The sequence below is a fragment of the Mytilus californianus genome, unplaced genomic scaffold, assembly GCF_021869535.1.
Source record: "Mytilus californianus isolate M0D057914Y unplaced genomic scaffold, xbMytCali1.0.p SCAF_14, whole genome shotgun sequence".
Classification (NCBI taxonomy): Eukaryota; Metazoa; Mollusca; class Bivalvia; order Mytilida; family Mytilidae; genus Mytilus; species Mytilus californianus.
This window is the reverse complement of record NW_026262626.1, coordinates 22,981,479-23,103,374: the sequence shown is the minus strand read 5'-3', so window position 1 is coordinate 23,103,374 and position 121,896 is coordinate 22,981,479. Positions and strand designations below refer to the sequence as shown.

Below are 121,896 nucleotides of genomic sequence, written 5' to 3'. Positions count from 1 at the left end.
AAAACATATTACCAAAATTCCGAGTAATTGAAATAGTCTTGGAACGCAAGTCGCTATGTTTATAGAATGTTATTGTGACGGTCATATTTGTTGGGACCTGATTTTTATATCCCATAGTAATGTCTGAAAACTGTATAACTTTGTAATTTTCATTTTTGTTCTTAACAGCAATTTCTCCTATCCTGAGGAAACAATGAAATGCCAAGGACATCATAGCCTTTAATAAGAACTGATTGAACTGATCCTGTATAACATGTGAAACGGCTAACAATAATTTTGATAATATCTCTTTTGTAATGGGCAATCTATTGTCATAGGAAATCCTCAAATTTTGTGCACCCTTGATAATCTTTTTTATTAAAAAAGAATTTGTAGGATCAGGCAAACATTTTAACTTGTGAACATAACTTATAGCAGAAACATAAGATGCTATTGTAGACGGTTTATAATTTTGCAAGAACAGAAAACTAATAAAATGAGATACCATCATGTGCGTAGATGGATAAGCCTGTGATAAAGGAAAATGTTCCTTACAGAACTGTTCGTATGCTTTTAACATCCTATTATAAGATGCTCTTGTTGCAGATGATAGTGAAGCTTGCAATAATTTTCTCGTCATAGATTCAAAAGATGCTGTGGCACTGAAACTGGAGTAGGACTTAACCAAGGAGCTATTTGTTGGGCTTTCTGAAAAGAAAAAAACGAGACAACAAGTCGCAGACAACATTTGTCTTACCCGCGATATGCGTTGCTTTAAAATGAATATTAAACTTTAGCGATGCCAAAACTATTCTGCGGACCAATTTCATTAGTTTTTTATCTCGTGATGAAGTTTTATTGATAATATCAGCAACAGCCTGATTATCAGTCAAAAACAATACTTTATGATTTGACAATGAATGCCCCCATATTTCCACAGCAAGAACAATAGGAAACAACTCCTTTATTGTGATGTGTAATTGAAGCATATTTAGAGGCCATTCTCCCGCAAACCAATTACTGCCAAAAACAGCAGCATATCCCCCATGAACTCCAGCTGCATCTGAATACAATTTCAATGATTAGGAAGACACCCATTTTTGAAACAAAAAAACAAGACTTCCAATTGTAATTAGATATAAAATCAAACCATGCCCTCAAATCAGCTCTCGCTTCTGAATTTAGTGTAATTCTATAATGGGGACAGGAATGGCCAATCGTTAGATCAAATAACCTTCTCAGAAATGCTCGTCCTGGAACTACAACACTACAGGCAAAATTCAATAAAACTAAAAGAGAGTGCAATTCTCGAAAAATAACTTTCTTTTTTACCTTAAATATGTTAAGGAGACCCAAAATTTTTGCTATTTTATCCTTTGGTGATCGAGCTACCATAGCCCTAGAATCAATCTCAATGCCATATATTGTTATGCATGTTGTAGGTAATTGAGTTTTCTCATCTTTTATAGGAACACCCAAAGTTTTTGATAAAGTTAAAAATGTGTTAAGTGCTACAGAACACTTGTTAGTATTTGCTTCCCCTACAAAAAAGAAATCATCTAGCAAATGTGAAACACCTCTTAACTGAAATTTGCTATTCAAAATCCACTGAAGAGCAGAGGAAAAGTTTTCAAACAGTTGGCACGAAGTAGAGGCCCCCTTGGGGAGGGCTGCATCCTGATAAAACTTACCCTCCCATTTAAAGCCTAATAATACTGAAAAGTGAAACCATGTGCTTGGACAAGTTCTATGACAGTTTCAAAATTTTGATATGAAACTGAAGTGTATTCAGGTGGTGTCCAAAAATTGACAGAGTCCCCTTTTGGAAAAGATAGGTCATGAATTAAGCGAAAAGACCTACTTTCTTTTTTTTTGGTACCAGACCAAGGGGAGAACAGATAAATTTTTAAAAGGGTGGTTCATTAAAAGGTCCACTTATTCTGCCTTTCATTATTTCCTTATTTAACTTGAGAGTGACCACTTCAGGATTTTCCCTTGTGCTTTTATGGTTGGAAGGAAATTTGTCAACTTTTTTATCATGCAAAGAATTTATTTTAAAGCCAAATGTAAAACCCTGAATCAGTTTGAATTTCATTGCTTTGTCATAACCTTTGAGGAAAATGTTTAATTTATTTACTTTTATTGGTGTTGGTAGACTTGTGGGTTGTAAGCCACTCTTTACATGAGACTGTGGCATGTTTTTTTATCACATTGCACACATTGGTGCTTATGTTTGCAGTTGTCGCTGGAGCAGCCACCTGTTCGACAGAAGGTCCAGCAGTAACCAGGTGGGAATTGACTGCTTTGTTGCTGAACCCGCCGTTGAAAGGGAGGACCTCCATTTTGTTTAACAGATTTATTATTTGATGCATAATTAGTAGTATTTGCACGATTGAAATGATCATAAAAGGCAGTGCGCCAAAGATCATCATTTACAACTGCCCAATCAAATTTCATCACTCTGCGTACCTTTCTAAATGTTTCATCGTATGCTTTTGCCATGTTAAACCCAAATTGCTTTGACATTGCTCTTACATTATATGCATATTTGATAAGACTTAAAATATGTTCTGGATGGTTAACATAATAAATAGACATATAAATATCAAAGGCTGCAGTCCACTGATGGATTGAAAAGAACTGTTTTGGCTTTGCGTAGGTAGAAGTTTTTACTGCTTTCGATCTAAAAAGTACATCATCATCTTCATCTTCATTAAAATTTGGAGAAAGGGTGACAAAATCCACATAACTATCAGACATAATGTATTTCCTGATTTTTTCGCTGACATTAAAACCCAAGGGTAAAGTATTTTTCAGTAAGTAACTTGCTGTCTGCCCTATAACAGAATTGTTAATACCTAATGATTGGTCTTCTTGTGTTGTTGGACTACTGGCTGTGAAGTATCCTGCAACTGATAGGTCTGACGTCACAGGTGGTACCAATGAGCAGTGGACGGTGTTTGAGGATGAAGACGGCAATGTATGTTGACTCTCTGTTGGGTAATCAGTGCCGGAGACCGCTTCCTGTGTTGCACTAGAGCGTATACCACACACACTTGACAATCTGTCATCTGATATTCGGACTCCACTGCTGTCCGTTAAGTGTAAACCAGCTCACCTCAACTGAGTGATCATTGTTGCAGCTATTTCATCTGATGTTGGCTGTGCTGTTGTACTTGCACTGTTCATCACAGGAGCTGTTGATGTAGTTGGACCATTGTTACGGACTCGTTTTCGCCCTCTTGATGGATTAGTAGTTTCAGTCACTACCACGGGATCTCTGACAAGGTCCCTTTCTATGAGGTCGGAAGGAGCAGCTCTTCTTTTCGATCTAGCTCTTTGTTTAGGCATCTTTAAAGGAAACAAAAATAATTCTTGAATACCTGATAATGCGTGTTAACTTACAATATAACATCAGAAAAATATGCATACATGTATATCACTTATTTAATACTATTCATTGTTTATTGTTCATACAACAAGTTCACACAACGAACAATGTGGCACACAATTATGCAATATTATATGGCAACTACATTGTAACCATACATGATAATAACCATGTAAGTGTATGGTACATGTAAAACAGTATGTAAATAAAACAAGTGTAATCTGATACATAAATACAAAAGTGCACTATGAATATCAGAACCATAACCATAATTATGATGGTTAACCATATGTATGTATATATAATGATACAAAATATAACCATATAACCAGTGCAAATTATTACCATTTTACAAAATTGCACTGACATATATGATAACCATAGCCATAATGATGGCAATAAAACCATGTGTATAATGATACATAATTGGATAAATTAAACAAGAGCAGTGGATTGTCTGCAAAAATTTGTATATACTAATTAAAGTATTAAATAACTGATGCATCAGTTTTCATGAATAATAAAACAATGATGTACATGTACAAATAATAGCATACTATAACTAAAGCTTTTTATTTTGTATAAGCAAACTATGTAAACGTATCGTTAAATATCTCAATTTCATTTTATAAATTTTTAATTATTTCACATACGATTTGCACTACCAACAGCTGCACGAATACTTTTAGCGTAGATGTGCATACCTTCATCATTTAAATGAACTTTATCTGACAACAAAGCTTTCGTGTTTTTCCACAGGCCCCGGTGTTTCCAAAAAGTAATATTTGTACGTGATTTCAAAGTTGAAGATAGTACCTGATTCACTTTGTTTACTTTGTTGTTATAATCGGGACCCGACCTTTCGGAAAACCTCGGCAGTAATTGCCCAACGATCACGTGACTAACACCATACGCTGTAATTATGTAATCACAGAATGACGCGATATTTCGAGCCAATTTCTCAGGTTTCCTCTCGCTTGTCAAGTCATTACCGCCAATTTGAATAAATACAGAATCTGGTTTAAAAGTGTAAAAAACGTGCATAAATTCTGCTTTCTGAATGCATTTACGACCCGGACGCAATGTACTTCCTCCTTAACCTGCAAATTCAACCTGAATTTCTGTACCATCATATCCTAAATTGTATCGCCCTTCTGCACGATTCTCGTACAAAAATGATTCTAATCTATGTACAAATGAATGACCAAATATCAAAACTCGATGAACCATAATATACAAATTTAAGAATTTACAATATAAATATAATACGAATATTTCGAATATAAAACGAATATTTTGAATTAAATAATATTTTAAATGGCTTTTACCTTCTGAACAAGTTCTGTGTAATCGTAACTACGTCTTTTCTGTACTAAATCGTCAGTTATCTTCTGTCCAAAGCCTCTTTCAGGAACAAACTTGAAAATTGAAAATCTTTACTTTTCTTGCAAAACAAATATAGCGTCTAGTAGCATTCAGTGCAATTGCGATAATGCGGACGCAACCAGACGCTTGTTAAAAGTTAACATGCACTTTATCCTCATTGGTCAATTAAAATATTTGTGGCCAATGATAATTAGTATTGACCCTGATCATGCCATGACCATGCTGACCTTGACTGCCTGTAATCAAAAACTTGCATAATTCCTAGACAAAGACCATGGAAATTTTCGGTTTCTTATTACAACATTGATAACAAATAAACCCTATACAAGTTGAAACAGTAGACTATATAGCTAAAAATTAGTGTATAAAAATTTACTGCCAAAAATGTTTTTATTACCATAAAACTGTTTTTTTGTATTAAGTGCTTTATTATAAGTCAAGAAAGGACAATAGAATATAGATATCGCCATATTACAAAATGGAACTAAGATAGAAAAGTTAATTTTAAACATCACATGCAAATGCCATTTCATCTTTGTCAGTGATGCTGTTTACCAGAAATAAAAAAAACAAAAAACAAAAAACAAACCAACAACAACAAACGTAACAAAGGCTTAAAATCTTGATAATTTGTGTATTCAAGAATAAGGTCGTCCAAATAAAACGGAAAACAAGAAGTAAAGAAAATAAAAATTACCTATTGTAGCCGACTATACGGTATGGGTTTTTCTCATTGTTGAAAGCCGTACGGTTCCCCTTAAAGGGGCACTAGCTGTCAAATTCATGTTCACCGATTTGACTCAAATTCTCATATTTGATTTATAACAATGTAAAACATTTATCCAAATTGTTAAAAGTCTAAAATAAACAGTTAACAGGACATGGGCATGATAACGTGTAGCTTCGTTTCGTGTGTATTTTAGTCTAGACGCCATTTAATTAACTATCAAGATGATCTCCAAAGTCATCCAAAGACCATATAAGCGATGTAAACATAAATAAAAATATAAATAGATTAAACGAACTCGTGCTATTTGATTTTTCTAGGTCTGTTTATTTTCATATATAATAGATTAAAAATATATGTTTATCATCGTTTTTACCTGTATAAGAATGATTTTTTGTGGATCGGATCAGTCAATCAAATGATTTACCTTTGTTTCACTTTCAATGTTGACATTCTTTTCCTTTAAATAACTTTACACATACAATTCACGTGTTATCCATCTCTAGCTAAGGGGTTAAATTGAAGTTCACATGAAAACGGATTCAATGAGGTCGAATTATTCACTTGCATTAATGATTGAACAAAAAAAGAATCATATATTAGATTTTTTATATATCTCGTAGCTTGTGCCCCTTAAATTGCTTTCATACACTTCATTTGAATTTTGGTGGATAGTTATCGCATTAGCAATCATGCCGTATCACAATTCTTTAATACTATGTCTATTGCATTTATTATAAGTAGATTTTGTTTATGACCTGTCTATGCAAGATTATTTTTGGTGAGTTTTCCTTGGTCTTTTTATAAATTGGATAATCAATGCTTTGTTTCACTTCAATAACCATATTTTTCTTAAGAGAATGAATACTAAACAATTATTATATGTCCCTTTTGATTTAACAATAACGTCTGAAGAAACCAGTAAAGTAATTGGAAATGATATTGAAAAAAAATATTGGCTCTGGATTGTAACATCTTGATATAACTCATCAGAACTAAAGAAATACAATTCATTTTAAATTCAAAGAGATAGGGTGAGAAAAAAAAACGGTTGCAATCTTTACCAAAATAACAGTATCGCAACTTCATGTGTTCCTTTTTAAATATAATCAACATAACTATCAAACAGATAATTAGTATATATTGCATTATGGCTCCAACCTGAAATTGACGAAATTTGTGTATTTTTGATAAAAATGAATAAGACGGACATTATTCAATTGTTACATTTAACCAAACCAAAATTCTATCAGACGTAAAGCTCTGTTTTTTGCTTTTAAATAAAAAAAAAGTGATAACGTTGTCCTTTAGTGCAACATTTAACATAAACAAAAGTATAGTTTGCAATATTAGTTCTAAATTGCCTTTAAACCAATGGTCGGTGCTGATTTCATGGATGGATTGAATTTATTTTAAAATGTATATTAAGAAGGATTTGCAATATTGAAATTCCGTCACGTGTCAACAACTCTCTTATGCTTTAATCCTGTGAGTGAACCAAATACAGTGGTATTGGCCCTACCTTTATCTGCTTCGAGGTCATAATAAACATAATAACTTCATCTTGATGTTCAAATACCTTATTCAATGTTCACATGAGTGAATAACATTTTTACAACATATATGTTACGTTCGGAGGACGTGTTTTCAACAGACAATAGGCATTTCCATGGGAACCAACTGTGCTCCTCTTCTTGCCGACTTGTTTTTTTTTTATTCGTATGAGGCTGACTTGATACAGAAACATCTTAGGAAGAAAGAAAAGAAGTTAGCAGTATCCTTTAACTTCACTTTCCGTTATATAGATGATGTTCTCTCACTAAATAATTCATAATTTAGTGACTATGTTGAACGCATTTTTCCCATCGAACTAGAGATAAAGGATACAACAGATACAATTAAGTCTGCTTCATATATTGACCTACATCTAGAAATTGAACATGAAAGTAGGTTGAAAACAACATTTTTCGGCAAAAAAGATGATTTCAGCTTCCCAATTGTCTTTCAATGTCTATGTAGCACAATTCTAGCTGCTTCTGCATACGAAGTATATATCTCCCAGGTGAAACGATATTCCAAGGCTTGTATTTCTCATGGAATATCTGTTTCACAGATGATGAAGGATATGTTCCAATTATTGTAACTACAATCCCGTCCCCTTTTTCCCGAATGTAACCTACCAATTTAGACTTTTCAACGTGTTTTACTTACCTGAGCAACACGACAGGAGCCACATGTGGAGCAAGATCTGCTTACATTTCCGGAGCACCTGAGATCACCCCAATTTTATTGTGGGGTTCGTGTTTCTCAGTCATTAGTTTTCTATGTTGTGTTTTGCGTACTGTTGTTTGTGTGTTTTTCTGTTGGTTTATTTTTCTTTTTTAGCCATGGCGTTGTTAGTTTATTTTCGACTTATGAATTTGAATGTCCCCTTGTAATCTTTCGTCTCTCATTTATTATACAGTGAAGTGTTTTTCTTAGCATAGTTTTTGTTACACTTTCTTTGATTTTCACTGATTGAGATTAACAAAGGGAAGGTGCTATTTTTCGACCACACAAAATGTTCTTGTGCTATTTGGGATAAATCTGAAGGTAAATTATATTAAATTAACTCTTTCTATAAAAAAAATCAACCTGTTTGTTGACTCCAAATGTTTCGATTTGTCTATATCGTTGGGTTGCTGTCTCATTAATGTATACCCTTATCTTCTTTTATTTAAACCCAAAGTATTGACATGGGTATAGAAATATTGACATCTCTGGACTTCTCTTGACTTCTCCCGCCTGACAGTTAACCCTTGCTAAAGAAGTGCGTCCGTTTGGTGTTGCAGATGTATAAATACGCAGCTACTTCAGATCCAAATAGAGATGTTGTATATCCAATGCCTCGTGTAAAGACAGTTTCACGCACTTTTTAATAATGTTTCAAATGTGATTTTTTTAAATAGTTCACTATTTATATCTTAACAAGTATAGATAGGCAGGCTTTGGTGGTATATAGGAAGCACCTTTGCAGTCCATCCACCTTTTTGTCCGTCTATTCCCTGTCTGTCATGTGTCCGACCATTCGTTTGTCTGTCTGTCAGGTTGTCCACGTGCCTTGTAAAATGAACTCCTCTTAAACGTCGCCACTAATATTGTTGAAACTTGACTTAGTTCTAGAACATTACCTGCAAAATGTGCATGAAGGAATTTAATCCCACCCTACATGGCAAAAGAAGGATAATCAAATTACTTTTAAAAAATCAATATGCGTTAAAATTCACTTGCAAGCCCTTTTTTCATTGGTAAAACTACCAAAAGTCTTGTCCGTAATAGTGTTATTATCTATTTGTTTCTTACAGATAGTGAGATTATCTATCAATATATCTTTCGCATCATTCAATCTTACCACTTTTTCGTGAAAATGAGGTTTTTATTTTGTTATGCCATATGGTTTTTATATTTTATGATATATTACAATTATGAAACGTAATTTTTGTAATTGAACACAAGTGTCAATTTGAAGTCCTTATAAAATAGAAAGATGTGGATTGTTAATTATATGACTATCTACAAGGGAACAAGTCACGTAGACGTAAGCAGCTAGAAGTCACCGTACGGTCTCAAACACTAAGCAAAACCAACATCGTACAATATTCTATAAATGGCCCCTACTTGACAAATGTCAAGCGGGAAAGCAATAGGCCTTGTTTATTATAAAACAAAACAAACTAACAAAACAAATATTAAAAGCAGGTACCCACGACAACAACTGAAATACAGGCTTCTGCATCCGACAGAATCCAGAAAACGGAGATCAAGGTTAAAGGTCCAGTTCTTTTTTTCAACATTATGAACTTTTTAGATATCCAAACAGATTTAGTCAATATTTCTTTTATGAATTAGAGTCACAACTTCAATTAAATTTTAAGAACCCCGAAAACATCAGGAATAGACATGAAAATTATCCTTGAAATTCACGAAAATGACAAAATTCGAGGAAAACCATCATCTTTCTTAGTTTTGGTGACGGGTTCTGAATTTCAAGTTATTCCCCTTTCGCAATTCCAAGATGCATTATGAATTACAGGCATGCTCTTTCATACATTGTTTGCATATACTTAAGTACTGAGCTACTGACCATGACGAAAATCTATTGAGTTTTAGAAGAAAAATGGGATTTGCTCACAAGTTTAATTAATGTCTAATAATCAAAAGTATTTAATGATTTATTCATCAATGAAACCACCTCTGAAAATACATACATTTCCTGGGGAAATCCTGAAAATTCCTAGACATCTTTTGTTAAAAAAAGAGTTGGAATCCTCTTTGTATTCATACTTTTAATAATGAAAGTGTTGCTTTGAAGCGGGAGGTTTTTTAATCTGTAAAAGCTAAATCGGTATTATGTAGAAACCAATTTTAAAAGATGAGAAGTTTATCTACAATGATCAATAGCCTGTTAACAATGAGTTGTAAGCTCGTGGCAAGGTTTCTTTGACTCCGATCTTAAGATTAACTTTAAGCTTGTTTATTCTAGCGTCGTGGAGGAGTCTTTTGTAGACTAATTGCGCATCTGGCGTTCAAAATTTTTAAAAAATCTATGATGAGTTTAATAACTGGTTTGTATTGCAAGTTTTCCTATTTAATTCAGTGGCTCGCTCCGGGTACTCCAGCTTTCTCTGCCAATAAGAACGCGATCAATGACAGAACAACAATTAGTGAAAACAGCGTTAAACAACAGGTAATTAATCAATCAAATATTGTAAAAATTAGTGTGAAGGTCATTTCATGACTTAACGGCAATAGAAGGGATTTTAGCTTTCCAATTATGAACTTTCATTTCTATTAACCATATTTCGGCTGTGCCTGCATATTGATTATATATCTCTTAATTGATAAGGTATTCTAGAATTTCCATTTCCTAATCATAATTTCCTTGATATACTAGTAAGGTGACTGCTATCATGATAAGGGAGCAATTCTATCAAGGATTCCTAGTGGTAAAGGTGAAGTCATTCCGTTGGAAGTTTTAAGTCATGAGTTGGTTGACTGTAGTTGAATATTTGTGTCTCATTGACTATGTATGGTGCTTTTAATCTTGAGATAACTCTCTTTTGTGTGTGCCACATCATTCTCTCAATTTTAGGCCAGTTTGTATACTGTGGATTCATTATTATTCGTTGGATACCAATTTTTGTGGGTTTCGTGGGTACAGGTGAACCACGAATTCAAATGTTCAACGAATAACATATTTTCAATAGGCATTGTATACATAAATTGACAAAACCACGAAATCAAATATCCACGAATCTTCAAGTTTTCAGCAATCCATGAAAATTGATACCCACGAAAATAAATGAATCCACAGTACTAAAATGTTAATAAGACGCACACCACCTATTATTTGTCCTCATTCCTATCCACGTTAAATTTTTCACTTCAAAACATTTAATGGAAGCGGGATCAATATACCTGTATTTATACATCAGACCGTACTGCACTGGTTACCGGAATTTTGAATACACCAAACCAGGCACTTCATATCTGAGAAACAGGCTATATATGCCCTCAAATTTAGAATTCATTCATACATTTTTGTATTATTCAAAATTATCAGTAAATAGTGTGTTCTACAATGATCGCCAGTCCTTCACTTTTCATCTGATATATTAATTACTAAAATATATGCTACATAGTTTAAGATTTACCCTTATGCGTAGGAACTATTTTGTTTTAAAAAAGTACTACTTTCCAGTGTGTTCTTTTTGAACCGGGCCCGATTAGGTGGTGTTACATCTTACAAAGTCTATCAACATAATTTTGCAAAGAATTCCGCTCAAGTCGGTGCTAGGGGCTGTCTTAAACTTGATGTGAGGTGAGAGTCTTTTTTTATTGCTTCGTGTTGAAGGCCTCACCTAAATAAATCGCTGTTTCTTTGCTTTTTGTGTGTTTTTTTGCTGTGCATGTACTGATTTTGTGTCATGGATGGATACCCATATCATTTTTTTTTTCTTTCTATTATTCTATTATATGTTTGAATTGCCAAAATCATTTTTTTCCTTGATTTTGACATCGCAGATTGACACCAGCTTACCATCAGAAACAAGACGGGTGACACCTGTCGATTCTTACCTTTCCAAAGTACCTGATATCGTCCCGTGTTTTTTATTGTGATTCCGGTTACTCAGTCTTTAGTTTTTTAATGGAGTGCTTTGTAGATTTAGTCTAGTCAATTTAGTGAACAACCTGCAACTAATTGCAACACAAAGTTTTTCTCTGAAAAACAAGTCTGTTACTATCTATGAACAACATACTAAAACTATACAAAAATATATTTTGCGGAAAGTGGTGTAATTTATAAAAATGTTTTGTAGTCAAAGTAAGGTTATATGAGTTGCTTCCCCTTATTTGCCAAAGTTGAAAAAAAATTCAATTTTACAAAAAATGTTGTGTATTTTTTTAAAACAGTTGAAGTAATACAATACAATACATAATTATTTCAATTTAAAAGAATAATATTACAAATGAATCATTTTCCTGTCTCAAAATTTGTATATTTGAATAAAGATATAGACCGAGATTGTGTTCTGCTATTTTACAATCCAAGAATCTAGTTCTCCAAAATAGTGTTGGTAAGTAACCTATAAATGGAAAACTGTACTGAATTAGAGTAACCAACTTAGTCACATTCTTACTTGGTATTTGAAAGAGTTCTGCCCCTGTGTTAAAGGCACAGACAGTTTATTAATTGTTGGGGGAGGGGTTCCAGAAACACATGTTTTGTTCTTTATAAAAAAAATGTTATTGCAAGATTCAAAGTCTTTAGAAAGAAAACAATATATTTTTTTCATTTACCTTCTGGAACAAACATGTTAAGATTCAGAATCAAACAATGTTTCATAAAAAAGTAAGAATGATGAGGGTTAAATGATTTTATGTTCAATATTTTTCACAAATGAAAATTTCAGACTCCTCGAAGCAAATAGCTACTCATGTAATTTGCGACGATCTCAGTACTCACACACCATATAAATAAAGCTTTGACCGTAACACTGAATCCACTTTTCACTTTGGTTACTAATCGGATGTGTACTTATTTATATTTTAGTCGGTGCCAACAGTACTTATTCATTAACTGTAATTACTAAGCTTTGAACTAGCTATGAGAACTCAGCGTCTTTTTGTTAATAGGTTATATACTCCGTGCTGATCTTTTTGAGTTGAGCCCTTTCCAACTGGGTTTTACAATTTGTTCTTACATTGTTTGCTATTTAAATAAAATTGAGAATGGAAATGGGGAATACTGTATGTCAAGGAGACAACAAAACGACCAGATCAAGAGCAGATAACAGCCGAAGGCCACCAATGGGTCTTCAACGCAACGAGAAAATCCAGCACCAGGAGGTGGTCCTCAGCCGGCCCCTTAATAAAAACTGTTCCTGATTATTGTAGGGTTGAGTGCTCGCAAACAGGGTTAACCCTGCACACTATGAATATGATTATCACAAGTCAGTGACCCTTTATTACTTGGTTGTTATTGTTTGCTGTCTGTCATATTTGTTTTTCCGTTTATTGTTTTAACATTAATCAGGCCTTTGAGTTTCTCGTTTGACTTGTTTTATATTTTGACGATGAACTATAGTTGTTTACATCCACACCCACATCATTGATATCTCTTGTGGAAAGGTTTCTCATTGGCAATCATACAACATCTTCTTATGTTTTTAAAGTGGGGAGATTTTATAATAAGTGATGGTTTCATTGGCAAGCGATCAAACTTACTACCAAGAGATCACTGATAGAGTTTAGTGGACCTTAAAAGCTAAACATTTATATTCTTTTGGCATGAGGTGTATTTTTTTAAATATTTTTATAGTTTCGTTCAAATGAGTTAAATACAGGTCAGCATTCCGGAAGCAGAAAACAGCGTCTTTAATATTGATATATCTGTAATAGAGTATATTTATGAATAAAGAGAGATTTGAGGATTTTAAAGTCAACGAGAAAGCAACCCAAACGACTAACAAAAACCAACAAACATACTTTCAGAATAGACATGAATATCTAAACGCTATCTCTGGCTATCAATGTCGCCCACAGACACTACAAATTTTAATTCATACCATGGAAGTAATATTTAAAAGGAATAACAACGACTAATTAGCATGTATTAACAGCCTGCAGAGCTCTGTACTAAAGTCATATGATTTTATCCAATTATAGTCTCAGCGGCAAGACCGCTTTGGTTACTATCTGTGATACCGCGGTTGTAAAATGGCATCTGGAATTTCTTATCAGTCACGTGATTTTATCGAGTCCGGTAATTATAAAGCACCTGTGTGAAATCCGAGGTTTATTAATAAGAAGGTGGCGCTGTATCATATAAAACCTCTACCTTCAGAAAGAAGTCGTATGATGTAAAAAACTTGAAAAACGGACGAGAATTGTTCAACCTACAACAGTTTAGCTTGGAAAATTGTATTTAATTTAGCATATTTTTGCTTTTTACCGTTTGTTTTAAACTGTTCTAAAAGTATTTTCCGGTTAAAAGCGGATCCCGAGTAAAACAGTTAAATACCGATGAATCGATCAGGTTTCACATGATGTTGAACAAAATAATGTAGACAGATGTAGACATAGAATATTTTACTGTTGAAATGTGCCAAGTTTATCGAGATTTATAAAAATATTTACTTTCAAGTAATTGATTACGTTATTGAAACTGGACAATGAAAATCGGGATCAAAAGTTCGTAAACATGTTAAATTTATATCTATTTTAAAAAAGTGTTTACAATTGAATACTAATATTAATGTAGCACGTTACAGCAAAAAGAAAATCAACCATACAAAACGAGCTTGACGCTATCTGTCTAACCGCAAATTTATTTTATATGAATTTGTTTATGTACAAATTAAAGAATAAAAACGTTTAAAATTGTGAATATTTAATTTGCCTGGTATACACGGAAGACTTGGATTATTCGTATTTAATAAAAGGGGGTCGAAACATATTTTTTGTACAATCATCTTCTTAACTTTCAGAAATGTCTTCTTAATTAACTGCATGGTTTTAAGTATTAAAATTGAAAATGATCCACCCTTTTTCTTAAATTCAATATGTGATAATTGTCGGCCTAAACTATTAAGATCGAAAAAGACATAAATAGGAAAAATAGACTAAAATCAACATTGAATGACTGACTCTATTCGGTAGCGTACAGCAGCGGAATGTAACGAGTGAACTATTCGGGTAACTTCGTACGTACATACGACAACAACTGGTCTATTCGTAATTTTCCGGGAACACGAAAATGACCGAAAAGTGTCAGTGATTTGATCTATCACATGCCGAGAGTCAATTACCATGCCATATATTAAACCAATTAACGAGTTATCGAAAGATGGGCGGTAACGCAGATGAAACCTTTGAAGTGACGACGTTGTTATTCCTTTCAATATTACTTCCATGTTCATACACAGATGACGCATGATCATTTTTTTACAGTTCTTAGGCTAAAGCTGATTACCTTTTATTAAATTAATTCAATGAGATATATTAAATAAAGAACTTGGTAATGCTTTTCTTTATATACTAGTAAGTATATATATATATATCTTTGACCATAATATTTTCATATAGCAGACAACCCATGTTAATTCTTTGTCATTACCATTTGGTTGATGTTTCAGACCACCACATACATGCAGGTTTATAGGGCACATAAGGTGCTGTTGCTATTTACACTTCCAATCCTCCAGGAAGTGATCCAATTAATGCTTTCAACAGTGCTTATCTCATTTTCAACATCCAAAATTGGACCACTTTAGTACAATTACTATTTAAATTCAAGCTCTTGAGGTAAACTTATAATCGTATTGACAAAGTTGCTCTTAAATTGCCTTAAACAAGATCAGATCTACATTTAATTTTCGATCTATGAGTTTGACTGTCCCTCTGGTATCTTTTGCCCCTATTTAAATGCTAATTCAGTGAACTAGTATATGTTCCTAAATTTAAACGTGGATATTGATAGAGCTTGCTAAATAAAATTAGCAACACATTAAGAGAAATCTGCAATCACATCGTCTGTGTTTAACTGTGACTTTATGCAATTCAAATATTGTAAAAGTAGCTAATGAAAAAATACACAAAAAGGACTACGGTCAATGACGATGCAAGGACACTAGAAAAATGACTTTTCCAGCAATTAACATGACAAAATCAAAGTCAGTAACCAAACTGATTTACAGTTATTTTTGAACACAATCATTTTTTGTTTATTTTACCTCAACGTATAATTACTATAAATACATAACCGAAACATAAGATAAAATTTCAAACTTCCACAAAATGCACATATTTAAAACTGAGTTTTACTGTGTGTTTGTTTATTCTATATTACCTAGAGAAACTAGTGGAGGCTTGAGTTCTCACACAACAAGTTTTACTCCTGCCACATTATTGCACCTATCCCAAGTCAGGAACCTCTAGCCTTTGTATATCTTGTGTGTGTTTTTTTTTGTGATAATTTTGGTTCATTTGTATGTACAGCAGCCGGTTGTACGAACGTGGCATTAGCCTAATGGGTCATTAAGTCTTCATTAAGCCTTTATGATGCATTAGGCTAATGAAGACTTAATGACTCATTAGACTTATGACACGTTCGAACAACCGGCTGCTGGAGTTTAGTGTGGTGTCCATTTTGATGAACTAGTGTACAAAATAATTAAGGGGTCAGCTGAAGCCCACCTCCGTGTGCCGGATTTACTTGCTATGTTAAAGACCCATTAGTGGCCTTGTTTTCTCTTTGGCACATTCCCTGTTTCCATTCTCCATTTTTTCGTTTTTAAAAATCAAACTAAAATAACCAAGATTTTAAAATTTTCATTTTATATGTCCCTCACTTAAGAGCATTATGTTTTTCTGTCTGTGCGTCTGTTCGTTCGTCCGTCTGTCCTGCTTCAGATTAAAGTTTTTTGTTAAAGTTTTTGGTCAAGGTATTTTTTGATGAAGTTGAAGTCCAATCATATTGAAACTTAGTACAAATGTTTCCTATGATAAGATCTTTCTAATCATGCTAATTGTAATGCCAAATTAGAGTTTAACCCAATTTCACAGTCCACTGAACATAGAAAATGATAGTGCGGGTGGGGCATTCGTGTACTGTGGATATATTCTTGTTTTGTAATTAGTGTGTAAAACAAAACATTTCACACAACAAATTGATTATTATTGATATCGATAACAAGAGGAATACATATGCGATAAACATAAGATAATATAGCCTGTCTATAAAGATCCTATGTTAAAAGTTTTAACCATGAATAATCGAGTTTTTAATTTCTATTTTTCACGATTTTTCTCTACAAATCACATTTTACACAATAATTACAATTTTTTAAATACGTATAACTATAGGACTTCTTAAGATAAACATCATATGGTATTCTCTATTTTCTGTTAAGATCCCAATTTGAAAGTTTTAACCATCAATAACCGAGATATTTTCATTTCCAGTTTTCCGGGTTTTTGGTCTTAAAACATATATTCTACCAAAATTACCCAAATATTAATATTGATAACTAAAGGACTTCACAAATAAAACATAAAATAGTATGATCTTTTTTCTATATAGATCAAATTATAAAAATATTGGCCATTAACAACGGAGATTTTCTACATTTCCAGTTTATAGCGTTTTTTCACTAAGAATCGCTCATTTCACCTCAAATATATTCAAATATCATCAATCGAAAAAAAAACCAAGGCTACAAAAACAAAACGACGATAAGACAAAAGAACAAATCCGAATGTGCGACACATACCCCACACAAAATCTCTCTCTGTGTGTGTGTGTGTGTGTGTGTGTGTGTGTGTGTGTGTGTGTGTGTGTTCAAAGTTCAAACACATCAAACGAATGGATAACAACTGTCATATTCCTGACTTGGTACAGGCATTTTTTTATGTAGACGATCAGTAGAGGACAAACACCAACGAACAAATATTATTTGGAAGAAATCTAAAAATGACACGGGAAGGAATTTTTAAAAGCAGATGCAGTTGCTTTCTTTCTTTCTTACTTTATATGAAAATGAGGAACGTGTATTTTAAAGTTCCAAACATCTTGTCTCGTATATTTTTGTCTAAAAACTGTATGTTTAAAAGTTTTGTCAAATGTATAAATAACCTCATCATTATTACCGGGATTGAAATTGTGTATGCTAGATGCGCGTTTCGTCTACAAAAGACTCATTAGTGACGCTCGAATCAAATAAGTTAAAAAGGCCATAAGTTTCAACATGTTTATGGTGTCCTAATGACATCAGCAGTTTCATTATTACTTTGTTGCAATTTCAGGGGCAAAAGATGGCTGTTATCATACATTCTCTTTTGGTAATAGGAATCACAGGACTGTTGCATTCTGTTCTAGAAATTGTTGATGTTTTCATATATTCATCATAGGGCATAGACAATATTGCTGGAATATTCTAAAATAAGCAATTGTTGGTCGTTCACATTTGAGATCGATATGGAACAATTTAGCCTATTGAACTAAATCAAAATTTGTTGATCGGGTAAATATAAAGAGAACAGTTTAACGCGTTAAAATATAAAATTTGATGTAGCCACATGTTAATTAAATGATTGTCCGATATTGCTGATGGAAGTACTTTATTTTATATATACAAGTTTGTGTCAGATAGAACAACGATTTTCTTTGCACCGAAAATACAAAATCAGATTTTTTACTAAGACATTGTTTGAAATATTGTATGAAGAAGATTGTGTTCTTTGCATACCACAGTACAAATACATTTTATCAGCCAATCAAGTGACAACGATGTTCAATTTATAAATGTGAATCACTTAAGCTCTAGAAGTGTGCTTCGTTGACATGTTCAATTTTTTTGAAGCATTGTGGGCATAGTTTGAAGTTCTGACTTCTACAACAGAAATGACAGCACACCAAATGTCCGCATGGAAGAAAAATGGTATCCAATTCTCTGTCTTGACATAATTTGCACAGTTTTTTTCTTTCTACAAAATATGAATTATATTTATAAATCAATATTGTATAACTCAGATTTTTGCATGAAATCAGTAACACGGCGGGTGTCAGGAGTTCCTCTGTTTCAAGATAACAAGCTTTTTAAAAGACTTTCAATGTCTGTGTTGCGAAATGCGAATATTGTGCAAAATAACAAAAACTAACCTCCCTTATCTTGTATTGTGTCTATTTGTTCTAGTCGTTCTATAAAATTTTATTGTGATAGAACAGTTCTTATATGTATTTCAACTCTCTATTGATTTTCATTTCTACAAACCATAGACATGGTAGAGTTTCCGTGTACCAATGTTTTTTTAATTGGAAATGTCTAATGGTTTAGAGGAAGCTGACATTTACTAAATCACTCTACTATTTTCTGGGATATCATATCACTGAATAACGCCAAAGTCAAGTCAAAGCTTTATCTATATCAATTCAGAAATCTTGGTTGATTTAAAATATAGAACTTAACAAGCAGTACATTAAGTATCTAAGGATTGTTCAAAGACATGAAAGAGAACAAAACCTTGTATTAGTTTGGGAAAGAATTGAGGAAAATGCGGTTTTTATCTATTGTAATTAATTGCAAATAAAAATTGTTTTGTTCTTTTTAACATCGTCGTGTTCTACTGTTGTATGAAGAATCAGGCTAAAATTCAAATCATGAATTTCCAAAAAACTAAATTATATTATACTTTAATACTTTAACTTTTATAACTTTATAATTTAAGTTCAATTGTATGGACGTTGTACTTGTACTATCTTGGTACGTTTGTATGTACTGAAAACATTGATACAGTGTATATATATTTTAATTAAAAATAGAGACGCTATTGTTTTGAAGCAAGTCAGTTCTCTTTGGGTACTCCGGCTTCCTCCACCAACAAAACCTCACCGCCACGAAATAGCACAATAGTGCTGAAAATGGCGTTAAACACCAATCAATCATTTTGAAATTTTTTTTTTTTTTTTTTTTCAATACACTAAGGCCTAGTTCACTGCAATATGTCATTATCTTAAAACAATTTTAGATATGTTAAAAGTATATATTATGATATTCAAATTCAATTAAGTATATGTTTGTATAAAGTGTCTTATTATTAGTCAAGTAAGGACACTAGACTATAGGTATCATCATATTACAAAAAGGAAGATAGAAAAGTTAATTTTAGGCATCAAATGCAAATGGCAATTAATTTTTTCAGTGGTGCTGTTTATCAGAAATATTAAAAAAAAAAATAAAAAAATAAAAAAAAAACCCAAAAAAACGGTTAGTTAGGTTAAAAATCTTGATAATTTTAGTATTCAAGAATAACAGCTGAATAAGGTCGTAGACATTAATTGGGAAACATCAAGTTAACAAAATAAAATTCAGACTCGAATGCATATATTATAAACAGATTTTTTTTCCTCTGACAATTTTATGCGAGAATATGAGTTAAGAACTAAGGAAATACAATTTATTTTAAATACAAAGAGGTAGGGAAAAATTCCCCTGAGTTTACTTCAGACTCTGGATGATAAATAACAGTACTGCAGCTTCACGTGTTCAATTTCAAATGGAAATAGCATACCTTTCAAACGGATAATTAATGTATGGTAAAATATGGCTCGAAACTATAACTTTTTTACGAAATTAGTGTATTTATGTTGAAAAATAAATAAGAAGGACATTTTTCATTTGTTATTCTTAACCAAAACCAAATTTCCATCGGATTTTTCTTTGAAATAGAAAACAAAACACATTTTCAACGTCGTCCATCGATGCAACATTTTACAAAAACTGAAGTATCGTTTGCAATATCGGTTCTAAATTGCCTTCAAAACAATGTGTAGTGCTGATTTCATCAATGCATTGATGTTTTTTTTTAAATGTAAATTAATAATGATCTGTTATATTGACATTCCGTCACGTGTCAACAACTGCCTGGGCGTTGCTCTTGTGAGTGAAACAAATACAAGGGATATTTGCCCTACCTTTATCTGCTTATAAGTAGAAAATTTTCATTTCATATTAAACCAAATAATATATTAATGTTAAAATACCTTTTAAATGTATACAAGATTGGATAACATTTTTTCATGTTTTATCATCAGCTCAGTAGTCAGCACGTCGGTACTGTCATGATTTATTACAAACTTTTCTTAGATTGTCCGTTTATCAATTTATAACTGATTAAGAAACTAAGGTTAAGATAAGCCGTCTTGGTAACTTATAAAACATGTAAAATATTGAATTGTTTACACTACCTGTTTTTTTTGTATGAAAAACCGCGGTATATTGCTGTGGATTGACAAGTCCGGTTTTGATTTCATCAAGACTACCACCAAAGCATCCATTTTGTTGCCTGTCTTCGGTCCTGTCTATATCAGGTACAATAATATTTTGGACTATTTCATCCCAACTGATTTCTTGATCTGATATGTTTGTACATAACTGTTTTCTTTTACATGTGTTAGGCATTTTTGTTCGCTCATTGATAAACTTCCAGACTTCAGAGTTGCCCGCTTTTGCAAACTTATCAGGAGACAAATTGGGCGTTAACAACATTGTTCTTTTACTATGATCTCTTTCCGATGTTTCTTTTCCTATTTCTCTGTCATGTTTTCCGTGATGTCTTCCTAGAAGCTTAGAAAAAAATAAACACTGATTCTTAACTAAATGTTTGAATAAGTGCTTAACGTCTAACTGCAAATATTGCATGTATATTAGGACGAAAGCATATCAATTCTATATGATCATGAACCATGATTAGTATTTTATTATCACTCTTAGACCCTTTTTTACATATAGTGTACAACTTGAAGTTAACAGTCTGCAGGAAGACATGTCACCAAACCGAATCAAAGCCGGTTAGTATTTAATCTTGCTCCTACTATTTAAACGCCGCTTGCCTTACGAAGAAACATTAAATTGCTTAAACAAAAACATATGTATACAAAAGAATATATTTAACAATAAACAATCGAGGATACTGCCCTTTTTGAAAAAAAAATATTTCTATTTTTCTTGAAGCGTATTATTAAACCTTTTTTTATATATTTTATTTCAAAATTCTATCTAGTAATTTTCTTTTTATTTACCAAAAAAAAGTTCGTGAATTATCTTTGCAAAATGTTGCAATTTTGCTCAACTTGTAATATGTGTGCTAGTAAATTATAAGATTACATTTTTGACGAAATATTATGTGATGATCAACCTTAAATCGATCTGCGAACAAACGAAATTCAATATTTTTTCCTGAGTCAAAAACATGTCTGAAACCAACAACAGATTATATCATAATTTAATTTTCTCCCATTTCATGTAGTATTACATTAAAACAAAATGGGTTTTTTTTTGTGTTGGTCAGTTTGTTAAATGGAAGACGTCTAGTTAAAGACACGAATGAATGTTCTTAATGTGCCTGTTTTTGACACCTACAACTCACAACAACATTGACAAGAAAAATGTAAGTATTCGTTTCAAAGTAGTTATGATCGTAAACAATTGTTTCTAGTAGTTTACTGAATTAAAGAAAAAAATGTTTGCCTTTATGTATTTACCACACCGTTATTTTTCTTGTTTTAGTTTAAAGCGTTTGTGTATTTGAATTTAGTATGATTGAAAGGGAGGCCTTTACTTTTTCTAAAAAAGTTCATCGGAAGATACCAAGACTATGTTGATAAATATTCCGCATCAACTTCACAAATAATACATAATGGTCTTGAAGTATAGATTCTATATACTGACGTTGTTTATCATCTTAATTACGTGTAATGATGTTCTTTTTATTAGTCTTTGTATATTTTAAACCTTTACTGTTTAGTCAATTTTGGTAATGTCCTTTTGGCGTGGCTCGGTATTTATACATCCCGCCATTATGTTATTGTGCTATGGTCATTTTTTTGTATTCTTGTCTTTCTTTTTTGCTTAATATGTGCTTTGTTTATAGAGTGTCTAAATGCAATTTTGTTTTTCTTTGTTGACATAGTTGTTTGTTTTTATGGTGATTAAGATTATTACACAATGTTGACTGCAGTACCTCATTTTTTTACATTTTTACCAATCATGTTTGTTTGTTTTGCTTACACATTGCTGTAAATAAAATGGAATTATATGCGACTGCCATACAAGTGAGAGGTTTAGCTAGCTATAAAACCAGGTTTAATCCACAATTTTCTACAAAGGGAAATGCCTGTACCAAGTCAGGAATATGATACATGTAGTTGTTTTCCATTCGTTTGATGTTTTTGAGTTTTTGATTTTGCAATTTGATAAGGACTTTCCGTGTTGAATTTTCCTTGGAGTTCGGTACGTTTGTTATTTTACCTTTCATAAAACAGATATTCAGAGTTACCGCAGGATCTTCAACACTGTCGGGGAACCATTAACAAGCAGCAAGATATGAAAGGCCCGACGAACAAAAGAGAGATCAAAGCCAAGGCCACAGCATAATATTGTAAACTGAATATTCTACAGAGAAAAGGAAATACCATTGACCCATATATTCCGGGCGTTCACTAATTTAGTTGGACCCGAAACCTCCCCTATGTTTGGTCAGTGATGAAGTAATAAAAGACCATAGAGGAGCATATTAAAACTAGATAAAATAAGAAAACCGAAAAGAAGATCAACGAAAGGAAATATCAAGAAACAGAATCAAACCCGGGGACAAATAGAAAAAGACATTTCTCATAGAAATCCGAAGTTTTATGAGAAAACGCAGACTCCGTAAAACTGGATCAACGCAGGTGCTTCCACAGGGTACGCATTTTTAGCTTCTTACAAGACACTCGACGTTTTTCCCGTGATATTTCATGTTCGGCAATAGGGGTAGACAACTTATTAGAAATTATCTGTAGAGAAATATAACTTCTAATATGTACACACGTATATTTTGGACACGTTGCAGTCGGACAGAGGATATTCTTGTTGAAATATCATCTCCGTAACTTTATTGCTTGGGGATAATATAATGTAGAGTCATAAAAAGGCTTTGCAAAAACTATTAATTGCTGTTGGCAAGCGGTGCAGTCTTCCATGGAAAAACTCGACATCATAATATTAATAAAACTATAACTAAAAAAAATAATGGATTCGGATGTGATTGTAGTATATTTTGTTCCTGGATGTTAAAAGAATTCAATGTGAAATGGTTATGAATACATATAATAAATATTATTTGAATGAAAAAACGCACAAAAAAAAATCCTCAAAAAGCTTTTTGCTGAATATTTGTTTTTTTTTCGAAATAATATCGTTCAAATCGAATCTGTACGTATATGTTTGAAGCATGTTTTACCGGATTGAATTTTTATCTTTGATACGGCTTCTCCACTCCGTGTAAACGCCCATGTGGGGTGTCGGCTATGTTTGACACGGGGTGGCGGTTTTGAAGCGGAGAAAAACGATCAAGGTAAGTTCAAGTATCAACATTTCCTTTTTGAAAATTGTTAGTACCAAATAATGTATTGCACGGAAGGAACCGAACCATAATCTGTTTCCAGCAAGCAGAAGCAGACATTTACAGTGCTCTGTTTTCTCATACACCTCTCCCTAGTTTTCCGTGTTGCAGATTTTGAGCCTTCATATGCAATTTTCAGGATAAAACACTACCTTTGACGATTTTTTTCCCGTATGATTTATATAGAAATGAATTCCTATCATGGAATTTAACCAAATGCCAGCTTCTTAGTAAAAACGTCTGCTTCTGCTTACACAGTCAATATATTGTCCAAAGAACTCTTAAATTGCCTGACTTATCATAGGATCTCCAAGATATCCACTTACTACCCCTTTAGTTTCATCTTCCCGATTTTGTAAACATATTTTCCATGTTGGACGGTCTAATTGTGTTCTTACTTTGATGTTTCCCATCTGTTTGCGGTCAGTCCACCTACTCTCAGTGAAACATTTAGCATTAGCATTTTTTCCGTCAATTTTGCCGTTGGCTGCGCCCATGTTTAAATTTATATCCGGTTGAATCTTGTTCATCTCTTGTTGGTGTCTCTTGATATTCTCGGCTATGGTATCTTCTTTGTCCTTAATTTTGCTGGTTTGACTTTGGTTACCATATAAATCTTGATTAAGACTGTAACATGTTTTAACCTTTTGGCCATTATGAAAAAACTCGGAGGTCGTATATCTATGTGGACCTGTTAAAACTTCCACTCCGACCTCAATTATAGAAATAACCAACATATCGAAAGAGTCTGTAATTTTAATATCCTCCATATCCAAGTGCATCAGAGCAGAAGGAGAATACAGCATACCTTTCAGGCGAAACAGAATTAATGTTTCTCTTTGCCTAGATCTATTTTCCTTTCTAAACGTAACCGATTCTAGGAAAGACGATTTGTCATTTAAAGGAAATTTCCTTGTGCTGTATGATACCAATTCTACTGGGAATCCTCGATGATATAGCGTCTGCAAAAGTAAAACATTTGCATACTAATAGACATCGAGCAAAGAACAAAACATGACAAACGTTTAAATGTTTTTTTTTATCAAATGAACAAAATCTACAAAGCAGGTTATATATCTATTGCACACCAATTGCTTAATAAAATGAAGGATTTTTTTTTATCACAGAGCTCAAAAGTAGATGAACGAAGTTTTGAATGGTATCTAGATTTACCTCAATTTAATATTGTGGAGGACTGAGGTTATATTCATGCAATTTGAATAGGCTGATATAAAATCCTCCAAAAAAGGAAATATGAAACCGACTATTAATTTAGAATATAATGACACAAAAGGCTTTTTATTTTACTGTAGGTTGCAATTGGTAAACATAACTGATTTACAAACCACTCATCCATTGGGAGATAATTAATATTCATAGATAATTTGAATTTTTTACCTACTGATTCCTAGATATGGTCTTCATGTTTCATCTCATAGAGACACAATTGGGATTTTTATCAATATAAATAAAGTTGGATAGTGGTAAAATTGAACTCCCTAGGGAGGAGGTTTCGTCCGTGTACATTCACGCCAATCATTTTTCATTTTAAGATAATAAGATTAAAATAGATTTTGCAAATTGCTCTGCAACTTTTAAAGGTAGTTGGTTTGAAAAATGTAACAAAAATCCATTGAAGTCACTTTCGAAAAACCATTTTCTCTATGAGATTTGAAAATTGTTATTTTCATGAAATTATATTTTTGATTTCACGAAGATATTGAAACAAATATCAATAAGTTTGTGTTAAAAATGATTTTATTTTGTCAAAAGTTTAAATATATTAAAAGATTTGTAGTTGCTTGTTTTAGAAAACAAAACATATTTCAATCTCATTCTTAAAAGCAAATATTGAAAATGCTGACCTTTAGCATTTTTTCAATTTCACTTACAATATTGAAAAATGAAAAATGCTCTAGTGTGGAGCATTTTTCAATTTGAATTCAAATATTGAAAAATGAAAAATGATCCAACGTGGAGCATTTTTCAATTTGACGTTTGATATTGAAAAATGAAAAATGCTCCAATTTTTTCATTTTTCATTTTGCTGTGCAATATTCAAATTTGAAAAATTTTCATTATTGAAATGTCTAATAATGAGAACGAAATGTAATTTGTTTCAATATAGGCGTTTTAAATGTTTAAATTGTTGACACTTTTTATTAAATGTTTTACTATTTCCGTTTTCTTTTTTCTTGTGTTAGGCGCAATATCTTGAAGATCTTTTTAAGGTGTGTGTGTGTGTGAACTATGTGTGGTATCAACAAATTCCGAACAAGAATGGTACACTGACAAGTACGATAATAACCACAAAAAATCATTCTTTCTTTTTATCTATATATCTAGCTGTCTTTGTAGCTACATGTTTATATCTATCTTTCGATCTATCAATCTGTCATTCATTGTTTCTATCTATCTGTCCATCTATCTGACTTTTGTTTATCTTTGTCTTTTCTTTCTTTGAATTGTCGGGGTTGAAATATTTAATTTAGTTCTCTCGAAGTGCAGAAGTCACTTGCTTACATACATGTACATGTTGTAAGAATGGAAGATCTTTTAGACCATCGATGTTTGATTCAACAAATGATACTTGACGGAAGAACACACCAAGACATTTCTCAACACTTGACTTCTTTAGGAATCAAGCATGTATCAGCGCGAACAATAAGCCGTTTTTGCTCTGAAAATGGAATTACTAGGCGATGCGGAGTAGACGAAGGAGCATTAAACCATATCGTGGCTGAATAGGGATGGGTGTAGATGTTATATTATTCTGATTACTGCGCTAGTATATGTTTTCAAATTTGTATTTTTCTGCATTGTACAGCATTTCCTAATTTTGAATCTGTTTAATGCAAACTTGTTTTTCCCAAGCTTATAATATTCACAATTCTCTGTCGCAGAATATCAAATAAGCATCATCTTATAAAAGAAAATATGAAAGTAATTGCATGCATGTATGTGTGGTAAATGTATATTTCGAAGGACGAATGACTTCTTATTTTTGTTTTTACCGAAAAAAAAATGTAGCAAAGAATATATCATAATTATGGGAATAGTATTTCAACAAACATAAAACAGTTCCCATGAAGTTCTGTTTTATGTACATTCTATTACCCTTTATTCAATATGATTTTACATCTTTAATATGTGAAAGCAAAACGAGTATTATAGGACAAATATGTCGACACAAAAAATGGGTCTCAGTCAGTGACAATCTTCTTTTGAAATAAAAAAAAAAGTATAAAAAAAAAAAAAAAACAGATCGACACAGATCGACACAAACGTATTCCGAACCATATACATCATGTACATGGAACATATACTAGTAGTTACATTTAAAATATGATGTGCGCATAGTGTGTGTTATTTTCAGGTTGGACTCACAAAAGGTCTGAAAATGATGACAGGCCATTTATCAAGCAAAGGAATCAACGTGTCTGAGGCTAGAGTTGGTAAAGCATCGGATCCAGAACTTTTCATAAAGGAAGGGGGGGGGGGGGGGGGCACTGACTGACCTTAGGGAGGCCGCTCCAGTCATGCTTCAGTGATTCCCTATATAATCCCCCCAGCCCCCCCCCCCCCCCCCCCCCCACCCCCCCCCCTTTGACTTAAGTTTGTGATGATTCAAACCTCTTGTTCCTTCTTCTCTGATGGTTAAGTGATGAAACCCCGGCGTTCATAACACTCTCCAAATCACACAATATTTTTAAGATGTAACATGTAAACCAATACAATACAATACAATACAATACAATACAATACAATACAATACAATACAATACAATACAATACAATACAATACAATACAATACAATACAATACAATACAATACAATACAATACAAAACAAAACAAAGTGTTTTATTGCTAATTATGACGCCCAATAATTTGAGCAGTACAATTAAGTTCAATTTCATACAAGTGATTACATATTGATTACATTGATTATTTAAAAATTAAACAAAATCAAGTCTTTTTAACGAAAATAATTTCTACAGGAATAATATACATGATATATATTGTTTTACAATATAATATACTAGTAGATGGACAAACTACCGGAGACTAAACTGTATCTAGAATTAAATTTCTCTCTTTGAATAAAGTACACAATAATAAACTTACTTTTTAAATTATAACATTAGATGACATTAACCATATTAATAATGATTTATTTGGGGGGCTTTAAAAGTTATTTATATACTCAGATCTTTTATTTTCTAAAACTGGACACTGAAGAAGAAAATGAATTTCATCTTCAACTTCAGTGCTGCATAATTTACATAATCTATCCTCTACTCGAAGCCCCTGATTTTAGATTTATTGATTTGTTTTATTTTACTTCCTCATTTACTCCTTTTAAATTAAAATATGAATGCTACCTTTTATAGTTTTATTAGGACATTCATCTACATGTAGGTCACCAACGGAAATACATAGTGTTTCAACTTCTGCAATTTTACACCCCCTCCCCCTCTCCCACCCCAAACTATTTGATTGATTGAAGTTTTTCATCCTACATTCCTTCTGCTTTGGTGACTGTTACCATGATCGGTCATGGATTTTGCGTTTTATTCGGGACATAAAACATCTCTTTTGAATAGCCTTAATTTTTGTTTGCTAGTCAAAAGAAAGGTAAATAGAAAGTTGATATTTTAAAATAGATAAATCTTTTGTCATTGTACAAGCTTCGTGTGTGTGTGTGTGTGTGTGTGTAAAAATCGTCTTCTAGTGAGTCATGTCCCTTTCTTCTTATATATCATTATCTTGGTATCGTTCTTTACTACTCCCAAACGGCATGACAGGGACTTGAACCCTACAAACATTCTAAAACAGTAACTTTCTTTTTCTGTACCTGTCTACTAGTATCCCAAGCTATTAATTTGTATGAATGTATTACAGTTGTGGTTCTTATTCCATTTGCTGTCAGTCATAACTTATTTTTTCATCGTTTTATTAAAATCTTGACCCTGTTTTTTCCCGTTTCTTTTATTGTTTCGATTTTTGGGTTTCCTATAATAATGATGATAACAAACTAAAAGTTATAATTAGTTTATTTCGCTTCCTCTACCTAGTATTTGTTTAGCAACCAACAATCAATCAATCCAGCTCTTAATTATTTGTAACAAACGTATATAATGGTCCTTTTTTATAATTATTATTTTTCTGCAGGGATATTGTTTCATATCATTTTGTAATACGCTTACGGAAATATAATTGTGCAAGGTTTAACTTAATGTAAATGGCAGAAAGTTCATATACTTGGTAGCATACATGTAGCAGTCATTACTCTCCTTTTTATGTGACAATATTTAAGAGTTATGGAACTTTAACCATTGTAGGGTAAAATCAACTGTTTCATACTAATTACTTTCCCCTGAATTATAAATAAAAATCAAACTTTCCTTTCTGTTGTCAGAATAGGAACGAGAATTGGACAAAGAGACAACAACCCGACCAAAAAGCAAAAAACAGCCCAAGGCCACTAGTGGGTCTTCAATACAACGAGAAAATCCAGAAGTCGTGCTACAGTTGGACCCTTTACACAAATGTGTACAAGTTCATCGAAAATGGACGTCACATTAAATTCCGAAACATATTAATAAACGTAAATAAAAAAATATATATACAAAACGAACTAAGGCTACCAGCTTCTTCTTTTTTATTCTATTATAGTACTTAACTTATTTATAAGTAGTTTGTGCAAGCGAATGTACTTCCAGTGTGACTTTCAAAAATAACTTGATAGTTGCTTAAGGTATATCATACTTTTCAAACGATTCGGAAGTTGACATAATATATGTATAGAGACACCTGTCTTCTGTTGAATACAATATAAGTGCTTCGCAAGAGACTTTTGGTTTTGTGTTTAGTTGAGTTGTTATTTCGCTGCCGTGTAAGCGACATCTTTTTCTGTTCATATCAGTATATATCAAATCGTCGTATTGCGATGTAGTAGATAAAAGGTATGAAGAGAATTATAAAGCCATAGTTTTAATAGAGATTCTGCTGAGAATACTAACTTACAGAAAAAAATTGATAAAAAAATTAACTGTCGATATATTTGAAACATAATTGATTGATAATCGTAACAGGTGTCGATAATAAAATTACAGTAATTTTTTTTGTCAAAATCCATTGCAATTGTACTGACTGATTTTGTATGCACAGACACATGATGGTTTATAGGTTGTTGTTCGCTTTAAACTAACTATCACAAACTTCGAGCACGCTTGTATCTGTACTCTGGGTTTAGCCTATTTTTAAAACTTGTTTCTTGGTTTTTATACGCCCGTCTAAGACGAGAAATATTATGGTATACCGTTGTCCGTCCGTCCGTCCGTCGTCCACACTTCGGACAATTAATAAAAAACGCTTCCACCAACTTTGATGAAACTTTGTTGAATTGTTTATATCTATTGACGTAAGCTCCCTTTCGATTTTTATAAATTTCAAATTTTTCGTTTCCATGTTATGAAATGTTATCCTTAAAAAAGGGGGGATTTTCCAGTTTTAAGACAATAATTCAAAAATGCTTCCATCAACTTTAATGAAACTTGGGTGAATTGTTTATATCTATTGACGTATGCTCCCTTTCTATTTTTATAAATTTCAGATTTTACGTTTCCGTGTCATATTTATTTATGCTTAAAAAGGGGGGGATTTTCCAGTTTTCGGACAATCACTCATAAACACTTTCACAAAATTTTATGAAACTTTGGTGAATTGTTTATATCTGTTGACTTAAGCTACCTTTCATTTTTTATAAATTTCAGATTTTACGTTTTTCAGTTATGAATTTTTATATTGAAAAAAGGGGAATTTTTCCAGTTTTTTGGACAATAACCCAAAAACACTTTTACCAACTTTTATGAAACATTTACATTTTTGGAGTTATGCAGTCTTATTCGTAAAAAAATGAGGCTTTTTTTCAGTTTTTCGGATAATAAATCAAAAATGCTTTCAGCAATTTATGATGAAACTATGGTGACTAGTTTATATCTATTAAACTAAGTACCCTTTTGTTTTTTATACAATTTCTGATTTGATGTTGTACAGTTGTGGAATTTTTTCTTCTTACGCTAATCACGTTTTCATAACGACAATACATGCACGATTTATCCAATTGCAACACGATCTTAACACGCTTCTTCTGCGATTATAGAACGCTCTTACATCGATCAGTCTACGACCTTTCCACTTTCATACCGTGATCTAACTACGCTCTCGTCAATAACGTCAACATCATGTTCCATATAAATACTGTTCCATTTAATTCCTTCTAATTGTCATTAATACGTAGAATTCTCGAAAACAACACAGGCATACCACCAAAATATACCAGAACTAGTGGGCATGATGGTAGGAATAGAGGTAGAATCAGAGGAGCCTCTGATACGAATACTGATCCAGTAGACATGTCGGATCAACCAATCTAAACTGAGTCACAACGCGTTGGCTGATCCATCGAGATCAAATGACGATATTTTATTGAACAATAGAGGAAATGGTATAGATGTGTCAAGCATGGTTGTGGTCATCAGACTTTGACCAAATTTCATGGTTCCGTGGTCAAAGTTAAGTTTTTGATATTTGGTCTTTTTTTTCTAACACTATATGCAATATGTCATCTTTATTTGGTGTATGGAAATATTTAATGAAGTGCATGTCAGTCTGGCAGGTTTTATTTGGCCTTGACCTCATTTTCACTGTTCATTGCTCAGTGTTCAGTTTTTTAGTTTTGGTCTGATTTTCTTAAACTATAAGCAATAGGTTAACTATATTTGCTGTATGGAAGAATTGTTAGCTGTACACTTCTGCCGGCCATGGTTCAGATCCTTGACCTTAATTGTATGGTTCATTAGTCAGTGTTTAGTTTTCTCGGTTAAGTCTGTTTCTTAGAAACTATTAGCAATAGGTCAACTATACTTAGTGATTATTGTAAGGTGTACATGTATTTCTTGTTTTGTTTATATGACCTTGACCTCATTTTCTTGGACCATGTTAAGTTTATGTGATAGTTGTAGTAAAGCTTTATATTTAGGACTAGAGGGTGGGCAGGACCTTTTTCGGGACGTCGGGATCGGGTGTTTTAAAGCTCGGGATTTCGGGATTGACCCTTTCGGGATCCGGGATTTCTTTTTTCAAATTCCGAAATGTCGGGATTTAATTTTTATACGCCCGTCAAAATTTTGACGGGACGTATTATGGTATACAAATGTCCGGCGTCCGTCTGTCCGTTCGTCTGTCCGTCCGTCCGTCTGTCCGTCTGTCCGGCGTAAACATGTCGCACCGTAACTTGAGAACGACTCATCCAAACTTCATGAAACGTAATACAGTTGTTCCTTATGATGGTCAAACGATCTGTATACTTTTTGGTGAAAATAAGATTAAAACTTTTTGAGTTACAGGACTTTGTAACTAAAACAAGGGTGTGTTTTTTTTCACATGTCGCGCGGTATCTCGAAAACTATTTATGATACTTGCTTAAAACTTCACACACATCTTAGTTATATTAATCTTAAGATCTGTATAATTTTTGGTGATGATTCAAAATTTTATTTTTGAGTTATCGAGTATTTTGTAAAAAAGGGGGATGGGGTTTTTAACATGTCTCGCCATATCTCAAAATCGATTTATGATTATTGCTTAAAACTTTAAACACTTATTAGTTATATTGATCTTAAAATCTGTATACTTTTTGGTTTTTATTCAAAATTTTATTTTAGGAATATTGAGTTTTTTGTAAAAAAAAAAAAAAAGGGGGGGGGGGGCTTTCACATGTCACGCTGATTCTCAAAAACGATTTATGATAATTGCTTAAAACTTTACACACTTCTTATTTATATTAATCTTAAGATCTGTACAATATTTGGTGTTGATTCATAATTTTATTTTTGAGTTATTGAGTATTTTGTAAAAAAGGGGGGATGGGGTTTTTAACATGTCTCGCCATATCTCAAAATCGATTTTTGCATGATTATTGCTTAAAAATTTACACACTTTTTAGTTATATTAATCTTTATATCTGTATACTTTTTGGTTTTGATTCCAAATTTTGTTTTAGAAATATTGAGTTTTTTGTAAAAAAAAAAAGGGGGGGGGGGGCTTTCACATGTCACGCTGTATCTCCAAAACAATTTATGATTATTGCTTAAGACTTTACACACTTCTAAGTTATATTTATCTTAAGATCTGTATATTTTTTGGTGATGATTCAAAATTTTGGTTTAGAGTTATTATTGAGTTTTTTGTTAAAAAAGGTGGGTTTTCATATGTCACGCTGTATCTCAGAAACTATTTATGATTATTGCACACAAGACGAAGGGCGTATCATGCGCTCATGGCGCAGCTGTTTATTTTTTAATTCGGGAACTCGGGATTTCATGTTTTTAAGCCCGGGATTTCGGGATCAGGACCCATCCGACCCCCTCAACATAATATCAATGATAAGTAAAGAAGGCGAGACATTTCAGCGTTCGCACTCTAGTCGTAAATGAAAAATTTTAAATAATTTGATTAAAATATTTATCGATATTGCCTCTTTGTTGATACTATTATATTTTTTGTAGCTCGTCCGCTCTCATTTTATATTCGTTATGTAAAAAGAAAGTCACAACTGTTTTGTTTTTTTTAACAGGGATCACGAAACTTTAATCCTGTTCCATATCAGGCTGATAATTTTGGGCATAAAATTCATCTTGATCAAAATGAATCTTGCAAGTAGCCCTCGAAGTGGGATATAGAGAGGGGGTGATGTTGAGGTTACAAAAAGGGGATGTTGGATATAGGATTATAAAAATTGAGGTAATGAAATCAAGGGGACAACAAAGGTGGGATCTGGAGAAAAAAAAAGAGAAATTTAGGAAAAGGCGCACACCGAGTCACTCCGACCTCATTCACGTTAATGAAATAAAATTCCATCCGTAATGTCGGAATAAGATTTAAGTGTTCTTCAGACATAATAATTTTGTACCTTCTATTTTTTTTTAAACAGACAATACCCTTTTCTAAAATTGACAATGGAAATGGGGAATGTGTCAAAGAGACAACAACCCAACCATAGAACAGACAACAGCAGAAGGTCACCAATAGGTCACCAATAGGTCTTCAATGCAGCGAGAAACTCCCGCACCCGGAGGCGTCCTTCAGCTTGCCCCTAAACAAATATATATATACTAGTTCAGTGATAATGGACGTCATACTAAACAAATTAAACACAAAAAAACTCAAATTAAAAATAATACAAGACTAATAAAGGCCAGAGGCTCCTGACTTGGGACGAGCGCAAACATGCGGTGGGGTTAAACATGTTTTTTGAGATCTCAACCCTCCCCCTATACCTCTAGCCAATGTAGAAAGGTAAACGCATAACAATACGCACAGTAAAATTCAGTTCAAGAGAAGTCCGAGTCCGATGTCAGAAAAGGTAACAAAAGAAAATAAACAAAATGGCAATTATACATAAATAACAACAGACTACTAGCAGTTACTGACATGCCAGCTCCAGACCACAATTAAACTGATTGTAAGATTATGTCTTCATCATAGGAATATCAGGCAACTCCCGGTAAGGGTTCAATATTAAACAATCATAAAATATTTAAGAGAAGAACATAACCCGTGTCATGCCAACAACTGGTTTTTAAATAAATGTGTTTAATTCCGATGTAAAGACCCTTTAAGTGAATCAATATTAAAGCCAAAATATGCAATCTTTAATGACCTGACAACAGTATCGTAACTATAGCCCTTCTTAATAAGTCTGTTTTAAGGTTTTGTTATCTTCTAATGTTCTTTGTTGTCGTTTGTTGATGTGGTTCATAAGTGTTTCTCGTTCTGTATATAGTTTAGACCGTTGTTTTTCTCGTTTGAATAGTTTTACACTAGTCATTTTGGGTGCACTTTATAGCTTACTGTTCGGTGTGAACCAAGACTCTGTGTTGAAGACCGTACTTTGACCTATAATGGTTTTTATTTTAAAAATTGTGACTTAGAAGGCGAGCTGTCTCATTGGCACTCATACCACATCTTCTTATATCTAGAGAAACGTAAACTATCATCACATTTGAAGTTCATTTTAACTTAAATGCCACCTCACATTCATTCCAAATAATAGAAAATCTGTCTCAAAATGAACAAAGTATTCAGCAATATCAGTGTTGACAACATCAAACCTATTATGACTATACATTTACCAAATAAACCATACTATAAAAATAAAAGACCACATGAACAATTATACACCTAAATCTTCAAAACTTGTCTCCTAAAGACAGTCGTAACTAATTGCACCAAGCACTGACTCAAATGTCTGCTTCATTCCTGATTAGTTTTCCCAAAATAATGTATTTCAGTTAAAAACAGAAAAATTGCTGTAAAATTCAACATCCAACTCGCGGGACCAAAATGTAGCATGAGTAATTTTGATTGAGATTCGGAGATGTGGACCACAGCTTGTTCTAGTTGTAAACAGAGACGATGGATGCCAAATGTTAAAGCTTTATTGGTATCTAAATAGCTTAGTAAATAAAAACCAAAAACAATGAAAATTATATAATTTTATCTAGTTAAGAAATGGAGCATTCAATGACTTCCAAAATAAGTTGTATTTAGATGGAATATGGCATATTCATCAACCTTTTTCAGGGAGACTGGGAAAAGAACAGCTTTCCTATGTGTTGTTTTTATCTTTACACCTTTTCTAGGTTGTCACCGAGGGTATCACCAAACCCGTAGCCAGTGCATGAAAGTACGAAATTTTATGTTAAACAAATTTCCTGTTTCAATATTTTTTTATTTACTTTACATTCAGGTCAACTCTCTCGGCTTCGGGTAAACTATTTAGTCGTTGAGAACTTAGGGCATATTGTTATTGCTTTCAACTATGCATCATCCTTTAGATAGCCACAACATATACGTGTATTTAGGAGCAGACATTGTTATTCACTGATCTACACACAGGCAAATTGTTCAGATCTTATATTCAATGTACATTAACTTTTAAAAGAAGTTTAAAAATGTTTTGCAACGATGCAAATACTAAACTTGATAGTAAAAATAAATATCTTTATTAATGAATTCAACATACCAATATCTATTTGATTTAACAGATATATAGAGAATATTTAGTTAACCTGGATGTAAATAACAAAATAGGGAAATATAAAATTCATGGTTTTAAACAAGGGAAATAACAATTGCATAACAATCCTGCGCCACATCAAATAATTTTGCTGATGCGTTGTTGTTCTCCTATCTTTTCGGGGTAAGGTAATAAATGTGTATATACGGGTTCACATATACACACATGTGTATTATATATTTAAAGCATGAAAACAAAACTTCTAAAGTGTTAACAATGAATGAAAAAATAACTTGATTATCTATTTTTCAATATCTTTGATAAATTTGAAAATGAAAAATGCTCCTCTTTGGAACATTTTTCATTTTGTCAAACGATTACAAAAATTGAAAAATGCTCCACAAAAAAACATTATCATTTTTGAGAAAATTTTCTAAAGACGAAAATTCAACCAATACGGGACATTTTTCATTTTTCAATATTTAAAGGCAAATTGAAAAATGCTCCACGTTGGAGAATTTTTCATTTTTCAATTTTTTAAGGCAAATTGAAAAATGCTTAAGGTTAGCAATTTCAATATTTTGTTCTTTAGAAGGAGATTGAAATGTGTTTTTTTCTTAAACAATCAAATTCGAATGTTTTAATTTATTCAAACTGTTGATAAGATTTAATCTTTTTAAGACAAACTTATTATTACTTTTTATATTATCCTCGTGAAATCAAATAATGTAATCTCATGAAAATTACAAATTTCAAATCTCATAACGAAAATGATTTTTCAGAAGTGACTTCAACAGATAGTTGTTACATTTATCAAACCAATTAACTTTAAAATTTGTAGTGTATTTTGCAAAATCTATTTTTTCAGCTTAAAATGAAAAATGTTTGGCATAAATATACACGGTCTAGGTTTGGTACATAATTCAAGTATAGTTTAAACAAAACGAAGTTTGAGGCATATCAATTTTGAAAATATGCCATCAAATCCTATGTTTTAACCTTTGCAAACAATAGTAGTGCATATGCACTTCCCATTCCAGAATATATTTTTTATAAAATTTCATAGCAGAAGTGTGACAGTTTTAGCCGTAAAAGGATTCCCTATGGGAAATTGCATTGTCTATATTTACCATGTTTAAAAGAGTGAAACCTATATTGAATGAAAAAATAAAAATTGTTAAATTTCATTAAATATAATTCATCTTCAGAGAAATTATTAAATTTAATCAATTATAAAGTTTTGTCAATATTTTATTTAGACAGAGAAAATTTTGAGCCTTACGTATAACCATGATGACTCCACATAAAAGAGAAGCAAATGATACTAAAAGAACATTCAAACTCACAAGTGTAAACTAAACTTACAATGTCATGAAAAGAAAAAAAAGACTACAAGACAAACACAGTATAAAAATACAATATCAAAAACTAAAGACTGAGCATAAATTCACAGTTTACAGTGCTTATTTTAATTTTTACAGTCGTTGAAACTCATTGAGAACATTGGTGTAAGGGTGGTTAGTCTGAATGAAAACACGTTCTTAAGTTGTGTCTCAAAAGCTCTTGTCAAAAATTGCACTAGCCTAGCCATACTAGTACTCAAATTGGCAACGTCTGAACTGTACTCGAATAATTCGGAGCCTGAATTTTCTTCTCAAACATAGTGACACAATTACGATTCGGTAGAGTGCGAGTGTCTCGTGATATCTACAGTAACCGCTTCATTTTGATGATTTCTACAAAATTTAACTTTATTTCTCTGTGCAAAAAAGTATTTTGATACACAGTATTATATCAAACTTATTAGACAACCAACGTGTGTTCTTAGTGGCACATATCTACGGGATGATATTTACAAGTTACAGACTAGATAAAATGCACAGATACCAAACAAACACACAATAATTTCCTTCACTATTGTAGAAACAGAAACAATACAAACACTACGCCAAATACAAGGCAGCACAGCAATATATTGTAAAACAACTTCCATTTTTATTTAACGTTGTCTACTGTAAAGAAATATTAAAATAACTGTTATTTGTTCTTGTCCGTTGAAACCTCTTCGTAACAAATCATAACCTTGAAACTGCATAATTCAATATTCTCAATTAATACGTTGTGTAATGCTAATCCACTTTTAAAATATAAAAACACACCAATGATATGATTTCCGTGATAACAATGGCCGTCATCTGTCTAAATTATATACAGCGGCAAACACTACAAATTTTAATCCCATGCTTTGGTGAACGAATGAAAATTATATTAAGAACCAATGTTGTCAGGATTGTGGTATTCGGTTCAATTAAACTCTCGGCCGTGATAGTACGCATAATTAAAATAGACATTACAATTAAAGCTTAAACACATGTTCACATAAATATATTAAGGGATCAAAAGGCCATGCTTCAATGTCAGTGCAAAAAGCACCACCTCATTTTGTCACAAAGTTGAATATTAGAATTAAAGATAGAGCTGCAGAATACATGTACTTACACACATACCCAACAATACACAGAACATAGAAACGCATGTATTCGTCAGCTGACTTACAACTGTGTGATATTTATTCAAATAAGTTTGGATGTAGTACATACCAAATGATATAATTTGAAGTTCTCGATTTTTTGGACGATGAGTTGATTCAATTTGAGAAATTTTTTTTTTTTTTTCAGTTTATTTCAAAGAGTTAAATTGTTATTGTGATGCTCAGTTTATGCTTGAATGGTTTGATGTGAAACGTTCCATTTATTCTTTATATACTCAATTCTTGAACATTCATAGCACCAACTTCTAACGGCTAATGATAGTCGTAAATAAACGTGAAACAGTGTTTAAATATACATTTATATCACGTTTGCAAATTTTTTAATGGTTGTTACTGTTCGTTCTTCTATGAACGTATTAATTATTTTCCTAATTGAGATAAAACGGGGAAAATTAGAGATCTCAAAAAGCTAGTTAAACACATGCATGTGCCATTTTCTAGACAATAACATCGTCAGCTGTGTGCATGTTGTATATCTTGAGGTGGAATTGAAGTATAAACGAAAAATTATAAAATTTGTTAATACTTTGCCAAAATATAATATATATTGTGATATGTTCAAAAATATAAATAAAGTGATAGGCCATCGAGCTTGTTTCCAAGCTACATATTGTGGAAAAAGGATACATTTTGTATGGGTTAAACAGAGAAAAGGCATAAATATGTAAATGGAAGATAAACTAAATGATAGAACTTTGAAATAGCATACGAAAAGATAGCTCTTATAAAATGCTTTCAGAATATCAAAAATATGGTCAGCGAGCGTTTTTTCATTCTATAAGATAAATAGAAAATTTCCTCTAGATCCTTTTATACATTATGCTGTTTCTGAGTTACTTCCCCTAATACGCTAATTTAAAAAAATGAATCAAGCAAAAATAATCTACCTTTGTCAAAATATTAGTAATAAATGATAAGTTGACATACATATGTTCATTTAAATGAAAATTCTCATTAGTCAATTGCATTCCTGTATCAAATTTTGCTGACCTATTGTGTTTCGCTATTTTACAATCCAAGATTGTGAAAGACACCCATACTACCCTTATGTTATTTATACATTCGTTGGCATTGATAACGGATCTTTAACATCGTCTGGCAAACTCATTTGGAATTTTTCGAGACCCCGACCAATCAAGAACTTGACATATTGTCTACATTTGTTTAAACCAATATGTTACCCTCTACATTTCATTTAGTTCTTTCAGTTGTCTTAATGACGTAAAACCAGCATCGAATTTTTTTCGAATATTAAAATCATGTCTCTTTGTATATTTTTTTTATAGCGAATGTTAGAAAGTCAAATAACATTGTTTGGGTTGGAGAAGATGGATGTAGGGCGTGATGAATTTTGGAGTTGATCGGTTGAAAAACAAATCACATTACTTCAAATCACTTATTTTGTGTTCTTCAGAAATGGCTTTTTTTTTTAGTTTCATATTGGTACCTAATACGCAATCACAACTCTTCTTCTCTTGGATTTCGATGGTTATATTTTACCTTTTCACTTTGATCTTGATTCATCAATTCAGTAGACACTTATCCTAAGGCTCAGGTGAAACATAGACATCGGCAAATAAAACATTAGTTCTGTATTTCCCTAACAATATAAAATGCTTTGAAGAATCAAAGTATAACTAACTCTAATAAACGTTAAGCAATGCCATCTCCATCATTTTGTCGATGTATCTTTTTTTTAATTTTTTAATTTTTCTATTTTAATTATCATGATTATACCCCGAGCGCAAACTTGATACATACACATTTTGAATGCATACTTATTTTTCAGAAGATACACTTTTACAAAAATCATATAGTAGATTTATCAATACACATGTTGTTAATGCTAGATAAATTGTCTGAAGCCATCAACACTGTAACATAATTCAAATAATACAAAATTATATATTATTTAATTTTCAAAATTCATGCATAACGCGTAATTATTTGATAGGTGGACTGTATTGTCAACAATTACCAAGGGTAACTATTATTGTTATAATGGAACCTTAAACACAAAAAAGTGGTTCATCTGCAGCGTCATCTACCAGTGAACTCCGATGTTGTGAGTTCAGCCCCGATCATGGCGAGGTGAACGTGACTTCGATCTTAAATGACAAGGATTGACGTTTTCCTTCTTAAGGTCAGTGGTTTTCTCCGGGCACCCCGTTTTCATCCACCAATTAAAACTAACACACAAAGAGACGAACAAAGCGTAGTATCTACTAATTTTCAAAGCTTTATCATAACTAATACAATCAAACCTGAGTCTAATGACTGTACTGACTACATATCCCTTAACTTTACCTGCGATTTAAAAGATATGGACTATCAGAATTCACATTCCGTGTCGTTTAAATAGATAATTTCAACGATAAAATTTGTATTTTAAGTTAAAATTAATTTCCTGTATAACAATAAAATATATTTTCTTGTCAACATAAAAACAGTAATCAAATCAAATAACCGTAATCACATTTTAAATGCAGCACTGACAATGCTTACATAAAATGTAAACATACACAGCAACATCTTAAATAATTGTTTGCAAGATATAATATCTGTTACTTGTAACATTATCGTCTAGCATAGTGTATTGTGGTAGGTGTAATTGGTAGTATGAAGCATGGCGATAAGTATGAATGTTTGTTGATGAGCGTTTTTATTTTCTGGTGATATAAACATAAGTATAATTTTTGGTTCAGGAATTTGCTATATATTTCAACAAAATTAAATTGTAGAAAATTATAATACAAGTAAACATCAGCCAAAAAAACAATGAACTGGAGACAAAACTATAACACACAGACGAATATACTTTGGACAAATACTGCTTCTTTCAACACCTGGTTTTTAAAGATCCTAGCATAAATACCTTCACAATATTTATTTTAAAAATGTGTTTTTATGAAAAAAAAAAACTCATCATAGATACATACATTGTATATATAGAAAATATATAGCCAAAAATATAGGGGATGAATATTTTTGTCCATGTACTGTAATGTGCTTTAAACATTTTTTTAAAAGTTGATATACACATGTACATTGTAATTATAGTACAGTCTTTGTAAGGAAGACAGATCTCTCCGATTTTTCCGCGAATTTTGACTGTATCAAATTTTGTCAATTGTTGAATGTAATATATACATTTTTAACGTCGCTTTAAAAGAGGAAGATTTAATGTCGTTCGTAGGATTTTCCAATCTCTTACATTAGTGTGATAATAAACCAAAATAAATCATCCGGCTTTTCTGTTTAACATGTTGATCTTCCGCATTGTGTCAACCTTCTTATCATGCCTTATAATGAAATTCTTAACTAAACTTTTATGAAAGAAAACTTTTGATTAACACAAATAATGATTTTTCTCAATTTTACTTGATAAAAAACTTACATTTTGAGATCTTTATTTCCTCAAAACAACTCTTACACACGTTTTAGGAATATATCAACGGGTTTTAAATGATACATAAATAGTTTCATTTCCGTAAGAAAGAGCAATGACTGGAGGGAAGTATTACAATGATGAGACAAAGTTCACATAATTATACTTTATGACAACGAACCGAAACACATATATTTAAAAGTTTGCAATTGAAAATATGTACAGTTACAAAAAAATGCCAATATGACATTGAACAGGTTAAAGCAGATTTTGACAAATATTCAGAAAACACTTACATTGTACAACCTGGATTTGTATTTTAAAGCAAGGCGGAAAAGTGCGCATAACTGTTAAAAGTCTAAAATTATGCGTTCTAGAACTGGTCCTATAATAATCATTAGGATGCAAACATCTATGAAAGCGAAATAAGATATAATGGGTAAAGGATAAACTTTACTTCAAAACCGGTACAAGAATATCTTGAGTGGGACTTTTGGAAGGACAAACATATTAGTATTGATGCACCCACTGCCATGAGTCTCCATAAATACACTGTTAAACATGAAGAAAACTTGACACTTACATAAGAAACTATTATTTAATAGAGTGAGTTAATATAATAAAGTGACTATTAACGTTTAAATAGTCAATTAAGCCCCAATTAATCCCAAAATTCATTGCGACGTCACTACGCGCGTCCTTTTTCGCGATTTTTCATCATTTTTCACGATGTCATCACAATAATGGACGCTGAAAAGCAGGAAAAAAGGAGTTCGAATTGGGATTCATAAGATATAACGTTGCTAAGGCAGTTGGTTGAGAAGAGGTTAAACATTATACACTCAAAACAAATAACAGTCAATCTAAAATAATATTGATAACAGTAACATCAAAACAGTCATTTACAGTTAACAGGGATTTCATTTTAACAGTTAACAGCAGTTTAAATATGTCCAAAACAGTTTAACTGCAGAGAAAACTGAGAAATCTTCACCCCTCTCCACATTTATTAATACATTCAAACTGCAATTGACGTTTTATTTTGATCTAAATTAGTAAACTATGTACACATATTGGGTAGAAGTTAATCTTCAAGATCAGGAAGAAGCTTCTAAAGAAAATGTTTAATTTATTTTTAAATCCAGTATCTGACTGATAAATAGATTTTATTTTTACACATTTCCTTTTAAACAGATTTTTACAATAACTGGTTTTGATATTTTTTTTCTAAAACTACATGACCATAAGATTCCAAATCATCTCAACAGATAGTTAAACATAAAAAATCAACAACTGAAAATCCCTCTCTCTGCAGTCATTTACATTACTTACTTAAACTGAAATATCTATATCTATGAAATTCATTTTTCAGTAATCAAGTTGATTGTTTAATTCATAAATTCAGAAACATAAAAGCCATGGGTTACAAATCCAAGGTTTTTACCTGCATTTCAGGCATTAATTCCTTGCTCTTTTTTGTTCGGTGCTCTACATCGGACCTTATGATGTCCGCAATAAGTTCCAATCCAGCTCTCCCATACCCCTACCGTGCTCGAAGCTCTCGGTACGACAAATCATCGATGGTGAGTAACCTGTCTCGTTATTTTTTCGGCTGCTTTTGAGGTACAAGCCAGCCAGGGACTTTCATGGTTTCCATTTTAAATGTTCTATTAAGAATTATTAGCGGTCCTTCGTTCAATTAAATTTAATAGTGAGTTAATAGACTATTAACGGTAATTGACGTTTGTGCAACGCAAGTAATAGACTATTAGATTTAAGAGTACTTTTAATAGACTATTAAATTTAAGTGTACTTTTAATATACTATTAACTTTAAAAGACGTGTGTGCAACCCAGTCCTGATATTGTGTGATCGGCTTTATTGACGATATATGTATCCGCATAATATGGAATATCATATAAAATTTTCAAGTTACCACAAATTGACAAAAGTTTCATTCCATCACAAGACTTAGTACGTTTTGCAGACTCGATATACTTTAAATGACAATATTATATAGATAAACTGTTTGAGAGAACTTATACGCTCAAAACTTGATCTTGAGATACCGAAACTCGTAGAAGCGTGTGTTTGATATTAAGATTACAACAACAAATGTTATATAATCTGTTGTCTATGGATAACTCATGATTAAAAATCACAAATAAAAAATCTGACTTATCGATTTTAGTTTGGAGTTGTATGTATACGTCGAATTAATTAATATTAAATATTCTTTTTGTTTCTTTTGGCAACCCTAATCAATAGGGATCAGGAACGAACGCACTGTGTCTCAAGCGGTCTGTGAACTAAAAAAAAAGCCTGCAAATCTGCAACATAATATGACTAAAAAAAGCTACATGCAAAACGTAAACAATCGAAAAACTCAAATATCAAGCAAATAATTCCAGAGCAATGGACTGTCTTGCAGCGAGATGAGAGCTTTGTTATTGTTGAATATATCATGTTGACTTTGAATGAAAAACAACAATAAAAGCGTTACTCCTAGTTTTGCTTATTCAGTTTCTCCTCAGTCTCTTGTAAAATGCTTTACTTGATATCAATAAGGTTAAGTCATGTTAGACATTTTTAAACATACGCTTTCTGACTGATTAGGTAAACATTGCTTGCTTAACGTCTAGTGGTAAGTTTTTCATGCATATTCAGAACTAGGAACCATTAACCAATAAAACAATAGGTAGGTAATGCAAAGAAGGCCGACGGGGAAGAGAAAAGGTAATTTGGAATGACACTGGCAATGATGAGTACTCAAGGAGTTGTTTATTAACATGCACCGAGCGTAGCATTCTCTTTCCACGAGGCATCGGAGTAGGCGTACCTTTTCCAGATGGACGTGACTGCGTATTTATGCATCACACACGAATGTTAAACGGACACCCGATGTTCGCAAAAAAGTTTCTGCCGAACAGGGAAAATTCAGGTGATCATACTTCTGTACACCAGTAAATACACTCATCATAGATACTAGGATTAAAATCACGCCAGACGCGCGTTTCGCCTGCAAAAGACTCACCAGTTACACTCGAATCAAAAAAGTTAAAAATGTCAAATAAAGTACGAAGTTGAAGAACATTGAGGACCTCAAATTCCTAAAAGTTTTGCCAAATCAGCTAAGATAATCTATTCCTGAGGTAGAAAATCCTTAGGATTTCGAAAAAAACCAAAGGTTTGTAAATAGTTAAATTTATAATTATGACCATATAAATAATAATTCATGTCAACGAAGAAGTGCTGTCAACTTGGCTGCTGATACCCGCGAGGAAAAAAACCCTTAAGATTTTATCCGATTAAGAATGTGTTTACTTTGACCTATAATTTTTTACTTTTTACACATTGTGACTTGGATGGATAGTTGTCTCATTGGCACTCATACCACATCTTCTTATTTATATTTCTAGTTTTATTACATCTCCAGATGTTAAAAAAACATTGATATTACTACATTGCAGAATTGTTACGAATAAAAGCTAAGTGTTAGACATGGCTAGATTGTATTATTTCCTAATATGCATGTATTTCGTTTACTTTTATTTCTATTTCTTTCTCGTGTGTGTGCTTTGCCTGTAGTAGTTCGTGCAGCTGTGATTACTGTAAAACTGTACACTACTCTTTTTTATTTTATCAATGATGAGTTTATCTTTACTGCGATCCTGTATATATAGTATGCATGTTGTTGTTCATCCGATATTCTTGACTGTTTTGTTATCGCTGTTAGACCAGGAGTAAGCGTTCCCAGCTTCTGTACATGTTGTTAAAAGGAACTATTCTCCTCAAGAGTAAGCATTGCTTTTCTCCATTCTCATTTTTGACTATTGTCTACTTTTGCAACGTAGTCAGCGAATTATTTCCATGCTATTATTTTTGACTATTTACAAGTATTAACAAAAGAAGTCAAGGTATGTTTGATCATCTCCTAAATGCCACTTTCGGAAGTGTACGAGAATTGAATATACAATATATGAAGTTGACCAGGAAACGGAACTTTCGTGGACTTGTGATATTGTTTGGGCTATGGAATCATCGACCATAGGCATATTCAGAATGTTATTCTAAATATCAATAAAGTTAAGTCATGACAGTCCTGTTATTCTTTATTTGTGTTCTCAGTTTGCTGTGACAACTTTGCCATTGCGTTTATATTTTGTTAAATAAAAACAGTCATTGAACGAGATATTCTAGATACAAATATCTAGTTAGAACGGTAGGAAATGCGAACATTCTACGATTTTTTTATAAAGAGATGGGTTGATTTGCTCGTATAATCAGAAATTTATTAATTGTGTAAATACCTTTAGAACATGTTCAGTGAATAAGTGAAAGAGACGAAATTCTTCGTCCATACATGCATGTAACCTTACCTTTATTACAAAGTAAAACATAACTATAGCGCGAGTGAAACATTTGAGATTTATAAGAAAATAAACATTTGACATCATTTCAAATTGAATAATTGGTACATCGACTTGTCAAAAAAGGGTATTCTAATACAATATCAAAAATATTGAACTGAAGGATGACTTTTCAACCTTTTATGCCAAAGCAGATAGGAAGCTAATGAAACACAATCGTCTGATCAACTAAAGTCCTAGCTAAGTTACTTCTACACTTTTTTTTTAATTGCATAGGTTATTCAAAGGCCCCAAAAAATGACAACTGTAAACAATTCAAACGAAATTAACGAATGTACAAACCAAAAAACGAAAAACATATATGATATACAGCAACAAACGACAACAACTGAACTACAGGTTCCTGACAGACACATACAGAATGAGGAGGGATTAGACTTTTTTGCTGCCGCCAAACCCTTACCACTACCCGGGACAGTGGTGTAACAGTACAACATACAAAAAACTATAAAAATCAGTTGAACAAGGCTTAACTTATCAGATCGATACAAATCACAAAAAGCCGTAACAAAAAAGCAATAGACAAAAAAAACAGATCTAAATCTGAGATAACTTGCAGTTAATGACAGGTATTACAAAGCCAAAAACAACTAATAAAAATCATGTATCTAAGACAAAAATATTAATCAGTACACATTCAATGGATTAAGTGTAAAGACGTCATTGATAGTCAGAAAAAAAACCGCCTTGTGCAATGCCAAAATTAAGGTATTGAGAAATTGAAAAACCGTGAATGTACATACGTTCATAGCAATAAAATTCAGTTTGGTTTTAATTTACTGATAACATAATCAATATTTATACCAATAAAAACAGTATTCGAAACTCTAATTACAATGTTGAATTGGCCTTTTAAGAATAAATATGAGTTTGTGCTGTAAATACAACTTTATTCCTCATTTAAGCACACATTTTCGGAAATGTTGGTTTTCATTGATCAACTTCGTGTTGGTCTGGTCTTCAAAATGTTTTGTTCTGAGATCCACTGGCAACTCAGTCTCATTGGACAAAACGTATGTCTAGCGTATCAAAGTATAAGATTTGTATCTTAACAATCTCTTTAACCACTGGTTTGATGTCAACGCTGGTGGACGTTTCGTCTCCGATTGTGTAACCTAAGCTCATTAGTTATTGATATGTCCATTTTTGTAAATTGACCTGATTACAAAATGTTTGATTATTCGAAACACTTAAGATTTTCTACATCTATGCACAGATTGCCTTAAACACATTAGACAAAACTTTTCGGAATTTTTGGCTGTTCATCCTCTTCAATCGCGTTTTTAATATGATTTTCAAACTTTTTTAATTCGAGCGCCACTGGTGAGTCTACGGTGGACAAAACAAACGTCTGGTGAAGAAAGGTATAAACCTTGTATATACGATGAGTTATGTCACAGCGGTGGGAGACATTTGCTTGGGTAGTTATTGTTTCCTGCAGTTTTTAAGGACAGGGTATTTTTTCTCTAGTAAACTTTTCTTTTGTCAATAATATAGTCTATTTTTGAATGGACCATTTGATTTCCTCCTTGGTATCTTCTACCCCTATATATGTATACGTATTAAATCCATTTTACCCGATGTGTTGATACATTTTTGTACAACTATTTTATATTAATAATGCCAATTTTGATTGGCTATTACGAGGGAGTTAATTTACCCTATCCCATGGCTCAGCGGGAGAGCACTTTTTGAATGTCCCCCTCTCGTGCAGTCAAATTAAATACCGATAATTTAAAGAACAATGAACACAATTTTTGTATCAATAAATTGAAAACAATGCTCGAGTTCTAAGTTTTGGCCTCAGAACTTTTTCATAGACTGTCAAAATGAAAATATATATATATTGCTAACTTGTTGTTTTTCTAATAACTATAACTTTGTTATGTACATGACGTCATGGTTAAGTACTTTCAATTCAAAATCTAACAGTAAAAGACAACAATGATAGAACATATAGTATGATAAATTAAATAACACATAGCACAGAGGGTGATAGAGCAGATTAATACCCCTCGAAAAACATTGTCAACCTCGGCTTCGCCTCAGCTAACATTGTTTTCATGGGGTGACAATCTACTCTATCACCCTCCCAGCTATGTTTTTATATAATGTCTTTTTTTCAATGTATCATTTGATTGTCCCCTTGATATCTTCTATCACTATGTACACTTATTTAATTCATTTTACCCGATGTTTTGATACATCTTTGTACAACTCTTATATGTGACCAGCCTTGAGATTTTCAGGCTTATGGAGGTACCAGGGTCAAAATGAGTTCTTTGCATTTTTATGAAGTATACATAGATTCACAACACCCTGACAAGCAATTTTGCTAGATATTTCAAAATAACAGAATAATGGTCATGTTTGTTAGTTTCAATTCTATTTCCAAAATCTCTTTTTTTTCTTCAATTTTTCATATGCATGTTCATCTAGGTTGCTAGATAAAATTTTTGTAAATTGACCTGATTATAAAATGTTTGATTATTCGAAACACTTAAGATTTTCTACATCTATGCACAGATTGCCTTAAACGCATTTGACATAACTTTTTGGAAATTTCGGTTGTTCATCCTCTTCAATCGCGTTTTTAATGTGGTTTTCAAACTCTTTTAATTCGAGCGCCACTGGTGAGTCTAAGGTGGACAAAATACGTGTCTGGTGAAGCAAAGTATAAATCATATATATACGATGAGTTATGTCACAGCGGCGGGGGACATTTGCTAAGGGTAAGTCTTGTTTCCTGCAGTTTATGAAAAGGACAGGGTATATTTTCTCTAGTAAACTTTTCTTTTGTCAATAATATAGTCTATTTTTGAATGGACCATTTGATTTCCTCCTTGGTATCTTCTACCCCTATATATGTATACGTATTAAATCTATTTTACCCGATGTGTTGATACATTTTTGTACAACTATTATATATTAATAATGCCAATTTTGATTGGCTATTACGAGGGAGTTAATTTACCCTATCCCATGGCTCAGCGGGAGAGCACTTTTTGAATATCCCCCTCTCGTGCAGTCAAATCAAATACCGATAATTTAAAGAACAATGAACATAATTTTTGTATAAATAAATTGAAAACAATGCTCGAGTTCTAAGTTTTGGCCTCAGAACTTTTTCATAGACTGTCAAAATGAAAATATATATATATTGCTTAACTTGTTGTTTTTCTAATAACTATAACATTGTTATGTTCATGACGTCATGGTTAAGTACTTTCAATTCAAAATCTAACAGTAAAAGACAACAATGATAGAACATATAGTATGATAAATTAAATAACACATAGCACAGAGGGTGATAGTGCAGATTAATACCCCTCGAAAAACATTGTCAACCTCGGCTTCACCTCAGCTAACATTGTTTTCTTGGGATGACAAACTACTCTATCACCCTCCTAGCTATGTTTTTATATAATGTCTTTTTTTCAATGTATCATTTGATTGTCCCCTTGATATCTTCTATCACTATGTACACTTATTTAATTCATTTTACCCGATGTTTTGATACATCTTTGTACAACTCTTATATGTGACCAGCGTTGAGATTTTCAGGCTTATGGAGGTACCAGGGTCAAAATGAGTTCTTTGCATTTTTATGAAGTATACATAGATTCAAAACACCCTGACAAGCAATTTTGCTAGATATTTCAAAATAACAGAATAATGGTCATGTTTGTTAGTTTCAATTTTATTTCCAAAATCTCTTTTTTTTCTTCAATTTTTCATATGCATGTGCATCTAGGTTGCTAGGTCAAGTTTTGTAAATTGACCTGATTATAAAATGTTTGATTATTCGAAACACTTAAGATTTTCTACATCTATGCACAGATTGCCTTAAACGCATTTGACATAACTTTTCGGAATTTTTGGTTGTTATTGGCCTCAGAACTTTTTCATAGACTGTCAAAATGAAAATATATATATATATTGCTTTACTTGTTGTTTTTCTAATAACTGTAATAGTTAAGTACTTTCAAATCTAAATCTGACAGTAAACGACAACAATGATAAAAACATTTAGTATGATAAATTAAATAACACATAGCTCAGAAGGTGATAGAGAAGATTAATACCCCTCGAAAAACATGGTCAACCTCGGCTTCGCCTCAGCTGACATTGTTTTTCTCGGGTGATAATCTACTTTATCACCCTCCCAGCTATGTTTTATATAATGTCTTTTTTTCAATGTATCATTTGATTGCCCCCTTGATATTTTCTATCACTATGTACACTTATTTAATTCATTTTACCCGATGTTTTGATACATCTTTGTACAACTCTTATATATGACCAGCCTTGAGATTTTCGGGCTTATGAAGCATAGCATACCATAGCAATGTACCGGAATCTGCAATCAAAATAATAATGACTTAAACAGATTTTTTTTTCTAGTGGGGAAAACTATATCAATGCTAAGAACGAGAACACCAAGATATATAACAAACCATCAAGGAGCTGTGTTTTATTTGATATGCCTTCTAATGTTCATCTATTATCTTATTGTGAATACATGTTGTACATGTATAATGACAAAATGATTAAATCAAAGATCTCTTAATGCAGAGTAAGATGAAAAATCAAACAGCGTAATCAATAATGTTAGGTCTATGCAGGCGAAAGGGATGTAAGAAAATTTTCAACAACACATGCATCTTGTTTATGTAATGTCAGTCATAGATAAACAAAAAGTAACTAGGAATAAACATGGGATGAGACACTATTGGGTTCCTAATGGGCAGGTCTATCTTGCTTAATTTACATGTACTAGTATATGGCCATACATATGTTAATATTATCACTTACAATGTTATATAAACAATGATGTTTACTCCAAAAACATGGTGTTCATGCTGCAATCTGATTCGGGAAAGTTAGAAATTTCGGTACTTTATTTTTCGTAATAATACTTCGCAATGGTTATAATTCAAACCATTTTGTATAATCTAAAACATAGTAATGATTCAGGAGAATGTGATTTAAGCAATGAAATCTGAAAATTGTATGGAATTAGAACGCAATTCTAAACGGGATTTTAACCTAAATTATTAATTTTACGTAAAAAATATACCTGTTTTGTATATACACAATATAAATTTCAAATTTCCTTAATTCATGAAAAAAAACTAAATTTTATTTTACCGCATGACATAATTGGACATTCAATACCAGGTACCCCGATTACGTTACGTTATTATGACGTTTACCGCCATAAGCCTGGAAATGTCATGACGGGTCACATATAAGGTATATGGTTTTTTTTCGTCAAACAAGTTAAATGTTCCAACAATTCAATAATTTCTGTAAAATACTTTATTCAGTTTTGAATATCAACTTACATTTCAAGATGCATTAAAAATCCGAGAAGAAACAAATGAAGTTATAAAAACAACAAGGTGAAAGAAAACAAATCCAGTCACCCCAACAGCCTAATTAACAACAAAAAGAACAAATAATAATAACAAAAAGAGTTTTGGTATGATTTCCAATATAAAAATTACCCACCAGAGACCAAATGACGCGGATTTAAGCAACGATAATAGATCACCGTGCCGCTTTTAATAATGAGCATTCCAATATAGTATATTAATTTCTAAAAATCTTGAAGGTTCAATTCAGATGCTACTTAACGATTTGGAGGAGTTTCGACTCGACTTAAATGGTGAAGTCCTACTTATCATCTGTGTATTTGAAAATAACAGATATGTATAAAAAAAATGTTTGGCTTCGTGTTGAAGGCCTCACTGTGATTTTGAGATGTAGAACAGCAACAAAAGCGCTGTTCCTTTGCTTTTTGTGAGTTTTTTTTTTTTTTTTTTTTTTTTTTTTTTGCTGTGCATGTAGTGATTTTTTTCATGGATGAATACCCCATATCCTTTGTTTTTCTATTATAACATGTAACATGTATAAGTGATTTCTTGCTACAGCCCTTGGATGGTATAAACTTCCCAAAAAACGTGTATGGTGTAATGATGTATGGCATATGGTGCAATGGTAGAAGGGGAATGGTGTAATGGTGTAACGTGCGATTGGGAATGGTGTGAATGAATGGTGTACGACATTTAAAACTCTGCAAAATATTGATAAGAACTGATTTTTTATTTTATACATTAATTTACAATATTGTAATCAAAATTCGTTTTTTAAAATAAATATTTAATTTTGTAGTCGCACGCTTTCTTTGAAATTAAAATGCATTATGGTGTAATGTGTAAGGTGTATGGTGCAAAGGTGTAACGAGTATGGTGTAATGGCACAGGTTGTATGGTGTAATGGTGTATGGTGAATGTTGTAATGGTGTATGGTGTTAGTGGGAAGTTTACACCATCCAAGGACTGTAACTATCAGGGAGAAAAACCTCTTAAATGGTATCGTTAATTTTTTTCTCGAAATTTTGAAATACAGCTGTCGAAGTAGCATTCAATCGTTTAGCTCTAAATAATATAGAATCCATCTGCCTATTTTTTGCCAAGAGCAGAAATAAGGGTTCTAAATGTTGGAGGTTTTTCTTTTTTTGACTAAATAACATCGCAGTATAGTTTGAATGCAACATCGCCCTGATGCTTTTCACGCCGTTCATAAAAAACGTTATACGAGTTACTGTTATAAATTGACACAAAACTATACAACTCATTGATGATAGCAGAGTAAACAGTCGTCATTTTTCTTGACTGTATGTCCGCAGAATATTTTTTGTGTGCTTGTTTTCTTTTGTCACCATTCTAAAATACAATTAACCGATTTGATGACATGAGTGTATTTTTTTCCAAATTTTGGATACTTATTATTCCCAAGGTTTCAAAAACAAAGCGCATTCCAGTAATTTTGGTAAACTATTATCTGGTGCTGTATTGTATGCATATCGAATATACAAAGTCTATGTATAATTATTATTTATTTTAGATACTAAGTCTATATACATTCAGAAATGCATTACATTCGCCATTGTAACTCATATTCATTGGCACTATTGTAATTTGTTGAATTGTATATAACATTTGGAGGACCACTTCTACAGTTGATAGACGTGTTCTTATTGAACTTTTTATAGTAAGCAGAATATATGTATTCGTTACATTTTTTCATTGTTCATGTAACAACCCACGAAAAATAAAATTAAGATCCTCTGTTGTCTTGATAATGGCAATTGTACGGCAAGAAAGGATGCATACTTGGCCAAGGTATGTGTGGTCTTTCAATTGAACCTTTGTATCCACAGTCAATATATTGTCCAAAGAACTCATACATTGCCTGACTTATCATAGGATCTCCTAGACATTCACTTACAACCCCGTTCGTTTCATCTTCCCGATTTTGTAAACATACTTTCCATGTTGGACGGTCTGATTGTGTTCTTACTTTGTTATTTCCCATCTGTGTGCGGTCAGTCCACTTACTGTCAGTGAAACATTTAGCATTATAATTTTTCCCAACAATGTTGTCTTTGGTTGCGCCCATGTTGAAATTGATATCCTGCTGAAACTTGTTCATCTCTTGTTGTAGTCTCTTGATATTCTCGGCTATGGTATCTTCGTTGTCCTTAGTTTTGCTCGTTTGACTTTGGTTACCATATAAATCTTGATTAAGACTGTAACATGTTTTAATGTATCCCTCGTTCTCCGTTTTGACACGTTCAAGAAATGCAGGATCTTTTTTTTTCGGATCCCTTAATTTTAAACAAAGAATTAGATCTTTCAACTTCCTAACCCTTTGGCCATTGTGAAGAAACTTTAGTTGTTTTGCGAAGTCGAAGGCCGTATATCTATTGAGACCTGTTAAAACTTCCACTCTGAGCTCACTTTCTGTTTCGGAAATACACAATACATCGATAGACTTTGTAACTTCAATATCCTCCATATCCAAATGCATCAGAGCAGAAGGAGAATACAGCATACCTTTCAGGCGAAACAGAATTAATGTTTCTCTTTGCCTAGATCTATTTTCCTTTCTAAACGCAACCGATTCTAAGAAAGACGATTTGTCATTTAAATGAAATTTTCTTGTGCTGTATGATACCAATTCTACTGGGAAACCTCGATGATATAGCGTCTGCAAAAGGAATACATTTGCATAATAAACATCGAGTAAAAACAAAACATGACAAACGTTTAAATGTTTGTTATCAAATGAACAAAATCTACAAAGCAGGTTATATGTGTATTGCACACCAAGTGCTTAATAAAATTATAGGCATTTTTTATCACAGAGGTTAAAAGTAGATGAACGAAGTTTTTAATGGTATCTCGATTTACCTCAATTTAATATTGTGCAGGACTGAGTTTATATTCATGCGATTTGAATATGCTGATAGAAAATTCTCCAAAAAAGCCAATATGAAACCGACTATTAATTTAGAATATAAGGACAAAAAAGTCTTTTAACTTTACTGTAGGTTGCACTTGGTAAATAGAACTGATTTATAAACCACTCAGCCTTTGGGATATACTTGATATTCACAGACATTTTTTTTTTACCTACTGATTCCTAGATATGATCTTCATGTTTCATCTCATAGAGACACAATTGGGAATATCATCAGTGTAAATAAAGTTGGATAGTGGTAAAATTGAACTCCCTAGGGAGGTGTGATACATAACTCAAGTATAGTTTAAACACTACTAAGTTTGAAGCATATTAATTTTGAAAATATGCTATGAAACCCTATGTCTTGACCTTTGCAAACATTAGTAGTGCATATGCACCTCCTATTCCAGTATGTATTATTTACGAAATTTCATTGTAGAAGTGTGACAGATTTAGTCGTAAAAGGATTATCTATGGGAAGTTGCATTGTCTATATTCACCATATTTAAAATAGTGAAACCTTTATTGAATAAAAAAAATAAAAATTGTTAAATTTTATCAAATATAAATATCTTCAGAGAATTTAATAAAATTTAATCAAATATTAATTTTGAGCCTTAGGTACAATCATGATGACTCGGCATAAAAGAGAAGCGAAAGATACTAAAGGGACATTCAAACTCATAAGTGTAAAACAAACTTACAATGTCATGACAAGAAAAAAGACTAAAAGAAAAACATAGTATAAAAAGACATCAAAAACCAAAGACTGAGCATAAATTTACAGTTTACAGTGCTTATTTTAATTTTTACAGTCATTGAAACTCATTGATGTTTGAGAACATTGGTGTAAGGTTGGTTCGTCTGAATGAAAACACATAAGTAAGAAGTAATACTTTACTATGCTTCCCTATGGTTGATGGATCGTGTGATAAAAAAATACAAGCTAGAGACACAAAACAAATATTTATAAAACTAACAATTGTGTGGTCTCTCCTTAAACCGCACGTTTTAATTCATATTTACAAAAATAGCACAATTAAAGAGCTCCGAGTCAAAACATAGTGAAAAATTCCTTACCTCTGGGTAATAAAATAGAAACAATAACCTGTAAAGACTATGTTTTTATTATTATAAACGTCTTTTGTATAGAAAACAATAATCTTGCTATGGAGCAAAACTCAGATTTTAACAGTCAGTTCTACAAAACTTTAAAGAATTAGAAGACATTTATCATCTTCTGAATTGTTTTAATTAGATATCAAAATAGTTTCATACAGGTTCCAGCATTTCATGTCAGCAAACATGCACATACGGTAGGCTGACAGTATTTAAATATAGAAATAAAAAGGTTTGGTACTATTGGCAATGATACACAAGAGACCAAATGACGTAGCAGTCTTGTTTAACAAATCTTTATAGCCTGATATCTTTGATTGTTTTTTTTTTCCAATCAGAACACCCGAACCGAAAGAATTAATAGAGCCTCTTTAGCATGTTTCAAATGGCTATGTCTGCTACAATAGATACGTCCATTGATGTGATTTTTCTATACCCAATCAAGGGTTATTATTTGAATATCTCGTGTGATTATACGGGAGGTATCAGATCTAACAAGTATCCGGGTCCGATCTCACTTCATATACATCAGTCACGTGATTACGGCAATAACTTGATAAGGTTGGGAACCCGGATGAGCAAAATGAATTTCCGAGTAATAAGTATATATATTAACTGATCCAAGGTTTAAAGGATTACGAACACACAAAAAATACGAAAAAAATGTGTGCACCAGGAAAACAGTATCGGATTTTGTTCGCAAACCAAAAATGTTAAAACATTAGATATTGTTTCATATAGTTGTGACTTCAAACGTATACAAATTATGCGATTATGCTTTTGACAAGACCACAAGAATAAATAGAAGTAAAAGGTAGAAGAAAATAAACTAATTCAATAAGGTTCAATTTTTGTAGAACACGAGAATGTATTGGGTACTAAAATTGATTTTTGTTTTACTCTGGGTACTTACAAGTCGAAATGTTTAAAACACAATTCCTTATGTTGGAATACCACCTCTTTTGTCTCAGGAAAGGCAAGGACTACTTTGACAACAAATTCAACATTTGATCCGTGTAATGCGAAAACAATTAACTATTGAACTTTTCTACTTGTAAGCACCTACAGATAAACATTGTCCATTCATAGTACCCAAAACATCTTCTTGTTTGACTGCGGTATATCAATATAGACTTCAATCATCAGCTAACAAAACGTATGCTAATGAAGGTATTTCGTTTTGCTATGCTGGATGTAGATATTTGCGTCATTTTACATGATTTATTTGGTTAACAAATCGTTGTTTTATTATGAGAAAACATCATAAAATGACCTTCCGAAATACAGAGTGAGTACATGCATGACGTAGTTTCACTATGGAGTACTAATGGTAGACGTACAACCTTTACTTGCTAGTATTTAAGGAATAAACATAATTTTACGGAACCTTATTCGCGTATTTCAATTATACATTTTTTTACGAATAACCTAAAACTGAAAATACAATTTGTTTAATTTTGTTTAACAATTTCAGTCAGTTTACAAAATAAAGAAGGTTATTGTAATCATTTCTGATAATGCCTGTCAAGGTAAGGAATTTCATATTTTGCTTGACTTTTTCTGCTCTTTCATTGGGTTGTTGTCTCTCAGGCACATTCTCCGTTTCCATTCTCAATTTTATGATGGGCTTGTTGCAATATTTTAATTAAGAAAATGTCTGTGATATACATGTATATCAAATGCATACTAAATATATTTAATATCAAATCAGTATTACCTTATTTTCACCAAGGTGATCTACAACAAATAAACAAAATGTAAAAAACAAAGTCCTTCCAAAGCAATTTCAATTCAAAACGTGGAGGTTTTGTGTGAAATGTTATTAACTTCTTACACAACATTTACTACTGTTCAATTTTGATATTTCTAAAATTTGGATAATAAATCCATAACTAGAGTCTATCAAACAAAATTAAGCATGTTTAAGATTATTGGTAAATTAGAAAACATATATAAATATTACTAAAGGTTGCAACTTATTTTCATTAATATTATTGACGTTCTTCTTTCTGACAATAATTGAATGTTATAGGACATTTATCATTATAGTTAATTTCCTTTAAACTAGCTCTACTAAAGGACTCAGTAACTGAAGAACGCACGGTTGAGGTGGTCAAATGTTATTCGTCCAGTGGATAATATAATATACGTTTTCAGGAGAACATGACCATTAGATCTGTAAATGGGGAATGTTTGTTTTAATTTAACACGCTTAGTAGATGTTGCGATACAATAGCCCAGATGATAAATGTCCGGAGGATACACTGTCACCATAAAAAAAGTAAAAATGTAAAACTACCGAACTCCAAGGAAAATTTTAAAGTACTTTATCAAATGGTAAAATCAAAAGCTCAAACACCTCGAACGAGAAGTCAGTTAGTTCATACATACAATATATCAGTTAGGACATGTTCTTAATGTACGCAAACATTTTTATCATACAAAACATATGGTGATCATCATGTCCCTTTAAAGCAATATACCGTTAAACATAATAACTCTTGAAATTAGTAATGAGTTTGTAATGTTCAATAACATTAATTGAGTTTGTTATATTCAGTTTCATTGATACCGTTTGTAATATTGAATTACATTGATTGATATAAAAATAAGAACATGTGGTATGATTGCCAATGAGACAACTCTCCACAAGAGACCAGATTACACAGTAATTAACAACTATAGGTCACCGTACGGCCTTCAACAATGAGAAAACCCTATACCGCATAGTCAGCTATAAAAGGTCCCTTAATGACAAAGGTAAAACAATTCAGACGAGAAAAATACCGGCTTTTTTTATGTACAAAATAATGAACGAAAAAAAATATGTTACACAGCAACAAACGACAACCACTAAATTACAGGCTCTTGACTTGGGACAGGCACACACAGAATGTGGCAGGGTTAAACTAGTTTGTTGGCGCCAAACCCTCCACCTAACCTGGGACAGTTATGTAACAGTACAACATAAGAACAAACTATAACAATCAGTTGAAAAAGGCTAAACTCATCAGATAGATACAAAAAGAAATACATCTAGCAAAAACACAGAGTGGACGTGGACGGGTACTTATACATCCGCAATACAGAAAGACAGTTAGTTCAAAGCCAATAACAACTAATGAAAAAATCATGCATCTAAGACTAAATTGAGTTGCAATATTCAGTTACATTGATTCAGTTTCAGATATTCAGTATTTTGATTGATTAAGTTTGTGATATTCAGTTTCATTGATTCAGTTTGTGATATTCAGTTTCATTGATTTGGTTTGTGATATTCAGTTTCATTGATACAGTTTGTGATATTCAGTTTCATTGATTTGGTTTGTGATATTCAGTTTCATTGATACAGTTTGTGATATTCAGTTTCATTGATATAGTTTGTGATATTCAGTTTCATTGATACAGTTTGTGACTTTCAGTTTCATTGATTCAGTTTGTGATATTCAGTTATATTGATTCAGTTTGTGATATTCAGTTTCATTTATTCAGTTTGTGATATTCAGTTTCATTGATACAGTTTGTGATATTCAGTTTCATTGATTGAATTTGTGATATTCAGTTACATTGATTCAGTTTATGATATTCAGTTTCATTGATTCAGTTTGTGGTATTCAGTTTCATTGATTTGGTTTGTGATATTCAGTTTCATTGATACAGTTTGTGATATTCAGTTTCATTGATACAGTTTGTGATATTTAGTTTCATTGATTGACTTTGTGTTATTCAGTTTCATTGATTGAGTTTGTGATATTCAGTTTCATTGATTAAGTTTGTGATATTCAGTTACATTGATTGAGTTTGTGATATTCAGTTTCATTGATTGAGTTTGTGATATTCTTTTTCATTGATTGATTATGTGATATTCAGTTGCATCGATACAGTCTGTGATATTCAGTTTCATTGATTCAGTTTGTGATATTCAGTTTCATTGATTCAGTTTGTTGTATTCAGTTTGATTGATGCAGTTTGTGGAATTAAGCTTCATTGATTCGTTTTGTGGAATTAAGCTTCATTGATTCGGTTTGTGATATTAAGTTTCATGATACAGTTTGTGACATTCAGTTTTAATGATTCGGTTTATGAGTTTCAGTTTCATTGCTTTAGTTTGTGATATTCAGTTTCATTGATACAGTTTGTAATATTCAGTTTCATTCATTGAGTTTGTGATATTCAGTTTCATTGATTGAATTTGTGATATTCAGTTACATTGATTCAGTTTGTGATATTCAGTTTCGTTGATTGAGTTTGTGATATCCAGATTCATTGATTCAGTTTGTGACATTCAATTACATTGATTGAATTTGTGATATTCAGTTACATTGATTCAGTTTGTCATATTCAGTTACATTGATTGAGTTTGTGATATTCAATTTCATTGATTGAGATTGTGATATGCAGTTACATTGATTCAGTTTGTGATATTCAGTTACATTGATTGAGTTGTTGGTATACTGTTTTGTTGATTGAGTTTGTGATATTAAATTACATTCATTTCGTTTGTGATATTCAGTTTCATTGCTTCAGTTTGTGATATTCAGTTACATTTATTCAGTTTGCGATTTTCAGTTTCGTTGATTGAGTTTGTGATTTTAGTTACATTGATACAGTTTGTGGTATTCAGTTTCATTGATGCAGTTTGTGATATTCAGTTTCATTGATGCAGTTTGTGAAATTCGGTTTCATTGCTTCAGTTTGTGATATTCAGTAACATTGATTTAGTTTGTGATATTCAGTTTCGTTGATTGAGGTTGTGATTCCAGTTTCATTGATTCAGTTTGTGATATTTAGTTTCATTTATAGAGTTTGCAATGTTGCATAGCAAGTTTTCAAATTGTAAAATTTTGTGTCATCGATACAGTTTGTAATGTTGAATTGCATGCTTTCAGTTTGTAATATTCACTGCAATCGAAACTGTGGAAGTTTTATGTGAAAAAAATTCAGTATGTGACATTCAATTACGTTGATTGAATAATTATTTAATATTCAGTCACATTGATTCAGGTTGTGATATTAAGTTACATTGATTCAGTTTGTGATATTCAGTTACATCATTTTTTCATTGATACAGTTTGTAATATTCAGGTTCATTGATACAGTTTGTAATATTCAGTTTCATTGATACAGTTTGTAATGTTGAATTGCATGCTTTCAGTTTGTAATATTCAGTGTAATCGGAGCTTTGGATGTTTTTATGTGAAATCCAATAAAACTAATTTGCGTAACTTAGAAACTTACCTCCCAACGACCGTAGGGACATTTATTGTCGAAGTGCGCATCTGATGCAGTAAAATTGGCACCGTTAATGTTTTATATTTATGTAAATAGCTTACACAAAGATGACAGTGTTTGAAATATTAATGTCCCTTAATCTTTATATAAAATGCGTACAATCAAGTCTAATCAAACCAGTGATACCACATCTTCTTATTTCTATATACATGTCTTCAATACTTTATACATTTACATTGATAGTATATATATATATTAATTGGACTAAATGCTGTTAATCCCGGCAATGAGTGACCAATAGATGAGTAAATGAAATACTACTATATGTGACAATTGCCAATGTATGATTTTAGCAAATATGACTTCAATTTAAGATATAAAGTGTCCGAAAATAAACAAAACTGTAAAACATGTTAAACTTTAACTCTTAACAATCTATCAATGTAAAGGCATTGTCGAACATCTGTCATTAACTCCCGATTTTTTATGAGTTGATTTTATGTTTAGTTTTGCTCTACACAACATGATCCGCAATCATCCAATACTATATTGAGACTCAATAATAAAAATGTCAAGTAAATATTATATCCTAAGAACAGAAGTGAAAAATCAAACATCAAATAAAAATCCCATGCTGTATTAAAAGTCGTGTTTGTGATATTTTCTTTGTTCCGATTCGTTATTTTCTAATGATTTTTTAAATGCAGTTTTGTATATCATTTGTTTTGCACAGGTTTTTGCCATATCAATATAATTTACATAAGCTTATGTTGTTTAATATTAGTATATGTTTGCTCTTTTCTACCAAACACACCCTATGCTCTGATCCTAAAAACCCATCAAATATACCAAGCTTATAATCTAAAATGCCGGACGCGCATGTTCCGTCTACAAGACATATCAGTTGTGTAAGAATTTTAGAACAAGTACGCGGAATGTTCTGTTTCAACGTTTTATATAAGTCCCCTTACCTTCATTCGAGTTGCCATTTTCTGTATCGCTGAACGTGTTGTCCAACCAAGGAGGTATCTTCGAATTTTGAAAATTGGAATCATCTATCATAACAGAATGTAAATATTAGTACTACATGTAATAAATCCTACTTATAAACATGATAAATACAAATGATTTCATGATTGAAGTTAGACGACAAATATGGATATGCTAATGCATTGAGAGTAAAAAGTAAAATCACAAAAATACTGAACTCCGAGGAAAATTCAAAAAGGAAAGTCCCTAATCAAATGGCAAAATCAAAAAAACAAACACATCAAACGAATGGATAACAACTGTCATATTCCTGCCTTGGTACAGGCATTTTCTTATGTAGAAAATGGTGGATTGAACCTGGTTTTATAGCTAGCTAAACTTCTCACTTGTATGACAGTCGCATCAAATTCCATTATATTGACAACGATGCGTGAACAAAACAAACAGACACAATAGGTAAAAATGTCAAAAATAAGGGTACAGCAGTCAACATTGGGTTATCATCTTAATCACTATAAAAACAAACAAATGTAACGAAGAAGCACAAAAAAGCATACATCAAAGTAAGTTATTGCTTGTACATTAGTAAAAATAATTGATATGTTTGGGTTTGACCATGTTTGTTAACCTGATAGCACAGCATAAGTAAAAAAAAATTAAACCGAAAAGTCATTTTGATATGAAAACGTAAAATAACAAAAATAACGAACTCCAAAGAATAATTCAAAACGGAAAGTCCCTTAACAAATGGAAAATCAAAAACTCAAACAAATCAATCGAAAAATGTGGCATGGATGGAACAACCGAGCAAAACCTAATTTTCAACCTTTATTCAGAAATCAAAATAACGACATCCTAGAAGGGTGGAGTGCACGATATAGACAAATGATATAAATATAAAAATATATTCAAAATATAAATTTCTAAAATGCGAATGAAAATTGGCGAATTGGGTCATGTAGTTGATCTACTTCACAAAAGTTATAAGGATATTGACCTGATATTAAGGTAGATTAACTATATACCGCCATCTTGGATTGTAAAATAGCAGTTCACAATAGGTCTAGTGTTATGCTTAAATCTGCCAAATTTGAAACAGATTGGCAATTATTGGGTTAGACTGTTTATCTACATTTTTAATCAAATAAATAGAGGTTCTCTCTGTAACAAATAACGGTAACTCTTCGTAATAACATAAACGTCTATGCAAAGGGGTTAACGGTTATAGTTCTTAATTGATTATCATGTATTTCTTGTCTGCATGCTCTTCCAATTATCTCTGCTGTGACTGTTACTTTGTCTACATGTCCGTGTTAAGGCAATACAGCGTTAAAGTTGCATCCCGTATATTGACGTTCAGTGATAGTGACGTGAGAGGAGAGGAATCTTTTGATGTTGGACGAATGAACAGTATAGCTGGAATGGTGTGAACTGTTGGAGTGTATGCCGTGTGTTTTGTATTTTAGGTGAACTTTGTAACGTCTGTATAATAAATGCAGTATGAATAAATCGTGTTATTTTTATAAATATGAACGCTCTATGGAACAACAATCTCAATACCAATGCTTCCAATATGAGTTGCAGATACGGGAAGTATTTTTTTTCGCCTTTTAAACAAAAATATTCATCTAATGGGTCCGGTTTTTTTACGGCAGCAACAATTACATTATTTTATTTTTGTTATATATATTTGTTTTGATATACAGATTAAAGAGTAATAGAAATTTAAGTTTTTTAAGCAATCTTTTTCTTGCGTACCTAAGAAAACTAGTGACACGCTATTATGAGTCATGTTAGTGTTTCCTTTATCATTGTCTTCAACATTTTGCACCACGAATATCCTTATATGAAGCTTCATAACCATCTATGTGTCCCCTCGCACACATTACCTTCCTAAATGATTATTTGTCAATGACGTGATACACACCACTTAACGCATGAAAAGGTTATGATAAGGAATTTTGGTAGGTTTGTTATCGCTAGTTATTTTCCCCTAGCGGTAGTTGACGTCTCTACACGATACCATAGGATCATAGAGGAAGATTTATCCGATGGGGGATATCTAAATATGTAAAAGAAAATTCTTAGCATTTCGCCGCGGTCATACCTATGTTTATTGAAGATTGTACATGTTGTAGATCTGATTTGCTGTTGAAAATTCTGTTCTCTGTGTTTTCGTTGTTTCCTGTCTCAGCTATTAAAACAAATAATATTACGTTATCAAGTTGTATTATTGGATAACTAAATAGGGATGTCAGTATATAATCCCAGAAACAGCCGAGACGTATCATTCTAATTCAAAATGAAACCCAAAATCATGTCAATCGTTACGATATTCTGTGACGTAATTTGTATCAAAAATTAGCTCACAAAGTTAAACACAATGATGAGTATCCTTCAATGGTTCGTTTTCGTTTCAAAATCATGCACCAAACACTAAATTATCAACTGAAAATATTATTTTCACAGCAAATTACATTTGTTTCAGGCATGCGGAAAAATATATAGTTAGGTTTATCGATATAATTGGAGATCGCAATACATGCAAAGTCATTTACACACAAATAGTGCATATGAATGATAAATACTGTACTGCAAAAATATTTCAAACGTAGAAAAAAAATTATTCTTTCAAGTTGAAAAATGCAATAAAATGAAATATACGTAATGTACAAAACAATGCATTGAATATCTATAATACAAGATAAAATGATATAATTAATAAACAAAGGTAGGGGTTATCCGTAATTTTAATACAATCCAGATTTCAAAAATGAAAATGATGTGATATTCCCGGCTTAGAGTTTATATAAGGGAATTAAAAACCCTTAGCCGGGATTATCCAATCATATGCCATGTCTGAAACCCGAATAGAACGTACAACCACAATCAAAAGTTAGGATATTTGTTAATATACAATTATATAGGACAAGGTGATTCATAAAAGAACTTGTATAATTTAGTTACGTTCTCAACTAGAATTGAGGACAACCATCCAAATTTTGATATTTTCAGATCATTGTTAGGGAGTTCCTATACCTGACCATCAGTTTGCTATTACTCACTCATTGCGACAGATACAAGAAATCGAGCCGACATTAAAATAGTTTAAGCCTATTTCATACATAAATTAGATATATATATATATATATATAATAGAGAATGGAAACAGGGAATGTGTCAAAGAGAAAACCTTCCAACAAAAAAGCAATAAACAACCCAAGGCCACCATTGGGTCCTCAACTCAGCGGAAAAATCCCGCCCCGATGGCGAGCTTCAGCTACCTCTGAACAATAATGTTCAGTAAAATGAACGCCACATTTAACATACAAATGAAACAAACCTTAAAATAAAACACAAGACTAATTAAGGTTAGAGGTTCCTGACTTGAGACAGTCGCAAAAATGCGCCGGAGTTAAAAATTTAGAGATCTCAACCCTTCCTCCTATACCTCTAAACATTGTGGGATAAATAAACACACAGCGATATGCACAGTAAATGTTGTGGTCTTTATCTTTATTTTTACTGATTTACATTGTTTTGTTTCGTTTTACCCGTACATATCTGTCCTTTTATAGGACACATCAGATAAATTTTTTTTAGAGACATTGTAGCACATTTGGTTATTTTTTCTTATATTACAATTGTTTTGACTCATTCTTTTTTTGTTGTTGTTATTATTGATTAATTACTATGGAAACTAAATTGTTTTATATTTCTGTCTATACAAAAAGGCATATTGTAACGTCATAAATATTTCTTAATTGCCTAGTAATTGTATATTCTATATCATCGAGTTTTTTTTCTTTCAAGATTTCCAAAGATTTGATGCTTTATGGAAGTACAATGTGATAACACACATAGGATTGGTGTTTTGCTTTTATTGCACGTTTATTCTGCGTTTTCCTTTTGATGGCATATCCTTATCTTTTTTGTTATACTTTGTGTTGTTTCAATTCAATCTTTTCCTTTTGTACATACTCTACTTCGTTTTGGTATCAAATAACTTTGTTTATTATGATAGACAAAACACCTAAGTAAACACTCATCAAAGATACCAGGCGTACAATTTGTTGCGCCAGACGCGCGTTTCGTCTTTATAGACGCATCAGTTACGCTCGAATCAAAACAGTTGGAACCACATCAAATCTGAATTTGAAAAGCATTAGAGCCAAAAATCCCGAGATATTGTGCCAAATCCGGCTAAGGCAATCTATGCCTTTGGAAGAAAAACTATAGTATTTTAAGTAATTAGCATTTCATATAGAGTAAATTTACAGAAAAGGAACATGTCAATGATATTTCACATCAAGACAAAGGTGTGGACTACAAAATATAAAAGTGATTACTAACATGAAATACCGCCAAGTAATACTTTAAATTCAGTTCTGTCTTTTGTTGTAGTACAATTTATTAGAACTCCTTTTACTGGAAAATTCATTTCTATATGCGATTGTCCCTCGCTATCTGTAAAATAAAATAAGCAAGCTATATGGTTACTGATGAATGTAAATTCATATATTAAATAACAACCGTGCGATTTCTTTTATCCTTAATTAACTTTTTTCTTGGTATGTTTGATACAAAATGCGTATCATGCACGTTCTGTTATGCATCTATCACCGGCCATTCGAATCCACACTTTGTTAAAAAGAAATTGCTTAATTTGGAATAGGACACAGTTGGTAAAATTACAGATAATAATTTTTTGCTCGGATATAAAATATAAGACCTTGTTAAAACATGTCGCTAGAGAGTTGAGACACAGATACATTTTTCGGTCAACCAATTCGTGATGATGACCGTAAAACCTATATAGTGTCTATTTCAGTCGTTCTTCCACATAATCTGCATTTTGTGTAAGGCTAAACATCCTGTTTATCAAGTCCGTATAGTGTGAACATCCGCGAGTGTAGAGAATTAATTGAAATATGTAAACTCCATTCGATTGGTCAGAGGGAATGTTACTACTGAGAATGAAAAGTTTACAATCGAGAAGTTTATAGAAATGAATCTTACCATCTTATTATTGTTTTTCCAAATCTTTATTTGCCGTTGACAATATGTATTTTTCAATTTTACCTTTATATAATAAAAAGTCGAAACTTTCCCCTCCTTGGGTTAGTTTGACATCTGGATGAATATAAATCTTTGTTAATGTAAAAAATGCGATCATCTTCTGAAATAAAGATCTCTCTGAAAAAGAATATATAGAAAAAAATTGATTCTCTTATAATTGGACTGAAATGCAGAATACAACTGTTTTATATATGAAAATTTGTGTTCTTAACTATTTAGAATTTGGCTCGATTATTCTTAACTTGTGTCTCAAAATCACTTGTCAAAAAACTGCTGTGACCAGGCTATACTCCAATTGAAAAGGTCTGAAATATATTGGAATAATTCTGAGCCGAATCTGTTCGCGGAAAATTTCAATCAATCATAGTGTGCCAATTACAATGGGAACCAATTGTGCCTTCTTCTTGCCGACTTGTTTCTTTATTATTATGAGGCTGACTTCATACAGGAACTTCTTAGGAAGAAAGATAAGAAGTTAGCAATGTCCTTTAACTCTACGTTCCGCTATATAGATGATGTTCTCTCACTAAATAATACAAAATTTGGTGACTATGTTGAACGAATCTATCCCATCGAACTAGAGATAAAGGATACTACAGATACAAATAAGTCTGCCTCATATCTTGACTTACATCTAGAAATTGACAATGAGGGTCGGTTGAAAACAAAACTTTACGACAAAAGAGATGATTTCAGCTTCCCAATTGTGAACTTTCCATTTCTATGTAGCAACATTCCAGCAGCACCTGCATACGAAGTATATATCTCCCAATTGATACGATATTCCCGGGCTTGTGTTTCCTATCATGATTTCCTTGATAGAGGATTGCTGCTCACAAGGAAGCTATTAAACCAAGAATTCCAAATGCTGAAGTTGAAATTATCCCCTTCGTAAATTTTACGGACGCCATCACGAGTTGGTTGACCGTTATGGAATAACCGTTTCACAGATGATATCGGATATGTTCCTTATGTCGTAACTACAATACCCTTCCCTTTTCACGAATGTGACTTACCAAATTAGACTATTTACCGGATTTGTAATAACATAAGCAACACGACGGGTGCCACGTGTGGAGCAGGATCTGCTTACCCTTCCGGAGCACCTGAGATCACCCCCAGTTTTTGGTGGGGTTCGTGTTGCTTAGTCTTTAGTTTTCTATGTTGTGTCATCGGTACTATTATTTGTCTGTTTGTCTTTTTTTCTTTTTTTTTTGGCCATGGCGTTGTCAGTTTGTTTTCGATTTATGAGTTTGACTGTCCCTCTGGTATCTTTCGTCCCTCTTTTACGAGAGTACGAGTGTCTCAGTTAATTTCCGAATATAGGCGTCATTTTGCAGATCTATAAAAAGAGCTTATCCCAAAATTGAAGAACTGAAACGTTTAACGTTATGTAGAAAAAACGTATTCAACAGCTTTATATTACGGAGTAGTATATCCAATGTATTAAACAGCACATCATTTGTTAATTGTGGAACACATTTACGGGATACTATTTAATACTATTAAATACTTACTGTATAAAGTATCACAGATATTAAACAAACGCACAGTAATTTGCTTGACTATTGTAGAAACAGAAATAGTACAAACATGTTGTCATCAGCGAAGCACAGTAAGATGTTGTAAACTAGCAAATGAATCGAATTCAATTTAGACCAACAAGAGACAGAGACAAAAACAATGCAGTAGAAAACATTCTCAATAATGAATGACAATAATCTAATTGTTTGAAAATCATTAAATCTTACGCTGACCATCAGGATAGGTACAACGATCATCTATATTATTTCCACTACAATTGCTTTCCATTTTGATCAAAGGGTGTCTACTGAAAAGATATTTGAAAATAATTGTTATTTCTTTTTTTAATTTCTTCGCAACAACAAATTGCCACTGCATCGATTCAATATTTTCAATTTTTACGCTGTGTCATGATATCCGCTTTGTAATGTCAATCCTTTTTGTGGTGGTAATCCGCTTCGCCATGTTAATCCGCTTTTAAAATATATATACGCATTATATAATTTCCTTGATTACTATAACCGTCAATGCTCGATGTTATATAAAGCGGCAAAACAAACTGCACACTCTTATTACATGTTTTGTGGTCGACCTAAAATTAAGGTGAAATTATAATCAGAGTCGAAGTCAGGATTTTGTTATTCGGTTCAATTATACTATCGGTCATGATGAGAGTCATGAAAAGTATATACATTACAAATAAAGCCTAAACACATATACATATAAATAAATTAAACAATTTAAAGGAATGCTGATCTTGCTTTAAATATCAGTACAAAATTTACCACGTCATCGTGGTACACAGTTGTAAACTAAAGTTAAAGGAAGAACATATTAATAAACCATATTCCTAGCTGATACACAGAACCTATAAAGTAAAGACAACCATTCGCAAGCCAGCTGACTTAAGATTGATTGATTGATATTTGAATAAAACAGATAGGATAGTTCATCTACAGTGACGCTTACCTGTGAATTCGAACCCCGATCATGGAAATGTATTTAACTGCGATCTTAAATGACAAGGATTATAAGTTGTTTTCCAACTAAAGGGGTTTACTGCGGGTAGCCTGGGTGTACTAGTATTTATCAATAAACACTTGCCACCAATACCCAAAAACAGACGAGCAAAGGGTTGTATCTACTAATTTTCAAAGCTTTGTCATGCGAATTGCAATCAAACCTGAGTGTAATTACTATCCCTGAACTTTACCTGCGATTTAAAAGATATGGACTACCGGAACAAACATATCGTTCTGTTTAAATATATAATTTCAACGATAGATATTGTATTTTAAGATAAAATGGATTTCCTGCATATTAATCAAATATAATTTCCTGTCAACAAAAAAACAGTAAATAAAACAAATAATCATAATCAAATAATTTAAAATTCAAAACTTATAATGCTTTAATAAAATATAGAAATACACAACAATATCTTGAAATACTTTTTTCAAGACATAATATCTGTAAATTGAATCATCATCGTCTAGTCTTGTGCATTGTAGTAAAAATTGGTGGTGCGAAGCATATTAAGTTGCAGAAACGTGAAACATACTTTTTATTAAAGTTAGTCTATATACTTTAATTATAGAAAATTCTTTTGTAGAAAGACAGATTATGTGCGAATTTAGGCTGCATCAAATTTTTGTCGATATTTAGTGTAATGTATATTTTTTGAAGTCGCTTCTGAATGAGAAATATTCAATGTCATTCGTAGGATTTTTCTATCTCATACATAAGTGTCATAATGAAACATTCGTAGGATTTTTTTTATCTCTTACATACAAATGTAAGTGTCATAAGTGTAATTTGGACTACAGTTTTATTCAAATCGAATTCACAAGTAAGACTTGCAGACTCGAAATACTTTAAATAGCAATAGCTTATAGACATTATAGTGTCATAATAAAACAAACAAAAAAAAATCAGATTTGAAATCGTTTAAAAACATCCGGCTAATCTGTTTATCGTGTTTAACTTCCTTAATGTGTCATTTTTTTTTGGTAGGCCTTAGAATGAAATTGTAAACTAAAATGTGATGAAATAACACTTTTAAATAACACATACTCACATTTTAAGATCTGTATCTCTTCAAAACAACTGTTACATACTATTAGAAATATATTAACGGGTTTTGAAAGATGCATAAATAGTTTTATTTCCGTATGAAAGAGCATGACTGGTGGGAAGTATTTCGTTGATGAGACATAGTTAATAAAATGATACGTTATAATAAAAAACCGAAACACGCATACAGTTACAAAAAAATCCAATATGACATGGAACAGGTTGAATGAGATTTTGACAAATATTGAGAAATGTAATAGATAAAGAAACACTTAAGACCTGGATTTGTGTGATCTGGAAACGTTGTTTTAACCTAAGGTGAAAAATGTACATTTTTTAAGTCTTTGCATCGAAACAAAAGATGTAATTATAGGTTTTATAACGAGTGATAATTTGATATCGCTTGATATCAACTGGAGTTATTCAATTTCAATACAATGATAAACGAGCCTGAGGCGAGTTTATTGTTACTATTTAAATTAAATAACAATATTTGATATTAAACTATATTCAATTCATACGAGCCGTTTTGTCCTTTTACCTATGGTAAACATTCTCTTTGTGAAAAATAGAAAAAGTCCGCGACGTTTTGATATACCAATATGACGTCATATGACTTGGCCGGAGTAACATATTAACATGAGACATTTTAAAACTCGTGTACTCTTCAGAACGTAATACATTTTACAAAAGTAAGATCTGCAAGTGAAAAGTATGATTTTTTTTTTATGATGGACAAAATCACATATCGCCGTTGCCATGCACGAAACGTTATCGTTTTGACCTATGAAAATTCCCAATGATCTAAAGAATAGAATGGAAATGTAGCAACGTTTCAAGATGCTTGATAAGCCAATCATATTTTTCTTATCACTTTTTCCCGTATACAGTTTCATCAATACTTTGAAAAACACGATGCAAAATTAACACTCACATACCACATATTTTGTGATCGGCTTTTTGGACGTTATAATTTTGACTACAATTTTATTCGATCACAAGCAGACTTGCAGACTCAAAATACTTTAAATAGCAATAATTTGTAGACAATAAACTGTTCGACAGAACTTTAACGTTCAAAACCATGTCCTATAGTGATCATGAGAGAGCAAAACTCGTAGAAGCTTGATCATGTTGATTCAGTTCTACTGGACAGTTGGTCATAAGGGAAAAATACTTCAATGCTTAAAAAAGAGTTTGATTCTTCACGCTGTAAAGCGAAAAATGGCATGCAGGAAACCACATACATTTAGTGAATGAAGCTACTTTTATGCGTACAGTAAAATTACTGATTTTAATATAACAGATTGAGTGGGGTTTTTTCCCAATTAATACGGAAGTATTGATCAAACAAGGAAGGATACAAAATACTAAGAATTTAACTAAATTGCTTGCTCTGTATTTATGCAAAATATTTTTGTTTCACGAATGTATAATTAATTTTGAAACGATTAAGATGAATTCTTGCGTCATAGCAAATCTGTTGCATCTAAATTCTTTCTTGATATTTTCGTATCTAATGAACAAAACGCCGTCTGCTAAATGATAAGATTACAACGACAAATGTTATATAATTTGTTTGATAATACTTATTCTATGAAAGTTTATCCTATCTTTTTCATTAAGCAAATAAATGAAATGTTACATGTTCTTTACTAAACCGCCACTTTTTTAAATGAATAACTCAATAGGCACAAATAACAAATTTGACTAATCGATTCTAGTTTGGAGTCCATAGAATTTTTCTTTTGTTTTGTTTTTTTTTTTTTTTTAAAGGGTCATTAGCTACGAGATACAAAAAAAAATAAAACATGATTTGTTTTTGTTCAATCATTAATGAAAGTGAAATAGTGAAATAATAATTCGCTTTTTGCAGCCAAGTTGGTTCAATTTTGTCAAAATAAGAAATTTCGCTGATTAATTATTCACTTTCAAGTAAATAATTCGACCTCATTGAATCCGTATTCAGATGAACTTCAATTTAACCACTTGGCTGGAAATGGGTTACGCATGTATTCAGCTATTAAAAGGAAAAGAATTTCAACATTGAAAGTGAAACAAGGATGAACCATTTGGTTGACTGATTCGATCCACAAAAAAATCATTCTTATACAGGTAAAAATGACAAAAAACATATTTTTTAACCTCCGAAATGAAATCAAACAGGTAACCCTAGTAAATTAAGACCGGAAACGAATGTACTGTGCCACAAGCGGGCTTTGAACTCTCAAATCACTGTGGGCAGCCTAGTAATTACTGTACATGAACTACTTAGACCACTCTTCCACCGAATTCCCGAGCTGCAATAAAATCATTTATGTTTTTTTTTCTAGCAATGCAAGTAAAGGTTATGCCTTGTGTAATAAACACCAAGCTTAGCACCCTCTTTTCTTGAGACATCGGATTAAGCGTACCCATTCCAACGGTTTATGCATCCCACAGAGTTAAACGGACAATCCACATTCGCAAGTATTGTTTACTACCGGAACAGGAGAAGTCCAGCTGACCATCTTTGTGTACAGCAGTCAATCCTTGGGATCTTATCCGAATGAGAATATCTCTTGTAGTTCTGCCACATATCTAGAAGTTAAAAAAACATTGATAAAACTACATTGCAGTAGTGTTCGAATAAAAGATAAGTGTTAGGCATGGTTGGATTGTATGTTTGCATGCTACTAATATTTGTATTTCTTGATATTCATCTATTTCCTTTACTTTTATTTCTATTTCCTTTACTTTTATTTCTATTTCTTTCTCGTTTGTGTGCTTTGCCTGTAGTAATTTGTACAACTGAGATAACTGTAGACCTATACACAACAGCTCTCCTTTTTTTTTTTGGATGATGAGTTTATTTATACCGCGATCTTGTATATATCGAATGCATGTTGTTGTTTATCCGATATTTTAGACTGTTTCGTTCTCAGTGTTAGAGAGCGCTCCCAGCTTCTGTATATATTGTTAAAAGGAATTATTCACCTCAAGAGTAAACATTGTTTTTTCTCCATCCCCATTTTTGACTATTGTTGACTTTTACAACGTAGTCTGCGATTTTTTTCTTTGCTATCATGTACAAGTATTTACACAAGAATTCAAGGTATGTTCGATAATTTCCAAATGCCCCATTTCGGGAGTATACGAGAATTGATCATACAGTAGATGAAGTGAACCAGGAAACAAAAAGCTTTGGATTTTGATATTGTTTGCGTCTGTCAAATCCTCTATATTTAGAATGTTATACTAGATATAAATAAACTTAACACTGTGTAAACATTCGTTTGATGTGTTTGAGCTTTTGATTTTGCCATTCGATAAGGGACTTTCCGATTTGAGTTTTCTTGGAGTTCGGTATTTTTGTTATTTTACTTTTTAAGTCATGACAGTCCTGAATTTTTTTTCTTTTTTTTTTTTCTCAGTTTGCTCTGTTTAATATAAAAATAGAGATATTGGACGATTTAATCTAGGAACATATTTAGTTAGAAAGGTGAAAAAGGCGAACATTCTTGCTTTTGTCACATAGAGATGGGTTGATCTGCTCGTATAATCAGCGATTGGCCTTTTCTGTACTTGGATCAACGATTTTGCTCGGCATATAGCCTTAACAAGTAATGCTGACCGATGACTTTTTTATTTTTGAAGCATCGATTGGATAGCTAAGTTGTCTGCTTCTATGTTGTTAATTCATTGAGTAAAGCTATCATGTTTATACTAGAATGCTTCAAGGAATCCTGAATGGAGCACTTTGAATACGAATTTTATGTTGGAAAAAGTGGGGTACCTTAGATATAATTTTTCAGACACCATATACTCGATTGTGATAAGCTAATGTTTTATATATTAGGAGACGCTTAATCAAAATTAACTTACTTACTATATAGATGGAGCTTTATAAATATTATAAGATGAAAAACGTCAATGATTATATTTCCCTATTTTGAGAAGAACGGATATAACTGGATCTTCTTTACACGGTAGTGATAGTTTCCGGCTGGGATCGTATTTTTGAGTGAATTGGTACACTTATTTCGAGTGTAAATCAGGTTTTTTTCGAGTGATATTACTTTCGATCAGATCGATTTACTGCTATTTCGCAAGTAAAAAAGTTTTATTTATGACTGTACATTTTATTAGGCCTTTCCACTTTTCCGTGGAAAGACCTGTTGATTTTGTTCTGAATAATATTTTTGTTCTCCTTCCGCTAAACCCTTTTCTTGCGGTATAAAGTGGTTTCGTTTAGATGTTTTGGATATTCTATCGAACAGTTATTGCGCTTTTGAAACTCACCTTGTTTAGCCGAAGAGTTTTTGTATTGTAAGAGTTATCTCCCCAAACACTGTTTTCTTGTTATTGTATCTCCTCCGTAACCAAAAAAACTTAACGAAAATTTGTTTTTTCATAATTGTTCGTTACATCCTTTGGAATTTTTGGCTGATTTGGAGCGAAGTGATCAAGTGACATCTTCTAGGAGTCATCTTCCTTTACCAATTACATTTGTCGTAATGTTTTTGTAACTCATAAACTCTAAGCCATATAAACCTAGAGTCCTTTAATTCGAGGTCCTTGGGACCTAACTTAGAAAATGAGGTCAAGGTCAAAGATCAAGGTCATGTTCTAAATTTTGACATTCTCTTCTACTCAGAAAGAGTTATAGATATCGACAAAAAGAAAGTAACCAAAATGTTAGTCGCAACATGAAATAAATGGAAAGTTTTTGTCGAAATGGCACGCGTCATTTTCTTGGGGGTTCAATGCCTCTGAAATGGTAAAATCAACAAATTAACTAATTATAGCTTCAAACTTTGCAGCTTTCAAGATGTATACATGCAATCCTAATTAATCAACCAAGGTCCACCAACTACCTACTCCTACCCCCTACCCCCCCCCCCCCCCCCCCCCCCCCCCCCCACCCCCTCCACTTTTTCCAACTGATTACTCTAAAAATGCAATCCTTCTTATGTACAAACTTCTGAAATAGAAATTCATCCCTGCAAAAATCTGCTCCAATTCATGTATTTTCTGAAACTAATCGATAAACTTTTTGTTAAAGTACTATAACAACAGCATTATTTTTGTATGCATGCAATGAATGGAGACTTGTTATAAAAAATAAGTACAAATGCTAAAATTGTGAAGATTTCAGTAATTTTGCATGAATTAATGGTGTTAAGTATCTGATGCATGGGTATTGTATGGTAAAAAAACAGCTCATATTTATGTAACAAAAGTATTCTTCTTTCCAATTAATAGCTAAAAGTTTACATTTTTGTAAAAGTTCCATATTTTGGGCCAGAAAGGGGTCTTACCGAGGCTACTCCTTTACGTGATGTAAATAATCTTCGTGTAAGTGTACCGATATGGATTTCATACAGTAAATATTTCGTGATGTAATCAATCTTTGTGTGAGCACAGACATGTTGGATCGAGACTTGTATACACATATTGTTTAAAGCGGATAAATATATGTTGTTTTAAACAGAATATACATCCTAAATGTTTCGTTTACTATTTGTCTTGATGATGATATGCTTTATCGTTCTAGAAATGGAAAACAAGATTGATGTGCAATTGCCCCTACTGTAAAGAGGAGTATGATCAGTCGTATGTTATGCTTGGTCACACAGAAATAAGGCATCATGATTGCTTTTTCCATCAACAATTAAAAGAATATAAATTGACAATGTATATGTGTGAAGTGTTCGCATATTATATACACATGTTTTTTTTTTCTTCTGAAGGATCGTAGTAAAGCTTATTTATTTGTTAAATACCTTGAATAAGTCCCCGAAGTTATAATCAGCTCAGTATCCAGTACTTCAGTACTGACATGATTTATAACAAAACTTTTGCTAAATTGTTTACCTCCAAGGGGGGCTGAGGAAAAGAAAATGGTCACTTAGGTCCTTTTCCGACCGGCAGTTAAACATTTGCCAAAGTGGGGCGTCCGTTTGGCTGAGCGGTACGTACAAGGACACCCTCGTCCGGTCAGCATGGAGCGTTTATAGAGAGTGCCACACTCTTTGCACGTTTAGAACCCTTGCAACAAATCTTTCATGAGTCCGTAGGTGGCATGTTGCACGGCAAAAATTTTGTCTCTATCCAATATATCCTCATTTTGCAGTGGCAGTCTAAATTTCCCGATCTTCTTCCCGGGCGACCCCTATTACAAAACCTACCTCATTGTACCTATTGTATTTATTGTTAATTTGTTCTCGTCCTAAACATGCATGGAATATTTGCCACTGGTTTCAGCTCCCTCTGGCAAAGTTGAACTTTTCAAGCTCGGTTCTTATACATCCCTGGCTTTCAAATATTTGGCTATGAACGTACTGGATTAAGGTACATCTAGAAAAGCGCTTCGGACGCATGAAATTGATAAAGTTTTGTTTTCATATTCTATTAGATATTCCATTCAATTTAAATGTTATTGTCAATGGGAAATAAAACATGGGCGGTCTAAGTGTGTGGTTTATTTTGTTTTTTTGTTTTTTTTTTTTGTTTTTTTGAGAAGGTAGGTAGGTTTCTTTTAGTAGAATATTTGTTTTGAATTTTCCGAATTTGTTACTGCTATTCTGCAGTTTTCTTACCCCTATTTTTAAAACTCTGGCGTTCGCCACTGTAATATATATCAATCATAAGATATTGTTGACTGTAAAAACAAAGGTAGCATGAAATGAAATTGAAAAGATTATGAGTTCCCTGTACTCGGTTCAAAAGACCGTTTTAAAAAGGACGCCATGATTTCTTATATATCGTAATACTGCAAGATTATTGTTGAATGTTTTCAGTACAGAAAATTAGCATTGAAAAAACACAGACTGCTCCCGAAAAAAACACGGATATATAAAAATGAATTTACGCTCCAAAATGTCCTTATCAATACATTGACAAGAATTTTTGTAAAATGTCTTTATATCTAAGTATATATAGATACCATGTATGCATTACCTCTAACATTTGCACTGGTATGTGTATAGCAATAGCTTAATAAGATTGGGAATGGAAATGGGGAATGTGTCAAAGAGACAACAACCCGACCAAAGAGCAGAAAACAGCCCAATAGGTCTTCAACACAGCGAGAAAATCCCGCACCCGGAGGTGGGCTTCAGCTGGCCCCTCAAACAAAAACGTGTACTAGTTCAGTGGAAATGGACGTCAAGCTAAACTCCGAAACATATAAATGAACTAAAATAAAAATAAAAAATTGTTCTATTCTCTGTCGTTGAACATGCTTTATTCAATCATGGCAGCCTCTTTAGTATAAAACCAGTTACATCACGTATTTAAAAATAAATCCATTGGTCCAGGTTTTAAACCAACAGTCTATTACTAAGCAAATAAGTACTTGCTTTTTGATTGTTATAGAAAAATGAAATAAGGGAGTTCTTTAAAAAAGTGAAAATGTTAGGTTTTCTTTATTAATAAAGTGGTATATGCACGGGAAGCCTTTACTTTTTTAGTTTATCATCACACAGTGTTTCTGGTCCGATTCCCGAGGAGTAATTAATGAAAATTTTGTAAAGGTGCATAATTCCATCGTGGGAATCGGATCCAGATTTTACTGACCCACCGTTACACATTTCTCCTCGTGATTCGGATCCCTCCGCGGTTTCGGGTCTGAAAACCCGGTGTGAGTATAAGTTTCAATTACTTAAAACATGCTGTCTATTAGGTACTGGCACGACAATACGGATTTTGTGTTATTAAATTTGCTGTTACAAAATTTTCGAAATTACTTTAAATCAAGGAATATATCTCCCCCATGCAAAGCTCTGATTCCTTGCCCGACTTTGGCTATACTTGTTTTTCTTTTTTGTTTATAAGCTCCTCATTTTTTTTCAATAAGCTTTGAATTTTGAAATAATTTGACCTCGAGCATCACTGAAGAGACATTTACAAACTGAAAATGTATTGTCGAAATGCGCATCTGGCGCAGAGAAATTGTTACCACTTATATTACTTCAAAAGTAAGATAAAACATTCTGATAATTCTTACTTAGTAACTAAATAATTTTCCCACATTTAATAGAAAACGCATTGCATTTACAAGTCATATTGTCATACTGAAATTTAACGAATAATACTAATCTCAATGAATACAATACTTTTATAATTTTTTTATCTCTTTGTTTTCCATGATCATAATCAATGCTAGATAAGCGATTTTAAAAACATCTTATGGCGACTGATAAAAATTTTCTAACATCTTTTTTACTTTTCATGTTGATCTTGTTGTACATCACAAAAATTCCATTTATTTGTTTGAACAATCTGATAATTTTATCCGTTTATATGCATTTACATTTGCATATATAATCGTAATTTAACACTTAGTCTTACTAAACTTAAAATCCCGAACATTTATAAGACTTTAGTATGTTTAATGTTCCAATGAAATTTAAACCTGAGGCATCTAACTTAATCTTCTTTCTTTCTTCTCGATACCGAAATAAATTAGCTGTCATTTTTTTACCACGTTATGATTTAAAATGAGTCTTCAAAAATATTCCTGAGATCATCCTCGGTTTTTGGTGGTGTGCGTGTTGCTCAGTCTTTTGTTTTCTATGTTGTGTTTTGTGTACTGTTGTTTGTCTTTTGGTCTTTTGCTTTTTTTTCCCCCATCTTCAACATGCGTGATTTATGACATCGGTGGGTGTGTAAATATTGACACGTGTGTGTAATGTCTCTTTGCAAAAGCTTTTATCCAAACTACATGTACATGTTCACTGGAATAATACGAATATTTTTATTGTTTTTTTAATACAATATTACAGATTAAGATTGATTAACAGGTTAAATTTTCTGATCAGGAAAGAAATTACGAACTAAAATCTGTGTTTTTAAAGAATAGGTACAAATAGATGTTTAGTGTCAAGAATGTTGGTATCGATATATGGGATATGTCTTCATAACACAATACTCGCATTACCATTTCTTGTGAATGTATTTTTTTCTTGAAACTGTGACTTTCTTCAACAACAAAATATTTTTTTTCAATATCATACAAGATTTTTTTAACTGAATGTCGTATTTCTTGTCCTTCTTATTTTCAAAGGAAACCAACAATTTGTTTTACAGCCGATTCCAACGAGTGTGTAGCTAAAGGTAGAATCTTTGGTTAGCTTCCTTGCTAGCTCAACCATGAAGTCATTATTAGGTAAGGTACATCCAGCCTTTGGGTGGAGTCAATAGTTAAGCAGAGAACCAATCAGAATTAAGTGACAGAATATAAACATTGTAAAACTAGTTTTACAAGTCAGTTTAAAAATAAGTTTTCAATCTAAATTTAAAATTTAATGATAATTATAAGCTCATTCACAAGCATGTTGTAGGTGTGTTTGATGTGCCAATTTTATTTTGATAAATGGTGAAAAGTTAACTGAAAGCTGACATTCCTAAAATGTTTTCTTCTTCGTCAGACATTACAAATAATAATATATTTTACCTGTCTGTTGAATTTGTTACATCAAGTTAATAAAATGTAGTTGGATATGACTGACAAGTGCTGACCGTATTCACTTTTACATATACACATATGTTTACAATACACCCAGACAGGTAAAAAAGATTGGAAGGTGTTCAAAAGTACATATGACCTGATCATTCAATCTAGGTCAGATTAAATCTAACTGAATTAGAGACATAAAAATTGGTCTTCATGGCTGCATTATTTATCTAAAACTAATAAGTAAGGTAATGTTAACAAACCAAGTGGATGTCCATAAACTCTGCAATATTTTCAATTCTAAACTGCAGTTGTTTGCTGGGTTTTTTTTTGGTTGCATTTTTAACCAAATATAAGTACTACAATCGTGCATGATATATTATACAATTATAGCCTTTGTATGAGGTCGATACGAGGTTATATCGACCTTAGAGAAGCATATTGACTGAGGACGAAGTCCGAAATCGATATGCTTCTCTGGGTCGATATAACATCGTATTGACCTCAACCAAAGGCTACAATTGTTATATTATTAATCAACAACTATAGCATGAACAATGTAAAATTGGGGATTTCTAGAATCTATTTTTAGTAACATGCTGTATGCCCTGTGCAATATGCTGTTTTTGACCTACGAAAAGCTAAACACAACAGTATTGGCGTGCAAACTGAGCAAATACAAATGTACATGTGATCAAGTTTTAACAAATCACAAATCCTTAAAAATATTCGATTAATAATATTAAGTAGTATGATAATTTTTCTTTTCTGTATGAATATAAAAGATTTTAGTTCTAAAAAATATGCATATATAAAGAAAATACATAACTTGCAATGTTTTATGCGTGGGGATTACACCAAAAGACATTAATTAACTAAACTGCCTATTCACGGCGTAAAAAAAACGTCACTCCGCTTCTGATTTATTGTAATAAAAAGATTTTTTAATTCAATCAAAGACTATGAAATGAAATTTCATTTGCAAAGTAGTCTAGGTAAACCTTTGTATGAAACATACATATATTATAAATAATAAACAGGCCATTGATATAAATGTTTTCATTGGATGATAAAATAGCGCTTTGCTCCTCCCAATTTAAGGTAATAATCATTTCATGGTTGAGCTAGCAAGGAAGCTAACCAAAGATTCTACCTTTAGCTACACACTCGTTGGAATCTAATGTAAAAACGCCTTGTCCCCTTTTTTCCACGAAAATGAATTGGCATTGTCTAATATATATATAATCATCAATAAAAGGCTATTGTATAATCTATTAGTCCAAGCATACAGTAAATTAATATATGAATATTTTTTTGTTTCAATTACTATGTATGAGGCTATGAATGGGTCACCATTTATGAGGATATGAATGAGGTTTACAGATAAGAGAATAATGGGCAAACAAGTAAGATTAGGAGCAGGACCAAAAACTATAGATAACAGAATAAAGAGATGATGAAAAATAAAGAATAGATTGGTTGATTTTTGGTTGCTTAATGTCCAGTGGAAAATATTTCATGCATGCTTAGGACGAATATAATAGAGATCAAATAATAAAGAATAGATTGAATGGGAAAAAAATAAAATCGATCATCTGACCCCAAACCCACACACACACACACCACAACCATTACCACCCACACTCGCATATATACATCTCTAATTTTGGTTTCATGGTGCCCTTCCTCCCCAGACATCGAGGTTCGTGATCCGCCCCTGTGTCAGGGCGTTGTCAGTTTATTTTCGACTTATGAGTTTAAATGGTAAATTATTAAGTCAGGGATTTCGTTACCACAAATTGCTTAAAACCTTTACTAAGTTCTTCCATAGATATAAAGATTTGGTTTTGAAGTTTGGTTGTACCTGTAGAAACCTTATTTCAAACAGGATAGCACATTCTTATTTTTACGAAGATGTTGTTTGCCGAGCACGGAAACTTAGATACGATCCGATTAAAGTTATAGATCCTTTAAATAACTTATTCTAAAAGGTTACCAGTTCAACACTATAATTAGATCTTTGAATATTGTTTTTATTGGTATTAATATTGATTTTGTTATCAGTAAATCAAAATCAAACTAAATATTATTTGTATATACATATGCGCATTCATGGCTCTACAATCTATCGATACCTGTATCTTGGCATTGCACAAGGTCATGTTTTTCTCCGACTGTGAATGACGTCTTCACACTAAATCCATTGGATGTTGGATGTGTATATACTGATTGATATTTTGGCCTTAGATGCATGATTTTTTTTATTAGTTGTTATTGGTTTTGAACTAGCTGTCATAAACTGCGAGTACTCATAGATATGTACTTAGTGTATTTTTGTTGTGGGGATGTACAGGTACCCTGCCACGTCCACTCTGTGTTTTTGTTAGATGTATTTCTGCTTTGTATCCATCTGATGAGTTAAGCCCGTTTCAACTGATTTTTATAGTCTTTTCTTATGTTGTACTGTTACACCACTGTCTCATGTTATGTGAAGTGTTGGCGTCTGCAAACTAGTTTAACCCTGGCGCACTATGTATGTGCCTGTCTCAAGTCAGGAGCCTGTAATTCTGTAGTTGTGGTTTGTTGCTGTATATCAAATTTGTTTTTCGTACATTATTTTGTACAAATATCGGTATCTTGGTGTCCCTACAAAAATCAGCCGTTGGTTTTCTCGTTTGAATTGTTTAACATTTGTCATTTCGGGGCCTTTTACAGCTGACTATGCGGTATGAGTTTGACTCATTATTGAAGGCCGTTCGATGACCTATAGTTGTTAATTTCTATGTCAATTGGTCTCTTGTGGAGAGTTGTCTCACTGGCAATCATGCCATATCTTCTTATTTTTTATTTTTTAACACTTTGTCAAACATAAAGGATTTTAATTATCAAAGAACATTCTAAAAGAAAGTGTATTAATACAGCATATAACAGTTATATATTCCAAGTTCCTCATTCTAGACATGGTTTTGGTTAGTGCTTCAGAGACACAACACTGTCTTTACATTCAAATTGGTGGACACTTATGAATAAAAGAAAGTGTCATTGACAGCAACCCAATGACAAAAATATTCAAAGAACATTTAGATTGTTTAATGAGGGTGGTAAAGGGTTATTTTCGTGCAACGTGTTTTGCCATTTTTATTGCAAGTGCAGTCGTGAAAAAGGTTCGTTATTCACCGTGTATCGTGAGATCGGTAAAAAGATCAACGTGCAAGAAATTTTTAATTGTTCGTTCATCCTGAAATGGCAATTTTATTTCGAGTTCTTCCGTACAGATACCCCACCCCTTTACGCCCCTCTTTAATGGAGCTTTAACCAATGGACAGACGAGCTTTCCATATGTCAAGCTCTAAATCATCCCTAGTTAATAAAAGTTAGATAAACTATAGAGGTACCTAACACCTAAGGAAGTTAACTCTTAAAACATCAGCTGAACGTTTTAATTATCTACTATTGGCCAAGAAAACTCAAGCTTCTCAATGATCAAACTGCTATATATCCAAAGAAATTATTCCTGTAAATTGTTTGGTTCAAATTTCTATAATTTTATGTATTTTTGTCAACAGGTCAAAATAAATAGTTTGTCAACAAGTCAAAATAAATACTTTGTCAACATTTCATGAAAACTAAACAAGCCAGATCTGTTTTAGTAAAAGTGTTTGGTACCCTCTTAACATGAATAATCAAAAGGTCAGCAACTAACACCAATTATCTTAGATAACTACAAATATTAAGGTAATTATGACATACAACAATTACTGACGAGGTTTCTTACTTGGTGGTTAAACTAATATTACCAGATTATTACATGACAGTTTTCATATCAAATGTGTTATTGATCAGCACTAGGTTAAGATATCAGCCTAAGAGCCGAAGTATTTCAGTATTTTTGTTATACCTTTTTTTTTTAACATTGTCCTTGTAAGCAGCAGTAATATATCAAGAAATTTTATCATAATTAGAAATAACAGTTATTTGACGTGGTCTTATATCCGTAGGTTTAGTACATTCAAGAAGATTAAAATAAAAAATTTTGAATTTAATATATCATATGCGTAGTTTTCGTGAGTCCACTGATGATCTCTGATCGATATTAAAAGTGGCAAAAGAAAAACAAACAAACAAAATAATCGGAAACGGGGAGGGGGGGGGGGGGGTTTGGGGGGGGGGGGGGTGTTCTAACCACGGAACCATCCCCCTCCTTGGATCCATCAATGCGTTGGGATATATACAAACAAATAAGTTTAACCAAGCAATATCAGGCAGGAAGTCAGGGACCACACCAGGACTTGCTCTAGGGTATGATCTCTTAATATTCTACGGTGGTGTTGATGACGGATTTGTACATGTAAATTTTAATTCATAATTAAGTTAAAACTTTTCTCATACCAATACGAATACAGAAGTTTTATTTTGATTCAGTTCACATACAATGTATAACAGTAAAGCGAAAAGCAAAAAAAAAAAACCTTTTCTATAGTCAAATAGTCTAGAGGAAAGTTAGTTTTGTCCCCCGCCCTGATTTTGAGCAGCCATATATTCCAATTTCTTAGTTCAAGCAAACCAAGCTATGTTTCCGGTAGTCTTTGAATTTTCGAAGTAAGATAATGTAAAATAATATCGCAAAAAGTCAATAGACGTATATGCATGTTAATCGTTTTGTGTTGGGTTGCTGACCCGCTGACTTTTACTGATTATCTCCTCATTCATGCCTTTAAAATTGGTTGTCTACTTCCTCATCACCTAATTAACATGTAATCACTTCCCGTTTTTGATAGTTCCTCGATCCACTAATGATAAAGCTACATGTACGCGAACCAAATTATGCTTATATGATTTACCTCTTCCGTTTGAACTATTCATCACTACACATGAAACAATTGCTATTATCATGGCATGATTAGGAAAATAGAGGTCTTGTTTTTACAATTAGAACTATTTAAGATTAAGCACGGAACATGAAAATGAAAAAGGTCACTCTGTGAAATTTTTAGGAAAAGGGACAATCAACGCATATTGTTTACACAAGCAAGGGTCACATGAGCATATAATTACTGTCACTTAAACTTCTCCAGTCTCGTATTGGGGAATGGGGTTCTGTTTTATACAATGTCGCTCTGATCAAGATGCGAACATTCATCAAATGCATCATCCAGTCATCGGACAGTGCAAAACATATTTAACTTGTTTCAGTTGCCCTTTCGATCCTCTGTCACCAAATAACCTAGCCAATTGCTGAAATGTTAAATACTAGTAAGTTATCTTCTTAAATGTGACTTACATAGATATAGGAAGATGTGGTATGAGTGCCAATGAGACAACTCTCCATCCAAGTTACAATTTATAAAAGTAAACCATTATAGGTCAAGGTACGGCCTTCAACACGGAGCATTGGCTCACACCGAACAGCAAGCTATAAAGGGCCCCAAAAAATTACTAGTGTAAAACCATTCAAACGGAAAAACCAACTGTCTAATCTATATAAAAACGAGAAACGAGAAACACGTATGAACTACATAAACAGACGACAACTACTGTAATCAGATTCCTGACTTAGGACAGGTGCAAACATTTGCAGCGGGATTAAACGTTTTAATGGTACCAAACCTTCTCCCTTTTCTGAACCAATAGTATAACATCACAACATAGAAAAACACACTATAAAATATCAATTGGAAGGCTTAATTCAATAAAAAAACGTAAATTAACACACAATGAACGAGTAAATTTGACCTGTGACACCTGAACGCAAATACACAGTTAATAAAAAATTACAAGGGATAAATAATTAAAGTCAAAAGTAAATAAACAGGTTTAAACAAAGTTAAAGTATGATATCACTGTGAAATTTCAAACAATTTATAGAAAATCATCACCTTTGAAGAAACCTGCGTCATATTATACACAGGTAAATGTTTGACAATCGACGTATGAAAGCAACTGCAAGTTTCCTCGGGCAATGTGCAGGAAGTTGAACGTCTGTATGATTTATTCGCAAGCAATCAGATCTAGGGTTCATCAGAGTAAATAGTACCTCGGTACTTTGATTGTTTATTGTTTATCGGTTGATATAAAGGACATAGCATACGACGTCTAAAATATCGGTATCTTGATGTCCCTACTTGCCTAATATGGGCAGACCTGGATAAAAAATATATGTCATAGATAATGCTTAGAAGGTTAAGGTTTTTCTTGCCGTAAAACACACCGAGGGGTGTCAAGATTAATCAAATAAAAGACCGACTGTTCGGAAAACAAAACTTAAAATATGCATTGTCTGTCTTATTATCTTTAGTTCTCCGTGTTGTGTTTTGTGTGCTGTTGTTTGTCTTTTCGTCGTTTTGCGTTTTTTGTCTTGCGTTGTCAGTTTGTTTTCGACTTATGAGTTTGAATATCCCTTTGGTATCTTTCACCTCTCTTTTATATATGTTATAAACCGTCAAAAAAAATGTTTTTTCGTCAAATATTTGCAGGCTAGTATCCTATTTTACCGATTAAAGTGGAAGATTCTTGTTTGTGAGTTTAGGTTTAAAGACGCCCTACAGCTCATTTATAATGTAAAATAAAACTAACTAATTATTGGGGACTGCTAATTTGTAACCTAAAAGAGGGGGTCATGAGAATTTTTGTGAATAAAAAGGGGGGTATTCAATTTTTCAATACTCCAGATTGGGGGGTGGGGGCATCGGAAAATGGTTACAAAATTTTAGAAATTCTGTACTTCAAACTTGCAAAAAATAATAGCTGAAATGATGAATACTCCAAAATCAGTATTTGATTATTCAACAGAAGTGTCTAACACTTGATTCGGATGTCGTATCTATAGTGTGATTATTTTTAACTTTAAACTTTATTTCATTGTTACATGTTATATTGATTTAAGTCATGATCATCGTCTGTTTGTTTGTTTGATATGAAGAATGATAAAAATAGGAAATAATGGTTTTGGAATTTCAGTGTTTGTAGGGTTTTCCAGAAGGTTTTCTAAATATCATACCCTTTTTCAATATAATAAAAACACTGATAGTTGGTTGCTTTCAATAGCAAAACCCATGATTGAGTCTATATTTCAATGGTCCTAGATGATATCTAAGAGTCAAGTGTGGCATTTTTATATGTCTTAACGTCAATAAGTTTCCTTTATGACCTGGAGATATGGAATGTAGACGACCCACACATAACGCTTCCCTTTTAACAGGAAAGACATACAAAATTATTCGCCTCGCTCCACTCGACTCAATTATTCAGAAAAAAATCGTTCTTCCAGAAAAGTATTTTTATTTGAAGTTAATTTATTATCTTCTACAATAAAGGATAGGAACATAGTGCTGAAATTGAATAAAGATTTGGTAAATGCCAATGAGACCATAAAAGGCATATCTAAATAAAGTTCCCTGTAGCCACAAACAACTTCCCTACTTGAAGCTTCATTTCCAATACGGATACACTATTTTATTGAATAATAATATAATAAAAATTAAAATTCTATGCTTGTACTTATTGTTGTAAAGAAAAAGTCAACATTGAAACGCCTTCAAGGGAAAAACAAGGGGGGGGGGGGGGGGGGGGGGGGGATTTTCAAGTTTTTGGAAGGAGGGTATTGAATTTCTTTTCCTTCTTCAAGGTAGGGACTTTAAAATAATAAGAAAAAGAAGAGAAATTCAGATGTTTCCTCCTGGCAATAGAACACTTTTCTTTGACCAAAAATAATGAGTGTACTTTTGTTATTTAAATAAGTGTAAAATTCAACAGGGAATAATGTTTATAATACGTAGAAATGATACTGAATGAAATAGATTTGTCCCAACTAGTAAAAGCCAATTTGTATATATTATACTTAAAAGTAATAAACCAACTTTACAAAAATAAAATTTAAATCTAAATAAAGAACACACATCGGATATGATACACTTTTTAGCTTGGAGACTCGGCAACATGTCATACGTGAACAAATCTTTACTTTATTTTATTTTATTTTTGTAATTTTTTGTTTTTTTGTTTTTTGTATTATTTTATCTTTTTCAAATATCATATTTACTACAACATAATATTGCAAGTATTTAACTGTTGTTTCTAATTTCTAAAGGAGTAATTTTTAAAGCTTTAAAATCTGACTGTATTTTACCTGTATTTAATAATAAATCTTTATAACAGCACCTATATTGTATTTTGTTTGTAGGCATAGGTTGAATATACATTTTTCAAATGTTGGCATAGGTTGAACACTTAAATGAGAATATTTGGTCATTGAAAAGGTAAAAAAATGTTAAAACCGGTACTTGGGGTCCTGGAGAGCACAAAACAGAAATGTACGTTAATATGTCCTTTGATTGAGTTAAGCTATTTCAGTTGATATTTTATAGTGTGTCTTTCTATGTTGTGATGTTACACTATTGTTTCAGAAAAAGGGTGAAGGTTTGGTACCATTAAAACGTTTAAACCCGCTGCATTTGTTTGCACCTGTCCTAAGTCAGGAATCTGATGTTCAGTAGTTGTCGTTTGTTGATGTGGTTCATAAGTGTTTCTCGTTTCTCGTTTTTTATATAGATTAGACCCGGTTTTCCCGTTTGAATGGTTTTACACTAGTAATTTTTAGGGCCCTTTATGGCTTACTGTTCGGTGTGAGCCAAGGCTCCGTGTTGAAGACCGTACTTTGACCTATAATGGTTTACTTTTTTAAATTTTGACTTGGATGGAGAGTTGTCTCATTGGCACTCATACCACATCTTCTTATATCTATATATAGGTTAAGCGCTCACAAACATATTTAACCCCGCCACATTTTTTATGTGCCTGTCCCAAGTCAGGAGCCTGTAGTTCAGTGGATGTCGTTGGTTCATGTCCGTCATATTTGGGTTTTTTTTCGGGGCCTTTTATAGCCGACTATACGGTATGGGTTTTTCTTATTGTTGAAGGCCGTACGGTTGCCTATTATTGCTTACAACCACTTCATTTTAGCTTTGGTGCAAAGTTGTCTCATTGGCAATCATACCACATCTTCTTATTTTTATATGTAACGTGAAAAACGGACATAACCTTTGAGACGTGTTTTTTTTTTTCACAACGTTACGTTGTCATTCATACATAATATATATACGTGAATGACATTACTATAAACTATACGTAACGTAAACGTCAACACATTATATTCAACACATGCACTTTACCAACGTTAATAGACTTATTGGACATCTCTCACATTGGGGACCCCAAAGAGTGACCGGCAGTAAAACCCATGCCAAAGTGGGGGTCCGTTTGGCTGTGCAAGCTGTACAAGTACGCAACCTGCAGGTCGGGTCAGAATGGGGACGTTACATTCGATTCATAGTGTAGAAAGAGGTTGGTTCTCATATTCTATAAGCAGTATGCCAACTGTATTTAGGTCCTGGAAAATGGGGAAAGGGTGGATTAGAGGATTTTTTTTTGTTAGAAGAAGGGAAGGGGTCATGATTTTTTTAATTTTCATATTGAAAAAAAAAAAAAATAACAAAAAAAGGTGAAGGCATAGTGGAGGATTGGTTTTGAAGGATGGTTAATATTCTTCTGACACTATCAGGAAAAGGGGGGGGGGGGGGGGGCGATCACATTTGTTTTACAAAAGTAGAAAAGGGGGGGGTAGGGGGGGGGGGGGGGGGTGTCATTTCATCTTTTCCAGTCTTTCAAAAAAAATTTGCCGCCCCTTGGTGATAAATTATGACCGGTCCTTAGGTGCAAATTGAAGTTGTGTACTTAGGCTTGCTTGACTAAAAAAACCCAGGAAGGGTAAATCACAAATTTATTTTTAAATAGGTTCTAAGTCGGGATCGTATATTCCTTTTCCCTACCCCACGCTAATTTCAGAGTTGTCAAAAATTCCCAACGGCAATATATATTCCACACCATGGCCAGGTACAAACAGAAGTGCTTTTTAATGTATCAGGGAGAGATTATAAGACCAATTTTAAACAAAAAATTTTCTTTTTACTGGTGTTATTTTCCTTCATACAAATATCGTTACTAGTTGTAATGTATAAGTAATGTTAATCAGGTAATAGCTAGTTACTTAGTTAGTAATTATCTGCACACTATCTGTACTTTGATTATTAAAAATAAACCCTTCGACTAATCAAAACTAAGCAATAGCCACTGTAGTAGAAAGAGAATGATTCACCCAAACAGATTTACATTATTTATAAAAAAGCATTTAATATCAGTGCTAATGCGAAAAAAATGCAATTTTCCCAAGTTATAAAGAAATATAATTCAGAACGAAAAATAAAAAAAGTGACTCAATGCCCAAAATCGAACTCTTGTCTGCGAGTTTTGGTTGTTAGCATTGTGTATGAGTTTCATAAAATTTACATTAGGCAAACTTAAGTTAGTGTGCGGATACGAAAAAAAAAAGATGCAATTTTCCAATTGATAAAAAGGCATAACTAGAATGGAAAGTGACTCGCTGCCCACATCCAAACTCTGTCTGCGAGTTCTAATCTTAGTATTGTGAATGAAGTCCATAGAATTGGCATAAGGCACACCTAAGGAAGGATGTGGAAACGGAAATGGGACGGACGGAAGGAGGGTCAAGGCCAACATTTAATGCCCCTTTCACCTAATGGCAGGAGCATAAAAACCAAAAAACGACTGAGCAACACGAACCCGAACAAATGTGCTCTAGAAGGGTAAACAGATCTTTAGTGTTCGAGTATAGTATTCTCTGTGCTACCGACCATCAAGGCAAGGAAACAATGGCAAATAAACCAATTACGTGGGAAAAAACAAAAAAAAAAAGAAATCCACATTGTGTTTTAACATAAACTGACAAAGTTGTAAATTATGTAGAAAAGTACAAATAAATCAATAGATTTTATAAACTTCATTTGTACGCTGTTTTTACATGAAAACGACCGATTATACCTCAAACTGTCAGGAATAAAAATAATTACAATCTATTGTCTGGGTTTTTTAAATGTACTAAAACAAATCCTTTTCCAAGTTGTGAACGTTTTACTAGAATTATCAATGGAATTAAATCTGCAATGTCAATTCGATTTCAAAAATCATTATAGCCTACTCCAGTTTTTATCAATTTGAAACAATTGATATATGGTAAAATGTAGGGAAAAAATCAGCAGGAAGCTACCAGTCTAGCAAAATTCGTTTGAAATGACAGGCACTTTTGGGATAAAGAACTGTATCCCCTTTTAAAGCAATGAGCAATGCAAATGCATGTACATTCTTTCCATTCTCAATTTTATTGGGCGTTAAGCAACAATCAATCTATAAACTATTGTTTATAGGTCGATGTTTCAAGTCGATATACATTTGACCTTTTTGTAGTGTTATAAGGTAACACTACACAGTTAGGAAAGAAAATTAAATTGACCCACAAAATGTGAAATCATCTTCTATTCCTGGCTTTCTAATACATCAATCCAACTGTTTGTGTCATACACGTGAATATGTATGTAATCAGTATCTTTTATAGATTTGATTTTCAACAGTTAAAATAGTGAAATTATGATAACTGTTTTGTGTATCCATGGCAACGTTCTGCATTTATTTATCATGAAACATTGCAAAAAGGGCCATGACAATATCACATATTCCACAAAAATTTGAGTGATCTTTTGTGAAACTATTGCCATCAGTCTATTAAATGATCAAACAAAATTGGGTGTCTTTCGGCTAATATTTAAGTACACATCTCTTTTTTTATATAGATATTGACATTTATAAAATACTGCACCATTCTCTATATCTATTTTAACATATGTATTATGGCATATCTTGAAACTTTGTACTTTTGGTTTAAGTTAGTGTTTTAGTGTCATCTTTAAGTAGCGAATTCATATCACATGAACATTAACATTAACCAAAACTACTGAAAGTCATGTTACCCAGTGAAGAATCAAAAGGACGGGGTGGCGTATCTGGCTTATGGGCTTATGCCCCTCTTATCTTTGATCGTCAACAAATCAAATCCCATGTATTTCACGATTTATATGAATATTTTGCATAACACGGTTTAAATCCTCTTTCTGTATAATCAGTTTCTGGAATTACACCCCCCATGGTTCAACAATCTTGGATGCACCATTAATACCAGAGAAGATACTCCCCTTTCCAAACTCAATTTTAAATTGAGATTAGCAGAAACATGAGAAATTATGATTCAGATCTTGTCATTTCATATGTCTATCTTATAGTTAAAGAGAATTTCCTATTTTCAAAAAATAAGCTGTTTCCCTGAAAATTATTGTTGACTCCCTTGCAATATGTTATGCATTGTCTTTGTAAGTAAAAATAAATTTACTTACAAAAATAATAATAGAAATACATGTTAACAATTCATAATCGAAAAAGTAACACTATATAGGCATAAGTATGTATAAATTAAACTTATTCAGAAGAATCAATCGCATTTTAAAGATAAATTTCGGCGTTTTAATAACATTCCTTGGCTATCAAAAAATACAAAATAAACAATCGCACCAACCTTGCACCAAAAAGACTTTTTATCATAAGTTTAATACGTATAAGCCTGTAAAAATGTCAAAATTTCAAATTGGTGCATGCGTGGTGTGGTGCTCAAAATGTAGTAAAACCACCCCAATTTCCTTTTTTACTAAATGCCATCGGCATGATAATAAAGTCTCAAAATAAGCATCTTCGTGCAGTAAATTTTTTCGAGGGGTCTCACTCTGCCCATTAAAGTTTCAAAGCATCCAATTTCTTGGTTTAAGCATTCCTAATGAAGATAATCCAGGGATAAAAAATAAAACAAAAATGATACTTTCATCCGTTTGAGTTTTTTTTTTTTTATTATTATTTTTTTTTTTTTTTTACATTTATTTAAAAAACTGTTTCTTAGCTTATATGAAAATAAGAAGTGGTTTGATTGCCAATGAGACAAGTGTTCACCAGAGACAAAATGACATAGACGTTAACAACTATAGGTCAATGTACGGCCTTAAACAATGAACCAAACCCATATCACGTAGTAAGTTATAAAGGGCGCCGAAAGACAAATGTAAAACAATTCAAACAAGAAAAACAAGCGGCCTGATTCATGTACAATACAATAAACGAAAAACAAATGATATACAGCAACAAACGACAACCACTGAAATGCAGGCTCCTGACTTGAGACAGACACATACAAAACGTGGTGGGGTTAGACATGTTTGCCGGCGCCAAACTCTCCTCCCAACCTGGTACCAAAGTACTGGTAATTTGGTTGGTGATGCTCCCGGGGACTAACAGTCCACCAGAAGAGGTATCGACCCAGTGGTAGTAAAACATGAACGGTACTAATTCTACTGCTCATTTCGACATTTAAAATGACTCTTCAGTTAAGCTCGAGGCCAACATATTTTAAATCCAAAACCTATCAAAAATTTTGGAGAGCTGATCAAACAAAAAAGGAACTTAAGTATAGCTAAATCGGACAAGGTATCAGACCTTTACATGAGGGAAATATATTCCTTATTTCTATACAGAATACTTGGGAAATTATGGAATTAATTGTGATAGAAAGCAGAGACAACTTTTTGTGCTACAAATACATACAGAAAAAATGAATCTATTTGAAAGGTTTATTTCTTGCGGATAACGATAAACATTTTAGAAGCATCGCCGTATCGAGAGCAAATTAAAAAAAGTTAGTCCCATTTTTCTTAATATTTCGATTGTGGACAACTTCGAAAATAAGTTAAATTAATTTGCGAGGAGGTAATCGCTTTATTAGCTCTTTTTCTGCTCTTGGATTAAAACATTGGACTTCTGTAATTTTGCTGTTTTCGGAAATGTAAGCATACATGTATTATCAAAAAATTATTTTATTTTTTTAAATTCAAGAGGGTAGATATAAAATATTTTTCTGTATTTTCATCCAATCGTGTTCAATTGGCAATATTGAAAACCTTACTCAGACAAAGACAATTTTGAAACTGAATAAGCAACTTAGCTAATCTTCCATTTAATGTTTCTATTGTAACTGCGTGTAGGTTCCGAAGAATAAGCACAATCTTTTTAAAAGAAAGAATTCACCGATTGTGTAAATTTTATCTTCTAAAGAAATATTAGAAAGGACAGGTTCAAGGGCTAAAACCCAATAAAAGAAAGCTGAACATTTCAGTACGGTAATGTAAATACATTGTTTTGCGATTGCTTTATAGCTTTTGTTTGGCAAGATTAGTGTAGCATGACTTGTACCTTTCCTTGTTTGAAAGTATGGTGCTTAAAATAATCAATAGACTTAAACAGTACATCTAAAGGTCTTCATACGGTCTTGAACAATAGACATGTGTCTTTGAAAACTATAGTTCTAGGTTATAAATGTTGTCAGACGGCTTTTATTATCAATATTATTAGTCGTCGAAAAACAGACACCAACAGTTGAACTTGACGAGATGAACAAAAAAACATACAGACAAACACCAGACCATAAAGCAAGAGTATACAAAAAAACAAAGACTGAACAACCAGAAACTCCGAGGCACCTGGAATTACTCTCTGCTAACCATTTCAACATTTTCATAAACTACACAAAAAAAAAAGTTGTCATGAACTCGGAAATTATTTTGCAAATTCTGAAGGTAATAGGGAGGCAAATCTTTCGATCTTAATGACATTATTTAGACAAGACATTGCTAGAGCAAGTACAAACGCATATTGATATATGAATAAAGTATAAGTTACCTTCATGCTGTCAAAGAAACAAGAAAATAGAATATTCACTTGAAATAAGTATAAATGTATAAAATGCACGTAAATATCGGAAAAAACATTTTGAATTATTTGACATTGAATTAGCTTTTCTCAAAAACACTGTCATACGAATTTTCATAAAAAATGATTTTTAGTTTTGTGCAGAATCTTTGTTAGGTCATCTATGCCTATGGGTAGAAAACTGTGTCTTTCAGCGTTTCAAGAACATCAGACGTAAGAAAATTACCTAATCACTGATATTTCATTTCAGAACACAAGGACTGCTAAATGTATTGGACTTGTTGTTGATGAAAAACTCATGATTGCGAATTAACTGATTTATTATATTATCGAAATATTCTTCGGATCCTGCCCACTGAATACTTTATCATTAACGATAACTTCTCATCTTGTCTTACTCCTTTTTTCTTAAAGGATTTTTGCGCATTCATTATAATGACAGAAAACATATTCATTAAAATGAACACAAATACAAATATGTATACAAGTATAAAAACAGGACCTAATTCAGGATGAAGTTCAAGATATTGATTTAAATTGGCAATCCTAAATGTACATTCTATCAGAGTCATAAAACTATATCCGAATGATCTGTTACCTTCTAACGAAGCGCCAAATAACAAATTACCACAACATGCAAACGCTAACAATGAAATAACATACATAAAAGTGAAATATTTTAAGGGTTTGTGCGCATGTTCCATCATTGAAAATAAATATTTCAATTTATGATTCAGCATTAAAAGTTGCAGAAATTTGATCGTTGTAACTGTGGTTAACACAGCCAAAACGTAGAATAAAATGCTGTCCCATAGGATCGCAAGACTAAAATTTATGTAACTGTTTTTACCAGAGTCTCTGTACTGATGTAGTATGATTGTTGTCCTTCTATATTTCACTATAAATATCACAGTTGCAGTATAACACAATATCAACATGAACATGGAAAGCTTGTTCCAAAATATTTTAAAGTACGTTAAAAAACTAATCAATCTAATCTTTCTGATCTCAAAAAAAGTAAATAACATAGTCAAAACAAAAAATATCACCTCAAACACCAACCGCGTAACTTCTTCATTAGACGAGTAATCAGATAAAGGCGAGGTATATATCTGATATGATTTCGTTAGTGTACCAGGACTGCTGTATTCAAAAGCTATCATAACTGAACTATACATGTTAACATTAGGATTATACAATACGAATTCTATGAAAAAAGCTCTTGTTCTGATGTCAAGCCATGACTTAAGATTTAACTCTGAAATCTTTGAAATAGCTGAAGAACCTGCTTTCATGTCAACTAAATAGCCACCCCCACTATATATTGCCCGATCTCCTATGTATGGCACAGAATCTAAGTCCCATGCATTTTGGTAGGACCATTCATCACTGGATGAGACCCCTTTTGACTGAATCTGCCACGACTTGTTGTAATGGTTGTTGTCATCATATATTGAGTTCACTGAAGACGAACATTCAATGCCAAGATGGTCAAAGCCAAATAGTTTCTTCAACTTATCTGGAAACTTGCAGCTGTCTGAAAAAAATCAAATTTGTTCATGAATACCTGTTCTATCTAAATAGAAACATACAATATTGAAAATGATGAAAACATAACAGAAACAGTCATCGCAGTTCAGGTTTGCTTGAGGGTGCTGCAAGTTATGCAAGTCTTAAAAAAACTACCTACCATGATGATTTCAATATGCACTTTAAATAAGACTAAATAAGACTAAATTAAAGAAGCACACCGTTTTTCCCAAAAATACTTTATTTCAAACTAAAGATAGTTATCTTATAAAAATGTTTTTTTTAGTGCATAAGTATTTATTATTCGTGCAATAAAGAACCCATTTACGCGCCCATATCCTCAGAAAAATCGACACAGTTTTCATTACAAAAATGTTTGAAATGGACATATATAAAAAAGCATGGACACGTCCCCACCTATTTCGTATATGATTTTAAAGAACCATACACAAATTGATATATTAATAATATCCTTTAAAAAGAGAAAAAAAAACATCATTAAGGATTTTAATTTTATCCTGCCACAAATGTAAGTTTGCATGCAATTCATATTAAAGTACAGGAGGTAAATATGACGATTCGGGGTTGAACAAATCTTAATATCACCCAGAAGGTAAATATGTTTAATTTATAATTTTTCTACTTACAAATGTTACAAAAGATATTTCATTTAAAACACTTCTTTAATTGAATATATCCAAATAAACAATGAAAATTATTCCCATAATAGATCTCATGTCTTGAAAATTTAAACGTATACGTTAAGAAATTTGATGGAATTCTACCCAAAACGTTTCTTTAATAAAGACTAAAGTAAGCAACTCCTGATATGCATACATCGTCTGCAATGTTACAAGACTTGGGAGTTACAAGAAAAAAGGAATTAATAAAAAAGCGAAAACCTAGAGGAGGATTAAAATACAGAAATGCAGAACAGTAACATGAGTAAGGCATACTTCTGAATATGTATCAACTATAGATTGGCATTGACCTTAGCCATCAATGTTTTCTTGTATTACCTCTTGGAACCCTTATCTGTCTCAAACGAAATTTTCCTATAAGTAGAAAATCATTTTCTGGAATCTTCCTTGACGTTTCATATGGTATTGTTTTACTCAATGGCGGAATTACATTTTCCTTGATATAAGTCCAGATATCACCACGTGTCTTTACCTGCAAAGCCATATTTAGATATAAAATGCGTAACAATGTACAAATTAGATTTTAATGTCAGCTTTTGTGTATTTATCAGCCTTAAGAACAACCATTGTTTCAATAAATAGTTATGATGTTTTGATATATGTTTGCTTTCTCTCTTGTCTTTAAGTTTACATTTAAAGATGTTTATTGTTTTTGTTAATATTTCGACCTTTTTTGAAATACAGGAAAACAAGTTACTGGAATAAACAATTATATTTTTTGGTTTGCATTCACCTTGAGAATTGCCTCATGGGGTTATACGACAATATTGGCACATTCTGTTGGATATGTTTGTACAACTTTGATTACAGTTCCAATGTCTAATTCTATATGGCATTAATAGTCTATGCAATATTTCACAGTATAACTGCTTTACTTGATAGCGAATGAAACATTTTAGTGTGTTTTAATCATTCAGGGAAAAATTTTAAATTTTGAAACATTGGCTACCGTGTGCAAATTATACACCAGATATGTACATGATGACGTTGGCTACAAACTACAATCTTTACACCAGATATGAAGTTTATTCCGTCAAAAGTGTAAGTAGACTTCTGGTAATCAAATTTTCTGTTTTTCCCTCTTCTTAGACCAAACCCCCACTATCATACAACATTTTTAAAATCATCTGTTCAAATCCAATATATAATGCATGCATTGATTCAAGTATAAACTTCCTATCCCGAAAACATTACATTATTCCATTATGTTCTTGATAAATAAAAACACATTTCGTTTGTTTTGTACCCTTGTCCAGCAATTGGGAACAAAGCAAAATTATAAACCTTGAGTTCAGCAACTGTTGCAGTGATGATTATAGTCCTAAATGTTATGTTTCTGCCAATTGTTATGTTAAAGGATTTTTTGTTCTAAATTTCAGGGGTACTACCTGTTTCCCTAGAGACACTGTGCCCTAGGTATCATACAGAAAGGAAAAAAAAACACTACTATCTGTAAAACTTCTAATATAAATGTATGATGTCTCATTATACTGAACTAGTACTACAAAAAAAAAGAAAAGTACTTAGTAGATACAAATGCAATGTTTTAGGTCATAGAAAATCTTTAGCCGAAGAGGATAATGTCACTATATAAGCCATATTTCAGCGAGTGCTGACTTTTTTTATATCCCTGTGAATTTGAGATAATGTATACTTCCGGAAGTAAAGGGTATGCTTCATAGCTCGATAATTTTTTTCGATATAGGCACAGATATACGATTTTGACCTTGAATTTAAGACTAATTGTCTATTTTCATTTTCTGAGAACTTACATACCTCAACTCAATCGAATGCATTAACATATCGAGGTTATTAGATTACGCTCAGGCATGTTTACGCTATACAGATTTCAGGGGTGTGCTTGTTGCACAGACACTGCTCAAACTGCTATACGAGGAGGAATAACTGAAAACACTACTTCGGTAACCATAACAAGTTCGTGGACGGATACGAAGAATCGGTTTCTCATTTCACAGGTGATAAGTTTTCGCGGTCTTATATCTTAAGTCCCAACGTACAGTCTTCTAATCTGTAATTTGTATGGTTGTGTCCTGTTTTCGGTTGTATGCAAAGCAGGAGACGCTAACCCAGTAAACACACTTAATCACTACTTATGGAGTGCAGATAAATTATGTAGTTTTTCAAGGGTTTTTTTATCTTTGATTTGTATTTTTTTTTTTTTTGATTTACAAAATTTGAGCAGTGGTACAGTACTCTTGCATCTTATTTGACTTTGATCAATCATTGCCTCTCAAAGGGTAATTTTTGACCAGTACAGCTCTTTTAACAAATGGAAAAATGCATTGTTAATTTATTTTAGTCTTTTAGTTAATTTTCAGACTTCTCCAATGCGGTTACTTCAGAACGGATCAAACAATTCGCTTGCAGTCAATAAGATTTGGTTGGTACCTATTAAAACGTTTAAACCCGATGAATTTGTTTGCACCTGTACTTAGTCAGGAACCTGATGTTCAGTGGTTCTTGTTTGTTGATGTGGTTCATAAATGTTTCTCGTTTCTCGTTTTTATATAGATTAAACCGTTGGTTTTTCCGTTTGAATGGTTTTACACTAGCAATTTTTTGGGGCCCTTTATAGCTTGCTAATCGGTGTGAGCCAAGGCTCCGTGTTAAAGACCGTACTTTGACCTATTATTGTTTGCTTTCACAAATTGTGACTTGGATTGAGAGTTGTCTCATTGGCACTCATACCACATCTTCTTGTATCTATTCAGTATATGTTCAGTATTTGTTTTTTATCAGATGTGCTTCAATATCATACTCTTTTGTCTGAAAAGTTACTGAAGAGTCCTGAAATGACTGCAAGTTGAATTTTTGAACAGTCACTGCAAGTTAATTTTCTGAACAGTACCGAATTTACCACTGTGACAGTGGATATGTCGGAAGATTGATTAAACAACTCGTCAAGACTCAACTACTTATTGTTCCGACTTTTTCAAATGAGATTATGTCAAAATTAAACTGACAGTTTAAGACTAAGATTCATTTACAATTGTACTGCCTTCCAAGATTCTCTTACTTACGTTTTCTATTTTCTTTTTGATGAAAATATTATTGATAACTTGTGACTGCTGGAAACATTTCTCCACGGGACGTTGGTTGTGTACAACAAATAACAGCATAATTGTAAAAATGACATAAATAATAATGTCTTGAAGTTTTGTGTGAACTTTGTTTTTAAAGTCAAATTCTTGTTTTGCTTTCCTCAGATGTTTCTTTGAAGCTTGCTCTGGGATAAAGGTCCACTTTTTGGATCGTTTTGGCCAATAGCTGTAATTATCTGGAATTAAAAGATCAATGAAACAAAATATATCAGTTAAGAGTTTAGATTTTATGTATTGATATACGAGACATGCATTATTATGTCTATTATGAATTAATAATCAAAAACTAGTGGTCAGGATTATCAAATTGGACCTTTTCTCGTGGTAACACTTGATTTATGACTTTCAGATGATGACGATTAGTGGTTGTCGTTAGTTCATGACTGTTTCATATTTGTTTTACATAAATTTATGTGTTTTAGATGAGGCCGTTGCTCTTCCCTAATACTTTGTTTCATATTTTTCAAGTCGGGTCCTTTTTAATATGACAGTGATGTTCGAGGCCAAGTTTTAGACGATAAGATACACATGTGTTTGTTCTAGTTATATAAATTGCAATAACCTAGTTACGGTCTTATCGTTAAAATCTACTTCAACAGAATTTAAAAATATGACCGAACATCTATAGAAAAATACAGTGATTGCTGTAGCCTATTTTTTTACGTGTTAACTTATTACGTCTCTTTGCTTTACTCACACATTGTTGGCAATATAATGGAATATTATGCAACTGTTATACAAGTGAGAGGTTGAGTATAAAACCAGGAAAATCCACCAATTTCTACATAAGGAAATGCCTTTATTTAGGTCAGAAATATGACAATTGATTTCCATATGTTTGATGTGTTTGGTCTTTTGATTTTGCCATTCTATAAATGACTTTTCTTTTTGAATATCCATTGGAGTTCGGTGTTTCTGTTATTTTACTTTTTTCGTTGATCGTAACAATGTCTCAGCGTTCAGCTCACTTGTAACATTCAATCAATGTCAAAAATAGCAAACGTACAACATGTACAATTGTCTTAAATCTGTAATTTTTTACAGTCTGTTTACATGGATGGTTTCTTGGTTTTGTTGTTATATGCCCTTTGCTACTTCAATATTTTTTTTGGCAGATATGTTTATGAAGAGGTTGTTGTATTTTGTGTTACATCTAATGCCACTTTTATTGGTTGTATGTTTATGGTTATAATAGATATTGTTTCAAAATATGTTTTTTTTTTGTGTATCATGTGTATTTTCAGTTGGTTTTCTCATAAATTTTAGAAATTTATGGGCGTGTATTCTACCGCAGAGATATAAACCAGACTGAAAGTTTATATGACATAGATGTGGTGAGGCTAATCATGTTAACCTACAACAATGTACAAACAAGATTTCATGAAGATTTGCAAATATTGCTTCCGGACTGTGTTGCATGGTTTTCTCATGAACAAGCTCTTAAAAATATCGTTTGAATTGCAGTTTGTGCATGGCAGATATTCTGTACCTTGTCACAAACATTGTCTAACTTCATCCAAAGTTCCTGCACTTTTTTTTTATATTGTTTTTAAGATTGACAGTTTCGTTCCTGGGCATCTGAGTTTTTAGATCAATATGCATTTACTCACCAATTTCCATTCTTTATTCTATTCTCCATATCTCAACTTCACACTCCTTTAAGGTGTTTTCAATATTTTTACTTTTATCACTTATAACAATGACCAAATGAGCAGTCTCATGGCATTCTATTTACAATGTCCCCTACTTTGAATACGTTTACAATTATATGGGAAAACAACATTTTTATATTAGGTCAATAAATCAAATATCTAAGCAATTGGTTTCAGCATTAAGTAAAAAAAATGCATAAATCTTAGAAATCGCCGCATTTACTTATGTTCAGAGACAACAGAATCAATAACATTACTAAAAAAAATAACGCAAGTATGATCTGTAGATGATAGATATCACTAATTACTAAATATCTCTTGAATAGTATGAAATATTTTAGAAAAAGTGCCGAAAACGTACCATATATATGAGCTGTCTTACAGACTGACTTACTGAATGGCTTATTGGCTGAAGGAAAGAAAGCAAATATAAATAATGTTACCTTCGGCGTCGTCGGCGGTAGGAGACTAACGCATTGTTGACCTAAGCCAGTGTTCTCTAACGTTAGCTTGATTATTTCTTCATTATTGTATTCAAATTGTCAAACTTACCTTCAAATTCTCGTACAATTAAGGCTGGTCTATAATAAGTTATGTTTCTTCTTTTCAATAGATATGTAAAAAACAATGCAAAAAAGACAACACTGGTTGGTTCCATCACAAAACAATCATCAACAAATGCGGTCAAAAAGGACACCAGCCAATTCAAACTTTCATAGTAGCCATATTGTAATCCGTACAGCATTACAAAGTATGATGAAATCAAAGATGTCAGGATAGTTGTGGTCCATGCAATGTATATACCCCACCTAGGAAACCTGCAAATGATTATCTTTAATTAAAAGTATTTTTGGTTAAAACAATTAACAGATTCCCTTAAACGACTGATATGAAAAGATTATTTTTATTTATAAAAGGCTCTTAGTTCAACTTATAATAAGTTTGAAACAAAGATATGTGTTAGTCAGTGATTAAAATTTTATCATAATATTTTCCAGCAAGGCGTTTAACAATTATTGCTTTGCAATATTTTGATAATTGCATACGATGACAACTATATAAGATGTAATCATTCGATTAGCAAATGATTACTGAAAACCAACATATTTTCGCGGATACCTCATTTGCATTTAGTCTTTTCATGCCAGTTTCGCGGCGATATAACTTTGCGATTTTTTTAATTTACTAGATGTAGTTAAATAAGGAAATATCTCAGTCTACATGTTTGTGAAGATTTATATTCGCGATATTTTCTATTCTATTTCTATTTCTATAAAATAAATTGCTAGCGAAAATTAGTTGGTTTGCAGTATATGTTTCCATTTCTCAGAATACATGTTTCCAAGTAAATTCCAACTTCGAATAACCTGCTAAATCTTCCTATGATACGGAAGCCAACTTCTGGCCCGTGACTGGAAAAATAGATTTAGGAAAAACTTAACAAAAATTACAACAACTCGTAAAAAACTTAAAGGTAACCCAAAAATCAATATCCAATCAACGAAGAAAAAAAACATCATTGCATTACGTAATTCAGTCAACCATTCGCATCAGTTTCACATTAAATACGATCAACATGATGAGGTATTTAATGGCCTTCTAATCGTAGTTTTGTTGATTTAAATCATAGCTAAACAAATAAGTCACGGCACCCTCCACAAAATTTCGAAGTATGATAAATGTCGTAACACCAATAAGTTAGTAAACATAATGATAATAATAGATTTTATATTTTCATTCATTCAAATATTGGGTGGGTGTGTAGGTGTTGCAGCCTTTAGCTCATTACCATATTTGGCATGACCATAGATGGCGCTCTCAGGTGGAATCTGAATTTTGGAATTCCCGTATCGGGCACTTGTTAATTTGCTGTCGACAACAAAGCAGGTGCTGCAGAAATTAGTTAAATTATTTAAACGAAAAGATGCCAAACAAAAGAAATGCCAGGGGATTGCCATCAAGGGCCATTGGAAAGAAGAGGAGGACGACCACCAGGAAAAAAGGACAGAGAGCGCGGAACGAAGAAATCACTCAAAAGAAGGACGGAGTTGGACGGAAAAGAATGGTCAGGAAAACACAGGAGGTGGGACACGTGGAGACACAAGGACCAGAAGAAAATGCTGAAATATCATCAGGTAATGAGTCAGAGGAGGATGCACGGGCATTCCCCTCTTTTAGGCACGACTCGTCACACTAAAATTTTGAAATGGCAAATAATTCCATTGATTTCACTCCGACACAAGAGTCTGGCATTCATGACACAGTAGGGGAACACGTGCCTTTTAAAATTAAGAAAAAGATTTGGGAGGGAAAGTTTATAGAGTTTCATTATCTTTTGAGAACGCAAAAAGAAATAGAGGAGGTTGACGAGGGCGATTTGAAATTAAAAAGGGGGAAAATTTGCATTGAAAAAAGATCGCCGGGTGTTTATTTGTCCATAAATGAATGGACTTCAGCATTCATGGTTTTTATGAGTGTCTACATTGAGAAATACAGGACACGGGCACAGGAATTGTTAAAATATATGCGCGATATAAGATTAGCGGCAACGAGGTCAGAAAACTGGGCCACCTATATGGGCTAAAAATAGAAAAAAATCCAAATTTATCTTGGGGAAACATACACGGTGAATATTGGCTATTACACATCACATCTCCCACAGTACAAAACAATGTGTCAGTTCAATCACAGGGTTATAGAACAAATACGCAAAATCGTGGTCATTATAACTCAAATGCAGCTACACTTTCAAACACTAACACGTGAACACATCAACAATTACAGGTAACTAGTGAAAGTGTCACGTAAATACTATAATAATGGTAATGACTGTCCCTACTTCCCTCGTTGTACGTTTAAACATGTATGTGAAATATGCAGTGGCAAACACAGAAAGGCCCAATGTAATACTCGGGCCCAAGGAAGAAGTAACAAAAAGTATTAGTTTTTATTCATTAGGAAATACTCCTGTTAAAGTATCGGTCTTGGAAAATTATTTAGAAGTTTACCCACATAACAATGTAGCACATGAAATTATATCTGGTTTCAAATATGGTTTTTCATTGAAATATTTTGGCTCTAGGGAACCAAGGGAGAGTTCCAATTTAAAAAGTGCATTACAGCTATCCAACATTTTTAAAGAAAAAATAATGAAAGAAGTTAAACTTGGTCGCATTGCTGGTCCTTTCAGATACCCGCCTTTTCCCGCACTTCAGGTACAGCAATGGGGCTAGTGCCAAACAAGAATGGGGATTTTAGACTTATTCAACATTTATCCTATCCTGAGAATAATTCAATAAATGATTTTATTGATAAAGATCATTGCTCAGTGCAGTACAGTTCAGTGGACGAAGCAGCATGTTTGATTAATAGACACAAAACATTTGCCCGTTTAAGTCAGTGTGATGTAAAAGCGACTTTTCGCTTGTTGCCAATTGCCCCGCAGGATTTTGACTTGTTAGGGATAAAATTTCAGGGTGAATATTATCTTAATAAAATGATGCCAATAGGGGCCTCAATAAGTTGTGCCCTGTGGGAGAAATTTGCAAAAGCTTTGCATTGGATAATACAGCAAAAAAGCGGAAATGATAATATCCTCCATTATTTAGATGATTTTCTTTTTGTCAAGTCGAGCCAAACATCAAAAGTTGGCAAGACTTTGAAGATATTCCAAGAGGTATTCTACAAAATAGGTATTCCTCTTGCTAGTGACAAGACTACTTTGCCTACTACATTACTTATTTTTTGGAGTATAGAATTTGATACACAGAATTTAATCATGCGGATTCCAAATGAAAAACTTGTCAAACTCTCACAAAAAATCAGAGATACCTTAAACAGTTCTAAAATAACTCTTAAAGATATGCAATCTCTTCTTGGGCTCCTGAATTTTGCTTGTAAGGTGGTTGCTCCAGGCCGCACCTTCTGTCGCAGACTCATAAATTCAACAATCGGGGTAAGAAAATCATATTACAAAATTCGAGTAAACAAGCAGTTATGTCCTGGGAATCATATTTTGTTGACAAAAAAGTTATTTTTCATGTTGATAATCAGTCGGTTGTTCAAATCATTAATATGAAAACTAGCAAATCAAGTTGAGTTATGACTTTAGTAAGACAAATGGTTTTAATGATCTTAAAAAACAATACGTCAGTTAAGGCAATTTATATCCCTTCAAAACAAAACCAAATTGCTGATTGTCTTTCTCGTTCTCAGTGAGGGAAGTTCAGAAGCCTAGCCCCAGAAGCAGACCAGTGGCCAACCCAAATTTCAACACAGATCTGGAACATTATGGTGGTGGATTATATTGTCAATCAAGGTGTGTCCAAAAATACAGAAAAATCATACAATTTGGCTCTGTCAAAACTTTGTAATATTAGATCATCTTACAAATTGAAACAGCATTGGCCAGTGCCAGTCAATGATTTGCTAAATTTTATAGTTTTTTTTGTCAGTACAAGGTCTTTCTTGGGGTACCATATCATCTTATATATCAGGAGTTTCATACCACCATAAAATACAAGGCATACAGGATACTACAAAATTCTTTATTATTGGCAAGGCATTAGAAGGAATAAAAAGAATTCAAGGAGGGAAACGTTATGACATTAGAGCACCAATTACAGTGCAATTGTTAGCAGATATGATAGGTTGTTTAGATAAAGTATGTAAGAATAAATATGAAGCTGCTTTATTTTCAGCAGTTTTTTCAGTTGCATTCTTTGGTTTGCTAAGGGTAGGGAAAATCACTACTTCAAAAACTAAGTCTGTTATAAATGGCTCCAACTTAACAATTTCGGATATTTTAGTTAAGAAAAAAGTCCTGGAGCTAAGAGTAAGGTGGGCAAAAACTGATCAAAAGGGAAAGTCCGTTACTTTATTGATACCTGAGAACAGAAAAAACAACTGTCCGATACGACTCATTAACAAATACTTAAAGGTACGACCTACCTGTAACAATGAAGATTTGTTAATTCATTCTAATTGTATGCCTTTAACTAGACACCAATTCAGCAGTATACTGGAAAAGGCTTTACATTTTCTTCATATTAGTAAAGATCATTTTAGGTCACATAGTTTTAAAATTGGGGTAGCCACGGAACTAGCCAGGCAGGGGGTCTTAGAGGAGGTAATTATGAAATTAGGCAGATGGAAATCGCATGCTTATTCTCGCTATATTAGGTTGCAATTTTTCTAGTTTCAAAAGGCTAACAAGCTGCAAGTTTTCACAGTTCCCAAGATTTTATGGATTGTTGGAAATTCCCTTGTTCATTGGGCCAATGTAGAGGCGAAGAAATATGGTAGGACCAACCTGGGACTGGAGTCCAAAGGTGTAACAACATACTAGATTGGGCAACCTGGTTTACAGATTAAAGATTTGGACTCCCTACTGGATGCAAAAAGAAATTTTTTACCTTCTAATTTTATTATTATTCACTGTGGAGCTAATGATTTGACAGATTTAGAATTGACAGGGAAGGGTTTAATTGAAAATGTAAATAGAGAATATCATATGGCTTTTTCAATATCACATCCGTATCAACCCGAGACACCAATATAATTCCAAGAGCTCTGGTGTGTGATATTGAAAAAACCATATCATATACACTCTATTATATACATATACCTCACGTAGATTTTTTTATGTGACATGACGCCATACAGATAAGGAGGTTTGAAATGATTTCATAAAGATTATAGGTTTGACATGACGTCATACAGATAAGGAGTGTGAAAAAGCCTTTGCAACATTGACTGCAATCGATGACGTGACGTCATACAGATTAAAGGCGTGATAAAGCCTTTGCAACCGTGCTAATATCGATATCATCACGGGTGGCTGATACAGCACGCTTGCTAATGATTGTATTACACATACAATTTATCTGTATTTACTACTAAGTATATAATAAACTGTTATATCCTACGTTACCAGGCTTTATTTAAGAATGGTATTATAATATGGTCTTCAATGCTACAGCGCAGATACTGGCATTTTGCACCCTTGAATGCGGGTGCAATAATCGAACAGAAGAGAAAAAGGGTGAATTCAGTGGTCAAAAACTTTGTAATAGAAAATGGGGGAAAGCTATTTTACTTAAGAACATAAGGGCAAGTGAAGTGTCTTTATACAGAACAGATGGAACTCATTTATCACAAACTGGAAATCAGGTTTTCTTAAATAATATACAAGGGAGGGTTGAGTCTTTCCTACGCACAACAATTTCAACTTTTCCAATGCTTCAATAATGAAAATTTTGTGAAGGTGAGAACCCAAGTCAGATTTGGTAGCTAACTTGGGCTCTCATGTGGCGGTCCAGGGAGACTGGTAGTGATTGGGGGATTATTTCACTTGGCCCTTGCTCTGGGCCTGACAAGTTCTACAATTTGCAGGTTTGGAAAATGTGGTTAGTGGTAACGGTGGGGTTTACAGATGGGTAAATCTGGGACCTCCTCCACCTCATCTTATAGAGGGGAGGCCTACACCTGTCAACAGGTGGGGCACTAATTACTGGAGCATTGGTAATACGAGTGTTTTCCCCGGCCACTCCCCATGGTAGGTGGTGGTGTAACCGTGTTTAACAGGGGTTTTATGACACTATGTCAACATAGGTCAGCTGATAACCATTGTGTATAGGTAATCGATAGTCACCCTGGCGCCTCAACAAAATATTATAGAATACTCTGTAGCCAAAGTAATGCCACAAAGTAAAAATGTATATTCTAGTCATGAAAATGTAAATACAACTTGGTGTAAAAAAATGTATGTGTAATTAGAATTATTGTTTTTGTATAAGTTGTAAAAGTTATAAATGAAAAAACAGAGGACGGAACCTCTATACAAATGAGTATGAAGTACAGAAAGTCTGTAGTATTTTAATTTTTGTATTTGTGAATTACAATTATCAACAGACAAAGTGAGACAACTCTAGAACAATTTTTAATCACTTTGTGATTAAAGGAAGGACTTCAACATAGTTTAGAAAATACGTCAACAACTCTTGATCGTTGTTCTTCATCTCATTGTTATTCGTTCAGTATTAATATAGGGTCTTCTTCTATGAGTATTGCAATTAATTTCGTAAAAAAAATAATAATAAGTAAGTAAAAAATAACGACAATAAGTTAGTAAACGTTATGATAATAAGCTAGTAAACATTATGATAATAAGTTAGTAAACATTATGATAATAAGTTAGTAAACATAATCATTATGAGTTAGTACACATAAAATGTAAAGTCATAATAAGTTAGTAAAAATATTGATAATAAGTAAGTTAACATAATGACAATAACTAGTAAACCATATGATAAGAAGTTGGTAAACAAAATTTTATAAGTAAGCGAACATTATGATAAAAAGTTGTTTAAAATAATAATAATAAGTTAGTAAAAATAATGAAATTAAGTTAGTTAACATAATGAAATTAAGTTAGTTAACATAATGAAAAAAAGTTAGTGAACGTTATGAGATAAAATTAGTAAACATAATAAAAATAGTTAACATGATGACAATTAATTAGTAAACATTATGATAATAAGTTGATAAACATAATGATAAGTCAGTTACAATAATAATACGTTAGTAAGCATAATGACAATAAATTAGTGAACATATGATAATAAGTTAGTAAACATAATGAAATAAGTCAGTTAACAAAATGATAATACGTAAGTAAAAAATAATGATAATAAGTTAGAGAAAATAATGCCAATACCATATTAAACTACATAGGAATAAGTTAGTATGCATGATGATAATAGGTTAGTAAATATAGATTCTACCACTGCATCGAGTGTGATACGATATTTATCCACTCGAGACAGTTAAATTTTCAAATTTAAAACGCGAGGCTCGCCGAGTGTTTTAAATATTTAAAATTTAACTGTCGAGAGTGGATAAATATCGTATTACACGAGATTTGGTGGTGGAATCTGTTTCTCTAATGATTTTCAAACAATACGCAGGCAAATTTATTCCTTCTTTTCGAATGATCTGCAAAAAGATGCGTTCTTTCTATGTGACGTCATCAGGCATGGTCGCCTTTTTTCATGCCGGCACAATAGGAAATTTAGAGGAAAGCAAGAAAATTCGACGTCATAATCGGATTTCAACCAATGAAGAACTGAGATCAAACGAATCACACGTTGATTAAATTTTTTTATACAATGGGTGCAGAAAGGGATAAATTGACGAAGAATTAGAGAAATATAATTATAATACGTTTATAAACATAATGAGAATAAGTTAGTGAACTTACATTGATCGTTTTACTGCCATAGTTGCATACTCTCTTTTACCTGATCTTTTTTTATCACATGCCTCTGGATAGGTTGCATTAATTTCAATATATCCTTCTCTATGTAGTTGTTTTGTCTTCGATATCAGAAACATTTTAATGATAACAAAGTTTATAGGAAACATAATTAAGCTACTTTCAATACCAATGATGAAGTCTTTCAGGGAAAATTCAAATCGAATACCGGCTACATCTGAACTAGTTATACTTTCAGTAGGAATTCCATGAAACATTATACATGACAACATAGTACATAACAATAGAGACAATGCGCATGATAACCTTTGAACTCTTGTAAAATTACTCCATGGTGGTTTTGAAATTATACTGATCCACAAGTGCGATCTACGTAAATCTGTAGTTGTTCGAAGTAAAAACTGTTGCTTCCTATCATAATTTGACTCGATTGACAGACAAACTTTGGCAGTCCCACTCTGCATTCCTAGCCAATTATCGTGGTAAAACGTATATACTTTCCCAGTTTGCAAGTCTTGAATCAGTATTCTCGAAAGAAACCTAAAATATATTATTCGAATTAACTTCAATAATAATAAAATTATTTTTTTAATAAATAATCTAACACATAAGATGTACATTGTATTTTTAAACTTGATAAGATAACAAAAGCAACTAAAGGCTCTCAAGAGCCTGTGTCGCTCACATGTATCTACTGTGATTTTTTGAAATCATGTAAATTAAGGTTAAAATCAAAATAAATAGTTTTAGATACCCTAATAATGATTGAGGCCAGGTTTGGTTTAATTTGGCACAGTAGTTAAATTAAAAGGAGCTCATCCAATTTTCCCTTAAACTTCTATAGTAAACCCCTATGTTATATTTTAAGCCATGGCGGCCATGTTGGTTAGATGACAGGGTCATCGGAAATATTTTTCAATCAATATACCCTATTGAGAATTGTGGCTAAGTTTAATTCTATTTGGCCTAGTAGATTAAGTGGAGAAGATTTTTGTAAAAGATTACAAAGATTTACGAAAAATTGACTTTAAAGGGCAATAACTCCTTAAGCGGTTAATTGATAATTTTGGTCATGTTGACTTATTTGTAGAACGTACTTTGATGAATTTTATTGCTGTTTACAGTTTATCTCTATCTATAATAATATTTAAGATTATCTTCATAATAACAACAAAACTGTAAAATTTCCTTAAAATTACCAATTTAGGGTCAGCAACCCAACAACGGGTTGTCTGATTCGTTTGAAAATTTCAGGGCAGATAGATCTAAACCTAATAAACATTATAACCCATGTCAGATTTGATCTAAATGCTTAAATCTCACAGATATATACATTTTACCCCTATGTTCTATTTTCAGACATTTCGAATATGTTGGTTGGCAGGCAGGGTCATCGGATACATTTTTTAAAACTAGATAGCCTAATGATGATTATGGCCAAGTTTGGTAAAATTTGTTTCAGAGAAGATTTTTGCAAAAGATTACAAAAATATACCAAAAATTGTTGAAATGTGACTATCAAGGTAAATAACTCTTATGGGGTCAATTGACAATTTTGGTCATGTTTCACTTATTTGTAGATCTTACTTTGCTAAACAATTTTGCTGTTTACAGTTTATCTCTATCAATATTCAAGATAAAAACCAAAAACTGCAAAATTTCCTTAAAATTAGCAATTCAGGGGCACCAACCCAACAACAGATTGTCTAATGCGTCTGAAAATTTCAGGGCAGATAGATCTTGACCTGATGAACATTTGTATCCAGTTATATTTGCTCTAAATGCTTTAGTTTTAGAGATATTAGCCAAACAGCATTTTAACCCCCCCCCACCCCCCCCCCCCCCCCCCCCCCATGGTGGCCATCTTGGTTGATGGGCGGGGTCATTGGATAGAGTTTTAAAAAAAAATACCCTAAGGACGATTTAGACCAAGTTTGGTTTTATTTGGCTCAGCAGTTTCAGAGGAGAAGTATTGTGTAAAAGATTACAAAAAATTGTGAAAAATTGTGAAAAATTGACTTTAAAGGGCAAAAACTCCTAATATTTATAAAAAAGAAGACTTGATGTAATTGCCAATGAGACAACTCTTTACAAGAGACCAAATGACACAGAAATTAACAACTATAGGTCACCGAACGGCCTTCAACAATGATCAAAGCCCATACCGCATAGTCAGCTATAAAGGCCCCGAAATGAGTCAATTGACAATTTTGGTCATTCAACTTATTTGTAGATCTTATTTTGCTGGACAATTTTGCTGCTTACAGTTTATCTCTATATATTATAATATTCAAGATAATATCCTAAAACTGCAAAATTACCTTAAAATTACCATTCCAGGGGCAACAACCCAACAACGGGTTGTCTGGTGCGTCAGGGCAGATGGATCTTGACCTGATAACATTTTGCCCATTGTCAGATTTGCTCTTAATGCTTTAGTTTCAGAGATATAAGCCAAAAACTACATATTAACCCATGTTCTATTTTTAGCCATGGCGGCCATCTTCATTGATGGGCGGGGTCATCGGATACAATTTTGAAACTAGATACCCTAAGGATGATTTAGGGCATGTTTGGTTTTATTTGGCCCAGTATTTTCAAAAGAGAAGATTTTTGTAAAAGTTGACGGACGCCAAGTGACGAGGAAAGCTCACCTGACCCTTTAGGTCAGGTGAGCTAAAAAGAATTTAAAATATTTTTTTTCAAAAACACGTTGCTGACATCCATGTCCTTTTGTCTCTTGTGGATAGTTGCCTTATTGGCAAAAGACCGTATCTCCTCATTTTTTTTTTATAAAACAACGCGAGATGTGCCTCGTTACAAGTCGGTTACCTTTATAGTGCACGTAAGAAGATAACCAGGGGATTATAAAAGAAAAGAATTGAAAAAAGGACAGAAAGCACTATTTAAAAAACCAAAATGATAAAATTTAAAACAATATATCAAAACAAACGTTACAGAGAACAACAAATAAATTAATCCGATTCCTATCATACAAGGTAGTGAAACAAGTATTTGCAAATAACTTTGTCATTAAAAAGTAAAACATATGCAAAATTCTCATTTTTAAATACATTGTAAACACTTGGGGCAATTCAGAGATTGCTATTTTGGTAAACTTCGCCATTGTTCCAGATATGATGTTGACCTCTAAATGTGTTATCTTACGGCAGCCTAATTATTGTGTTTACTGTATCATTAATCATGTACAAAAAAAATCTCTTTTAACGTTCACAATATTTAGCAAATGAATGTTTAAGAAACTTACATCTGAAATTTCGCAATGTGACTTTTTTAATAGATTGGTATTACAGCTGATATATTTTACCTATTCGATAAAACGTGTGTCTAACGCTATATTAAACTGGAATTTAAATTATCTTAATTTGAAGTTACCGAGAGTATGCCTAGATCGAAACTTTTTTTCCTATTGAGTGAGTTTTTTTTTTTTTTCGTTTGCTGCCTGCAGATATGATGTTATATAATTTTTCTGAGTAAGATTATCATATTGGGTTTGACTGACTTTACCTATTGTATCGTTGTACTTTTAGACCTCAGTGTTGTGAAATTTGCATCTTGCCACTTACTAAATATGTCCGAATTTATCTGACACAGATTAATAAGATTCACAGTTATTTTAGTGAAGGCAATCTTGATTTACACTTTCTTAAATGCATACAAATTTTACCTTTGTTACGATGGATATGAAATTTATCTCTGTTACATGTAAACTGTATCGATATATAATGCACATTTGTTGAGATGTATTTCATTGTGAGAAAACCTATATGACCTGTATACTTATATAGAGGTTATATGAACTTTAAAAAACCAGTTGAATATGTTTTATATACTTTAATTTTTACCATAAAACAAGTGTACGCGAACATTCTCGTAAAAGAAAATCCTTTATATCATCAAAATCTCATTTACTGCTATTGAAACTTATACGTCGACATTTTCCTATATGCAGTGACATTAATTCCCAGACCTCTCGTTAGAACTTAAACCACCGCACAGCGCAAGTGCGATAGGAAAACCGTGATGAAAGAATGTAATACTATACAAAGGTGCACTGGAAGGTAATTAGCAATACTGTAAATTCAGAAATTATCGCGTGCATTTGTTACTGCATTTTCAAGTAAATGAACAAAATTGAGTACAATTATTGCAATTTTGTGAAAAGCTTCATACAAATATATGTATTTGATATCATAAAATGAGTTCTTATTATTTTGATATTAAAGAATTCGGAACATTGGCATTAATGAAAACCTCGCAATAATTTCTGAATTCACGTTCACAGGATTTTGAATGGGCAAAAAAGACTTATCATTGAAAAACTGAATAAATATACATATCATGTCTATCAATTCACCTCTTTACTACGTGCTCAACATGCTGTGTGTTGATTGTTTATCAATAATCCAGTAAACGTCGACAACAAACGTAGTTAGCTTGCAATTAACATTCACTGAATGAAATATAATTTATAGAATAACTAATCGAAGAATTCAAATAGAGAAAAATATTCAACGAGTGACCGAACAACACATTAATTCACGAATGCGCGTAGCGCATGAGTTAATTATCTGTGTTGTTTGGTCACGAGTTGAATATTTTTCGATATTTGAATTCTTTGATTAGCTATTCTTTTTATTACATTGGCAAATGGCTTTTTTTAATGAAATTAATGTAGAAAATGTAAGGAACTATATCTTTTTTCTACGCATTCACAATTTGTTTTGATCCGACGTTATCGACGTCTTGACAACGCCTATTGTTGTATGACGTCAGAGAGTGAAATAACCACGTTTATTTCACATGTGAGATTATCGGTTTTTATTTGACTGGGAAATCAATGTAATTCATTGCTACCAATGTAATAATTGTTGATAATATATCATAGATTAGTAATAAATATAAACAAAACATGCATAAAATACTTGGTCAAGTATATATGCATGCATTGGATCACGACTTTCATATGACTTTAATGCTATATATTTACAAATGCACAAAGTATATGCATCTTTAAAGTTGTACAGTTATTAACATTCCTCTCAACAGTTTTTAAACGAAATTCATATAGTATTATGAAGTTTAAATCAATTTAAAAGCATCCTTGCAAAATGTAAAATTATATTTTCTTAAAATATGCATCTTTCCAAAATGTGAATCAATATTGTGTGCAATAGATTAGCTTTGTATTGCCGTAACTTGATGCGCTATCTCTATATTTATTCTAAATTGATTGATTTGTTATATCTAAACATCAAATAATTATTTCGTGAATATTTCAGATGCTTCGGTTTACATTTTATAACGAATTGGGACACTAGATGACTGCACAAAACATTGTATCGTCACTCAGGCGGTTAGTCCCATTTGAAATCTTAGTCTGCTCATATTTTTGACAAACATAATTTTTTTTAAATTGACATATAATAATTGGAGCAATTTGGAATATAAATTTCTAACAAAATCTTAATATTTTGAAATAAACGATGTGTATACAAACCATGATGGTGAGGAACCACTGTTGTCATGCCATATAATCACATTCACCACGTCTCCTATATCGTAGGAAGAAGTAATAAGAAACCAGTCTTCGGCCCCAGTTGTAAATAAAAACTGCGGCGATGAAGTCCTTGTCAAACAATGCCTTGCAGTATGTCCGTTTTTACCTTTGATATAGCATGAAACAATTGCTGTAGTTCTAGCGTCATACCGCCATCCAGTGACAATGCACATAAGATATTTAAACGGTTCTGAAGGATCACTTGAACAAGGTGTCACTATACCATCCTACAGAAGATAAGGTGTTAATCAAGATAAATTTTTCATGAAAAAAACATCAGTTTCATTAAATTGTCAAGATAAACTATGTAGAACTTTAAAATAGTCAAAGAGCTGAAATTTGATTTCACGCTTTCATCGTCGAATATTATGACATTTAAACCATCCTGCCATTTGTATAGCTCGATTTAAACTTTGTTCAGGAAAACACATTTAAACTTTCAATTTTATAGAAATATCTTCGAAAAAATGCATCCCAATGTGAAGTTGATACTTTCTGGACTCGTCTTACACATTGTTTACATAGTTTTGGTTCAAAAATCTTATAATCTAATGAGCTATTTTTAACTGAATACTTTAATTGCCTGTCATGACCATGACCATGTTAATCAGTGGATGTAAATGATTACTGTCTAACACAATTGTTGTATTGTTTACTGTTTTAGTATTAACTTGACCATTATTTTCTCTTTTGGATCGTTTACTTTGATAGCTAACTATATTGTACTGTTTTGTTTTGCTCATTGTTAAAGGTCGTACACTGACCTATATTTTTTCAATTCCTTGCCTTTTGTGAATGTAGTTGTCATTCATACTTATTTCAAAAATGTCTTTATCTTTAACTTATTTTTAATATAAATATAAGTTTGACCTTATTAGTGTTCAGCGTAGTATTTATTACATTATCAAACAATCAGTTTGTGTTATGTTTATATACTAAGTTTGTGATAAATTTATGACAGACAAATTTCAAAATTTGCCGTTGAATAATTCTTACTTTCTTTTTTTTTTAGAAATTTAGGTTGAAAATCCCGTAGGCAAACTAGACCATATATGTATTTAGTATCCATGTAAGGCACTTTATGGTTTCATTGGTCTCAAGTATTTACACATCCTTGGATTTACAATTTATTGTGTTAAGCGTTTCCTGATGAAAAACCATGAAGATCATTTTGGATGTGTTATGTTAACTGTTAATCATTTAATATTATTTGTTTACCAAATGTCTATCCCTCCTATCTTTTTGTCTTGCCAAGTACAGACTAACAAAATATATCAACCAGACCAATATCACTACGGAAACTACAACTGGGTTGTCAAAGAACGTCAGAAATAGTAAGGCATCTTGAATTGGATCGACAATATTAGGTAATACGAAATACCCTCCAGCAAAATCGGTCAGATGATCAACTTCACATTCTAATTTATTGCTAGATGAAACAGGTGAAACCTGAAAAATAATTGTTACAATTGTCTTAATAATCACTTAACTGTATGATGAATGGGGTATCCCTACAATTCATGTTTGTTTTCTTAAGCGGCAGTATCTGTCTAATAGTTGCCATCGCGTTCGATAGTTTTTTTGCCATGTGTATAGGTATCATAAATATTCAAAAAGAACCTAAGGAAGAACTTAGAATGGCACAGGTAATTTATCCTTAAGATATAAGTGTACTCCTAGATTTTATCTGATTAGTCGTGGCTAAAGAACTTTAACTAGAGGCTCTCAAGAGCCTGTGTCGCTCACCTGATTCTACTTTGGTTTTGGAAATCATGTAAAAATAGATTAAAATCATAACAGATACCCTAATAATGAGTGAGGCCAAATTTGGTTTAATATTGGTCCTGTAATTTAATAAAAAATCCTGGTGGCCATCTTGAACAGTAAATCGGCAACAAAGTAGCAACACTTAATCAGCACCTCATAAGAAACATTTATGCCATGTTTTGGTTTCATTCCATTCAGTGCACCTCTAGAAGAAGCATTTGTATGTATTTCCCATAGGTTCTTATGTTAAAGGAAGTCCCCCCCCATTGGCGGCTATCATGGATGAAGGATCAGCTTCAAAGTAACAAAACTTAGTCAGCACCTCATAAGGAACATTCATGCCATGTTTGGTTTCAATCCATTCAGTATGTGGTTCTCTAAAAGAAGACATTTGTATGTATTGTCCATAGGGTCCTTTGTTAAACATTGTCCCCATCTGGCAGCCATCATGGAAGAAGGATCAGCTTCAAAGTAACAACACTTGGTCAGCACCTCAAAAGAAACATGCATGCCATGTTTGGTTTCATTCCATTCAATGGTTCTCTAAAAGAAAACATTTGTACATATTTCTCATAGGGTCCTATGTTAAACTAAGTCCTCCACTGGCGGCCATCTTAGATTATGGATCGGCTTCATAGTAACAACACTTGGTCAGCACCTCATAAGGAACATTCATGCCTTGTTTGGTTTCATTGCATTCAGTGGTTCTCTAAAAGAAGACATTTGTATGTATTTCCCATAGGGTCCTATGTTAAACTAAGTCCCCCGCTGGCTGCCATCTTGGATGATGGATCAGCTTCAAAGTAACAACATTTGGTCAGCACCTCATAAGGAACATTCTTGCCATGTTTGGTTTCATTCCATTCAGTGGTTCTCTAAAAGAAGACGTTTGTATGTATTTCCCATAGGGTCCAATGTTAAACAAAGTCCCCGCTGGCGGCCATCTTGGATTATGGATCGGCTTCAAAGTAACAACACTCGGTCAGCACCTCATAAGGAACATTCATGCCATGTTTGGTTTCATTCCATTTAGTGGTTCTCTAAAAGAAGACATTTGTATGTATTTCTCGTAGGGTCCCATGTTAAACTAAGTCCCCCGCTGGCAGCCATCTTGGATTATGGATCGGCTTCAAAGTAACAACACTCGGTCAGCACCTCATAAGAAACATTCATGCCATATTTGGTTTCATTCCATTTAGTGGTTCTCTAAAAGAAGACATTTGTATGTATTTCCCTTAGGGTCCAATGTTAAACTAAGTCCCCTGCTGGCGGCCATCTTGGATTATGGATCAGCTTCATAGTAACAACACTTGGTCAGCACCTCATAAGGAACATTCATGCCATGTTTGGTTTCATTCCATTCAGTCGTTCTCTAAAAGAAGACATTTGTAGCCTGGTGCATGTGTAGTGTAACGTTCAGTTAGACGTCACGATTTTTGCATAATGTCTAAGTTTTTAAAACGCTATTTTAGTTGTTTTCTCGTTTAAATGTGTTTACGAAAATTATACCAATCGAAAGAGCATCATTTGTAGATTAATATCATCTGTTTTTTATTCAACATTTGTACATAAACACTTACCTTCCGAATGTTTAAACTCGGCGACGTTTCCGAAATTTATACGCGGTATGATAGTTGGACAGCGTAAATTTAGAGCGATCTCGAGTTCTGACTAAATTTGCCACCTCCGCCCGTTTGTTTAGACATTTAAAATTAACATAATATGAAAGCGCGTATTTTAAGCTTTATTTTCGTATAACTTTCTTGAAGATATTATAGCTTTATCAAATTTTAAAATTTTAAAAACAATTTCATTTAAAATTTTCAATATTTATTTTATAAAAGTATTTGATGAAAGTTATACGAGTAAAAAATATAAAACTAGCTCTTTTCAAACAGTAACTAGTCAAAAGATGCGAAACTAAAGCGATACTGACTTTACTTCATTGAAAAAAGGTCACGACCTTCAAAATTTTCTGAAAGTCGATAACGTTCCAGATCAAAATGAATTCGATTTCTGTAGCCGCAGCGCAAATAAATGGCGTGTTTAAATCACTAGAAGACGCGTGTAAACGTGAAAACATAGGTAATTTAGCACAGTAATATACGGATAAATGTTTCTTTGCTAAAATAAAGAACTTACGGATACCGGTAACATGAATGAACTACGTGAACTATTTATAAACAATACGAAAATCAAGTTTCACTTTCGATTTTACGCAATCCTCTGTTGAAAAACTTATATAAAATAAATTTCCTAACATTAAAGAAACTAGATATTTAAAATGAAACTTGATAAATTATTCGAAAAAACTTCCTAGACATAATTCAAGAAAAAATGTGAACTTAAATGAAATAAAAGGCAATAGGGGGGATGGGATTTTTTTCTTGAAATGTAGGTTCCTTTTTTTTGTTTTTCAGATAAGAATTATGCTTTCCTGATTAGATATTTAAAATAACAATACAAGTTCTGCTTGATAAAAACATTCAAATAAATTTCGAGAGAGAGAAAAAGTGAACTTAAATGAAATTAAAGACAATTTAATATCCTAAATAGAGGGGTAGGGGATTTTTCTTCTTCACGAACTGTAGGTTCCTTTTTTTATTTTTCAGACATAAATTATGCTTTCGTGATTCAGTTACGAGATATTCTTCGGTACGAACAACAAAATATACAAGAAAAGTTACCGGGTCTTCTAAAGAAAGTAAACTCAAGAGTAAAGATACCAAGTAAAATAAGTGATTTGATAAGGAAGATAGAAAACAAGTTTGATAAAGCAAATACAGAAGAATTAAAAGAAAAGTTTTAAGAGAAGTTCTATTGTTGTCAGAAGATTCAACCGTCATAGGAATTCATTGTTCAAAATTCAGAATTTTTTCAAATAATTTGTATACTTTTGTTTGTGGTCAAGTCACTAATGGTGTTGTATATGAACTTGAAAAGTTTCGTAGCTCAAATAATTACACTTTCGCAGAATTAACAAAGTGGGTTCATAATATAATGGGGCTTAAAAGCGAAACTTTTTCAGAACATGCAATGCGTTACTCTGTTAAATGTTTATTAAAAAATCGTTTAGATATGAGTAGAAAAGGCTATAGCTTTTCAGAACATTTTTTAAATGAAACGTATACGTACCCAAAAATGGGTACTAATAAAGCAAGCTCAACAGACATATTGGCAGAGGGTTGTGAAAATCCTAAGTGTTCAAAACAGAAAATAAAAACATTAAAGTGCTGTCAACAAATTCAAAATTTAAATTACCAACTTCAACATGAAAAAGAAGAAGTTGAAGAAGAACTTACACAAGAATATAAGGAAAATCAGCAATTATCTGATCAACTAAATAAAATCATAAAAGATAAAACAATATCAGACAAAGAACTTTCAGACTTGAAACAAAAATATGAAACTGTTATAAACAAACTTCAAAAGTATAATACTAGGAACATTAACAAAAAAATTCAGAGAAGAGACTCTAAATTAGAAACAATAAACAAAACTTTAACAAATGAAAAAGAAAAATCTTCCTTTATGGAAGAAAGCGTTATGCAAAGAGAAAAAGAAATCTTAGTTTTGAAAGAGGATAAAAGAAATCTACAAAAAAAAATATCATATCTTAAGTCCAAACCAGAACTTTTTGAAAATAAACAGAATGAAAATATTTCTAAATTGCGCGACGAAAACAAGGAACTTCAAGAATCGAATGCCATCCTACAGGAAATAATTGAAGAATGCACAAAAATACCTATTTTTAAGACAAGAAAAGATGGGTCACGAGAGTTTTGTGATGAAATGAAAAAAACATATATGGAATTAATATCATTAGGTGTTAGCTGTAACATGTGCAGCAATGTAATTAAATCAGTCATAAAAAATATGACTGGTCAAGAACTGAATGATATGCCAGAAGTTACATTTGCAAAAAGAATGGCTCTGCAAGCTAATTTGATGGCAAAATTTCAATTGGCAGATACTATTTTAAGCAAGGACTCTGCAAACACGTTACAGTTTGATGGCACAAGCAAGTGGGGGGAACATTTTTTTACTTTTGACATAACAACTTCAGAAAAAACATATTCAGCAAGTTTGATGGACTTAGCAACAGAAAACAGTGCAACACAATTAAATGCAACAAAAGCATTGTTTAACGAATTAAGTGAAATTTATGTATCATTGACTAATGAAAAAAATCCTGAAATACTAACAAAAGTCATTAGCAAAATGGTAAAAACCATTCATAATACTATGAGCGATAGAGGTCCAACAAATAAACCTTACGTTAAGCTGTTTGAAGAATGGCGAAAAACATTATTACCCAAAGCTTTAGAAAACTGGGAAACTTTAAATGAACAATGTCAGCAATCAGTT

The 121,896-nt window shown here is 32.5% G+C and overlaps 3 protein-coding genes across 5 annotated transcripts in view; 1 reads left to right on the top strand and 2 right to left on the bottom strand.

The window, feature by feature from the left end:
- Nucleotides 1-18,133: 18,133 nt before the first annotated feature.
- Nucleotides 18,134-70,879, bottom strand: LOC127724422 (uncharacterized). 3 transcript variants are annotated; one of them, XM_052231377.1, is made up of 9 exons: nucleotides 70,757-70,879; nucleotides 68,907-68,986; nucleotides 67,159-67,272; nucleotides 66,430-66,543; nucleotides 64,184-64,270; nucleotides 62,058-62,141; nucleotides 57,572-57,591; nucleotides 53,825-54,480; nucleotides 23,751-24,398 (listed from the first exon to the last, which is right to left on the bottom strand). In XM_052231377.1, exons 2-9 carry the CDS (start codon nucleotides 68,965-68,967, stop codon nucleotides 24,248-24,250), a joined length of 1,287 nt encoding a protein of 428 aa, XP_052087337.1. In that variant the 5' UTR covers nucleotides 68,968-68,986; nucleotides 70,757-70,879; the 3' UTR covers nucleotides 23,751-24,247. The 3 variants fall into 3 exon arrangements, with proteins under 3 accessions (XP_052087338.1, XP_052087337.1, XP_052087336.1); XM_052231376.1 differs by lacking the exon at nucleotides 23,751-24,398 and having other exon boundaries at nucleotides 51,727-54,480; XM_052231378.1 differs by lacking the exons at nucleotides 53,825-54,480; nucleotides 57,572-57,591; nucleotides 62,058-62,141; ... (3 more) ...; nucleotides 68,907-68,986; nucleotides 70,757-70,879 and adding exons at nucleotides 18,134-18,509; nucleotides 20,770-21,148; nucleotides 40,105-40,204; nucleotides 42,002-42,095 and having other exon boundaries at nucleotides 24,365-24,928.
- Nucleotides 70,880-95,226: 24,347 nt separating this feature from the next.
- LOC127724927 (polycystic kidney disease 2-like 2 protein) lies at nucleotides 95,227-100,423 on the bottom strand. Its single transcript, XM_052231930.1, has 3 exons — nucleotides 100,173-100,423; nucleotides 97,450-97,603; nucleotides 95,227-96,437 (listed from the first exon to the last, which is right to left on the bottom strand). The coding sequence occupies exons 1-3, from the start codon at nucleotides 100,269-100,271 to the stop codon at nucleotides 95,227-95,229; spliced, it is 1,464 nt and encodes a 487-aa protein (XP_052087890.1). The 5' UTR covers nucleotides 100,272-100,423.
- A 19,912-nt stretch (nucleotides 100,424-120,335) lies between these two features.
- Nucleotides 120,336-121,896, top strand: part of LOC127724419 (repetitive organellar protein-like) — a 3,727-nt gene continuing 2,166 nt past the window's right edge. Inside the window, exon 1 of the mRNA XM_052231372.1 lies at nucleotides 120,336-121,896. This exon is cut by the window's right edge and continues 2,166 nt beyond it. Within this exon, the coding sequence (XP_052087332.1) occupies nucleotides 120,529-121,896 (1,368 nt within the window). The 5' untranslated portion in view covers nucleotides 120,336-120,528.

What these genes read in the sequence shown, in the direction of transcription:
- LOC127724422 (XM_052231376.1), bottom strand. Translation starts at nt 68,967, where the DNA reads ATGGAAAGCAATTGTAGTGGAAATAATATAGATGATCGTTGTACCTAT. An exon ending in CGACTTTTTATTATATAAAG is followed by an intron (nt 66,544 to 67,158) that starts GTAAAATTGAAA and finishes TTTATTTTACAG; the next exon opens with ATAGCGAGGGACAATCGCAT. An exon ending in ATTACTTGGCGGTATTTCAT is followed by an intron (nt 64,271 to 66,429) that starts GTTAGTAATCAC and finishes TTGTTTTAATAG; the next exon opens with CTGAGACAGGAAACAACGAA.
- LOC127724927 (XM_052231930.1), bottom strand. Translation starts at nt 100,271, where the DNA reads ATGCTGTTATTTGTTGTACACAACCAACGTCCCGTGGAGAAATGTTTC. An exon ending in TCAAAAAGAAAATAGAAAAC is followed by an intron (nt 97,604 to 100,172) that starts GTAAGTAAGAGA and finishes ATGGCTTTGCAG; the next exon opens with GTAAAGACACGTGGTGATAT. An exon ending in ACAGATAAGGGTTCCAAGAG is followed by an intron (nt 96,438 to 97,449) that starts GTAATACAAGAA and finishes GATTTTTTTCAG; the next exon opens with ACAGCTGCAAGTTTCCAGAT.